The 138,955-nt window shown below is 38.4% G+C and overlaps 1 protein-coding gene across 1 annotated transcript; it reads right to left on the bottom strand.

The window, feature by feature from the left end:
• Positions 1-21,843: 21,843 nt before the first annotated feature.
• On the bottom strand, positions 21,844-87,686 carry gnb1l (guanine nucleotide binding protein (G protein), beta polypeptide 1-like). Its single transcript, XM_061729797.1, has 6 exons — positions 87,544-87,686; positions 80,171-80,296; positions 79,308-79,470; positions 68,686-68,778; positions 39,840-40,055; positions 21,844-22,154 (listed from the first exon to the last, which is right to left on the bottom strand). The coding sequence occupies exons 1-6, from the start codon at positions 87,654-87,656 to the stop codon at positions 21,876-21,878; spliced, it is 990 nt and encodes a 329-aa protein (XP_061585781.1). The 5' UTR covers positions 87,657-87,686; the 3' UTR covers positions 21,844-21,875.
• Between the last annotated feature and the right edge of the window lie 51,269 nt (positions 87,687-138,955).

Genomic DNA, 138,955 nt, shown 5'->3' with positions numbered 1-138,955 from the left:
ATATGGTCCAGTTTCCTGGTGTAATGTGGTCCAGTTTCCTGGTGTAATGTGGTCCAGTTTCCTGGTGTAATGTGGTCCAGTTTCCTGGTGTAATATGGTCCTGTTTCCTGGTGTAATATGGTCCAGTTTCCTGGTGTAATATGGTCCAGTTTCCTGGTGTAATATGGTCCAGTTTCCTGGTGTAATATGGTCCAGTTTCCTGGTCCAGTTTCCTGGTGTAATACGGTCCAGTTTCCTGGTGTAATATGGTCCAGTTTCCTGGTGTAATATGGTCCAGTTTCCTGGTGTAATATGGTCCAGTTTCCTGGTCCAGTTTCCTGGTGTAATACGGTCCAGTTTCCTGGTGTAATACGGTCCAGTTTCCTGGTGTAATATGGTCCAGTTTCCTGGTGTAATGTGGTCCAGTTTCCTGGTGTAATGTGGTCCAGTTTCCTGGTGTAATGTGGTCCAGTTTCCTGGTGTAATGTGGTCCAGTTTCCTGGTGTAATGTGGTCCAGTTTCCTGGTCCAGTTTCCTGGTGTAATATGGTCCAGTTTCCTGGTGTAATGTGGTCCAGTTTCCTGGTGTAATATGGTCCAGTTTCCTGGTGTAATATGGTCCAGTTTCCTGGTGTAATAAGGTCCAGTTTCCTGGTGTAATATGGTCCAGTTTCCTGGTGTAATGTGGTCCAGTTTCCTGGTGTAATGTGGTCCAGTTTCCTGGTGTAATATGGTCCAGTTTCCTGGTGTAATATGGTCCAGTTTCCTGGTGTAATATGGTCCAGTTTCCTGGTGTAATATGGTCCAGTTTCCTGGTGTAATGTGGTCCAGTTTCCTGTTGTAATGTGGTCCAGTTTCCTGGTGTAATATGGTCCAGTTTCCTGGTGTAATATGGTCCAGTTTCCTGGTGTAATATGGTCCAGTTTCCTGGTGTAATATGGTCCAGTTTCCTGGTGTAATATGGTCCAGTTTCCTGGTGTAATATGGTCCAGTTTCCTGGTGTAACATGGTCCAGTTTCCTGGTGTAATATGGTCCAGTTTCCTGGTGTAATATGGTCCAGTTTCCTGGTCCAGTTTCCTGGTGTAATGTGGTCCAGTTTCCTGGTGTAATTTAGTCCAGTTTCCTGGTGTAATATGGTCCAGTTTCCTGGTGTAATGTGGTCCAGTTTCCTGGTGTAATATGGTCCAGTTTCCTGGTGTATTATGGTCCAGTTTCCTGGTGTAATATGGTCCAGTTTCCTGGTGTAATATGGTCCAGTTTCCTGGTGTAATATGGTCCAGTTTCCTGGTGTAATATGGTCCAGTTTCCTGGTGTAATGTGGTCCAGTTTCCTGGTGTATTATGGTCCAGTTTCCTGGTGTATTATGGTCCAGTTTCCTGGTGTAATATGGTCCAGTTTCCTGGTGTAATATGGTCCAGTTTCCTGGTGTAATATGGTCCAGTTTCCTGGTGTAATGTGGTCCAGTTTCCTGGTGTATTATGGTCCAGTTTCCTGGTGTATTATGGTCCAGTTTCCTGGTGTAATATGGTCCAGTTTCCTGGTGTAATATGGTCCAGTTTCCTGGTGTAATATGGTCCAGTTTCCTGGTGTAATATGGTCCAGTTTCCTGGTGTAATGTGGTCCAGTTTCCTGGTGTAAAATGGTCCAGTTTCCTGGTGTAATGTGGTCCAGTTTCCTGGTGTAATATGGTCCAGTTTCCTGGTGTAATATGGTCCAGTTTCCTGGTGTAATGTGGTCCAGTTTCCTGGTGTAACTTGGTCCAGTTTCCTGGTGTAATGTGGTCCAGTTTCCTGGTGTAATGTGGTCCAGTTTCCTGGTGTAATATGGTCCTGTTTCCTGGTGTAATATGGTCCAGTTTCCTGGTGTAATGTGGTCCAGTTTCCTGGTGTAATATGGTCCAGTTTCCTGGTGTAATGTGGTCCAGTTTCCTGGTGTAATGTGGTCCAGTTTCCTGGTGTAATATGGTCCAGTTTCCTGGTCCAGTTTCCTGGTGTAACGTGGTCCAGTTTCCTGGTGTAATATGGTCCAGTTTCCTGGTGTAATATGGTCCAGTTTCCTGGTGTAATAAGGTCCAGTTTCCTGGTGTAATATGGTCCAGTTTCCTGGTGTAATATGGTCCAGTTTCCTGGTGTAATATGGTCCAGTTTCCTGGTGTAATGTGGTCCAGTTTCCTGGTGTAATGTTGTCCAGTTTCCTGGTGTAATGTGGTCCAGTTTCCTGGTGTAATGTGGTCCAGTTTCCTGGTGTAATATGGTCCAGTTTCCTGGTGTAATGTAGTCCAGTTTCCTGGTGTAATATGGTCCAGTTTCCTGGTGTAATACGGTCCAGTTTCCTGGTGTAATGTGGTCCAGTTTCCTGGTGTAATGTGGTCCAGTTTCCTGGTTTAAGTCCAGTTTCCTGGTGTAATATGGTCCAGTTTCCTGGTGTAATATGGTCCAGTTTCCTGGTGTAATATGGTCCAGTTTCCTGGTGTAATATGGTCCAGTTTCCTGGTGTAATATGGTCCAGTTTCCTGGTGTAATATGGTCCAGTTTCCTGGTGTAATGTGGTCCAGTTTCCTGGTGTAATGTGGTCCAGTTTCCTGGTGTAATATGGTCCAGTTTCCTGGTGTAATACGGTCCAGTTTCCTGGTGTAATACGGTCCAGTTTCCTGGTGTAATATGGTCCAGTTTCCTGGTGTAATATGGTCCAGTTTCCTGGTGTAATGTGGTCCAGTTTCCTGGTGTAATGTGGTCCAGTTTCCTGGTGTAATATGGTCCAGTTTCCTGGTGTAATATGGTCCAGTTTCCTGGTGTAATGTGGTCCAGTTTCCTGGTGTAATATGGTCCAGTTTCCTGGTTTAAGTCCAGTTTCCTGGTGTAATATGGTCCAGTTTCCTGGTGTAATATGGTCCAGTTTCCTGGTGTAATATGGTCCAGTTTCCTGGTGTAATATGGTCCAGTTTCCTGGTGTAATATGGTCCAGTTTCCTGGTGTAATATGGTCCAGTTTCCTGGTGTAATGTGGTCCAGTTTCCTGGTGTAATGTGGTCCAGTTTCCTGGTGTAATGTGGTCCAGTTTCCTGGTGTAATACGGTCCAGTTTCCTGGTGTAATACGGTCCAGTTTCCTGGTGTAATACGGTCCAGTTTCCTGGTGTAATGTGGTCCAGTTTCCTGGTGTAATGTGGTCCAGTTTCCTGGTGTAATATGGTCCAGTTTCCTGGTGTAATGTGGTCCAGTTTCCTGGTGTAATGTGGTCCAGTTTCCTGGTGTAATATGGTCCAGTTTCCTGGTGTAATGTGGTCCAGTTTCCTGGTGTAATGTGGTCCAGTTTCCTGGTGTATAATATGGTCCAGTTTCCTGGTGTAATACGGTCCAGTTTCCTGGTGTAATGTGGTCCAGTTTCCTGGTGTAATATGGTCCAGTTTCCTGGTGTAATATGGTCCAGTTTCCTGGTGTAATATGGTCCAGTTTCCTGGTTTAATGTGGTCCAGTTTCCTGGTGTAATATGGTCCAGTTTCCTGGTGTAATATGGTCCAGTTTCCTGGTGTAATATGGTCCAGTTTCCTGGTGTAACATGGTCCAGTTTCCTAGTGTAATATGGTCCAGTTTCCTGGTGTAACATGGTCCAGTTTCCTGGTGTAATGTGGTCCAGTTTCCTGGTGTTTGTAAGGACTCTGTTCTGGATCAGCTGCCTGATGGATTTCTTGTTAATTCCTGTAAAGAAGCCGTTGCGTTGCACGACACTCAAGAGACGATGTCGGGTTTGGTCCTCGTGGTGGGTGTTAATAATATAGTTCTAACAACAATAATTACAGGTTTCGCAATATAAAGGATAAAGGACACTTCAACTGAGACTGAATAAAGTAAAATCCTTTAACTTTGATCTCATCCCGCAGCGTTGCCTCTGGGAAATATTGTAAAGTAAATAAGAGGCAGTAAAAGTAATCGTACAGTATGCATGAAACTCCCACGATAACCTCATGTAGATAATTTACATATTTCTGCCTGTGAATTACATGTAAATGTTGCTAAGCCTTTAATCCAAACACAGCTGCAGATCTATTTTAAGTTTAGAGCTAAAACAGAAGTACTTCAATATTTAATTTGTGCAAAATGAGCAATAAAGAAACACTGAGATAATCCAATAAAAGTTTGTCAATGAAACGTATTCATCCCAAAGTAACTATTGATATAGCTTTAAACACTGAAAAGCATGCCCCGTCTTTGTTATTGTTGGATTATTGTTGTCTTAACAAGAGTCATTTTACTGTTTTTACTTGTCAAGACCGATCTAATCCTCAGTACATCATCTTAATGTTGCACACAATTTCAAAATCTGTTATGTATGAATACAACTATACAAAAAAACAACAACAAGACTATCTTTTAACATTTTAGTCCATTACATAGTTGGTGTTTTAACAGAGCAGAGAATACGACTCCCTGGAGACGGATCTTAAATGGACCTACAGTAACTGAGCTCATACACCCTGCAACTTTCATCTATACCTTCTTTTAAACCATATACGGAGAGGAAACTGTTTGTCATCCACCACATGCTTAGACATGCTCTTAATAAATGGCTGTCAGAGCTTTAGTAGGAGTTGGTCGGGGCAGGGCCGATACTGAGGCCTCATTTCCAGCCCCGGAGCAGAGGAAATCTGGGGGAATTGCGCCTGCTGGAGAAATTAAAATGAACTGCACATTGATATCAATTTATTATAATCAGTACTGTCCCTCCTTTGGAAATAAGCAGAGGTGTCAAGTAACAAAGTACAAATACTTCGTTACCTTACTTAAGTAGAAATTTTGGTTATCTATACTTCACTGGAGTAATTATTTTTCAGACGACTTTTTACTTTTACTCCTTACATTTTCACGCAATTATCTGTACTTTTTACTCCTTCCTTCCTTCCTTCCTTCCTTCCTTCCTTCCTTCCTTCCTTCCTTCCTTCCTTCCTTCCTTCCTTCCTTCCTTCCTTCCTTCCTTCCTTCCTTCCTTCCTTCCTTCCTTCCTTCCTTCCTTCCTTCCTTTCTCCCTTCCTTCCTTCCTTCCTTCCTTCCTTCCTTCCTTCCTTCCTTCCTTCCTTCCTTCCTTCCTTCCTTCCTTCCTTCCTTCCTTCCTTTCTCCCTTCCTTCCTTCCTTTCTCCCTTCCTTCCTTCCTTCCTTCCTTCCTTCCTTCCTTCCTTCCTTTCTCCCTTCCTTCCTTCCTTCCTTCCTCCCTTCCTTCCTTCCTTCCTTCCTTCCTTCCTTCCTTCCTTACTTCCTTCCTTACTTGTTTTCTCCCTTCCTTCCTTCCTTCCTTCCTTCCTCCTTTCCTTCCTCCCTTCCTTCCTTCCTCCCTTCCTTCCTCCCTTCCTTCCTTCCTTCCTTCCTTCCTTACTTGTTTTCTCCCTTCCTTCCTTCCTCCCTTCCTTCCTTCCTTCCTTCCTTCCTTCCTTGTTTTCTCCCTTCCTTCCTTCCTTCCTTCCTTCCTTCCTTCCTTCCTTCCTTCCTTCCTTCCTTCCTTCCTTCCTTCCTTCCTTCCTTCCTTCCTTCCTTCCTCCTTTCCTTCCTCCCTTCCTTCCTTCCTTCTTTACTTGTTTTCTCCCTTCCTCCCTTCCTTCCTTCCTTCCTTCCTTCCTTCCTTCTTTACTTGTTTTCTCCCTTCCTTCCTTCCTTCCCTCCTTCCTTCCTTCTTTACTTGTTTTCTTCCTTCCTTCCTTCTTTACTTGTTTTCTTCCTTCCTTCCTTCCTTCCTTCTTAAGTAGAAATTTTGGTTATCTATACTTCACTGGAGTAATTATTTTTCAGACGACTTTTTACTTTTACTCCTTACATTTTCACGCAATTATCTGTACTTTTTACTCCTTACATTTTAAAAACAGCCTCGTTACTCTATTTCATTTCGGCCTTTAATAAAAACTATCCAGTTAAATTGCTCCATCCGGATAGAGTGAATTTGGTTGTGGTTGTTTCAGATGTTCTTGTCCAGTTTTGTTCTTACATCCGTTCCCTCAGATTCCTGCAACTAAACTTGGATGTACATTCCAATAAAGGTTAGGATAAATGATAACATGAACATGAACGTTTGACTTTTTGCACCATTACAATACTTATAGGCAACTAGTCATCATATCTGCTGCTCTCTGAAACACATGTTAATGCTCAATAGTACACATATATGCTTCTTTAATATATTTGCATTATACTAAGATACATTCATTTTCAATGGCTTTTGTCCTTACATTACTTTTACTTTTATACTTTAAGTAGTTTTGAAACCAGTACTTTTATACTTTTACTTGAGTAAAAAACTTGAGTTGATACTTCAACTTCTACAGGAGTATTTTTAAACTCTAGTATCTATACTTCTACCTGAGTAATGGATGTGAATACTTTTGACAACTCTGTAAATAAGATGCACGCCCTCCATATTAGCAGTTTAGTGGACATGCACTTAAAAAGGTGCAAGAAGCTTTCAACGGTACAATATGTTGATGCATGATTCATTTCTCACAGAGGAAAAAGGCACTTTCCCATATGTTGCACAACGGTGTATTTGCCCACATGGCAGACTCGGCAGCTCCAGAAAAAACCAGCATGCCAGTGATTTCCACTGAAGGATAAAGAGGTAGAGAGTGGAGGATGAACCTGAAATGTCACTTGACACTGATTTTACCTCTTTTGTGACAGATTCATGAAGGTGTTGATGCGTCCATTAGGGATGGGCGATATGGACTAAAAAATGTATCACGATAATTTCTGGCATTTATCCCCATAACGATAAAAATGACGATAAAAAAATACCAATTCAACTCCATCTTTGTAACTATAAATCTATCACCACATTCAGTCTTTGGAGCCAAATCACTGCTCTAAAAGATACTAAATGCTACTAAACTACACCAATTACATTTAATTAATAAAAAACAATTAAATGAGTTACACTCTTTCTTTCTTTCAGGCTCATTTCTTTCTTTCCTTCTTTCCTTCTTTCTTTCTTTCTTTCTTTCTTTCTTTCTTTCTTTCTTTCTTTCTTTCTTTCTTTCTCTTTCTTTCTTTCTTTCTTTCAGGCTCATTTCTTTCTTTCTTTCTTTCTTTCTTTCTTTCTTTCTTTCTTTCTTTCTTTCTTTCTTTCTTTCTTTCTTTCTTTCTTTCTTTCTTTCTTTCTTTCTTTCTTTCTTTCTTTCTTTCTTTCTTTCTTTCTTTCTTTCTTTCTTTCTTTCTTTCTTTCTTTCTTTCTTTCTTTCTTTCTTTCTTTCTTTCTTTCTTTCTTTCTTTCTTTCTTTCTTTCTTTCTTTCTTTCTTTCTTTCTTTCTTTCTTTCTTTCTTTCTTTCTTTCTTTCTTTCTTTCTTTCTTTCTTGCTCATTTCTTTCTTTCTTTCTTTCTTTCTTTCTTTCTTTCTTTCTTTCAAGCTCATTTCTTTCTTTCTTTCTTTCTTGCTCATTTCTTTCTTTCTTTCTTTCTTTCTTTCTTTCTTTCTTTCTTTCTTTCTTTCAGGCTCATTTCTTTCTCTCTTTCTTTCTTTCTTACCGTGGTGAATGTTTTGGACGGTTTATCGTGAACGGTAAATATCACCCATCCCTAGCGTCCACTTCCTTCACGTCAGTGTAATCTCCTCTGCAGAATCGCTGGAGTTACTAAAATCAGCCCAGGTAAACCGACCTGAGCTCCCCCTGAAGAACGGAGGAGAATCCTGACCCTTGACTGGTGAACACGTGTTTCACATATCCCCCCCCGCCCCGCCGGCCTCTCCTGCTTCGGTTTACGCCGTGCACGAGCTCGCTGACAGACGTTTTATGTGGAACATCGTAACACGTCGCTGACACAACCCGGGCCTTCACATATTTGTGTAAAAATCCACGTATTTAAAAAGTCCAGACAGCTTAACTGTCAGGTGAGACGCGGGTGAAACTGAGAGGATTATTTGCTTAAAGCCATTCTTTTTCTCTCATTTAGGTTTTCTAAATAATCAAACCCAGCGAGACGTCACACACACACACACACACACACACACACACACACACACACACACACACACACACACACACACACACACACACACACACACACACACACACACACACACACACACACACACACACACACACACACACACACACACACACACACACACACACACACACACACACACACACACACACACACAGTACTCGAGTTGTAAAATAAATCAGGGGGGATGGTGGATTTTATCATACGGGGACAGATAATTTGTGCTGATTACAAATAATATAATATATTACAAATAATAGCAGTGACCAAAACACCTGCAGAAATACTGCAGGAATGACATAGCAGCAGTTAAATGCAGCCTTCTGTAAGCTTTAAATATCCACTGGGCTTACATCAAATACATCAAAACACTACAATAAAAAACACTTTTCTGAACTTATCAATATGACTCTGTCCTTCACAGGATAAGTAACATGGATCACTGCAAAAACTCACAATCTTAACAAGAATATTTGTCTTATTTCTAGTTAAAATGTCTCATTTTAGTAAAAAGAAAATGTCATTACACTTAAAACAAGACTCATCACTTTCAAGTAGATTTTCACTTGAAATAAGTAGAAAAATCTGCAAGTGGAACAAGATTTTTTTGCTAATAAGAAGATAAATCTTGTCCCACTGGCCAGATTTTCTACTTATTTCAAGCGATAATTTACTTGAAACAGGTTAAAATTGTCAAATAAGTTATTTTTCTGGTAATGAATTTTTCTGGTAATGAATAAGACAAATATTCCTGGTAAGATTTTGAGTTTTTGCAGTGTAACTATTCCTGATTTAGGAGAATATTTGCAGATGAATGTCTAAAAATAAAAAAGAAATCCCTAAGAAATATGTGGAAATCAAATGAAATAACTTATTAAACACATCAAGGCAATGCAACTCACTTCTAATATTGATCTTTTCAAACTACACTGCAAAAACTCAAAATCTTACCAGGATTTTTGTCTCATTTCTAGTTAAAATGTCTCATTTTTAGTCAAAAAAATTCATTACACTTAAAACAAGAATCATCACTGGAAAAAACAACAATTTTCACCTGTTTCAAGTAGATTTTCACCTGAAATAAGTAGAAAAATCTGCCAGTGGAACAAGATTTTTTTGCTAATGAGAAGATAAATCTTGTCCCACTGGCAGATTTTTCTACTTATTTCAAGTGAGAATTTACTTGAAACCGGTGAAATTGTCAAATAAAAGTTGAAATGTCAAGATTAAAAAGGAAAGGAAAAAGGAAGAAAAAAGAAGAAAAAAAAGAAAAAGAGAAAAAAGAAAAAAAAATAAAAAGAAGAAAAAAGGGAAAAAAAGAAAAAAAAGGTCAAACATTTCTGAAAAAGCTCCAGGAGCTACTAGGGGCGGCAAGTCAATTTTCACTTGAAATAAGTAGAAAAATCTGCCAGTGGAACAAGATTTTTTTGCTAATAAGAAGATAAGATAAGAAGATGGCAGATTTTTCTATTTATTTCAAGTGAAAATTTACTTGAAACAGGTGAAAATTGTCAATTTTTTTTTAATTTTTCTGGTGTTATTTTTCTGGTGATGACTCTAAATGTTGAAATAGCAGTAAAACCACATTCATTGATGAAATGACATAAGGGATGGAAAGGAGGGATGGCAGTTTTACAGGGGGGATGATTTGGACTGTTTTTATTTCAGGGGGGATGATTTGGACCGTTTTTATTTCATGCCGTCCCCCCTCATCCCCCTCATCTCCAGTACTGCCCGTCCGTCCCCGCAGCAGCGCCGGCCTCTGACCCCGCGGGGCCGGGGAAGACACACGCTAAGGTGATAAGTGAAGCACAGGGCCTATTGTGCAGACGCTCCTCTTGTCCATTTATTGACTTCCTAAATGATCCATTATGAGGTGATTTACGAGGTGCAGCGCCGCCCCAGCGGGCTCTTCCCCGGCATCGCTGCAGCCGTCCGTCCCATTGAGGCGACATCTGCACCAATGGAGCCGTATTTGATTTATCAGAGAATGGACGGAAGCCGCGGCCCCACACCACCTCTCGCTGTTTGTTCAAAGACAACAGATGAGTTAGGAAGCTATTATAAACGCGGGGATGTCACCCGGAGGGTCAGGGAACACGGTAAACAGGTCACTAGAACTTTGCCACCATTCAAAGGAAAGTTCAAAAATAAGTTCCTCCCGTGGAGGAGTTTCCACTACAGTGGAAGTTAAGGTACGGCAAGGTTACGAGTCACAGAACTGAACTAGAGTATCAATCAACACGTCCAGCAGATACTCATCACAGAAGTTTATGTAGCTGATCTGTGTGGTCAAGAAAACTGGAACTTTTTCAAATGCAGTCTCGCTCACTGCAAAAACTCAAAATCTTACCAGGAATGGCAGATTTTTCTACTTATTTCAAGTGAAAATCTACTTGAAACAGGTAAAAATTGATGTTTTTTTCCAGTGATGAGTCTTGTTTTAAGTGTAATGAAATTTTTTGACTAAAAATGAGACATTTTAATTAGAAATAAGACAAATATTCTTGTTAAGATTTTGAGTTTTTGCAGTGTGGTTTGAAAAGATGAATATTAGAAGTGAGTTGCATTGCCTTGATGTCTTTAATAAGTTATTTCACTTGATTTCACTTATTTCACATTATTTTTAGACATTCATCTGCAAATATTCTCCAAAATCAGGAATAGTTACACTGCAAAAAAGTCAAAATCTTACCAGGAATATTTGTCTTATTTCTAGTTAAAATGTCTAATTTTTAGTCAAAAAATCTCATTACACTTAAAACAAGAGTCATTACCAGAAAAATAACTTGTTATTTGACTATTTTCACCTGTTTCAAGTACATTTTCACTTGAAATAAGTAGAAAAATCTGCCAGTGAGACAAGATTTATCTTCTCATTACAAGCAAAAAAATCTTCCACTGGCAGATTTTTCTACTTATTTTAAATGAAAATCTACTTGAAACAGGTGAAAATTGTTGTTTTTTCCAGTGATGAGTCTTGTTTTAAGTGTAATGACATTTTTTTGACAAAAAAATTACACATTTTAACTAGAAATAAGACAAATATTCTTGTTAAGATTTGGAGTATTTGCAGTGAAAGCAGGAGATCACACTGCAAAAACTCAAAATCTTACCAGGAATATTTGTCTTATTTCTAGTTAAAATGTCTAATTTTTAGTCCAAAAAACCTCATTACACTTAAAACAAGAGTCATTACCAGAAAAATAACTTGTTATTTGACAATTTTCACCTGTTTCAAGTAAATTTTCACTTGAAATAAGTAGAAAAATCTGCCAGTGGAACAAGATTTATCTTCTTATTACAAGCAAAAAAAATCTTGTTCCACTGGCAGATTTTTCTACTTACCGTATTTTCTGGACTATAAGCCGCTACTTTTTTCATAGGTTTTGAACCGTGCAGCTTATACAAAGGTTCTATTCTGTGGATTTTTGGCAGATTTTTCTACTTATTTTAAGTGAAAATCTACTTGAAACAGGTGAAAATGGTTGTTTTTGAGTCTTGTCTTAAATGTAATGAGATTTGTTTTGACTAAAATTTGACATTTTAACTAGAAATAAGACAAATATTCTTGTTAAGATTTTGAGTTTTTGCAGTGTGTAATAACTAGTGAAATCGATCATGTTGTTCTGATTTGCATTTGTAGTTATTCTATATGTATTAAGTAATAGAAAAATCAATACAAATAGACACAGAGTAATTCCATAAATGTATTTAAAAAACAAACATTTACATTTTCCCCTGAAGCCGAGGTGTGGCGGCTGCCGGACCTTCATACCCAATTACCCAGTTCCACTAAACCAGGGGTCGGCAACCCAAAATGTTTTAGAGCCATATTGGACCAAAAACACAAAAAACAAATATGTCTGGAGCCGCAAAAAATGAGTCTTGTATTTAGCCTTAGAATGAAGGCAAATGGCGAAAGGCGAAGTGTCGAGAAAAAAGTTGAAATGTTGAGAAAAAAGTCAAAATGTCGAAAAGTCGAAAAAAAGGTTTAAATGTCGAGATTAATGTTGAAGTACAATTTCGAGAAAAAAGTCGAAATGTCGAGAAAAAAGTCGAAATGTCGAGATTAAAAAGGAAGAAAAAAAAGGAAAAAAGTCAAAATTTCGAGAAAAAAGTTTAAATGTTGAGAAAAAAGTCCAAATGTCGAAAAAAAAGTCGAAATGTCGAGAAAAAAGTCCAAATGTCGAGAAAAAAGTCAAAATTTCGAGAAAGAAGTCGAAATGTTGAGAAAAAAGTTGAAATGTCGAAAAGTCAAAATGTCGAGAAAAAGGTTGAAATGTCGAGATTAATGTTGAAGTATAATCTCCAGAAAAAAGTCGAAATGTTGAAAAAAAAGTCCAAATGTCGAGAAAAAAGTCCAAATGTCAAGAAAAAAGTCCAAATGTCGAGATTAAAAAGGAAGAAAAAAAAAGGAAAAAAGAAGAAAAAAGAAGAAAAAAAGGTCAAACATTTTTGAAAAAGCTCCAGGAGCCACTAGGGCGGCGCTAAAGAGCCACATGCGGCTCTGCAGCCGCGGGTTGCCGACCCCTGCACTAAGCTGGTCAAACAGAATTAAACTAAAACTAAAAACATTGTTTCAAAGGAAGATAAAAAGAGAAAAAAAAGAAAGAAAAATCCACCCAAAGTGCAGTTGGACACTTTTTTTCCATGACAGTAGCAGCTCGTCTGGTGAATGACCTTGTCTTTCCTTTTTTCCCCTAATGATCCCTGGCCATTACGCTGGAGCGGCTCTTTGATTTCTCAGGCCTTTCCTGTGCAGAACAGTCTGAACTAAAGCTCATCCCGGGACAGAAAAAGCTCGTATGAAGCAGAAACACCAGGTGTCTTTTGTAACTCATGACTCAGAAATCACCGGAGACAGTGAACCGAAACAACAAACACCTTGTTATTATTATCTCTGGCCCTTTTCAATTCATCTAACTTCCCCAAAGACACTTTTCTATCTTGTATAAGTAAAAAAAAATGTAAACTGTATCTTATTTAATGGAGCACTTATCAATAAAAGTAGATTGGCTCCTAAGTTTGATCACTCCGGCCCAGAAAGAGCAACTCTAGTCGTCGGCACAGGCGCTAAATCAACACGTTTCTGTTCTCCACGTTTGACAAACACTAAACCAGGGGTCGGCAACCCAAAATGTTTTAGAGCCATATTGGACCAAAAACACAAAAAACAAATATGTCTGGAGCCGCAAAATAATGAGTCTTGTATTAGAATGAAGGCAAATGGCGAAAGGCGAAATGTCGAGAAAAAAGTCGAAATGTTGAAAAAAAAGTCGAAATTTTGAAAAAAAAAGTCGAAATGTCGAGAAAAAAGTCCAAATGTCGAGAAAAAAGTCAAAATGTCGAGAAAAAAGTTTAAATGTTGAGAAAAAAGTCGAAATGTCGAGAAAAAAGTCGAAATGTCGAGATTAAAAAGGAAGAAAAAAAAGGAAAAAAGTCAAAATTTCGAGAAAAAAGTTGAAATGTTGAGAAAAAAGTCGAAATGTCGAGATTAATGTTGTAAAGTATAATCTCCAGAAAAAAGTCGAAATGTTGAAAAAAAAGTTTAAATGTTGAGAAAAAAGTCCAAATGTCGAGAAAAAAGTCAAAATTTCGAGGAAAAAAGTTGAAATGTTGAGATTAATGTTGTAAAGTATAATCTCCAGAAAAAAGTCGAAATGTTGAAAAAAAAGTCGAAATGTCGAGAAAAAAGTCAAAATGACGAGATTAAAAAGGAAGAAAAAAAAGGAAAAAAGAAGAAAAAGAGAAAAAAGAAGAAAAAAAGGAAAAAAAGATCAAACATTTTTGAAAAAGCTCCCGGGACAGAAAAAGCTTGTATGAAGCAGAAACACCAGGTGTCTTTTGTAACTCATGACTCAGAAATCACCGGAGACAGTGAACCGAAACAACAAACACCTTGTTATTATTATCTCTGGGCCTTTTCAATCCATCTAACTTCCCCAAAGACACTTTTCTATCTTGTATAAGTAAAAAAAAAGTCAACTGTATCTTATTTAATGGAGCACTTATCAATAAAAGTAGATTGGCTCCTAAGTTTGATCACTCCGGCCCAGAAAGAGCAACTCTAGTCGTCGGCACAGGCACTAAATCAACACGTTTCTGTTCTCCACGTTTGACAAACACTAAGCCAGCGGTCTGCAACCCAAAATGTTGAAAGAGTCATATTGGACCAAAAACACAAAAAACAAATATGTCTGGAGCCGCAAAAAATGAAAAGTCTTGTATTAGCCTTAGAATGAAGGCAAATGGCGAAAGGCGAAGTGTCGAGAAAAAAGTCGAAATTTGAAAAAAAAGTCGAAATGTCTTTCCACATGACTCTTTTTGTTACGCAAATCTACGGAAGAGTATTAGGGCCAGGCAGGAGAGAAATACAAATAATATTTGCGAGGAGGACGTTTTTTTTTCATTATGCACTTCGAGAAAAAAGTTGAAATGTTGAGAAAACGTCAAAATTTAGAGAAAAAAGTCAAAATGTCGAGATTAAAAAGGAAAGGAAAAAAGGAAGAAAAAAGAAAAAAAAGGAAAAAAATAAGAAAAAAGAAAAAAGACGAAAAAAAGAAAATAATAAAAAAAGAAAAAAGAAAACAAGAAAAAAAGAAAAAAAGGAAAAAAAAAGAAAAAACGGAAAAAAAGGAAAAAAAGGAAAAAAAGAAGAAAAAAGAAAATAAGAAAAAAGAAAAAAAGGAAAAAAAAGAAAATTACTGTTGAAGTACAATTTCGAGAAAAAAGTCGAAATGTCGAGATTAATGTTGTAAAGTATAATCTCCAGAAAAAAGTTGAAATGTTGAAAAAAAAGTCGAAATTTAGAAAAAAAAGTCGAAATGTCGTGAAAAAAGTCCAAATGTTGAGAAAAAAGTCGAAATGTCGAGAAAAAAGTCAAAATTTCGAGAAAAAAGTTGAAATGTTGAGATTAATGTTGAAGTAAAATTTCGAGAAAAAAGTCCAAATGTCGAGAAAAAAGTTGAAATGTTGAGAAAAAAGTCCAAATGTCGAGAAAAAAGTCGAAATGACGAGATTAAAAAGGAAGAAAAAAAGGAAAAAAGAAGAAAAAGAGAAAAAAGAAGAAAAAAAGGAAAAAAAGATCAAACATTTTTGAAAAAGCTCCAGGGACAGAAAAAGCTCGTATGAAGCAGAAACACCAGGTGTCTTTTGTAAGTCATGACTCAGAAATCACCGGAGACAGTGAACCGAAACAACAAACACCTTGTTATTATTATCTCTGGCCCTTTTCAATCCATCTAACTTCCCCGAAAACACTTTTCTATCTTGTATAAGTGAAAAAAAATGTCAACTGTATCTTATTTAATGGAGCACTTATCAATAAAAGTAGATTGGCTCCTAAGTTTGATCGTGCCGGCCCCAGAAAGAGCAACTCTAGTCGTCGGCACAGGCACTAAATCAACACTTTTCTGTTCTCCACGTTTGACAAACACTAAACCAGGGGTCTGCAACCCAAAATGTTGAAAGAACCATATTGGACCAAAAACACAAAAAACAAATATGTCTGGAGCCGCAAAAAATGAGTCTTGTATTTAGCCTTAGAATGAAGGCAAATGGCGAAAGGCGAAATGTCGAGAAAAAAGTTGAAATGTTGAGAAAAAAGTCGAAATGTCGAAATGTCGAGATTAATGTTGTAAAGTATAATCTCCAGAAAAAAGTCGAAATTTTGAAAAAAAAAGTCGAAATGTCGAGAAAAAAGTCCAAATGTCGAGAAAAAAGTTGAAATGTTGAAATTAATGTTGAAGTACAATTTCGAGAAAAAAGTCGAAATTTCGAGAAAAAAGTTTAAATGTTGAGAAAAAAGTCCAAATGTCGAGATTAATGTTGTAAAGTATAATCTCCAGAAAAAAGTCGAAATGTTGAAAAAAAAGTCGAAATGTTGAAAAAAAAGTCCAAATGTCGAGAAAAAAGTCAAAATTTCGAGAAAAAAGTTGAAATGTTGAGAAAAAAGTCCAAATTTCGAGAAAAAAGTCGAAATGTCGAGATTAATGTTGTAAAGTATAATCTCCAGAAAAAAGTCGAAATGTTGAAAAAAAAGTCGAAATGTTGAAAAAAAAGTCCAAATGTCGAGAAAAAAGTCAAAATTTCGAGAAAAAAGTTGAAATGTTGAGAAAAAAGTCCAAATTTCGAGAAAAAAGTCGAAATGTCGAGATTAATGTTGTAAAGTATAATCTCCAGAAAAAAGTCGAAATGTTGAAAAAAAAGTCGAAATGTTGAAAAAAAAGTCGAAATGTTGAGAAAAAAGTCCAAATGTCGAGAAAAAAGTCGAAATGTCGAGAAAAAAGTCGAAATGACGAGATTAAAAAGGAAGAAAAAAAAGGAAAAAAGAAGAAAAAGAGAAAAAAGAAGAAAAAAAGGAAAAAAAGATCAAACATTTTTGAAAAAGCTCCCGGGACAGAAAAAGCTCGTATGAAGCAGAAACACCAGGTGTCTTTTGTAACTCATGACTCAGAAATCACCGGAGACAGTGAACCGAAACAACAAACACCTCGTTATTATCTCTGGGCCTTTTCAATCAATCTAACTTCCCCGAAGACACTTTTCTATCTTGTATAAGTAAAAAAAAATCAACTGTATCTTATTTAATGGAGCACTTATCAATAAAAGTAGATTGGCTCCTAAGTTTGATCGTGCCGGCCCCGAAAGAGCAACTCTAGTCGTCGGCACAGGCACTAAATCAACACGTTTCTGTTCTCCACGTTTGACAAACGCGGCTCAGGTTGAGCTTAGAGAGGCCTGTGCGTTAAAGTCAGAGCTGCTGGAACAACAACACGGGATTACAGAGCTGCTCAGGTGCGGCATATAGCTCAAATTCAAGTCCACTGGAGCAGATCGCCCGTCAGATGAGTCAACATAATCACATAGCTGCACAGAGCTGCAGAGCATCACGTCAGGCTTCAGCAGACTATGTGAAAGAATTTCAGTTGATCTAAAAGCAAACGCCACGGCGGCCGTGCGGTTCCAGCAGGCTGAGCTAAGATTGAATCGGTCGTGTGAGGAGATTTAGTGTTAATCTTCGGCTGAGTCTTGAGTTTTGTGTGATTGATCGTCTTTATGCATATAGATATTGGAGAAAACATTGTAAAAATACTCCTTTAAAAGTGTGTTGAGAAGGAAAATTAAAAGAAAAACTGAAAGAATATCAATATAAGCCAGGGGTCGGCAACCCAAAATGTTTTAGATCCATGTTGGACCAAAAACACAAAAAACAAATATGTCTGGAGCCGCAAAAAATGAAAAGTCTTGTATAAGCCTTAGAATGAAGACAACACATGCTGCATGTTTCTATATTAGTGGGGGAAGATTTTTTTTTTTTATTATGCACTTCGAGAAAAAAGTCTAAATGTTGAGAAAAAAATCGAAATGTTGAGAGAAAAGTAGAAATGTCAAGATTAATGTGGAAGTACAATCTTGAAAAAAAGTCGAAATATTGAGAAAAAAGTCGAAATGTCGCGGAAATAGTCAAAATTTCATGAAAAATTCTAAATGTTGAGAAAAACATTGAAATGTTGAGAAAAAAGTCGAAATGTCAAGATTAAAAAGGAAAGGAAAAAGGAAGCAAAAAGAAAAAAAGGAAAAAAGAAAAAAAGAGAAAAAAAGAAAAAAGAGAAAAAAGAAGAAAGGGAAAAAAAAAAAGGTAAAACATTTTTGAAAAAAAAGCTCCAGGAGCCACTAGGGCGGCGCTAAAGAGCCGCGTGTGGCTCTAGAGCCGCAGTTGCCGACCCCTGATCTAGCCCTACAGAGCGAGGGTTTTCAGATATACACTAGCTGACCGAGGCCCAGAAAAATTTCCCAGAATGCTTTTCGTCGTCATTTGCAGACTGAATCAAAAAAAAAAACATGGCGGACATTTCTTATTTTTTAGTGAATAAAATCAATATTTTGAGTTAGTTTCTGCATAAAAATGCGTTTTCATTACATTTCTAGCGAGAAATATATATTTTACTTTCATAATATTCACTCAGTGAATGTACATAATCACTCGTTTGCCTGTTGTTGCAAAGTCTTTTTCAAACCTCGCCAGAATAAAGGCTGATTTATGGTCCCGTGTTACACCAACGCAGAGCCTACGGCGTAGGTTACGCAGCGCCGCGCGCCGTACGCCGTGACCTACGCCGTGACCTACGCCGTAGGCTCTGCGTTGATTTAACACGGAACCATAAATCAATGAAGACAACACCTGCTGCATGTTTCTATATTAGTTATAACTGGGTCCTCGGCTGCAAATGTAGCGTTCTAATGTCTTTCCACATGATTTTTTTTGTTACGCGAATCTACGGAAGAGTATTAGGGTCAGGCAGGAGAGAAATAAAAATAATATTTGAGAGGAGGAAGATTTTTTTTCATTATGCACTTCGAGAAAAAAGTTGAAATGTTGAGAAAAAAGTTGAAATTTCGAGAAAAAAGTCGAAATGTCGAGATTAAAAAGGAAAGGAAAAAGGAAGAAAAAAAGAAAAAAAAGAAAAAAGAAAAAAGAAGAAAATAAGAAAAAAAAGAAAAAAAGGAAAAAAAAGAAAAAACGGAAATAAAGAAAAAAAAGGAAAAAAGAAGAAAAAAAGAAAATAATAAAAAAGAAAAAAAGGAAAAAAAAGAAGATTACTGTTGAAGTACAATTTCGAGAAAAAAGTTGAAATGTTGAGAAAAAAGTCAAAATGTCAAGAAAAAAGTCGAAATGTCGAGAAAAAAGTCAAAATTTCGAGAAAAAAGTCGAAATGTCGAGATTAAAAAGGAAAGGAAAAAGGAAGAAAAAAAGAAAAAAGGAAAAAAAAGAAGAAAAAAGAAAAAATAAGAAAAGAAAATAAGAAAAAAAAGAAAAAAAGGAAAAAAAAAGAAAAAAAGGTCAAACCTTTTTAAAAAAGCTCCAGGGAGCCACTAGGGCGGCGCTAAAGAGCCACATGCGGCTCTAGAGCCGCGGGTTGACGACCCCTGATATAAAGCCAATACAACTCAGAAAACAATGATGAATACTGTAAAAATGAGTCGGCAGATCTGTTTTTAATCATTTGATTTCTGGCAAACTGCAACTTTTTTACCATGGGGATTTTGGAATTATTGGCAAACAAATATGTCTGGAGCCCCAAAAAATGAAAGGTCTTGTATCAGCCTTAGAATGAAGGAACACATGCTGCATGTTTCTATATTAGTTAGAACTGGTTCCACGGCTGCAAATGTAGCTGCTAATGTCTTTCCACATGATTCTTTTTGGTACGCAAATCTACGGAAGATTATTAGGGCCAGGCAGGAGAGAAATAAAAATAATATTTTAGAGGAGGAAGTTTTTTTTTTCATTATGCACTTCGAGAAAAAAGTCGAAATGTCGAGAAAAAAGTCGAAATGTCGAGAAAAAAGTCGAAATGTCGAGATTAAAAAGGAAAGGAAAAAGGAAGAAAAAAAGAAAAAAAAGAAGAAAAAAAGAAAATAAGAAAAAAAAGAAAAAAAGGAAAAAAAAGAAAAAATGGAAAAAAGAAAAAAAGGAAAAAAAGAAGAAAAACGAAAAAAGAAGAAAAAAAGAAAATTGTAAAAAAAGAAAAAAGGGGGAAAAAAAGAAAATTACTCTTGAAATACAATTTCGAGAAAAAAGTTGAAATGTTGAGAAAAGTTAAAATGTCAAGAAAAAAGTCGAAATGTCGAGAAAAAAGTCAAAATGTCGAGATTAAAAAGGAAAGGAAAAAGGAAGAAAAAAAGAGAAAAAAGGAAAAAAAGAAGAAAAAAGAAAAAAAAAAATGAAAAAAGAAAATAATTAAGAAAAAAAAGAGAAAAAAAGGAAAAAAAACAAGAAAAAAAGGTCAAACCTTTTTGAAAAAAGCTCCAGGAGCCACTAGGGCGGCGCTAAAGAGCCACATGCGGCTCTAGAGCCGCGGGTTGACGACCCCTGATATAAGCCAATACAACTCAGAAAACAATGATGAATACTGTAAAAATGAGTCGGCAGATCTGTTTTTAATCATGTGATTTCTGGCAAACTGCAACTTCTTTACCATGGGGATATTGGAATTATTGGCAAATTAATATGTCTGGAGCCCCAAAAAATGAAAAGTCTTGTATCAGCCTTAGAATGAAGAAACACATGCTGCATTTTTCTATATTAGTTAGAACTGGGTCCTCGGCTGCAAATGTAGCTGCTAATGTCTTTCCACATGACTCTTTTTGTTACGTGAATCTACGGAAGAGTATTAGGGCCAGGCAGGAGAGAAATAAAAATAATATTTGAGAGGAGGAAGATTTTTTTTCATTATGCACTTCGAGAAAAAAGTCGAAATGTCGAGAAAAAAGTCAAAATGTCGAGAAAAAAGTTGAAATGTCGAGATTAAAAAGGAAAGGAAAAAGGAAGAAAAAAAGAAAAAAAAGAAGAAAAAAGAAGAAAAAAAGAAAATAAGAAAAAAAAGAAACAAAGGAAAAAAAAGAAAAAAAGAAAAAAGAAAAAAGAAGAAAAAAAGAAAATAATAAAAAAAGAAAAAAAGGAAAAAAAGAAGATAACTGTTGAAGTACAATTTCGAGAAAAAAGTTGAAATGTTGAGAAAAAAGTCAAAATGTCAAGAAAAAAGTCGAAATGTCGAGAAAAAAGTCAAAATTTCGAGAAAAAAGTCAAAATGTCGAGATTAAAAAGGAAAGGAAAAAGGAAGAAAAAAAAGAAAAAAAGGAAAAAAAGAAGAAAAAAGAAAATAAGAAAAAAAAGAAAAAAGGAAGAAAAAAAAGAAAAAAAGGTCAAACATTTTTCAAAATGCTCCAGGAGCCACTAGGGCGGCGCTAAAGAGCCACATGCGGCTCTAGAGCCGCGGGTTGACGACCCCTGATATAAGCAAATACAACTCAGAAAACAATGATGAATACTGTAAAAATGAGTCGGCAGATCTGTTTTTAATCATGTGATTTCTGGCAAACTGCAACTTCTTTACCATGGGGATATTGGAATTATTGGCAAATTAATTTGTCTGGAGCCGCAAAAAATGAAAAGTCTTGTATCAGCCTTAGAATGAAGACAACACATGCTGCATGTTTCTATATTAGTTATAACTGGGTCCTCGGCTGCAAATTTAGCTGCTAATGTCTTTCCACATGACTCTTTTTGTTACGCAAATCTACGGAAGAGTATTAGGGCCAGGCAGGAGAGAAATAAAAATAATATTTGAGAGGACGTTTTTTTTTTTCATTATGCACTTCGAGAAAAAAGTCGAAATGTCGAGAAAAAAGTCAAAATGTCGAGATTAAAAAGGAAAGGAAAAAGAAAAAAAGAAAAAAAAGGAAAAAAAGAAGAAAAAAGGAAAAAAAGGAAAAAAAAAAGAAAAAAAGAAAATAATAAAAAAAGAAAAAAAGGAAAAAAAAAGTTGAAATGTTGAGAAAAAAGTCGAAATGTCGAGAAAAAAGTCAAAATTTCGAGAAAAAAGTCAAAATGTCGAGATTAAAAAGGAAAGGAAAAGGGAAGAAAAAAAGAAAAAAAAGGAAAAAAAGAAGAAAAAAGAAAAAAGAAAAAAAGAAAATAAGAAAAAAAAGAAAAAAAGGAAAAAAAAAAAAGAAAAAAGCTCCAGGAGCCACTAGGGCGGCGCTAAAGAGCCACATGCGGCTCTAGAGCCGCGGGTTGACGACCCCTGATATAAAGCCAATACAACTCAGAAAACAATGATGAATACTGTAAAAATGAGTCGGCAGATCTGTTTTTAATCATGCGATTTCTGGCAAACTGCAACTTCTTTACCATGGGGATATTGGAATTATTGGCAAATTACGTACAGACACAAAATTAGTATTTTTCCAAAGTACTAACGCTAAAGTCCTATGACTTAACGTCAATGGCAGTACACGAGAGGCACAACCTGAGTCCAGATTCACATGACATCAGTGCAGATGCAGACGTCCTGAGCAGACGTGTGTAATCCTCCCGAGCAGACGTCTGTAATCCCCCCGGAGCTCAGACTCAGCCCGTGTCCGCTCCCTGGTTGTAGACGGACCACAGGCTGACCCGCTGGTCCTTGGATCCGGCCGCCAGCAGCCTTTGTTTGGGTTCCCGGTGGTCGGAGAAGGCCACGCTGAGCACCATGTCACTGTGGTACTGGAGCACGGCCAGCGGCCGCAGCTTCTTCCAGCCAAAGATCCGCACGCGGTGGTCCCAGCCGGCCGATGCCAGCAGCCTGCCGTCGTCACGGAGACACAGCTGGGAAACCCCTGGATTCACCATCGTCAGAGAGTCCTGCAGCTGGAAATCACACAGAGAAGATAGAAAACAACATCTTTATACGCGTTAAAAGCATAAATCTACTCAATGCAAACACCCAGAACGCTAAGTAGGGATGGGCGGTATGGAGTAAAAAATGTATCACGATAATTTCTGGCATTTATCCTGATAACAATAAAAATGAGGATAAAAAAAATACCAATTCAACTCTTTCTTTCTTTCTTTCTTTCTTTCTTTCTTTCTTTCTTTCTTTCTTTCTTTCTTTCTTTCTTGCTCATTTCTTTCTTTCTTTCTTTCTTGCTCATTTCTTTCTTTCTTTCTTTCTTTCTTTCTTTCTTTCTTTCTTTCTTTCTTTCTTTTTTGCTCATTTCTTTCTTTCTTTCTTTCTTTCTTTCTTTCTTGCTCATTTCTTTCTTTCTTTCGTGCTTTCTTTCTTTCTTTCTTTCTTTCTTTCCTCTTTCTTTCTTTCTTTCTTTCTTGCTCATTTCTTTCTTTCTTTCAGGCTCATTTCTTTCTTTCTTTCTTGCTCATTTCTTTCTTTCTTTCTTTCTTTCTTTCTTTCTTTCTTTCTTTCCTCTTTCTTTCTTTCTTTCTTTCTTTCTTTCCTCTTTCTTTCTTTCTTTCTTTCTTTCTTTCTTTCTTTCTTGCTCATTTCTTTCTTTCTTTCAGGCTCATTTCTTTCTTTCTTTCTTTCTTTCTTTCTTTCTTTCTTTCTTTCTTTCTTTCTTTCTGGCTCATTTCTTTCTTTCTTTCTTTCTTTCTTTCTTTCTTTCTTTCTTTCTTTCTTTCTTTCTTTCTTTTTCTTTCTTTCTTTCTGGCTCATTTCTTTCTTTCTTTCTTTCTTTCTTACTTTCTTTCTTTCTTTCTTTCTTTCTTTCTTTCAGGCTCATTTCTTTCTTTCTTTCTTTCTTTCTTTCTTTCTTTCTTTCTTTCTTTCTTTCAGGCTCATTTCTTTCTTTCTTTCTTTCTTTCTTTCTTTCTTTCTTTCTTTCAGGCTCATTTCTTTCTTTCTTTCTTTCTTTCTTTCTTTCTTTCTTTCTTTCTTTCTTTCTTTCAGGCTCATTTCTTTCTTTCTTTCTTTCTTTCTTTCTTTCTTTCTTTCAGGCTCATTTCTTTCTTTCTTTCTTTCTTTCTTTCTTTCTTTCTTTCAGGCTCATTTCTTTCTTTCTTTCTTTCTTTCTTTCTTTCTTTCTTTCTTTCAGGCTCATTTCTTTCTTTCTTTCTTTCTTTCTTTCTTTCTTTCTTTCTTTCTTTCTTTCTTTCTTTCAGGCTCATTTCTTTCTTTCTTTCTTTCTTTCTTTCAGGCTCATTTCTTTCTTTCTTTCTTTCTTTCTTTCAGGCTCATTTCTTTCTTTCTTTCTGGCTCATTTCTTTCTTTCTTTCTTTCTTTCTTTCTTTCTTTCTTTCTTTCTTTCTTTCTTTCTTTCTTTCTTTCTTTCTTTCTTTCTTTCTTTCTTTCTTTCTTTCTTTCTTTCTTTCTTTCTTTCTTTCTTTCTTTCTTTCTTTCTTTCTTTCTGGCTCATTTCTTTCTTTCTTTCTTTCTTTCTTTCTTTCTTTCTTTCTTTCTTTCTTTCTTTCTTTCTTTCTTTCTTTCTTTCTTACCACGAGATGACACATTTCTTACCGTGGGGTTTTTTTTTGACGGTTTATCGTGAACGGTAAAATATCACCCGTTCCTAACTCTAAGTAATAGATTCTGTGGAAAAAACAACCAAACAACCTTATTACACAAGCAAAGGGGATTAAAAAAAAGAAAACCAAGATAAAAATAAGGTCAGTGAATGGTTAAAACCCGGCTGTGTGGACATTTGTGACCGACACAAACATGAGTAAGGAGATCCAAGCGAAAGCGGCTGGAGGTCTGTTGAATCTGGCCGTGGACTCCAGGGACTCCATCATCGGCCGTAAAACATTACGGCACAAGAGCCACGAGTAAAGTTTTCTGAGCCCCATTATTTGGTTTGTGGTTAGCACGTCAGGGCAATGAGTTACCTGTGTGACAAGTTTTCAAGAAAAAGAGAGACCATCTTGCTGAAATGCTTGTTTGCAGAGACCGTGTTTCTTTAGGCGTCTGATGAATTACGCTCACACTGAAAGGTCTGGTCAGCGTGTGAAGAGTCCCGATAAATACGCTCCGTAACAACGTCGGCCTGCTAAACATTATCCACAGCCCCCCTCTCCCTGTGATCTACAGTGTCCCAAGGACTATATCAATCTCTTTAAAGGGGCAACATTCTGACATATTATAACGAATGGCGCCTATGATCGCTATCTAAAGGGTTCGTGGGCATTCCAGGGGAGCGAACGTGCTCTTCCTGCCGGGCGGGGGAATCTCGGCCGGATCGCTGCGCGAGCTGCAAACATCTGGATATGGGGGCCGTGATCGAACTGGACAGCGTAAAATTGACTTCATAAGTCGTGTCTAGGGAAACTAATGGCCTTGGATGGGAGGAGATGTTGGGGAGAATGTATCTGCATGCTCCTGTTCTGGGGCAGAAAACCCTCCACAAGCTGCATGTGGAAGATATAAGCCAGGTACGCACAGCCCAAGTGGATAAAGGGGAATGCAAGGGAGAGGAAAAGCAGGGAGGAATGTCATTGATCATGCATAACAAAAAAGCAAGTTAAACTCAAAGCGGTCAAGGATGTACGGAAGAGTATTAGGGCCAGGCGGGAGAAAAAATAAAAATAATATTTTAGAGGAGGAAGATTTTTTTTTCATTATGCACTTTGAGAAAAAAGTCGAAATGTTGAGAAAAAAGTCAAAATGTTGAGAAAAAAGTCAAAATGTTGAGAAAAAAGTCAAAATTTCCTGAATAAAGTCGAAAATGTTGAGAAAAAAGTCGAAATGTTGAGAAAAAAGTCAAAATATTGAGAAAAAAGTCAAAATTTCCTGAATAAAGTCGAAAATGTTGAGAAAAAAGTCGAAATGTTGAGAAAAAAGTCAAAATGTTGAGAAAAAAGTCAAAATTTCCTGAATAAAGTCGAAAATGTTGAGAGAAAAGTCGAAATGTCGAGAAAAAAGCCGAAATGTATAGAAAAAAGTCGAAATGTCGAAAAAAAAAGTCGAAAAGTCGAGATTAATGTTGAAGTAGAATTTCGAGAAAAAAGTCGAAATGTTGAGAAAAAAGTCGAAATGTCGAGAAAAAAGTCGAAATGTTGAGAAAAAAGTCAAGATTAATGTTGATGTACAATTTCGAGAAAAAAGTCAAAATGTCGAGAAAAAAGTCGAAATGTTGAGAAAAAATGTTGAGAAAAAAGTTGAAAAGTCGAGATTAATGTTGAAGTAGAATTTCGAGAGAAAAGTCAAAATGTTGAGAAAAAAGTCGAAATGTTGAGAAAAAAGTCGAAATGTCGAAAAAAATAAATCGAAATGTTGAGAAAAAAGTCGAAATTTAGAGAAAAATGTCGAGAAAAAAGTCGAAATGTTGAGAAAAAATGTTGAGAAAAAAGTTGAAAAGTCGAGATTAATGTTGAAGTAGAATTTCGAGAAAAAAGTCGAAATGTTGAGAAAAAAGTCGAAATGTTGAGAGAAAAAGTCAAAATGTTGAGAGAAAAGTCGAAATGTCGAAAAAAAAGGGGAAATGTCAAGAAAAAAGTCGAGATTAATGTTGATGTACAATTTCGAGAAAAAAGTCAAAATGTCGAGAAAAAAGTCGAAATGTTGAGAAAAAAGTCAAAATGTTGAGAAAAAAGTCAAAATGTTGAGAAAAAAGTCAAAATGTTGAGAAAAAAGTCAAAATTTCCTGAATAAAGTCGAAAATGTTGAGAAAAAAGTCGAAATGTTGAGAAAAAAGTCAAAATATTGAGAAAAAAGTCAAAATTTCCTGAATAAAGTCGAAAATGTTGAGAAAAAAGTCGAAATGTTGAGAAAAAAGTCAAAATGTTGAGAAAAAAGTCAAAATTTCCTGAATAAAGTCGAAAATGTTGAGAGAAAAGTCGAAATGTCGAGAAAAAAGCCGAAATGTATAGAAAAAAGTCGAAATGTCGAAAAAAAAAGTCGAAAAGTCGAGATTAATGTTGAAGTAGAATTTCGAGAAAAAAGTCGAAATGTTGAGAAAAAAGTCGAAATGTCGAGAAAAAAGTCGAAATGTTGAGAAAAAAGTCAAGATTAATGTTGATGTACAATTTCGAGAAAAAAGTCAAAATGTCGAGAAAAAAGTCGAAATGTTGAGAAAAAATGTTGAGAAAAAAGTTGAAAAGTCGAGATTAATGTTGAAGTAGAATTTCGAGAGAAAAGTCAAAATGTTGAGAAAAAAGTCGAAATGTTGAGAAAAAAGTCGAAATGTCGAAAAAAATAAATCGAAATGTTGAGAAAAAAGTCGAAATTTAGAGAAAAATGTCGAGAAAAAAGTCGAAATGTTGAGAAAAAATGTTGAGAAAAAAGTTGAAAAGTCGAGATTAATGTTGAAGTAGAATTTCGAGAAAAAAGTCGAAATGTTGAGAAAAAAGTCGAAATGTTGAGAGAAAAAGTCAAAATGTTGAGAGAAAAGTCGAAATGTCGAAAAAAAAGGGGAAATGTCAAGAAAAAAGTCGAGATTAATGTTGATGTACAATTTCGAGAAAAAAGTCAAAATGTCGAGAAAAAAGTCGAAATGTTGAGAGAAAAGCCGAAATGTTGAGAAAAAAGTCGAAAAGTCGAAATGTCGAAAAAAAAAATCGAAATGTCGAGAAAAAAGTAGAAATTTCGACTTTATTCACGAAATTTCTACATTTTTCTCGAAGTGCACAGTAAAAAAAATCTCCCACTCTCATATTTTCTTCTCTTGCCTGGCCCTAAAACTCTTCCGTAAGGATGTGCTTTCCTATTTGTTTTTTTTTGTTCTTGTTGGTGGTTTTTTGGGGGATAATTAGATCATCATTGTTGGTGTAACCAGTGTGAAACAGTGTGCGTCTGCTTAGACCAAACAAGACGGATAAACAGATACAAAAAAAACCCTGTGGAGGGAAAGATTATTTGGAGCTTTGTTATTACCTCAAGTATTTGGTATGCCCCTACCTTTCCCCATCTGGTCTGCATTAGAGGCCTGATAATGATGGGTTTAAGTGTCTGTTTTTGTTTGTTTTGCTTCCCATAGTTTGTGTCAGGAAAAGGCATTTGTTTCATTTAAGGGTCAATTGCGAGCAGTAAATGGCTAATGATGTAGTAATGGTCATTCAGCAAGGCTGCCTGCTTAATTGTTTTTACTTTCTGTCTGAGAAAGTGAGGCGAAAACGTTGTGTGTGTGTTTTTAAAAAAAAAAGAAAAAAAAAGGCTGTCCTTTGCTATCACTGAAAATAAATGATGCTCATGTTGCAGAAACGCTGGTTCCTAAACCACCAGAGATCAGCGTTTATTCTGAGATTTCTTGTCTGAAGACAACAGCGCTGGAACAATCGCTTCATTCGTTGATTGGTAAATAAACATAAAAAGGAACACATAATTACTTCAAGTTCACATTAATTATGTTGCCTAATAAATCAGAAATGTATCTGCTGATTTCTTTGAAGCACAGCCAAGAATTAATTATTCATTAAAGGAAAACAAAACTTAAAGTATCACATAGGACTTTACAAAAACCTAGATCTACTATTTATAAAGTGTTCTTGCTTTTTATTTAATAAACCACTGAAGAGTTTATCAGTTGTGCAGAAAAATGCTACAGGCAGCTCATGTAATATTTATTTTAACGTGTTTACTCTGAAACTGCTGGAGAAGAAACGCAGTTCTCGGATGTAATATAATAAAATAGGGGTTAAAACTCTTAGATGGTCAATTCGATTTGAAATAATTCTGGTTATATTGCCTAAAGTATGTTTGAATTGTGAGTATTTGACATTATGAACCTTGACAGGAAACAACTATTTGTCAAGTGAAGCCGAAATAGTGCCGTGGTGTTCCTAACAAAGCACAGGCTCTCCCGCTGGGAGATGGAAACGGAGCTGGTGTGTCTCGTGTTGTAGCTGCAGAGACGAGCATCGTGTTACTGTTGTTACTGTTGTTACTGTTGTTACTGTTGTTACTGTTTTACTGTGAACCTGGTCCTGCACGGACAAGCATCGTGTTAGGCTCAGTCCCAATCCCCCCCTAGTCCTACTTTTCAGTCCTACCCCTAAATTTTGCGCGTTCCCGTGAGGGTAGTGCAGGGTTATAATAGTTTTGAATTTTTCATTTTAGATTAGCTTTATTTCGTTTTGACCTTTTCTCCTTCAGTTCAGTTAGTTTTAATTAGTTTTTAGTGTGGGTTTTCTAGTTTTTATTAGTTTTTATATTTTCAAAATGCTTAGTTTTAGTTTAGTTTTAATTAGTTTTAGTTTTAACGTCATGGACCGTGAGGCGTTAAGGTGCCGTAGCTGCCAGTTGGAGATAAACGGCTAGAGCGGAATAAATTGATCATACCAAGAGTTTTATATTGACAGGGACGAAAACGGAGGAAATTATATCTATAATTTCAGTTCGTTTTAGTTAGTTTTCTAAACACACAATATAGTTTCAGTTAGTTATCGTTTTTGTCTTTTAATTTTTGTTTTTATTTAGTTCAGTTAACGAATTTGTTTTTTCAATTTTAGTTTTCGTTATTTCGTTCGTTTTCGTGAACGATAATAACTCTGGCGTAGTGGTGTCCCAATTCCTCTTTTCACCTAGTGGTAGTGGCTTAAACGAGGGTTAGGGGGCATCAATCTAGCCCTACAGAGCGAGGGTTTTCAGATATACACTAGCTGACCTAGGCCCAGAAAAATTTCCCATAATGCTTTGCAATGCGTCGTCATTTGCGGACTGAATAAAAAAAAAACATGGCAGACATTTCTTATTTTTTAGTGAATAAAATCAATATTTTGAGTTAGTTTCTGCATAAAAATGTGTTTTGATTACATTTCTACGGTGGCCGAGACCCGCCATTGCTGAAAATAAAAGTAACGCTGCAAACAGTAAGAAACGCTGCAAATATAAAGAAACCCCGCTGCAATAAAATAAAAAAACAACGCAAATAAAAAAGTCACAACGTAAGTGAATTACCAGGGACTATTTTTGCCGATGCACCGGTGTTGCACATTAAAAATTACACGTAGCGACGTTGAACACTAACTTTTTCACTTATTTTCTTGTTCGTTGTTCTTCTTATTCCTCGCTCTTCTTATTTATTCCTTTTCACTTACATTCTCTTCGTCTTATCCTTCTCCTTTCACGTAAAAAACACCGGTGCATCGGCAAAAATAGTCCCCGGTAATTCACTTCCTGTTGTGGCTTTTTTATTTGCGTGGTTTTTTTTTAATTTGCAGCGGCGTTTCTTTATATTTGCAGCGGCGTTTGTTTTTATTTACAGCGTTTATTTTTTTTGCAAAGCGTTTATTTTATTTGCAGCGGCGTTTATTTTTATTTGCAGCGCTTCTTTAATTTTCAGCAATGTCGGGTCTCGGCCACCTTACATTTCTAGTGAGAAATATATATTTTACTTTCATAATATTCACTCAGTGAATGTACATAATCACTCGTTTGCTCGTTGTTGCGAAGTCTTTTTCAAAGCTCGCCAGAATAAAGGCTGATTTATGGTTCCGCGTTACACCAACGTAGAGCCTACGCCGTACCGTAGGCTCTGCGTCGATTTAACGCGGAACCATAAATCAGCTCCCGAGCCGGCAGGCAGTTCTCATCCCGAAATATTCGGAGCAAATTTCTTAACAGGCGTAGCTACAACTGTTAGATTTCATCTATTAAACCAACATTTATCTTCCTAAATTATTTATTTCAGCCAGCGGTAATTCTCCACAGAGCTGCAGGTTTCTCCCCGGGACGACGGCGCAGGTTGACCCGGCCGTGAGCTGCTGCTGCTCTCGGGCCGGCTCGGATCAGGCGGAACAGGCGTTATTTGGATAAACTGAGCCCAGGTTGGGGATCTTAACGGTTATTTTTACACCTGAAAAAATATTAAAACTTAATAAAGTGGCATATTAACAGCGCTACAGCTGAAATTAAAACAGCTTTTAGCTCTCTCTTCCTGATATGGTGTGACGTTTGTGCAAACGTAACTACGCAGTCGCTTACGTACCCGAACGTAAACCACGCAGTGACGTAGCAAGCAACATTTAGGGGTGGTGCTGAAAAGTAGGAGTAGTGGGTTTATTGGGACAGGGCCCTGGGAAGATTTCAAGGGCCCTAAAATTTGGGGTAGTGGTAGAAAGTAGGGGGTGTATTGGGATTGGCCCTTACTGTTGTTACTGTTGTTACTGTTGTTACTGTGTACCTGGTCCTGCACGGACTGGAGAGCCGACTATGTACAATATTATCTCCCGATGGATAAATCAGATTGATGCTAAGATCACAACGGCTTTACCGAGATGAAGATATCTGCAATCTGAACACCAACTAAAACTACATTCTGCTCAGTTTGTGTTGGACTAAAAATATAAAGTCCCTCAAGTTGCATACTGGAAACTTTGAAAGCTGGTTTTAGCAAAGCTGGTTAACTTTGACTTGTACTGTGTGAACATAAAAGGGGCAACACTCTCTAATGTACTTTATAGTCCAGTAATATATATATATATATATATATATATATATATATATATATATATATATATATATATATATTAGGGGTGGGACGATACGGGTAACTCAGGATTCAATACTGTGGCCCTATGTGGCCCACGATAATATCACGATACACGATATCTACGGTATTCGATATATTGTAAGAAATGTCATCAACGATATATCACGATATATGTGACTGAAAAAGAAAAAATACCCATAAAAAGGAAAATGTCTGTAGTTATGCATTTACTCAATGCTATAACTTCATACAATGTACAAAGAAAGTGCATTAGTATATTTCCTCACTGCCTGCTAGTCTTGTAAATGTAAACACTGTACGGATGGACACATTAAAGTGCATGAACAATAGTGCGGTGACAACCGCGTAAATCCATTATGTGTGTTGTAATAAAATATCGATATTTGCCGTCAGTTATCGATTATTTATTGCGGCAGAGAGCGTAACAATATATTGCAATATCGATTTTTTTCCCCACCACTAATATATATATATATATATATATATATATATATATATATATATATATATATATATATATATATATATATATATATATATATATATATATATATATATATAGGACTGTCTCAGAAAATTTGAATATTGTGATAAAGTCCTTTATTTTCTGTAAAAAATGTCATACATTCTGGATTCATTACAAATAAACTGAAATATTGCAAGTCTTTTATTATTTTAATATTGCTGATCATGGTTTACAGCTTAAGAAAACTCAAATATCCTATCTCAAAAAATTAGAATATTCTGGGAATCTTAATCTTAAACTGTAAACCATAATCAGCAATATTAAAATAATAAAAGGCTTGCAATATTTCAGTTGATTTGTAATGAATCCAGAATGTATGACATTTTTGTTTTTTTAATTGCATTACAGAAAATAAAGAACTTTATTACAATATTCTAATCTTCTGAGACAGTCCTGTATATATATATATATATATATATATATATATATATATATATATATATATATATATATATATATATATATATATATATGTATATATATATATATATATATATATACATATATATATATATATATATATATATATATATGACATGACAGCTAAATGAATATTTTCCCGATCCTCTCTTGCAGCATCTCAGCAACAGCTCAGGTTGAAGGAGACTCTCCACTCGGCAGGTTTCAATCAAACGTTTCTCCCCCTCCTTTCCCTCCTTTCTCCCCTCAGTCTTGGCACGGCCGTTGCTGTTCATGTCGGTCTACTAAAACATCCCGTCATCGCTCACTCACCCGTCCTGGTGGCTGGGAAGCTTTTCACAGGTATTTCTGACACACCCTGTCCGTGAATCACGCTCGGCAGCGGGAGATTACAGCCTTTTGTCACCTAGCCTGTTGCAGCTTGGTTCGAGCTGACAGGATATGAATGTGTCAAACAAGTGAAGGGGTGTTGATTATTAAGGGGAAAAAAAGCCGGGATTTAAATAAAAGCAAACCCAAGACATCATTTGGATGCCAGGCGGAGGCCGAGCCCGATCCGACACGGCCGACAGCTTCAACAGATCTGTTTTTCCCGAGGAAACCGTGCAGGTTTCTGCAGCAGCGGCTACAGTGGAAACATGTTTACCTCCCAGCGAAGGTGAGCAGGACTTACACCTGTAAAGCCCTAACTGCTATCAATCACAGAGAGCGCCGGCTGCCAGTCATGCTTGATTTACATTGCTAATCCTCCTCTGTCTATACCTGCTTTTACTTTCTGCAGGCCACAACATCCTCTGTCTGTATTCCCTCCTAAAAAGAGAAGAAAAAAAAAAGGAAAAGCAAAGAGAAAAAAAAAAGAAAAGTTTCTACACCCGTCAGTAAATTTGAGCCGCCATATAAATATATGTTTCTTAAAGGTTTGTTTTTTAGGAACAAATCATGTTTTTTATTTCGAGTCCGGAAACATTTGATCACAACAACTTTTTTACCCTTGTTGGACTATGGCAGGAGTCGGAAACCCAAAATGTTGAAAGAGCCGTATTGGACCAAAACACAAAAAACAAATATGTCTGGAGCCGCAAAAAATTAAAAGTCTTGTATCAGCCTTAGAATGAAGACAACACATGCTGCATGTTTCTATATTAGATATAACTGGGGGAAGATTTTTTTTTTTTTCATTATGCACTTCGAGAAAAAAGTCGAAATGACGAGAAAAAAGTTGAAATTTCGAGAAAAAAGTTGAAATTTCGAGAAAAAAGTTGAAATTTCGAGAAAAAAGTCGAAACGTCGAGAAAAAAGTCGAAATTTAGAGAAAAAAGTTGAAATGTCGAGAAAAAAATCGAAATGTCGGGAAAAAAGTTGAAATTTAGAGAAAAAAGTTGAAATTTAGAGAAAAAAGTCAAAATTTAGAGAAAAAAGTCAAAATTTCGAGAAAAAAGTTGAAATGTCGAGAAAAAAGTCGAATTGTCGAGAAAAAAAGTTGAAATGTCGAGAAAAAAATCGAAATGTCTGGAAAAAAGTTGAAATTTCGAGAAAAAAGTTGAAATTTCGAGAAAAAAAGTCGAAATGTCGAGAGAAAAATCGAAATGTCTGGAAAAAAGTTGAAATTTCGAGAAAAAAGTTGAAATTTCGAGAAAAAAAGTCGAAATGTCGAGAGAAAAGTCAAAATTTAGAGAAAGAAAAAAAGAGAAAAAAAGAAGAAAAAAAGAAGAAAAAAAGAGAAAAAAGGGAAAAAAAGAAAGAAAAAAAAAGAAGAAAAAGAAAAAAAAAAAAGGTCAAACATTTTTGAAAAAGCTCCAGGAGCCACTAGGGCGGCGCTGAAGAGCCGCATGCGGCTCTAGAGCCGCGGGTTGCCGACCCCTTGGACTATGGCGATCTGCTTTTTATGAACGCTCCTGAGCAGTATTTAAAGAAATTAGATACTGTGTATCATTGTGCTTTGCGTTTTATCACCGGTTGCAGCTTTCAGGTACATCACTGTTTTTTGTTGCTGCTGCCAATTGTCCGTATTTGCCTCCGTAGACTCTCCCACTGGCTGACTTTTATTTATAAACCAATTCTGGGATGTCTCCCTACATATTTGTGCGTGCACATGTGTAGAAACGTCAGCTATTATGAACCTGCGCTCACAGAACTTTATTCAAATGCAGGTCCCGAGAGACAGAACTGAACTGGGTAAAAAGACTTTCAAGTTTGACGGTCTGTGTTTGTATGTATGTATTGTTGTATTGTTTTTATGCTGCCATTTTGGCCAGGTCACTCTTGGAAAAGAGGTTTAAGGCCACGTTTCCACATAGCCGGGTATTTACAAAAACGGATATTTCCCCCTCTACGTTTGGAAAAATACCATCATTTCCAGGAACCTGCATAAATATCTGTTAAGGTGCTATGAGCAGCCAAACCTGCAGGGGGCAGTGTAACGAGAAGATAAAGTCATGCTAGCCAATCAGAATCCTGGAAAAAAACATCAACAAATGACACGAGTAACTTCCAGTTACTTCCAAGATGAACGAGAGTCTTTCGTTTGAAGTGACAGAGAAGTGGAGTTACTTTTAAGTGTGACTTTAGAATATAAAACAGGTAAAATACAAGAAAACATTGACGGTGGCCAAACTAATTGTAAACACAGGTCGCACTCATGACGCTGCACTGCAAAAACTCAAAATCTTACCAGGAATATCTGTCTTATTTCTAGTTAAAATGTCTCATTTTTAGTCAAAAAATCTCATTACACTTAAAACAAGAGTCATTACCAGATAAATAACTTGTTATTTGACAATTTTCACCTGTTTCAAGTAAATTTTCACTTTTTTCCAGTGATGACTCTTGTTTTAAGTGTAATGAGATTTTTTTTGACTAAAAATGAAACATTTTAACTAGAAATAAGACAAATATTCTTGTTAAGATTTTGAGTTTTTTCAGTGTGGTGATGTTTCTGTTGCATAATGTGACGTTTCTGAAGCCTAAATGTCCGTTTCTCTCCGTTTTACAAGCAAACGTGAAGACAGAGTTTTTGCAAATCTCCACTTTGGCTGGAGTTTTCAGAAATGATCGTTTTTGGAGACTTTGAGCTTCGTTTTCGTGTAAACGAACTGCCAAAACGCATGAAAACACCACAGTTTTTGCCACGTGTAAACGGGGCCTTAATCTCAACAAGTTTTTTTTACCTGGTTAAATAAAGGATATATATATATATGTCCATTTGGCTTAACAGCTTGTGAACCCCAAACTAGGGCTGGGGATCGATTCAAATATCAAGAATCGATTCGATTCCGATTCTTAAGATTCAGAATCGATTATCAAGATTTGATCAGATCAGATTCCGATATTGATTTGGGTTACTGTTAATAAAACAGTTTTTTGAGCTGTTGCATGAATTATATGACTGTAGTTCTGCAAAATATTCTATTATTATATTGAGATTAAACAGCAAGTTTTGCAGCTAATGATGCTGTAAGGACCAATCAGCTCCCAGAATGCTGATAGAACTGAAACAGAAACATCGTGGGTCAGAATTACCAAACAGATCCAGGGAGGAAACAGAGACGGATGAAATCGGTTTTAATTTTTCCCACATTCCATTTTTATTTGTTCCTTTTTCGGCCTATTTTGGTTTTTAATTTTGAGCATTTGGTTTTTAGCATTTTTTGCAAATGTAACCCCAAGACAGTATATAAAGTAATGGAATATAGACAATTTATGCAATTATAACCTAACACTTTAATGTTTTCATACCTTTAAACATATTTAAAGGCAAAAACATGGCACCAGTTATTCTCGTGTCCAACAAAATATTCCTTTTTTGGGGATAAACAAAAAAATAACCAAAAATTGTAATGTAATGATGAAAAAAAAATACATAAATCAAAAAAATAATAAAAAATAAATAAATCGATCTTTAGACATATGAATCGATTTTTAGGAATTAATATGAGAATCGATTTAGAATTGGGAAATCGATTTTTTTTCAACACAGGCCTACCCCAAACACATCATAGTTTCGTCCTTGTGCATTCCCAAAAAATGCATGCAAAAAGGAATCCAAATGATGCTTCATTACTACTCTCTCAGGCCAGCGGGGTCATGCAGCAGATAAAAGGCCTCCCGGAGCCATGTGCAATAAATTAACCTCCATTCCTGCAGCTATCTGTCTTTATCTGGCCTTGATAAGCTCACTCGGCAAGTCCCTTTGGCTTTATTAAATCATAACAGCAACTGTGTTGTGTCACGTTCAGTTTCCCGTCCGTTCCTCTCCCCCTGGCCAGCCGGTCCCGCCGTGCTCGGCTGTTCTGCAGTTCTGCAGGGGTAATTTGTGGGACGTGGGATGCCGTGGCACTTACAGCCTCCTCAGCTTTTATTGCAGCCTCCCACTGTGAACTACTGTTCCCCTTTACTACAGATGTGTTTTTTGTTTGGTTTAGGGGCCTCCGAGGTTGTGATATTTTTATTACCTCTCACGGGTCGTCCGTCAGAACCCCGGGCCCCGGGTCCGCCACCCGGCAGGGCCTCTCCCCGCGTTCACTCCAGCCGCACAAAAATACTTTTGTGGGAAGAACTGAGGATAGCTGTCTGGACGTCACACTGAACTGCACTCCGGAATAATTTAAAAGTCCCTAATGGATCCTTTCCCCTCTCTTTGTGCTTTTTTCCTGTCACCTTCATCCTGGATTACGTGCTGAATCAATATTTTGTAGCGTGAGCAAAATAAACCGAATAACCGTGCTCCTCCTGTTTATGGTAGAATAAGACGGAATTCTTTCGTTCTTGTTTGTCTGGACACAAATTCAGGGTGAGAAAATGGAGCTTTTGCAAATATTTCTAACTCAAGCATTCATTTGTAAAAAGCCCTGGAAAGAATAATAGCCCTTCACCGTCCAGGAGTGTGCTGGATCGGCGGATGGCGGCCGTTGGCTCGACTGAAAAAAGCAAGAATTCCCTTTCGCTCATGAAATCAAGAGAAAATACAGATTCAAATGAGGCATCAAGTCTCTGAAACATTACCTGTTATGCAAAATGAATTATGATACCAAGCTAATGTGAATTATTTAAATATAGCACACGGTGTGCATCACTTTTGAGCAAGAAGCTGCCAGCACAGTGTCAAGACGAAAATTGAAAAAATTGATTTTTCCATTTATTGCTAAATAAGTAAGTATGCTATTGTCATAATTACAATATTTAGCAATATTTTCAGTATATAATTGACATCTATAGAGCGGGTATGCGTCCGTGCGGGTGCAGTGACAGCCCCGGCCTCGGCGGCCTGGCCCTTGGCCCCCGGCCCTGCCAACACTGTGTAACCAGCAGCTGATTTATGGCCCCTGGAGCCCGACTGTGGTTCTTCCTCTCTGGCCCCTAATGTTTTCTGAGCAACCCTGGCAAAAGGCAACACTTTTTCCTCCCATCTCCTCCATTACCGTTTATTCCATTTCATGGGATTTAGCTGACTATGGTGTAACAATTATTTAGCAGGTAGGGCTAAACCAACACACGCGCTTCTGGTGGAGGGGACTTCGTTGAAGGTTGACGGAGGGAAACCTTCAGAACAAAAAATATACACTTATATATACATATATAATTACCTATATATATATATATATATATATATATATATATATATATATATATATATATATATATATATATATATATACATATACAGATTAGGGGTGTAACAATATATCGTGCCACGAAAATTTGCGATACAAAAACATCACCATACGTGTCGTGGAGGTGACAAACTGTATCACGATATTGGGTTATTAATATTAATATAATGTGTTTACTAGTAACATCCTATTGGTGCAGCGGGATCACGTGACGACCGCACCTCGACCCGCGGACCAAAAAAGTCGAAATGTCGAGGAAAAAGTCGAAATGTTGAGAAAAAAGTTGAGAAAAAAGTCGAAATGTCGAGAAAAAAAAGTCTAAATTTTTAAGAAAAAAATGTAAATGTCGAGATTGATGTTGAAGTACAATTTCAAGAAAAAAGTCGTAATGTTGAGAAAAAAGTCGAAAAGTCGAGAAAAAAGTCGAAATGTCGAGAAAAAAGCCGAAAAGTCGAGAAAAAAGTCGAAATGTTGAGAAAAAAAGTCGAAATTTTTAAGAACAAAATTTAAATGTCGACATTGATGTTGAAGTACAATTTCAAGAAAAAAGTCGTAATGTTGAAAAAAAAGTCGAAATGTTGAGAAAAAAGTCAAAAAGTCGAGAAAAAAGTTGAAATGTCGAGATTAATGTTGAAGTACAATTTAGAGAAAAAAGTCGATATGTTGAGAAAAAAAGTAGAAATTTTTAAGAAAAAAAATTAAATGTCGAGATTAATGTTGAAGTACAATTTCGATAAAAAAGTCGAAAAGTTGAGAAAAAAGTTGAAATGTCAAGAAAAAAGTCGAAATGTTGAGACCACGAAATTTCGCGATACAAAAACGTCACAATACGTGTCGTGGAGGTGACAAACTGTATCGCGATATTGGGTTATTAATATGAATATATTGTGTTTACTAGTAACATCCTATTGGTGCAGCAGGATCACGTGACGACCTCGACCCGCGGACCAAAAAAGTCAAAATGTTGAGAAAAAGGTCGAAATGTTGAGAAAAAAGTCGAGAAAAAAGTCGAAATGTCGAGATTAATGTTGAAGTACAATTTCGAGAAAAGTCAAAATGTCGAGAAAAAAGTCGAAATGTCGAGAAAAAAGTCGAAATGTTGAGAAAAAAGTCGAGAAAAAAGTCAAAATGTCGAGATTAATGTTGAAGTACAATTTCGAGAAAAAAGTCGATATGTCGAGAAAAAAGTCGAAATGTCGACACCACGAAATTTCGCGATACAAAAATGTCACAATACATGGAGGTGACAAACTGTAGCTGATATTGGGTTATTGATATGAATATATTGTTTACTAGTAACTGCATCCTATTGGTGCAGCGGGATCACGTGACGACCTCGACCCGCGGACCAAAATCTTCCTCCGCTCAGAAGAAACTAGTTCCGTTTTGCCGTCCCGATCACGGGACTCTTGGGGGGTTTGAGCTCCGAACTTTTACTTCTAAGGTGAACATGAATCAGTCTTTTTTATGATGAAACTGAAGATGCATAATGCAAACTTGACATTTACTTTTAGTTCAGTTTGTGGAAAATGGTTGGCCTGGCTTTCTCTTTAAAACTTAAACAGTTATAAAGCATTACAAACTGTAACAATAGGGCAAACGCACAGCATTGTTTTGTATTTTGTGTCTTTCAAATAAAAGACCATTTTTTCCAGTCATATGTTCCTCATTCAAGGTTGTTAAAAAAATACTGCTGTAATATCGTATCGTTATCGTTATCGTGACCTCAATATCGTGTATCGTACCGTATCGTGAGATTAGTGTTATCGTTACACCCCTAATATATATATATATATATATATATATATATATATATATATATATATATATATATATATATATATATATATATATATATATAAATATATATATATATATATATATATATATATATATATATATATATATATATAATATATATATATATATATATATATATATATATATATATATATATATATATGGACGTTAGGAATGGGTGATATTTTACCGTTCACGATAAACCACCAAAAAAATTCCCCACGGTAAGAATTTGTATCTCGCGGTAAAAACGATAAATTCCTGTTGATGATGTTTTTGTGTAAAGATGATTTATGGAAGGAAGGAAGGAAGGAAGGAAGGAAGGAAGGAAGGAAGGAAGGAAGGAAGGAAGGAAGGAAGGAAGGAAGGAAGGAAGGAAGGAAGGAAGGAAGGAAGGAAGGAAGGAAGGAAGGAAGGAAGGAAAGAAAGAAAGAAAGAAAGAAAGAAAGAAAGAAAGAAAGAAAGAAAGAAAGAAAGAAAGAAAGAAAGAAAGAAAGAAAGAAAGAAAGAAAGAAAGAAAGAAAGAAAGAAAGAAAGGCGGATCTGAGAGGGAGGAATCATTCCAGTTTTTCAGTACAGTTGTAACTCATTTAATTGGTTTTATTAATTAAATGTAATTGGTGTAGTTTAGTATTTAGTATCTTTTAGAGCAGTGATTTGGCTCCAAAGACTGAATGTGGAGTTGAATTGGTATTTTCTTATCGTCATTTTTATCGTTATCGGGATAAATGCCAGAAATTATCGTGATACATTTTTTTGTCCATACCGCCCATCCCTAATAGACGTCTGGCCTGCTGACCTGTATGTTGTTCTGACTGTCCAGGATCCAGGAGGAGAGTTCCTTCTCGGTGGAGCCTGATATTCCCTTCAGCCGCTGGGGGTCAAAGGTCAGGCACATGACGGGCTCAGCGTGGGCTCTGACTCGGCTCAGCTCGGACCTCTGGGTCACGTCCCACAGCACCAGAGAACCGTCCTCGTATCCGGCCAGCAGGAGCGGTCCGGGACCGGCGTCTGGCTGGAAGAGAGGGAGGACGACTTTAAATGTCATACAGATCAAAAACTATCTAAATACGTCGGTCTGTTTTCAAACCGAGACACCTGCTTCCATGCTCTGCCCTTCTCACTCTTTATAAAACTTTGTTTGAACCACATTTAAATTACTGTAATATTATTTGGTGTAATACTTATCCTAGTCATCTAAAAAAAATAGTTTTACAGAAAAAAATGATCCGTGCATCTTCTGGACTGAATTTAACTCACCTACTCGCCACCTGTTTGCTACGACGGAGTATTAGGGCCAAACTAAGACAAAAAAATGGAAATTACGAGAATAAAGTAATAAAAATATGAGAATAAAGTTGTAAAATTCTGAGAATAAAGTCGTAATATTAAATATATTATAAATATATAAATAGAACTTCATAAGATGGTCATCAAGATTCCTCATAAATTATATTCTCATAATGTTACGACTTTATTCTCATAAATTACGACTTTATTCTCGTAATGTTACGACTTTATTCTCGTAATATTACGACTTTATTCTCGTAATATTACGACTTTATTCTCGTAATATTACAACTTTATTCTCGTAATATTACGACTTTATTCTCGTAATATTACGACTTTATTCTCGTAATATTACGACTTTATTCTCATAATATTACAACTTTATTCTATTACGACTTTATTCTCGCAACAATATGACTTTATTCTCGTAGTTTTACGACTTTATTCTCATTATATTATGACTTTATTCTCGTAATTTCCAATTTTTTTTTTGTCTTAGTTTGGCCCTAATACTCCGTCGTAGTTTGCCCACTATGGTATTCTTGGCCTTAAAGATTACTAACTCAACTCATCCCAATCTCCATTGGTCCCCTGCACACCCACAAAACTAGACATAAACACCGTATTATAGGGAAACAACGTAAACTTGTGGGAACAAGTATGAGTGTTTTGTGTCGGGGAAACACAGATCTGGAACAAGTTGAATGATAAAAGCCTTAAAAAGTCACAGTCCATCTTAGGGCTGGGCAATATATCGAGATTTTAATATATATCGATATATTTTCAAACGCGATATGGTACGAGACAATATCGTTTATATCGATTTTTTTTTTAAATATTTTTTTTTTAATTTTTTTTTAATGATTTTGATATAGCTTATTTTGTGACAAATTAACTTGAATGTTTTATTTGAGATTTGCACAAATGTTTTGTTATTTGCACAACTGTCAACCTCAGTGGAAAAGTCTGCCTGTTACTGTCTACATTGTATTAATTGCACAGTGTATTTTAATTTAATTGTTATGCAGGAAAGGGATATTTGTTTTATTTTATTCAAGAAGCATTTTTATTCTATATATGAAGGCAGTTTATTTTTATTTCATTTGTTTTATACATTTTGATATTGTGCAGACCTCTGTTAATAAAGGAACCTGTGTGACATTTAGCACGAGGCTTTGTATTAAAACTGACTGTTTTTTAAGGGTTTGCCTCAGAAAAAATGAAGCTAACAGAGATGCTAACAGAGATGCTAACAGAGATGCTATGCTATAATGCTTTAGGGGAAACCCCAATTATGGCACAGAAAAAATATTGATATATATGGAGTATCGCCATTCAGCTAGAAAATATCGAGATATTCAATTCAATTCAATTCAATTCAATTTTATTTATATAGCGTCTAATACAACAGATGTTGTCTCTAGACGCTTTCCAGAGATCCAGAACATGAACATGAACATAAACATAAACATAAACATAAACATAAACATAAACCCCCGAGCAATTATTATATAAACAATGGCAGGTAAAAACTCCCCTAGTGGGAGAAAAACCTTAAGCCAAACAGTGGCAAGGAAAAACTCCCCTTTAGGAGGGAAGAAACCTTGAGCAGGACCAGGATCATAAGGGGGGGACCCTCCTGCCGAAGGCCAGACTGGGGCCAGATATGACTTTTGGTCCATATCGCCCAGCCCTAGTCCATCTCGATATTCAAACGCCAGTTAAAGAAACAATTGTTAAGCTCACGTTACGGTTCGGGTCGTATTAACTGACGAAGAAATGGCATAAATTGCGCCAAAATTACAAGATTAATTCAAAATGGCCGACTTCCTGTTCGGTTCCGGCCATGGCGCCAAGAGACTTTTCTTTAAGTTGTGACATGATAAAGGTGCGTACCGATTTACGTGCATGTACGTCAAACCGTATCGTGGGGCTTGAGGCACGAAGTTTTCTAGGGGGCGCTGTTGAGCCGTTAGGCCACGCCCATTAATGCAAACCATTAAATATCACATTTTTCTCCAGGCCTGGCTTGGTGCAAAATTTGGTGACTTTTGGGGCACGTTTAGGGGGAAAAAAGAAAGAAAGAAAATTCCTACAGATACATTAGGGCCTTCGCCCTGTAAGTGCTCGGGCCCTAAATAAGAGAAAGGAGAACGGGCTGCAGGATGCCTGTGGGGGGGGAGTAAGAGACAGAAAAGCTGCTTTGGTGCTGGGAGCTGACGGGAGCAGAGGTTATCGTCCTGCAGCTCCCGCCGACACCCAGAGACACCGCGGCCTCCATCCGTCAGCTTGTTCCTCCCTCTTACGGCACCGCTCACTTTGCTCCTCATCGATATTCCTGAGCAACCGGCCTCACAGCCAGCACATACATATCTGTGCAGAGGAAAACAACGCTTTTCTATTCATATTCCTGTGAGTTTGTTACACACTCCTTTTTAATCTGTGAAACAAGTATTTATTTATTTTTGCCTGCTCTTGTTTGCATGTTTTACTATATGCATTTGACACAGAAACCCGAAAATAAACCCGAAAAAACCCGAAACACACCCGAAAATAAACCCGAAAAAACCCGAAAATAAACCTGAAAAAACCCGAAACACACCCGAAAATGAACCCGAAAAAAACAGAAAATAAACCCGAAAAAACCCGAAACACACCCGAAAATAAACCCGAAAAAACCCGAAAATAAACCTGAAAAAAAAAACGAAAATAAACCCGAAAAAACCCGAAACAAACCCGAAAAAAACCCCGAAAATAAACCCGAAAAAACCCGAAACACACCCGAACAAAACCCGAAACACACCCGAAAATAAACCCGAAAAAACCCGAAACACACCCGAAAATAAACCCGAAAAAACCCGAAACACACCCGAAAAAACCCCGAAACATACCCGAAAATAAACCTGAAAAAAACCCCAAACACACCCGAAAATGAACCCGAAAAAACCAGAAAAAAACCCGAAACACACCCGAAAATAAACCCGAAAAAACCCGAAAATAAACCCGAAAAAACCTGAAAAAAACCCCGAAAAAATCCCGAAAATAAACCCAAAACACACCAAAAAAAAAAGAAAAAAAAACCCTAAACAGGCATTGTGGCATAAAATTGTCAAATTGGTTTAATTCACCGTTCGAATTGTTACAGATTACTTTTGTAATACTGTATTTGACCCGGTCTTTGTACGTTTTGACCGTATAGAAACGTAATTTTTGCCATTTTAAGAATGAGATGAACCTGCTGTAACTGTCCTTACTGTTTAACAACTTGTGCTTTCTTTTATTTGACCTCTTTTCTTATCATGTCATTTCATTTTATTTGTTATTTATGTTTTAATTGTATCTTGCCGCTTTTAATGTTGATGTAAAGCACTTTGAATTACCTTGTGTTGAATTGTGCTATATAAATAAACTTGCCTTGCCTTATGTTTGTCGAAATCTTTTCATTCTGATACTTTAAATAAATGGTCTTCTAATTCTTCTAATTCATTCTTAAAATAGACTACGAATGTTACTAAAGAGAATTAATTACACCCACAAGCCACAACTAATACTTGGGCAAAAATGCAGCTTATTTAAAAGGTAAACAAGCTAAAAGAATGATAAAGTAGCTTTTTTCTGTTACAAGGAGTTTCAGATAACCTCTCAGTGCTCGCTCGCTTCCTCTACAAGAACGTGTACGATGGGACAGGCACAAAGCTTATAAATCACTTTAGTGAAGGGAAAAATAAAGACAAGCTGATAAAATGTATATTTTTGCTCTGCTGGAGGCAAGAAAGTAACGAGGGAGGAGGAATGGAGTGATAGAACCTGCAGAGATTCCACTGCCACGCTGCATTCCTTACATTGAAAAGGGTTTTGCATACAAATATAAAAACATACCATCATACCTACTGCTTTAAATAAACCCCTAAATATCTGTGAATGCCTGGATTGTGATGATAACCTGAACTTTCATACATTAAACTGGCCGACTGAAGGACACACATTGATTTCAGGGGATCAACAGATAACTATGTAAAGGCCTGTGGTTCCCACAGAACACAGAACCGTGCAAGAAGGAACATAGACTACGTTTACATCAGTCAAAATTCAGGTTAAGGTCAATATTCCGGTTACTGAAACATTGGGAATATTCCGTTTACTGGTACATGGTGATTAATCATTTGGGATATCTGGATCAAACCAGCGACGCACAGAGAACATCATGACGCAATTCCCGTCATTTCTGCTTCTTCTTCCTGTATCCAAATTCAAAACAAATGCTGCTTCGCGCAACTTTTCTCTCACCTTCTTGTAAATCTTCTATCCCGGTACTTTCTAGCGTCTACAAATGCAGAAATGTTCATATCCTTCATTACATTTATGAAGTGATTAGTCTCCTCCTGGTCTTGGTTTCTCCGTGTTTATAAGAACTTCCTGGACTCAAAAGACCAGGATTCCTTGTGAACAGAGCAGGTGCAGAAAACAAATTCATGTTCCTTTTGATGGGGAAATCCCGTTAGGCCAGGGGTCGGCAACCCAAAATGTTGAAAGAGCCATATTGGACCAAAAACACAAAAGACAAATACGTCTGGAGCCGCAAAAAATGAAAAGTCTTGTATCAGCCTTAGAATGAAGGTCGAGAAAATGTCAATGAAAAAAGTCGAAATGTTGAGAAAAAAGTTGAAATGTCGAGATTAAAAAGGAAAGGAAAAAGAAAAAAAGATAAAAAGAGGGAAAAAAAGAAGAAAAAAAGCAAAAAAGTCTTGCATAAGCCAAAGAAGCCAAAGAAGACAAAAATGTCGAGAAAAAAGTCGAAATGTTGAGAAAAAAGTCGAAATGTCGTAAAAAAGTTGAAATGTCGAGGAAAAAGTTGAAATGTCGAGATTAATGTTGAAGTACAATCTCGAGAAAAAAGTCGAAATATTGAGGAAAAAAGTCAAAATGTTGAGAAAAAAGTCGAAATGTCGAGATTAAAAAGGAAAGGAAAAAGGAAGAAAAAAAAGATAAAAAGAGGGAAAAAAAGAAGAAAAAAAGCAGAAAAGTCTTGTATAAGCCAAAGAATGAAGGTCGAGAAAATGTTGAGAAAAAAGTCGAAATGTTGAGAAAAAAGTCGAAATGTTGAGAAAAAAGTCGAAATGTCGAGATTAATGTTGAAGTACAATCTCGAGAAAAAAGTCGAAATATTGAGGAAAAAAGTCGAAATGTCGAGAAAAAAGTCAAAATGTCGAGAAAAAAGTCGAAATGTCGAGATTAATGTTGAAGTACAATCTCGAGAAAAAAGTCGAAATATTGAGAAAAAAGTCGAAATGTCGAGATTAAAAAGGAAAGGAAAAAGGAAGAAAAAAAGAGAAAAAAAGGAAAAAAAGAAGAAAAAAAGCAGAAAAAAGAAAAAAAAGAAGAAAAAAAGTCGAGAAAATGTCGAGAAAAAAGTTGAAATGTCGAGAAAAAAGTCGAAATGTCGAGAAAAAAGTTGAAATGTCGAGAAAAAAGTCGAAATGTCGATATTAAAAAGGAAAGGAAAAAGGAAGAAAAAAAGAGAAAAAAAGAAGAAAAAATGCAGAAAAAAGAAAAAAAGGAGAAAAAAAAGGAAAAAAAAGAAGAAAAAAATGTCAGACATTTTTGAAAAAGCTCCAGGAGCCACTAGGGCGGCGCTAAAGAGCCGCATGCGGCTCTAGAGCCGCGGGTTGCCGACCCCTGAACTAGACTATACACGACCAAATATTCGGTTATAAAAGGAGTAACCCAGGGGTCATATTCAGGTTTTTAAAAACCAGAATATGAGAAAATTCCGGTTATTCAAAAGGGTTATTGGTGTTTACATGGCCGTGCAAAACTGCATGTAAACGCAGTCATGGTACCATGCAGAAGGAACCCAGTACCATGCAGAAGTTTAGGGGGAGAAAAATGTTTTCCACATGTGCGAGGAGGCCGTGCCTTCCATTTTTCATCCACGTTCAAGTTCTCTCCTCTGTTAACGCTCTCCGTTTCTCCGCTCCGAGCTCGAAACAAATTATAGACAGAGTCGTGTATTCCTTCTAAACACATCAGCGAGGATGACCACTGAGGAATTATGAAAACAAATTAAAAACAAGTGAAAGCGGTGGCCCCGGCTCGCCGGCAGGGACCGGGCCGAGCGGTCCCGGCTTTGGGGCCCAAGCATTTCACTTAGAGTGAAGGAGCTCCTTGATGGATGATGTCACGGGTCGGAGGTCGGGGAACCCTGGGCAGACACCTAATTCATTATATCCTGCACAGGCCTTTCTGCACGAGGGCTCTCTGCCGGAGCGGGGCCGGCTCTGAGAGCAGATTCATCACGCGGGAGCAGCTGGAACGACAGACGGCTCGGAGCTGCTCGGAGGAGAAACGACCGGCCCAGGAAGTTCTGTTTTCCCTGGAACGGCGACTAGTTCAGGTCAAACTGTTGTCATGTTGGGGTTTGATCTTCTGTCATGTTTTCAGAGCTGTATTTATGTGGAATACATAAAGATACGGCGTAAGTAATGATGTCCGTTATTAGTCACATAGTTGGAAACACCAACTCATGTTGAGAGGATTAGGGATGGACGGTGTGGACTAAAAAATGTATCACGATAATTTCTAGCATTTATCCTGATAACGATAAAAATGACAATAAAAAAATACTAATTCAACTCCATCTTTGTAATTATAAAGCTATCTCACTCTCAGATCCACCATGTTTGTTACACAAAAACATCATCAACGGGAATTTATCTTTCTCTTTCTTTCTTTCTTTCTTTCTTTCTTTCTTTCTTTCTTTCTTTCTTTCTTTCAGGCTCATTTCCTTCCTTCCTTCCTTCCTTCCTTCCTTCCTTCCTTCCTTCCTTCCTTCCTTCCTTCCTTCCTTCCTTCCTTCCTTCCTTCCTTCCTTCCTTCCTTCCTTCTTTTTTTCTTTCCTTCCTTCCTTCCTTCTTTTTTTCTTTCCTTCCTTCCTTCCTTTTTTCCTCCTGCTCTCTCCTTCCTTCCTTCCTTCCTTCCTTCCTTCCTTCCTTCCTTCCTTCCTTCCTTCCTTCCTTCCTTCCTTCCTTCCTTCCTTCCTTCCTTCCTTCCTTCCTTCCTTCCTTCCTTCCTTCCTTCCTTCCTTCCTTCCTTCCTTCCTTCTTTCCTTCCTTCTTTCCTTCCTTCCTTCCTTCCTTCCTTCCTTCCTTCCTTCCTTCCTTCCTTCCTTCTTTTCTTCCTTCCTTCCTTCCTTCCTCCTGCTCTCTCCTTCCTTCCTTCCTTCCTTCCTTCCTTCCTTCCTTCCTTCCTTCCTTCCTTCCTTCCTTCCTTCCTTCCTTCCTTCCTTCCTTCCTTCCTTCCTTCCTTCTTTTTTTCCTTCCTTCCTTCCTTCCTTTCTTCCTTCCTTCCAAACTAGAACAACTATACAACTGCAGGAGCAAAATACCGTGTTCAGACCTCGACCTAACTGAGACGCCGTGCCCGTGCATGAAGACGGGCTGCTCGGAAATCTGAGTTTCAGCTTTCAGCTACCATGCAAACATACATCTGCAAGCATATTACACTCAAAAAGAATGACTAAAGACCGTTAACGAGTTTACATACAGTGCCCGGCCTGGATGCTTACAACTGTGCAAACAGCAATCTGAGCTCCGGTAAACACCAAACCTCATTTCACATTTACTTAGATCTCCCTCGCCTGCAGTTAATCCACAGAGAGTTGCTACTTATCTCCCTTTTTTCCACTATCTCATCAATATATAATCACAGATAGGGCTGCTGAAAAAACGTGTGACTTAAGCAACAGTTAACAAAGTCTCACTGTAAATATGAGCACTGTGTGTGTGACATTTCAATGCCCTGACATTCTGAATAGCGGGAATGCGCATGACGTCACAGATCCAACTTCACAGCTTCACACTGAGTGGCAGAAAGACTGAGGCCCCGTTTCTACGTAGCAAAAACATGGTGTTTTCATGCGTTTTGGCCGTTCGTTTACACGAAAACGAAGCTCAAAGTCACCAAAAACCATCATTTCTGAAAAATCCGGCCAAAGTGGAGATTTGCAAAAACTCTGTCTTCACGTTTGCTTGTAAACGGAGATAAACGGACATTTAGGCTTCAGAACGTCACATTATGAGACAGAAACGTCACCAGCGTCATGAGTGCGACCTGTGTTTACAATTAGTTTGTAACCGTCAATATTTTCTTGCATTTTACCTGTTTTATTTTCTAAAGTCACACTTAAAAGTAACTCCACTTCTCCGTCACTCCAAACGAAAGACTCTTGTTCATCTTGGAAGTAAAGCCTGAATTATGTTCCCGCGTTAAATGGATGCAGAACTTACGGCGTAGGGTACGCGGTACGCGCGCCGTACGGTGTGCGTCGCCGCGTACCCTACGCCGTACGGTGTGCGTTGGTGTAACGCGGAACCATAAATCAGCCTTAACTGGAAGTTACACGTGTCATTTGTTGATGTTTTTCCAGGATTCTGATTGGCTGGCATGACGTTAACAGTGCATTTATGCGGATCCGTGTAAACAAAGAGATTTTGAAAACGATCTTGTGTAAACGATGGAATTTTTCAAAACGCAGAGGGGGAAATATCCGTTTTTGTAAATACCCGGCTATGTGGAAACGGGGCCTGAGTGTCAGAAAGACTGAGTAGCAGCGTAAGTTTTCAGTTTGAGCAACTGGAAAACATCTAAAATGGGAAAGAGCTGTTGTGCGATCGACTGTACTCATAGATTAAGCAAGAAATCTGAGTTATTGTTTTACAGACTGCCAAAAAATAAGCTTAAGAGAGACAAATGGGTCACAGAAACAACTGGATTCCAGGCACCGAAACGTGGATTTGTGGTTCCCATTTTGTATCAGGTAATGTTGGATTTTTGGGTAGCTAACGTTAAACGGTCAAATCATAAAGTTCGGTGTCCTCATCACTTTAATTTCGCCAACAAATCCTGCCTTGAAGTCGGATCAAGCGTCAAGACTTTTGTATGTCTTCAAGCTTTGCTTCGTGTATTTCTCCGGCGTAGAAAATAAGTTCATATAAATATCAGGAAACTGGATTGGTGGCCAAATATTAATGTCCATGGACCACTGGTTCTTGGTAACTGTACCAAATATTAATGTCCATGGACCACTGGTTCTTGGTAACTGTACCAAATATTAATGTCCATGGACCACTGGTTCTTGGTAACTGTACCAAATATTAATGTCCATGGACCACTGGTTCTTGGTAACTGTACCAAATATTAATGTCCATGGACACTTGGTTCTTGGTAACTGTACCAAATATTAATGTCCATGGACACTTGGTTCTTGGTAACTGTACGGGTCACTGTCAAGTCCAACTGCCTTTAATTTAAGCCGATAATCAGCTGTTATCTTTTCCACAGTTTCTCCTAGGGCTGGGGCGATATATCGAGATTTTAATATATATCGATATATTTTCAAACGCGATATGGTACGAGACAATATCGTTTATATCGATTTAATTTTTTTTTTTATGATTTTGATATAGCTTATTTTGTGACAAATTGACTTGAATGTTTTATTTGAGATTTGCACAAATGTTTTGTTATTTGCACAACTGTCAACCTCAGTGGAAAAGTCTGCCTGTTACTGTCTACATTGTATTAATTGCACAGTGTATTTTAATTTAATTGTTATGCAGGAAAGGGATATTTGTTTTATTTTATTCAAGAAGCATTTTTATTCTATATATGCAGGCAGTTTATTTTTATTTCATTTGTTTTATACATTTTGATATTGTGCAGACCTCTGTTAATAAAGGAACCTGTGTGACATTTGGCACGAGGCTTTGTATTAAAACTGACTGTTTTTTTAAGGGTTTGCCTCAGAAAAAATGAAGCTAACAGAGAAGCTAACAGAGATGCTAACAGAGATGCTAACAGAGATGCTAACAGAGATGCTAACAGAGATGCTATGCTATAATGCTTTGGGGGAAACCCCAATTATGGCACAGAAAAAATATCGATATATATCGAGTATCAACATTCAGCTAGAAAATATGGAGATATGACTTTCGGTCCATATCGCCCAGCCCTAGTTTCTCCTACTAGTTGCAGCCGTTTTTGTTGATGTTTTGCCACTCAGTGCGAGTAAGGGGGCGTAGGTGGGGAAGTGACGTCAATGCAGACCCTCTTTACTGCTCAAAGACAGAAGAAAAAGAGAAAAATGCACCCATTCAAACAAAGCTCTAACTAGGATTAAATGAATGTGAGCCAACATTCAGACTCATTTGCACATTTATGCTCTTCTGCTCCTGAACTTGCGTCTTCAGTCCTGATTCTATATTGACTGCAAACAGGATTCAAGGTCTTAACCCTTGTGATGTCTTTGGGTCAAAATGACCCAATTCTTCTATCCTTCTTTCCTCCTGCTCTCTCCTTCCTTCTTCCTTTCCTCTATTCCTCCTTTTTTTACCCTCCTTTACTCCTTTTTCTTCCTACCTCCCTTTCGAAATTCATTCCTTTATTACCTTCTTTGCTTTTCCTTCCTTCTTTCCTTATTTTATCCATTCCTTCCTTATTCCCTCCCTTCTTTCTTTCTTTCCTCCATTCCTTCCTCCCTCCCTTCTTTCCTTTTCCCCCTTCTTTCCTTTCCTACTTCCTCCCTTCCATCTTTTCTCCTTTCTTCCTTACTTCCGTCTTTCCTCCGTTCCATCTTTTCTCCCTTCCTTACTCCCTTTCCTACTTCCTTCCTTCCTTCCTTCCTTCCTTCCTTCCTTCCTTCCTCCCTCCTTTCTTCCTTACTTCCTTCTTTACTTCTTTCCATCTTTTCTCCCTTCCTTACTCCCTTTCCTACTTCATTCCTTCTTTTCTCCTTTCTTCCTTACTTCCGTCTTTCCTTCCTTCCATCTTTTCTCCCTCCCTTACTCCCTTTCATACTTCCTTCCTTCCTTCCTTCCTTCCTTTCTCCTTTCTTCCTTACTTCCGTCTTTCCTTCCTTCCATCTTTTCTCCCTTCCTTACTCCCTTTCCTACTTCCTTCCTTCCTTCCTTCCTTCCTTCCTTCCTTCCTTCCTTCCTTCCTTCTTTTCTCTTTCCTTCTTTCCTTCATTCCTTCTTTTCTCCCTTCCTCCGTTCCATCTTTTCTCCCTTCCTTCCTCCCTTTCCTACTTCCTTCCTTCCTTATTTTTTCCTTTCTTCCTTACTTCCTTCCTTCTTACTTCCTTCTTTCCTTTCTCCCTTCACCCTCCCTTGACCCAAAGACAGCACAAGGGTTAAGTTTCCACCAGAGAAATGAGGAGAAGCGTTTCTCAGAGCGAGCAGCGTTTTCTGACCGGTCGGCTCTTCCAGCAGCAGCAGAACTTTCCAACGTCTCTCGGCCAATAGGAAGTTCTCCCCCACTGTTGCTAAAGCAATGATCATCACTTATGAGTTTTTCTAAGTGATTTGCTTCTGTAGATGCCTCTGCAGACAGTTTCATCGATTTTAGAAACGATGACTGTGATTTATGGCATCAGCACCAATAAAATACAGAAAACATTCATTAGCACAGGCGGCCAACAGTGTCTTGTACCAATTCTTTTTTTTCTAAAATGTGTTAATGACTATTCTGAAGAACTGCACTGGAAAAACTCAAAATATTAACAAGAATATTTGTCTTATTTCTAGTTAAAATGTCTCATTTTTAGTCAAAAAAAATCTCATTACACTTAAAACAAGACTCATCACTGGAAAAAACAACAATTTCCACCTGTTTCAAGTAGATTTTCCCTTAAAATAAGTAGAAAAATCTGCCAGTGGAACAAGATTTTTTTGCTTGTAATGAGAAGATAAATCTTGTTCCACTGGCAGATTTTTCTACTTATTTCAAGTGAAAATTGACTTGAAAACAGGTGAAAATTGTCAAATAACAAGTTATTTTCTGGTAATGACTCTTGTTTTAAGTGTAATGAGATTTTTTGACTAAAAATGAGACATTTTAACTAGAAATAAGACAAATATTCCTGGTAAGATTTTGAGTTTTTGCAGTGTGCTGTGATTATTTGCATGTCATTCACTGCAGAGTGACTTTCACTACTAATTTAATTAACCACACCATGCAGTCTCGTGCTCAACACATTTTTAAGGATCACTGCTAGTCGGAGGGTTAGAGGGTCAGACGCAAGTTTAGTGTTCCTTTAAGATCAGATAAATCATTTAACCTCACTTCAAGGATTTAAATAATTGTAGAAATGATTTTGCTGCTGCAGGTGTATGCTGCACATATTCCAATCCCCCAACTGAAACAACAAAAAAAATATTTGATTGATTTGAGTTTAGTTATCACTAATATGGAATAACTCTGGTTATAAAAAAAGAAAAGAAATTAAAGCTGCAAGCAGCGATGAACAGGCCCTCGCACTCATGGCCACCGCCCCCGGGTTCCCCCCACATTCCTAGGTCAATAATACTATAAAAAGTGCCTTTGCTGTTCACATAAAACTCAACTTATCATCATAAGCAAATCAGACATGACACCATCCACGACTCTCTATGTCAAACCATTCAAAGGTTATGGCAGAAAATAGGAACTATCAAATATGGACCAATCAGATGAAGGGGGCGCGCTTTTTACGGTAACGCTTTTGACTGAGAAAAGTAATGCGCGTAGTCGCAAGATGGAGACGCACATTTTGATGTATAACACACCTGGGTGCACGTTACGGTTCGGGCCGTATTAACTGCTGAAGAAATGGCATAAATTGCGCCAAAATGACACGATTAATTCAAAATGGCCGACTTCCTGTTCGGTTTCAGCCATGGCTCCAAGAGACTTTTCTTTAAGTTGTGACATGATACAGGTGTGTAGCGATTTTCGCGCATGTACGTCAAACCGTATCGTGGGGCTTGAGGCACAAAGTTTTCTAGGGGGCGCTGTTGAGCCATTTTGCCACGCCCATTAATGCAAACCATTAAATATCAAATTTTTCGCCAGGCCTGGCTTGCTCGCAAAATTTGGTGACTTTTGGGGCACGTTTAGGGGGAAAAAAGGCCCTCCTTTCGTCGGAAAAATAAAAATAACAAAAACGAGAAAAAAAAAAATTCCTACAGATACAATAGGGCCTTCGCACTGTAAGTGCTCGGGCCCTAAAAATAGAAATGATCACATTCTAAAATTCTACTTGTGTCCAGCTCCATTTAAATATGTGACGTGCCTTTGATTCACAACCAATGGCGAACTGGCTGAGCATCAACACACACACGAAACAGCAGTAAATCACTGGAACAAGTGGAAGTGCGACGGCTCCGGCTCAGCGTGAGCTGGCACTCGGTTCGTGGTTCCATTTCCTGGAATCAAATGTCCACACGTGGCCAATTAGTTTGCGTGAATGTATGATCATGACAAAAAAAGGACTCTGTGGAATAAAATGGGAAAATTGGATATGTGATGTGATGTGTGAATGAATGAATGTGGCTTGGAGCATACAAGGACTCTTGAGTCGTTAAAGAACGCCACATCAATATTATCTATCTACAGATTTGATTCCCAACGATATTTAAAGAAGTGATGAGTAAAATCTCTATGTTGTGCCATATTTAACAGAATAATTGAGAGATTTCAGGATCATACCACACATGTCCCACTGCATAACAAGCCTGGAAGACAACACTAAAACAAATTGAAATAGTCTACAAACAAGCCCTGAAAGTACTGGATAAAAAACCCAAAACATTCCATCACAGTCAGATATTAAAAAAGCATGAGCGCTTAAACTGGGACAACATTGTAAAATATAATGATATAATATTTTGATCTTTCATGGCACGGCCCCCCCCCCCCCACTACAAGAAACAGATTAACCAGAGCTGTTGGAGGCGACTGTATACTTCCTTTTACAAAAAGTGCTTTTATGGCAATGCCCAGGGGCCTCATTTAAAATGGAGTGCGTAGGATTCATACTAAAAGTGCACGTACACCCAAAAGCCGAAAATGGCGGGCGCAAAAAAAAAAATCCAGATCTATAAAACCATGTGCACGCACACCTGCACGCAATGTTCGCTTTATAAAATGAAGTCCAGCTGGAAGGTTGCGCAGCTGAATCCGCCTCATACCCCGCCCTCTACACGCCCACTTTTTTACCTTTAATGGGTAATGCAAAGTAGTATTTGTATATGGATGAGCCTGCTGAGCATGCGCAGCGGCTTCCTGCAGCCTGTTTGGCGTCAGAATGAATGAGACGCATGATGAGACGTGTCGAGCCACCGTGCCACTACATTTCACAGAGACTGAGATCGAAATTTTGAGGATGAGGTGGAGGACAGGAAAACAACATTATTTGGTGGTCACAGTAAAAGTATAATAGTATAAAATAAAGCAAGTGAAAATAAAACGCCTTGAGGCGCAAGGGCGCAATTTCCACTGGGTACAGGGGGGACATGCCCCCACACTTTTTCATGTTTTTGTCCCCCCCCCCCTTTTTTACAGTTTAAGAACTAACGGTAGGCTCAGCCTGTAATTGCAAATCATCAAGACACTGTGCGAAGACGGGACTGGAGCCCCCGCTCCCCCTCCTCTCCTCAGTGGTGCTCAAGGCTGATTTATGGTTCCGCGTTAAATCGATGCAGAGCATACGGCGTAGGTTACGCGGCGACGCACACCGTACAGGCGCGTCGCCGCGTAACCCTACGGCATAGGCTCTGTGTCGATTTAACGCAGAACCATTATTTAGGCATAATTAGGCTTAACTAGTGTGTGCGTGTGTGACAGACGTGCATGGGACGATTGTGAAATACGGAATAAACTGTTTTATATACATTTTAATTCCCAATTACGTAACAATTCCGTATTTCAAGGGACGGGTGGCAAGCCTACTCACCGCGGCTGCAGCAGCACCAGAGTCCTGACTGACGCTGAGCTTCACACACAGAGGGACACGATCAGCGCTATTATATTATAAGTCTGATATATGTTGTGATATGTGATGACATAATTAAGAGTATGACATGAATCTGGCTTCATTTCACCACCTCACAGCCTGCGTCGCCAGTTCCCCGTGTCTTAAGTAAGTTCCTACGGGAGGGTCAGGGTTGGCGTAGGGATATGCAGATTTTTCGGTTAGTTTTTTCTTTTTAGATCCCAGCCTTTGCGTAGAAGGTGGCTTGCACATCTTTCAGGCCCTTTTTGTGCGCAAGCAAGCTTTAGAAATGAGGCCCCAGGACTGTACCTTAGGTAGGAGCACTGGGTGATAAAAATGGGGTAAAAAACCGGGATAAAAATATTAAAAAAAAAAAAAAGAAGAAGTGCTTTTAGTCGGGCCACTTTTTGGGTTCCTGCCTCTCACACCTGGAATGCAACACCAACGATACGTGAACTTCCCACTCTGACCTCTTTCACCAAACATTTTAAATCCTGGCTATTGGAGGAACAAGACTGTCATCACAACCAGGATTAAACCTGTGTAGTTTGTCTTAATGTTAATTATCTGGTTTAATTCGTACGTACTACGGCAATGTGCAATGGAACACACACTCTGATGTCCCACAACTTGGATACTCAGTACCATCATATCACCATCGCTGGTATTTCATTATTGTAATATGCATTTTTACTTTAAACTCAATACAAGTCACTTTAGATACAATCCATACTACTTTTTTTTTAAATTTTTTATTAACATACAGTACAAACAGCGACAAAAGACGACATCAGTTACAATGATATGTATCTAGGTGTGTGTGTGTGTGTGTGTGTGTGCGTGCGTGCGTGCGTGCGTGCGTGCGTGCGTGCGTGCGTGCGTGCGTGCGTGCGTGCGTGCGTGCGTGCGTGCGTGCGTGCGTGCGTGCGTGCGTGCGTGCGTGCGTGTGTGTGTAAATAATATGATGAAAGTAGATAAATAAATTAAGAATATTAATTTGGGAATAAATAAGTAAACACATAAATAATTATCATATAGAGAGGTGTAGCACGATATAATATAAATATAGTGTAATAATATAGTAATATCCTAATATAACATAATAATTTTTATAATATTATAACATATAACAAAATGATATCACTATACTATAATGTATAACAATATAATAATATTATAGTTTAACATCCCATGAGATTTCATAACTTAATATAATAATACAGTAAACAATATATGAACAATATATCATAATAATGCCAGGAATAATTATTAGAGTTAGAATTGGTAATTTATATATTGCAATGAGGGGTGAGGACAGACCGGGGCAATCCATACTACTTTTAAATGCTGCTAAATCTATTTTGTTACTATGTATGTTTTATGTTTGTTCCCTTGTTTGATTGTATTGTTTAACTGAATTGTAATTTTATGTTTTCTGTGGGGACTGCGGGTGGAAACTGGCATTTCTGCTAAAACCCGGTGTATTTATTTACACTGCTTAATGAGGTTTTCATTAATATGCATTGTCCCGTCTAAAATATACTTTTGATTTGATTTGCAGCAACAAACAGGAGATTTTGGACTGAACTACCGGAGGATATGTGGATCTCAACACAGCTATCCATTTCTTTTGGAACTGACCAATACTTTACACAAGTGAAGGGATTCTGTGTGCTCGCTGATTCATGTACCGATGTCACCAAACTAATCAAAAATTAATGAAATCTACATGTAATTAGAGGGAACTCTATGTGTTCAACCAAAACCGTGCACCAGGCTGAGAGCAGCAGCGGTTACTGATGGGAGCGCCACCGGCCTCAGGCAGGACCCGCTTCCACATCAGGAACCAATCGTGTTCTCCAGTTGTCGCACCGGTCCCACCACGACGCCGCGGCTACGAGGCAGCGAGGTGATGAGCTGAGAGTGATGGATATCTGTATAGGAACATTTCCTTTTCCTGGCCAGCCTCTGTTCACATTAAAAGCCCTGCACGTCATACATCACTACCGTCCCCCCGGCCAAGCCCCACATCCTCACTCAGGAGAAACCCACATGTGGAGCCACTTTCTCCCCCTTTCCCCTTCTCTAATTAGTGATGATTCAGGGCTGATCAGATGAAGATGAATCAGATAATAAGCTATGTCACCTCTTAATTACAACACAGCCTCAAACTGGGGTGGATAAAAAAAAAAGTCAAAATTAAAGCTGCAAGCAGCGATGAACGGGCCCTCACGCGTGCAATTTTTACCAATAAAGGTCAAGGGTTCAAAACTGAGTCCGATGACACCACCCACGAGTCTTTATGTCAAACCATTGAAAAGTTATGGCAGAAAGTAGGAACTATCAAATATGGACCAATCAGATAAAGGGGGGGCGCGCTTTTTGGCGTCTAGCGTCGCCACGGTAACGCTTTTGACTGAGAAAAGTAATGTCCATCGTCGCAGGATGGAGACGCACATTTTGATGTATAACACATCTGGGTGCATGTTACGGTTCGGGCCGTATTAACGGCCGAAGAAATGGCATAAATTGCGCCAAAATTACACCATTAATTCAAAATGGCCGACTTCCTGTTCGGTTTCGGCCATGGCGGCAAGAGACTTTTCTTTAAGTTGCGACATGATACAGGTGTGTACCGATTTTCGTGCATGTACGTCAAACCGTATTGTGGGGCTTGAGGCACAAAGTTTTCTAGGGGGCGCTGTTGAGCCGTTAGGCCACGCCCATTAATGCAAACCATTAAATATTCTTCACCAGGCCTGGCTTGTGTTCAAAATTTGGTGACTTTTGGGGCACGTTTAGGGGGGCAAAAAGGCCCTTCTTTCGTCAGAAGAAAGAAAGAATAAAAATTTAAAAAAAATTAAATTCCTACAGATACAATATAGCTGGGAGGGAATATGTGAGAAATCATAAAGATTGTGCACTTGGTGACAAGTTTTTGATATTTGGCATGGTGTTAGGTATGGACATAAGGTTTTCAAAAACCACCGCAAACAAATTGGGACGGCGCCCCTAGTGGCCGGTTTGCAGAAAATCCAAAATGGCTCCCGCCGAAAAGACCAAAGGTCATATCTCAGCTTCTCTTAGTCCTAGATTGTTGTATATTGTCACTTTCTATACTTTTTGGTGCTAGGAATTCAATTCTGAGATAAATTTCCTATTTCAAGGTCATGTTGAAGGTCAAATTTGATTTTCAAGGTCATTTTTTGCACAAAAAACTCAATATCTCTAGAATTAAGTCACATAGAAAGATTATAGAGGGCTCTAGACCCATATTTTCAACCCCAAGGAATGCAATTTTCTGTTTATTGGACAGGTCACTATCACTGTAGTATCAATAACCTAATTGGGTGAGCATTATGGCCATCGTTCAAGCTTTGGGGAAAAAAAAAAAAAAAAACTGTCCATGTATCTGAAACAAAGTCACATAGAAAAATTAAAGGACTGTAGCCCCATTCACTCCCATGGAATTTAATGTGTTTATTGGACATATATTACAATCACTAGTTTTGTTGTTGCAAAATCATTAGCAAAAAACTGGCCAAATCTTTAACATAAGGCACAGGAACCGTTCACCATAACTGCTGAGTCACCGGGGCACCCCAGAACTTTTTCAACTCCTATGTCAGAGTTTCTTGGGACAAGAAGAACCACGTGTGAAGTAAGTGTACTGTGATTGTCCAGATGTGTAGCATATATACATTGACTTTCCCACATTCCTGATTGGAGTTTACAGTCACCATGTTGATTATTGAGCTAGCTAGCTAGCTAGCGATACAAAATGCATGAGATTATTAATAAGATTATTAATAATAAAGATTATATATTATGTTAATAGAAAGATCATTTAGGTGCACTAAACCCATATTTTCACCTGCATTTCAGATATTTTTCTGAATATACAGCCTTCATCAGAGCTTCATGTTTGCCAATTAAAGCAAGGTACATTGTAAACCGATCTTGATTACTGAGCTAGCTAGCTATTACACTAGCCTTAGTTTGTTCTGAAAACTCTAGTCTATTGAACTATTTGGTGTAGAATGTTTATAGAAAGATCATTTAGGTGCACTAAACCCATATTTTCACCTGCATTTCAGATATTTTGCTGAATATACAGCCTTCATCAGAGCTTCATGTTTGCCGATTAAAGCAAGGTATATTTTTAAACTAATCTACTAGCTCAAGGGTCAGCAACCCGCAACTCTAGAGCCGCATGCGGCTCTAGAGTCCACAAGGTCCTGATAGAAAAAGATGGAACACTTCAAGACACACCAGTGACCTACTCTGGATTCTTCTCACATGGCCAACGCCATGAAGATGTCAGGCCAAGAGCCACAATTGGAGTTTTCCCAGTCTTTTATGAAAAGGCCTCATCCTTGGCCATGCAGAAACACTCAATGCTTGTGGTCATGAAGGCAACAGAGTTTGTGAATCCTGGCCAGATTCCAGTCATAGTGGCTGACTGTCCTCTGTATGCCCAACAGAAAAAATGTCAGTGGAAGTTCCCTAATGAGGTTGGTGAATCAAAGATGGTGTGCTTCATGGGCTTCCTTCACATCGAGATGATGTCCCAAGAGTGTGGGGGTAAGCTGTTGGCCGGGTCTGGCTGGGACCGGATGTTTTCCCTCGCAAAGATTTTCAACCCGTGTTGCAGCATCTCTTCTAAATGGCAAGCATGTCAAACGTACACGGTATGCATACCAGCTTACTCTTGCCTGGCTCCATGTACTTAAAGTACAGGCATATGATGAGTACTGCCAAGAGGGCTGTGGGCCTCATGAAACCATGGAGATGTGGGAGAATCGACTTATGAGTAATGCTCCAACAATCTCTTACTGGCTGACAGTGAAGGACTACCTGATGATCAACTGCCGCCTCATCCGGGGTCAGCGAGTGGGCAATTGGCCACTAACCCTGAAAGCTTGTGAGGATCTGTGCCCATGGTTATTTGCCTTTGGACATACAAACTATGCCCGCTGGATGCCAGTCTTCTTGAAAGACATGGCACGTCTACCAGATACCCACCCATCAGTCCATGAGGCTTTCATGGAGGGCAAGTTTGTCGTACAACGTGGTGAAAAGAAGTTCACATTAATGGCACTTGATCAAAGCCAGGAGCACAGCATCAAGTTTCTAAAGGAGGATAGTGGATCAAAGGGCCTCTATGGTCAGCAAGAGGAGAAGGAGATCATCGAGCTCTCAAAACCTGAAGTCCTACGGGCCATTGATGAGTTTGAGGTGGCCTGTTTCTCTGCCTCAAGGAACAAGGAAAGTCTGGAGCACCCAGAGTCTGCAGATGCTGAACAAAAGAAGTTCCTCAATCATCTGAACGCTCTATGTGATCTTGTCAAAGATGAAAAAGTTGTAAATCCCTTCAAAGAAATGGGTACAGAGCTCATCACCTTGGACACTGGTGAGGTCATGGACCATGAGATCTCGAACTGCCTCAGGGAAGCACCAAACATTGGTAAAACCATGTTCACAGAGTTTGTAAGGGACAGAATAGAAAAAGCAACCAAACCCTTATCTGATGTAATTCCAAAAGCCGCCCTGTTCACATTCACCAACCAGCCACCTGTGGATCTGAAGAAGGGTGCTAGCAAGCTGCGCTCTGCCAAAGCAAATACAGCTCTAATCACCAAGCTCTTCGTGTCCCTACAAGCCCGTCCTGATCTAGACATCGATGAATTCTTTGAGCACGAGAATCAGCGTGAGCCTCCATCCTTGTCGGATCAAGGCAAACTCCGGTCAGGAACCAAGTCAGATATTCTTGGATGCCTACCAGGAATGCCTGGTCCTGGCGCCTCTCCATCAGCCAAAGAGGCTTCTGTAGTGGTGCTTGATATGGCAGCTGTAATACATATCATCAAGACCCAGCGTGCCAGAGTGTTTGGAGAGTACACTCAAATGCACTTGCTACCCTACTTGCGCAGCCTGATGACTGACAGGACAACAAGAGTGGATGCGGTCTGGGACACATATATAGAGGCAAGTCTCAAATCCCAGACTCGTGTCAAGCGGGGTGGGACTGCAGGGTCTCGAACACGAGTGTCCGCTAAGATACCTCTACCAAAGGGAGCTCAATGGCAGAAGTTCCTCAAGGACAGTCAAAATAAAGACCAGCTGTTTCAGTACCTTAGTCAGGAACTTCAAGAGATCACAGCTGGCTCAGAGTACCACCTTCTCACAACAAAGGCTGACCTTGTCCTGAGCAACAAACCGACTGACTTAGAAACCTTGTCACCATGTCAACAAGAAGAAGCTGACACACGAATGATGCTGCATTTGCGTCATGCTGCTGAGCAGGGTCACACCAAGGCTTACCTAAAGACAGTAGATAGTGATGTAGTGGTGCTGGCCATCAACCTGTTCAAGGAGCTAGGCCTCTCAGAGCAGTGGATTGGCTTTGGGTCAGGAAAAGCATATACAGATATTCCAATCCACCACGTCTCAGAAATGCTGGGACCTCAAAAATGCCAAGCACTGCCCTTCTTCCACGCATTCACCGGGTGTGACGTTGTATCAGCAATGTTTGGAATTGGCAAAAAAACTGCATGGAATGCATGGACAGCTTTTCCTGAAGTCACCAACACCCTCATTGAAATCACCCAAGACCCAACCAGCCTCACACTGGAATCAGTGCCTATGCGACATCTCGAAAGGTGGACTGTTCTAATGTATAGCAAGGACTGCAGTGTAGAGTCAGTCAATGAAGCCAGGAAGCTTCTGTTCACCCATAGCCTCAAGTCCCTGGATTCAATCCCCCCGACCCAGCACGCCTTATTCCAGCATGGCAAGCGTGCCCTGCACACTGCAGCTTTTGTCTGGAAGCAATCCCTCTCCAAAACTCCCAAGATTCCAGACCCAAGTGATTGGGGTTGGGAATGGAATGCCAGAACCAAAGTGTGGGTGCCATATTGGACAGATCTGGAAGATGTCAGCAAGGGATGTGCCCTTCTCCTCAACTGTGGCTGTGTGGTGTCTTGTAAGGGAAACTGTAAATGCTACCGAGCTGGACTCCGCTGTACCACATTTTGCAAGTGTGAGGGAGGCTGCACTAATGATGATGAGTGAAGTAGCTATGATTTCATACTCTAAGCCCAATAAGAGAGGCGATAAAGGCAGACATTGTAGGTGTTAAGTGAGTTTAAATATGCACAGCTGATGTTTTTTGTGTGTGTTATTTTAATAAAATCCTATTTTCACTGTGGCTTTGTTCTGAAGTTGAGTTCATCTTAAGCCTGAAAGATGGCCATAATGCTCACCCACTTAGATTATTAATACTACAGTGATAGTGACCTGTCCAATAAACAGAAAATTGCATTCCTTGGGGTTGAAAATATGGGTCTAGAGCCCTCTATAATCTTTCTATGTGACTTAATTCTAGAGATATTGAGTTTTTTGTGCAAAAAATGACCTTGAAAATCAAATTTGACCTTCAACATGACCTTGAAATAGGAAATTTATCTCAGAATTGAATTCCTAGCACCAAAAAGTATAGAAAGTGACAATATACAACAATCTAGGACTAAGAGAAGCTGAGATATGACCTTTGGTCTTTTCGGCGGGAGCCATTTTGGATTTTCTGCAAACCGGCCACTAGGGGCGCCGTCCCAATTTGTTTGCGGTGGTTTTTGAAAACCTTATGTCCATACCTAACACCATGCCAAATATCAAAAACTTGTCACCAAGTGCACGATTTTCATGAATTCCCTCCCAGCTAATAGGGCCTGTCAGTGCTCGGGCCCTAATTAACACAGCAATCAATAATTTCCATAAACTGGTGCAGATCAGTATTAAAGCCCACGTACAACCAGTCCAGTACGTGGGAACATCCGGAACAGTGATGAACATTGTCAGACCAAGTCGGTGTTTTGTTTTTGTTCAACATGTTGAATCCATGTTGGGTCTGTCAGTGTTTTGCTGTTTAAGGACCAAATGATCCTTAAGAAACAGGATTTTCCAATTCTTCATTGCCAGAGGTGTCTTCAGTATTCAGATTCATTACTCAGGTAGAAGTATAGATACTAGAGTTTAAAAATACTCTTGTAGAAGTTGAAGTATCAACTCAAGTTTTTTACTCAAGTAAAAGTATAAAAGTACTGGTTTCAAAACTACTTAAAGTATAAAAGTAAAAGTAATGTAAGGGGGAAAAAATCCATTAAGGACAAAAGCCATTGAAAATGAATGTATCTTAGTATAATGTAAATATATTAAAGAAGCATATATGTGTACTATTGAGCATTAACATGTGTTTCAGAGAGCAGCAGATATGATGACTAGTTGCCTATAAGTATTGTAATGGTGCAAAAAGTCAAACTTCATGTTCATGTTATCATTTATCCTAACCTTTATTGGAATGTACATCCAAGTTTAGTTGCAGGAATCTGAGGGAACGGATGTAAGAACAAAACTGGACAAGAACATCTGAAACAACCACAACCAAATTCACTCTATCCGGATGGAGCAATTTAACTGGATAGTTTTTATTAAAGGCCCAAATGAAATAGAGTAACGAGGCTGTTTTTAAAATGTAAGGAGTAAAAAGTACAGATAATTGTGTGAAAATGTAAGGAGTAAAAGTAAAAAGTCGTCTGAAAAATAAAGTATTTGTACTTTGTTACTTGACACCTCTGTTAATTGGTCTGAAACCCAGAAAATGACGTTACACAATATCGCCTTCCTGTTTTGAGTTGTCGGATGGAAAGGCAGAGGCGCATCGGTGTTTGGACTGAGCTACCTACAATTACCTCTACGTTGGCAATATGACATTAGTTTAAACTGGACAATTCCAGCAGGAAAACTGTGACATGAAATATAGTATAAAATATTAGAGTTAAGCAGCGGACATTTGGACCTCTAGTGTGTTCAGTCGTCAAAACGTCGTCTTTTTCATTTTGTATTTTACATATTCCTGGCTGCACTTGAACTGTCATTCCTGACTGTTTTTATTTAATAAATATTCTGAACGTCATTTGAACTTTTAAAGTAGTTTAATTTGTTATGAAAATGTTTAATTCGTAAAAAAAAAAAAAAAAAAAAAAAAATTACAGTGGGAGCTTTATTTGATGTTTAAAAAGAAAGAAGCTTAGTTTGTAAATAAAAAACAGGATATTGAATCAGTACTCTGATTGGCAAATTCCCAAACCTACTGTAGGTTTTGCGATCAGCGTGGAACCAGAACATCTCTAGAAAAAAGGAAAACAGAAAGCAAATGACTTTCTGAATGACGGATTATTGCCTTAGTGAGGCAATAGTTATCATTATTGTCGCTGTGCCAACTGGACTAATTTGGAACAACTTGAACTGTGTTGTTGAACTGCCTTGAAATAACATTTGTCCTGATTTGGCGCTGTATAAATAAAGCTGAATTGAAACAAATCTCTCAACACCTCACACACAGTCTCTTGTATTTAATCACCTTCATCCTTTCGAAACGAGCATCACTGCGGAGTGAAGGAACTGGAAATCAAATGATACCCAATATCCAGCAGCTCTACCTGCTGTAGCTGCTGCGACCCGGGGCCGGATTCACCAATATGTTCTTAAGAACGAGCTTAAGAAATGTCTTAAGATCTAAAATTAAGAAGTTCATAAGAAAGTTCTTAAGTGCAATTCCTCAATATTTTCTTAAGAACTGTCAATTCTTACGAATTTCTTATTTTTCCTACTTGGAGCATGGAGAAGGAGAAAAAGAGATGCAGGAACTTTTCAAGGTTACTAAATAATATTGGGGAAAATTAATAATAATTAACTACCACGCTAACTAACATGCTAACAAACAGTTAACAGGCTCTTTGTGTAATTAATTACAAAGTATATCCTCAAACTATGACCTACTAGTCTAAACTAGTCTAAAATGTGTTGAAAAAGTGATATTAGAGGCTAAACTTTTCACAGAAGAAATTTTAAGACGGGTCAAGGTTGTCTTAAGGTTAAGAAAAAAGTCAAGAACAAATTTGAGAACTTTTATTTCAAGAATACCATTTATTCTTAAGGTTTTTCTTAAGAAGAAACTTAAGAAGAAAGTTGAAAAATACTTAAGAACTTTTTTGGAAAATATGACTTCTTCTCTTTTTTCTTCTTAAGACTGAACTTAAGAAAAAAATGTTTTTTTTTCTTAAGAATGTTTTGTGAATGTTTTCTACCGATGAGACTCACCCACATTCACATCCTCCTCACTTTCACCTGGATTACTGCAACTCCCTCCTCTTTGGTCTCACTCACATTCATTCATCATATTTACATGCACGAAAACCGCTACACACCTGTATCATGTCGCAACTTAAAGAAAAGTCTCTTGGCACCATGGCCGAAACCCAACAGGAAGTCGGCCATTTTCAATTATTCTTATTATTCCGCACAATTTTTTCGTCCGTTAATGTGGCCTGAACCGCAACGTGCACCCATGCATGGCATACATCGTTGGATGCGTCTCCATCGTGCCTCGATGGGCATTACTTTTCTCGGTCAAAAGTGTTACCGTGGCAACGCTAGATGCCACAAAGCAAAAAAAAAGGCGAAAATTCGGACGCTTATTGCTCGGCCGAACTTTATCGTAGAGACATCGTTCAAATTTACAAACACTCGGCCCGATTGGCACTAAAGGACCGTACAACCTCATCATGCTACTTATTACGGTTTTTGCTATATTTAACTTTCAGTTAAAGAAAAAATTCAATTTTATTTTGGACACTCGTTGCTAGGCAACGATTTATCGTACAGACATCATTACAACATTGAAAAACCCGGGACGCATTGTACTACAACATATTTTAGTCTCATCATGCTAGCTATTACGGTTTTTGAGATATTCAACTATGCTAATTTTGATGCGAAAAATGTGATATTTAATGGTTTGCATTAATGGGCGTGGCCTAACGGCTCAACAGCGCCCCCTAGAAAACTTCGTGCCTCAAGCCCCACAATGCGGTTTCACGTACATACACGAAAATCGGTACACACCTGTATCATGTCGCAACTTAAAGAAAAGTCTCTTGGTGCCATGGCCGAAACCGAACAGGAAGTCGGCCATTTTGAATTAATCGTGTAATTTTGGCGCAATTATGCCATTTCTTCAGCCGGTTCTTCGCCCGAACCGTAACGTGCCCCCAGGTGTGTTAGACATCAAAATGTGCATCTCCATTCTGAGACGACGCGCATTACTTTTCTCAGTCAAAAGCGTTACCGTGGCGACGATAGACGCCAAAAAGCGCGTCCCCCCTTCATCTGATTGGTCCATATTTGATAGTTCCTACTTTCTGGCATAACTTTTGAATGGTTTGACATAAAGACTCGTGGGTGGTGTCATCGGACTTAGTTTTTTCAGTCCTTGACTTTTATTGGTGAAAATTGCACGCGCGAGGGCCCGTTCATCGCTGCTTAAAGCTTTAATTTATTATTTTTATTAATAGTAGTAGTAGTAGCAGTTTTATGTCTGATTATTCAGGGCTGCGTGGATGAAGAAATCTGATTGTCAAGTATAATTTTCTTGCACGTACTGAGCTCTGTCATCCTCAGCAAACGCTGAGGAGCAAAAGTCTTTTTATCCATGCAATCTTACAGCTTCCCTATTTGAATATTACACATACCAGCGGCGCATTTTGTTCACGTGCCATCTTACACTGAAACAATGAGAACAACGTTTTTCTTTTTTTGCAACATACAATAAAAGAATAGCTCGTAGACATGCAGAAATGCAGGCTTACAGTTTTTCTCCGTTCTTGGACCTCAAGTTACTCAGTCATCGTAACAGATGAGCATGCATGCCTGGAATGATTTACAGTCACCTGAGTCCTGCAGCTTTGAAGTCAGACAGCTGTCTCTGTTCTATTACAATGATATTATGTGATTTATAATGATATAATTGATCATTATGTTTCCTGGCAGTCATCACGGAGCAGGCTCTGGTTCATAAATCAGATGATGAAAGGTGGGCGCAGCAGTGAAATCAAAGCAGAACAAAGGAAAACACAAACACAAAGTCAGTAGGCTCTCAGACCTGAAACCTGTCTACATGTCACAACCTCAGCGTCAGCTCCACGTCGTATTTCACTCTTGTTTTCACTCTTAAAAAGTAACCCCAATTAGTCTGGCAGTAACGGAGGACTGAGCGTGTGTCAGCCAGCAGCTCGCTTGACTCTAGGTTCAACATGATGGTTTTGATATTTGCCTAGTTGCCTAGTAAAACTGAACAGCCCATTAAATGTATGCAAACCTCAGTCCATGCCCAAAGCCCCAATGCAAAAAAAGTTAATTATTAACTGAGAAAATAATTACAGGGTCTCGTTAATGGGTGGAAAATAAAACGTTTGACAGCATTTACTAAACAGCGAGGTAACTTTTTTGCCCGGATCAGATTGGATCTGCAGCTGGAGGCTGATATATGGCCGTGAACTCCCAGCCCTTCCAAACACTCTAATTACAGTGTTGGGACTCGCTGCCAGCTGAGAAGAAATACACGGAAAAATGGCCCGGGACGAGTTGTAGGGCCGTAAATCTAACGCCGTCTCGCACATTTGAATTTTTTTGCTGATTTTACTATTATTGTACCGTGTCATATGAAGCTGGCCAATCAGAGCAAAGCAGGTAAATATATTAAAAAAAAGGATCATTTATAAAAAAGAAAGAAAGAAAGACAGAGTACATCATTTCTTCAGCAGTCAACGTGAACCAGTTGAACTTGGCGTGTCTTGACAGAGCTACTGTTTAAGGCAGGGGTCGGCAACCCGCGGCTCTAGAGCCGCATGCAGCTCTTTAGCGCCGCCCTAGTGGCTCCTGGAGCTTTTTCAAAAATGTTTGACCTTTTTTTTCCTTTTTTTCTTCTTTTTTTCCTTTTTTTCTTCCTTTTTCCTTTCCTTTTTAATCTCGACATTTTTCTCGAAATTTTGACTTTTTTCTCGACATTTCCACTTTTTTCTCGACTTTTTCCTCAACATTTCCACTTTTTTCTCCAGATTTCGACTTTTTTCTCAACATCTCCACTTTTTTCTCCAGATTTCGACTTTTTTCTCAAGATTGTACTTCAACATTAATCTCGACATTTCGACTTTTTCTCAACATTTCGACTTTTTTCTCAACATTTCAACTTTTTTCTCAACATTTCAACTTTTTTCTCGAAATTTTGACATTTTTTTTTCGAAATTTTGACTTTTTTTTGGAAATTTTGACTTTTTTTCTCAACATTTCGACTTTTTTCTCAACATTTCCACTTTTTTCTTGAGATTTCGACTTTTTTCTCAACATCTCCACTTTTTTCTTGAGATTGTACTTCAACATTAATCTCGACATTTCGACTTTTTTCTGTGCATAATGAAAAAATTATAATCTTCCCCCAGTTCTAACTAATATAGAAACATGCAGCATGTGTTGCCTTCATTCTAAGGCTGATACAAGACTTTTCATTTTTTGCGGCTCCAGACATATTTGTTTTTTGTGTTTTTCGTCCAATATGGCTCTTTCAACATTTTGTGTTGCAGACCCCTGGTTTAAGGTTAAGGTAAAAAGCATAAGAAAGTCTCTTGTAAACTGTCTGGCACTCACTTACCTGCCACAGTTTTAAGCACATGACCATTCCCAGCGTCGTCTCTGGTTCCAGCGTGCAGACCGGGCTCTTACTGGGCAGCTCCACAATCTTTATCTGTGGCAAAAACACATGACAAGTTGCTCTGAAAACACGGTTGAGTTCATTAACGTGAACGTAAATAGACTCACACATAACTCAGCTCGCAATGACAATACGAACAGGCAGTTGTTTCCTTTTTGTTTTAGTTTGAGGATTAACCCTCTGGGCATCACCAACAAAATCTGGTGCCCATCCATCTCGTAGCTCTACACATCTTTACAACCTGAACCTCTATTTAAAAAAAGAGAGAAAAGTTTCAAGCTTTTCAGAGGGTTTCTAGAAAACTTAAAGCTGTCAAATGAAAGATGTCAATACTTGACCTTTGCAGATAATATGAGAGGTAAACGTCCAGCTTTTACTGCAAATGTACTGTTAAATTTACAATATTTTCAAAGCATTGCCAAAAAAATGTGTTGCTTCATCTTCAAAAACACGCTTAACTTTAATCAAGTCGTATCAGATTTAACTGGATATAAAAACTGAAGAAAGCAAATAACACTAAAGTACGGTGGCCGAGACACGCCATTGCGGAAAATTAAAGAAACGCTGCAAATAAAAAGAAATGCCGCTGCAAATAAAATAAACGCTTTGCAAATAAAATAAACGCTGAAAATAAAAACAAACGCCGCTGCAAATAAAAGAAACGCTGCAAATATAAAGAAAAACAACGCAAATAAAAAAGCCACAACAGAAGTGAATTACCGGGGACTATTTTTGCTGATGCACCGGCGTTTTTTACGTGACAGGAGAAGAAGATGAAGAGGACGTAAGTGAAAAGGAAGAAATAAGAAGAGCGAGGAATAAAAAGAACAACGAACGAGAAAATAAGTGAAAAGGTTAGTGTTTAACGTCGCTACGTGTGATTTTTAATGTGCAACACCGGTGCATCAGCAAAAATAGTCCCCGGTAATTCACTTCACTTGTGTTTTTTTTTATTTGCGTTGTTTTTTTATTTTATTTTATTTGCAGCGTTTATTTTATTTGCAAAGAGTTTATTTTACTTGCAGCAGCGTTTGTTTCTGTTTGCAGCATTACTTTTATTTTCAGCAATGGCGGGTCTCGGCCACCGTACTAAAGCCATGAAAATCGACAGAATGTATTCCTCAATGAAAATTTCCCATTTAACCCTGATAACTTTTATCTTTAATAATAAGTGTTTATGACTGGGATAAATATACATATGTTGTTTGCAAAGCCATGGCTCGTCTGTTGCCAGAATCCAAATAACAAAGAGCTGCAACCTGAAACAGTCATTATCCTTTCAGAGCTCTGCAGATCAGAGACGGTTCAGTCCCGTCCGTCCGTGCACGGCAGTCACCGACGAGCCTCTAGTCCAGGGGTCGGCAAACCGCGGCTCTAGAGCCGCATGCGGCTCTTTAGCGCCGCCCTAGTGGCTCCTGGAGCATTTTTAAAAATGTTTGACATTTTTTTTCTTTTTTTCTTCTTTTTTTTCTTCCTTTTTCCATTCCTTTTTAATCTCGACATTTCGACTTTTTCTCGAAATTTTGACTTTTTTCTCAACATTTCAACTTTTTTCTCGAAATTTTGACATTTTTCTTTACATTTTGACATTTTTTCTCAACATTTCCACTTTTTTCTCGACTTTTTTCTCAACATTTCCACTTTTTTCTCCAGATTTCGACTTTTTTCTCTTTTTTTCTTCTTTTTTTCCTTTTTTCTTCTTTTTTCTTCTGTTTTCCTTTCCTTTTTAATCTCAAAATTTCGACATTTGTCTCGACATTTCAATTTTTTTCTCAAGATTGTACTTCAACATTAATCTTGACATTTCGACTTTTTTCTCGAAATTTCGACTTTTTTCTCGACATTTCAACTTTTTCCCCTAAATTTCGACTTTTTTCTCGAAATTTCGACTTTTTTATCGACATTTCGACTTTTTTCTCAACATTTCGCCTTTCGCCATTTGCCTTGATCATAAGGCTTATACATACAAGACTTTTCATTTTTTGCGGCTCCAGACATATTTGGTTTTTGTGTTTTTGGTCCAATAAAGCTCTTTCAACATTTTGGGTTGCAGACCCGTGCTCTAGTCACTTCCACTAAAACCTAAAACCGCATGAGCAGGGTTTTCCTGCACCGATTGGCCCAGATTCTGATAAAACTACAGAAAGTACTGGAGCGGGTGATAAATGACGCGCCTGTGCGGGTGCACGAGTGCATCCACCTCCAGCTCCTTTCACTTCCTCTGCTGATGATCCACATATTCATCCTCATTAGGCCTCAAATTAAACAGTCCTTTCGGGGAGAGATTTGTATTTTAGCACGCGGCCACATCTGTCCTGCGTGTTTACCTCCACCAGCCTGACAAAGAGGGCTTTTGAGGACTCGTCTGAGCCTCGGGTTATCGCTGTTCCTGTGTGGCATTATTATACTGCCCACAAATAACACCCGCTCCATTAACTAATGTCTCTGCTATGATAGTAATCTGCTGGCAGGTTTCTCACTGTGAGCAGTAAACAGTAAAAACCACCTGAAATAGCTCAGGAGGAAGAAGCTGTCAGCTCAATATCCACATTTAGAACAGTTTCATCCCCACTGGCACTAAATCACACTATTGTAGCGCTCTGTGGTAGGGATGGGCGGTACGGATTAAAAAATGTATCACAATCATTTCTGGCATTTATCCTGATAATGATCAAAATTACGATAAAAAAAAAAAATACCAATTCAACTCCATCTTTTCAACTATAAATGTATCTCTCTCTCAGATCCACCATGTTTGTTACACAAAAACCTCATCAACGGGAATTTATCCTTCTTTCTTTCTTTCTTTCTTTCGGGCTCATTTCTTTTTTTCTTTCTGGGATTAAAGGGACAGCTCTGCGTTGGTTTAAATCATATCTATCTGACAGGTTCCAGTTTGTTCATGTACATGAGGTTTCTTCAGAACAGTCAAGGGTCTGTTATGGTGTTCCGCAGGGTTCAGTGCTAGGGCCAATCTTGTTCAGTTTATACATGCAGCCGTTGGGAAGTATAATCCAGAATCACGGCATACACTTTCATTGCTATGCTGATGATACGCAGCTCTACTTGTCTATGAAGCCGGATGAAACAGAACCGTTAGTTAAACTTCAGGCATGTCTTAGGGACATCAAGGACTGGATGTCCAGAAATTTCTTGCTTCTAAATTCAGATAAAACAGAGGTTATCATTCTTGGTCCAGAGCATCTTAGGAAGGAATTAGATGGTGTTGCGATGGCTTCCAGTGCAACTGTGAGAAACCTTGGTGTTATTTTCGATCATGATTTGTCGTTTAAACCATATGTCAATCAGGTTTGTAAAATAGCATTTTTCCATCTCCGTAATATTGCAAAAATTTGGAAAATCCTCTCGCAGAGTGATGCAGAAAAACTAGTTCATGCGTTTGTATCTTCTAGACTGGATTACTGTAATGTGTTGTTAGCAGGATGTCCAAGTAATTTGCTGAATAGGCTCCGTATGATCCAAAATGCAGCAGCACGAGTGCTGACAGGAATCAGCAGGAGAGACCACGTCTCTCCAGTGTTAGCGTCGCTCCATTGGCTACCTGTAAAATTCAGAATCCAATTTAAAATTTTATTACTTGCATATAAAGCCCAAAACTGCTCAGCTCCGCAGTATTTACAAGATTTGATAGTGCCTTATGTTCCTGGCAGAGCTCTCCGCTCCCACCTCCACCTTTAAAACTAAACTTAAAACCTTTCGGTTTAGTAAAGCCTATAGTTAGTGTTTAGTAAACCTCTAGCTGGTGTTGGTAAATCTCTAGGTAGTGTAAACTCTAGTGTGTTAGAGTCAGTAGTCATAGTTGCAGCTATAGAACAAGACTATAATAGTTAGTCTCAAATATAGCTTGGTGGTAGATATGCTGCTATAGGCTTATGCTGCAGGGGGGCACTGACATGATCCGCTGGGCGGTGCCTCTCACCCTTCTTCTCCTCTCCTCTCCCCTTCCTCTCTTCTCCATTTCCATTTTTATTTATTATAAATATCTCATAGCTATCATTTTTGTCCATTGTACCTGTAGTTTCTTGTGCCGGCCCCCCTTTTTTCTCTTTTGTGTATGTTTGCAGGCCGGAGCCTCGGGAGCTGCATTCTGGCCTGTGTTCCTCATGATAAGGATCTGTCTTGGCCAGTGTTGGAATGGGGTGGGGATCCTAAATGACAAACTTGACTGTGCCGTCTTGCTCGGTCTGTCTTTTTTACGGGTATGCGAGCGCGGCTTCTGTCTGTGTCTGTTGAGACAATGGCATTATTGAGGTGCTGGGAGTCTGCGGCGCCCGGGTGCCTGGCCCGCCCGAGCGGGGTTAGCGGAGCCACGTTTGACTGGATCAGGTGATCGCTCCATCCCTTTCAAGTGTGGCTCCTCCGCAGCCCCGCCAGTAACCTGAATCTGGAGCCAATAAAAGATGGCTGAATAGCTGGCTGCCCTCTCTCTCTCTCTCCCACACACACACACACACACACACACAAACACACACACAGTACTCGAGTTGTAAAAAACAATCAGGGGGGATGGTGGATTTTATCATATGGGGACAGATAATTTGTGCTGATTACAAATAATATAATATATTACAAATAATAGCAGTGACCAAAACACCTGCAGAAATACTGCAGGAATGACATAGCAGCAGTTAAATGCAGCCTTCTGTAAGCTTTAAATATCCACTGGGCTTACATCAAATACATCAAAACACAACAATAAAAAACACTTTTCTGAACTTATCAATATGACTCTGTCCTTCACAGGATAAGTAAAATGGATCACTGCAAAAACTCACAATCTTAACAAGAATATTTGTCTTATTTCTAGTTAAAATGTCTCATTTTAGTAAAAAAGATCTCATTACACTTAAAACAAGACTCATCACTGGAAAAAACAACAATTTTCACCTGTTTCATGTAGATTTTCACTTGAAATTAGTAGAAAAATCTGCCAGTGGAACAAGATTTTTTTGCTTGTAATGAGAAGATAAATCTTGTCCCACTGGCAGATTTTCCTACTTATTTCAAGTGAAAATTTACTTGAAACAGGTGAAAATTGTAAAATAAGTTATTTTTCTGGTGTTATTTTTCTGATGACTCTAAATGTTGAAATAGCAGTAAAACCACATTCATTGATGAAATGACATAAGGGATGGAAAGGGGGGATGGCAGTTTTACAGGGGGGATGATTTGGACCGTTTTTATTTCAGGGGGGGGATGCCATCCCCCCTCATCCCCCCTCATCCCATCTCATCCCATCTCAAAAACATCAATTTATGAATGAAATATAGGAATAAAACTATGTAAAAAGTCACTACAGTGGAGATCTAATGACAATTATGGTTTTATACAAAATAAACATTTATTTAAACTAACACTGATATACCAGCACTATCTTGTAGTATATGTAGGTGCTGATGCATGCTTTTATCTCATGTCGTTTAGATTATTGTAATGCCCTGCTCTCTGGTCTTCCTAAAAAGAGTATTAAGAACCTACAATTACTACAGAATTCAGCCGCTCGCGTGCTGACGAGGACCAGAGGGCGGGAACACATTACACCTGTTTTAAAATCGCTGCATTGGCTCCCCGTCCGTTTCAGGATTGATTTTAAGGTTCTTTTACTGGTTTTTAAGTGTCTTAACGGTCTTGGGCCATCTTATTTATCTGACCTGCTTTTACCGTATCAACCCTCACGGACCCTGAGGTCCTCTGGCACCGGCCTTTTAACCATTCCCCGAACCGCGACCAAAACCCACGGTGAGGCTGCATTCAGCCACTATGGCCCCTCTTTATGGAACAGCCTGCCAGAGAACCTCAGGACCGCAGAGAACGTTGATATTTTTAAAAGGAGGCTCAAGACACACCTTTTTAGTTTGGCTTTTATCTGATCTCATTTACCTAGTCTTTTTAGCTATGTATTGTGTCTACTTCTTTAGCTCTTTTATTATCTCTAAAACTTTAATCCATTTTAGTGACTTTGTATTTTATGTTATTTATTATTCATCTTAAGTTTTGTATAGATTTCTCTAAAATTTTACACTTTTAGGCATTTTTTACTTTCTTTTAATCTTTTAGTTTTTAGCTCCAGTGTTTCCTCAGGGGGGTCGTCCACACTGGGAGGTGTGCCTGCTCCGCCCATGGGGGTGTCGTCATGGGGATCCCTCAGGCCTGGGTAGCTGGGGTGGGACTCCACCTTCTGTGTGGGGTCTGCCCTGGTCTGTCCGGGTCGGGGGGGTCTCTGTGGCAATGCTCCTTGTGGTCATGGTCGGTGGAGCCTCTCGGTGTGGACGGCCACCCATAGGTAGTGCTTTTCTCACCTGGATCGTTAGTGCTAAGCCATGTCACCAGTCCACTTACTGTGTGTGTGTGTGTGTGTGTGTGTGTGTGTGTGTGTGTGTGTGTGTGTGTGTGTGTGTGTGTGTGTGTGTGTGTGTGTGTGTGTGTGTGTGTGTGTGTGTGTGTGTGTGTGTGTGTGTGTGTGTGTGTGTGTGTGTGTGTGTGTGGGCGTGTGAGTGTATGCACATGTGTATGAGTGTGAGTGAGGGTGTGTGTATGCGTGGGGGGTTGGGGGGTGGGGTCGTATGGGATGTTTTAAATTGTACTTTTGATTGTTATTTTATTTTGTATGTAAAGCACCATGAGTTGCATTTACACTGAATGAGTTGGTGCTATATAAATAAATAAAGTTTAAGTTTAGTATAGTAATCTAATATAACTGTAATAACTGTAATAATAACCGATCTGCATGATGCGCAAGGAGTGAAAACGCGTGAGTTATTACTAAACGTTATCATTAAGTGAGAAAAATAAATTCCATGACTTTTCCAAAACTTTTGGGGTGAACTTATGTTTCCAAAACTTTGCCAGGCCTTGAAAATTACATTTTTCAATTCTATGACTGTTTTTTTCAAAACGTATTCGATACGATACGAGTTTTAATTTGTCATTTTCAGGACACATGTAACACACGGTGCACTGGGAAACAAAATGTCGATGCCTCTGGCTCAGAAAAGCAAATAATGACACAGTTGAACAGTTTGAACCCTGACCAGCCTAATATAAAAAATGTAAAAAACTGCCACCTTGATTATTTCATCAGGAAACACAGCTTGAAGCAAGAATCTGTTCATTAGTTACTCTTTTGAAAAGCACAATTTAACTGGCTTTTGTTGGCTCTCTAAGAGCAATTCATGTTTTTGATAAAAAGCATCCGTCCAATGGCAAAGCCAATCATGGCCAGAATGAGGTTGGCATGACGCTCTTTCCTTCACGTGTGCACACTCACTCCTGACATCAAAGCCGGCTTATTAATGATGCCGTTTTAATTAGCACTTGGCAGTTCCTGTCTGAAAACTACATGTTCATATATCACTCTGACTCGAGCCAAGTTCCTGGACAATAACTGACTGGATTTATGATATTTATAAAGCAAAGATTGTTCATTGAAACAGAGAGATGTCTCAATTTTGATGGAAAAAAACAAACAAAAACACTAATTTTTCCACTATGATACAACAAACAAACACCATTAAAAGCCACAAATATGAATGTTTAATGTCAGTGGAACAAAAGCAAGTCTGGTCACATTTGTATTGTTTTAGACCCGACTGTTTAACCTTTGCCCAACTTCAACCTGCCAAAACACACACACACGCACGCACGCACGCACGCACGCACGCACGCACGCACGCACGCACGCACGCACGCACGCACGCACGCACGCACGCACGCACGCACGCACGCACGCTAACCTGGAAGGGATTTACTATGATTAAAACAAACATCCTATCCCATTTATATAACAGTTTAAAGCCTGGAAAGCTTAAATGATGAGCCAATTATACAATTTCTTCCCAAAATCAGTTCTGCTTAAAGGTTTAGAAAAATTCCTTTTTGAGAAAATGTTTACCTTGAAAAGTTATCCCCCTTATATTTGTTTCTACACGGCCCACGGTGGAGAGAACGGTGTGCAGAACTGACCCAGAGACTTCACTGCAAAAACTCAAAATCTTACCAGGAATATTTGTCTTATTTCAGGTTAAATGTCTAATTTTTAGTCAAAAAATCTCATTACACTTAAAACAAGAGTCATTACCAGAAAAATAACTTGTTATTTGACAATTTTCACCTGTTTCAAGTTAATTTTCACTTGAAATAAGTAGAAAAATCTGCCAGTGGAACAAGATTTATCTTCTCATTACAAGCAAAAAAATCTTGTTCCACTGGCAGATTTTTCTACTTATTTTAAGTGAAAATCTACTTGAAACTAGGGGTGGGCAAAAATATCGATATGGCAATATATCGCGATACTTTTCCAGCTGATTCAATATCGATATTCAAAATTTCGAATTTCAAAATATCGATTTTTTTTTAAATATTTTTTATCCACGATTTTTTTCCCATTATATCACCCAGTGCTCCTAAGTGACAGTCCTGGGCATTGCCACTCTCTACCAACCCCGGGAGGGCCCTGCACTGAGCTCAGGTTTTATTTCACGTTTTATTTCATTTTATAATTTATTTTTTATATAACACAATTGCCTGTCCTTAAAAAATGAAAAATAATGGACAGAGGTTTATTTATTTATGGATTTATATCTATACTGACTGATCACTGTGCCTGTCCTTGGTTTTAGTACCATCTTTCTTGTGTTTATTATCATTTGCCACATAATTAAAGCAACCTCATACTAAATGTAATGTTAATTTCATATGATGTAAATAATATGAAAAACATATACAAATATGTTGTAACTTTAGCTTGTATAGTTATAATAAAACATTGTTTTGACTCAGTTTGTCCCATGAATTGTCACTATAATCTGATGAACGTGCAACTCGGATTTTAAGATCCATAAAGCTTTTTACAGTTTTCAGCAAACTTTATATATCGCAATATATCGTAAAATTTGGATATCGCAATATCGTATCGTATCGTATCGTCACTCAGGTATCGTGATGTGTGTTGTATCGTGAGGTCCTTGGCAATACCCACCCCTACTTGAAACAGGTGAAAATTGTTGTTTTTTCCAGTGATGAGTCTTGTTTTAAGTGTTTAAGCCGCCAGAGTCCTTACAAACACAAGGAACATATCACACATATCACATATCATACCATATCACACCGGTCATGAAATCGCTCCACTGGCTTCCAGAGTTTAAAATCTTCCTGCTGGTTTACAAAGACCTGAATGGTCTTGGACCAGAATCCATGCTCGATCTGTTATTTCCTATGAAGCTTATTTCATTTATTTGTTATTTAAGCGTACTTTTAAATTAAATACTTTCTGAAAACCGCGAATGAGATGTACCTGTTGGACTCTACTGCCCTTAGTTTTCAGCAACTTGTGCTTTTTATTATTTTACCTTCTTTTCTCATAATTTTATTTCATTTTATTTGTTATTTACTGTCTAATTATGTCTTTCCGCTTTTAATATTGATGTAAAGCACTTTGAATTACCTTGCGTTGAATTGTGCTATATAAATAAACTTGCCTTGCCTAAGTGAAATGAGATTTTTTGACTAAAAATGAGACATTTTAACTAGAAATTAAAGCTGCAAGCAGCGATGAACGGTTCTCCACCCTTGTGCACGTTCAGGCTGCAGTGGAAGCTTGTATGACTGAATGTAGATTCTTCAGGCCTGGACATTTAGAGGATGAAACACCCACACTCTCTGTACCAAACTATTCAAAAGTTATGGCAGAAAGTAGGAACTATCAGATATTCACCATTCAGAAGAAAGGGTGGGGCTAATTCAGGCCAATGAAGGTCAAGGACTCAATACCGACGACACCACCCACATGTCTTTATCACAACCCGTTCAAAAGTTATGGCAGATAAAAGTATTCTAGGGGGCGCTGTTGAGCCATTTTGCCACGCACATTAATGCAAACCATGAAATGTCAAATTTATCGCCAGGCCTGGCTTGCGTGCAAAATTTGGTGACTTTTGGGGAACTATCAAATATGGACCAATCAGATGAAGGGGGGGCGCGCTTTTTGGCGTCTAGCGTCGCCACGGTAACACTTTTGAAAGGGAAAAGTAATGCGTGTAGTCGCAAGATGGAGATGCACATTTTGATGTATAACACACCTGGGTGCACGTTACGGTTCGGGCTGAATTAACTGCCGAAGGAATGGCATAAATTTCGCCAAAATGACGACAATTAATTCAGAATGTTCAAAATGGCCGACTTCCTGTTGGGTTTCGGCCATGGCGCCAAGAGACTTTTCTTTAAGTTGTGCCATGATACAGGTGTGTACCGATTTTCGTGCATGTACGTCAAACCGTATTGTGGGGCTTGAGGCACAAAGTATTCTAGGGGGCGCTGTTGAGCCATTAGGCCACGGCCATTAATGCAAACCATTAAATATCAAATTTTTCACCAGGACTGGCTTGTGTGCAAAATTTGGTGACTTTTGGGGCACGTTTAGGGGGAAAAAAGGCCCTTATTTCATCAGAAGAAAAATAAAAATACCTACAGATACAATAGGGCCTTCGTAAGTGCTCGGGCCCTAATAAGACGAATATTCCAGTGTTTGAGACCCGTGCTCTTACCTCTCCGGTCTGCGGGCCAGCGAAGGCCAGCAGGCGGGTTGTGGAGCTCGTCTCCAGCAGCGAGCACTGGCAGAAGCCGACGCTGCCCGTCCACAGAGACTCCACGAGCTCCTGGCGTCCCTGGCTCAGATCCCACACACACACCTGCATGTCCCGGCCCTGACTGCTCCAGAAACACAACGTAAAGGGGAAAAGGTTGAGTCTTCAACTGTACAAGTAAATGCAACTTCAAATCAGAAAAAGCTCAGGCGACTCAGAAAAAGCAGATTACAATATTCTTTAGTGATGTCCCGATCACGGCATTTTCAAAACATCAGTATCGGCCAAAAAGGTATCGGGACATACCTAGTTATTAATGTTTTTAACCCTTGTGCTGTTTTCGGGTCAAAATGACCTAATTCTCTCCTTGCTTGCTTGCTTGCTTGCTTGCTTGCTTGCTTGAAAAGTTATTTTTCTGGTAATGACTCTTGTTTTAAGTCTAATGAGATTTTTTTGACTAAAAATTAGACATTTTAACTAGAAATAAGACAAATATTCCTGGTAAGATTTTGAGTTTTTGCAGTGCTCCTTTTAAGCATACATTCACCCTGTATTAAGCATTTTAAGTGTCTCAGCTCATTAGTGTTTTGTTGTTTTCTTAACATGTTGCTCGGATTAAATGCAAAAATATATTTATATTAAAAAAGCAAACGGGGAAATGAAAAAAAAAAAAGTATTTCTCCAAACAAGTTGCATTTTCACTTTCGTTCAAACTTTTTCTGATTTGGAGATTTATTTTGAAAACCACTTTGGCTTATAAACAGCCAGAAACTGGCCCAGCATAAGCGTGTGTGTGAATCCAGTGAGAGTTTGTGAGGATGAACCTGATCAGGGCGTCCGTCCGCTCCAGCCCGCTGACCCAGAGGACTGAAGTCCCAGAATGTCCCTCGACGATCGTCTCAGCCCTCCGGCTGTGCAGGTTCCAGATGTGAATCGCACCCTTTCCAGACCTGCAAAACCAGAGACGTTGCTTTACCGAGGTCATTCACATTCACTCATTAGGGCCCGAGCACTGACAGTGTGAGGGCCCTATTGTATCTGTAGGAATTTTTTTTTTTTTTTTTCCGACGAAATGAGGGCCTTTTTGCCCCCTAAACGTGCCGCAAAAGTCACCAAATTTTGTACGCAAGCCAGGCCTGGTGATAAATTTGATATTTCATGGTTTGCATTAATGGGCGTGGCCTAATGGCTCAACAGCGCCCCCTAGAAAACTTTTCTCCGTCATAACTTTTGAATGGTTTGACATAAAGAGTCGTGGGTGGTGTCATGGGACTCGGTATTGAGTCCTTGACCATAATTGGTGAAAATTAGCCCCGCCCCTTCTTCTGATTGGTTGATATTTCATAGTTCCTATTTTCTGCTATAACTTTTGAATGGTTTGACATAGAAAGTCGTGGGTGGTGTCATTTCTGATATGCTTTAAGTTATTCTATGCAACTTCTGAGAGCTAGCAAGATTTGAAAGTGGCGCCTCCTCTAAGCCCCGCCCCCCCCGTCCCCACCCACGAGCGCTCCGTCCAAAGCCACGCCCCCACAAACACGAACGCGCATTATTAAACATTTTGGACAGCACATTTACAGCAAAACTACCCCATGTCTCATTCACCTGTAAGCGAGGCCGGTTTTAGGGGGGGGCAGGAGGGGCTGTGCCCACCCAAACGTGCATCCTGCCCACCGGCGTCTCCATCCTGGCAGGTGCCGGTGCGGCTGGCAGAGCGCCGTGCAGGCTCTAGAGCCACAGCTACGGCGTACCCTACGGCGTACCCTACGGCGTAGGCTACGGCGTAGCTGTGGCAACAGAGCCTGCACGGCACCGCAGCGCTCCGCCAGCCGCACCAGCGCTCTCCGCTCTCGCCGTGATGGAGACGCCTACATCCCCACGGACCCCATACAGCTTCCGAGCCGGAGCTGCTGCGGGTCTTCACGGCTGCCGGGGCTGTTCACGTGTCCCTGCGGGCTGCTGCTGCTGGGCAGAGTCCTGCAGCAGCAGCCCGGACGGCTAACGGCTCTGCTCCCCGCTCTCACACACACAATGGGACCGACCCGCTCTGGAAATAACTACTGGGGGTCCGTGGCTGAGGGGAGGGAGGGGGGTTACACTGGGACACTGTGAGCCCAGGAGGACCCGTGGGAAGTGGACACGGGGGGCTGGAAGCGAGTGCGCGCATGGGACAGGGGGGGGGGCGTGGTTTAAAATGAAGGCATCTGATTGGTTCTTTCCCTTCCTGGACCTGGACCAATCCGTGTCATTCGGACCGAATGGGCGGGGCTTAGAGGTGCCTCTTTCAAAATTCTTGCTAGCTCTTCCACATCAGGGAGAATACCTTTAAGGGGGACGGTGGCCATGAGTGCGAGGGCCCGTTCATCGCTGCTTGCAGCTTTAATTATTTTTATTTTTTTAAAGTGAAAGGTGCAGCAGAATGAGGCAGACATGATTGTTGCTGGAAGGTGCATTGTTAGAGCATGTGATAGTTATTATAATTACTGCTATTATTGTTATTGCACAGTGATTACTCTGAGACTTATTGTATTAGGGCTGAAAGATTAAGTGGTTTGTAAATCAAAATCACAATTGTAAGTGATGCAATTAGCCAACTGTGAAGGTCACAATTATGTATGCAGTTCAAAACCAATTATTTTGGAGTATTGTCCTGCTCCAAAATACAACAAAATGATCGCATTTCAACATCTGCAAAAGCAACAATTGCATAAATGCACACCAAATCCAGACACATCCAACACAGGTTGTTGCGTGCTTGCTGATTGGGTAACGTACTGCGTCACGCATCGCGTCACTTCCTGGTGTTGCAGCCTGTTGCTGCTGCACGGTGTGCAGGCTCAGATCTCTCCCGACTTTTTTGTCTAAAACTTAGATTGTTTTCTGGTAAAATAGCACTATATCTGGTACATTACTGTCTTTATTTCAACACTCGCTCATTTTCTCTTCCGTAACTTTCACCGTCACCAATCACCGATACATTTTCTGTCCGTTAGCCTCTGTTAGCATCTTAGCATGGCCTCTCCGTCTCCCACCGTTTCACCTCTTTGCTGCTCAGTGTGTGAAATGTTTAGCTATTCCTCTGCCTCCTTTAGTGAAGACGGTAAGTGCTTAAAATGTAGTTTATTTGCAGGGCTGGAGGCGAGGCTCAGTCAGTTAGAGGTCCGGTTCTGCCAATTTGACCATAGTCCGATAGCCTCCTCAGCTAACCAGGCTAAGCTAGCGGCAGACCGGCCTGTAGCAGCTGAGGGTAGCCGGTAAAGTTGTCATCCATGTCGGAGCTAATGACTCCCGTCTTCGCCAGTCGGAAGTGACCAAAATGAATATTGTCTCGGTGTGTAACTACGCCAAAACCATGTCGGACTCCGTAGGTTTCTCTGGTCCGCTCCCCAATCTGACCAGCGATGACATGTTTAGTCGCATGCTCTCGCTCCGTCGCTGGTTGTATCGGCGGTGTTCAGAAAACGACGTGGCCTTTATTGACAATTGGGAAACGTTCTGGGGAAAGCCCGGTCTGACTAGAAGAGACGGCATTCATCCCACCCGGGTTGGTGCTGCTCTTGTCTCTAGTAATTTGGCCTGTTTCATTAGACCCTCTCCCTGACATCGCAGGGTCCAGGCCAGGATGCAGAGCTGTAGTTTAACACACTTCTCTGCTGCTTCTCGAGGACCAACGCCTGCCAACAAAACTGTAGGATTGCATGATGTAATTGGCGACTCGAAAACTATAGGATTATAGGATTACACATGGAAGCAGTGCTGCTCTAGCAACATTTCAGTCATTTTTAAAAGCCTTATTTAATGAATAACAATGAAGTGAAGCTTTACTTTCAAAACACTATATTGCATATTAAATTGCAATATCAGAAGTATCACAATCACATCTTCACGTCATGGGTCGTGTCATCGGACTTAGTTTTGAGTACTTGACCTTTATTGGTGAAAATTGCACTCGTGATGGCCCGCTCATCGCTGCTTGCAGCTTTAATTAGGGCCCGAGCACCTTCAGTGCGAAGGCCCTATTGTATCTGTAGGAATTTTTATTAGGGCCCGAGCACCTTCAGTGCGAAGGCCCTATTGTATCTGTAGGAATTCTTTGCGTTATTATTATTTTTCTGACGAAAGGAAGGCCTTTTTGCCCCCCTAAACGTGCCCAAAAAGTCACCAAATTTTGCACGCAAGCCAGGCCTGGCGAAAAATTTGATATTTAATGGTTTGCATTCAGGGGCGTGGCAAAATGGCTCAACAGCGCCCCCTTGAAAACTTTGTGCCTCAAGCCCCACGATACGGTTTGACGTACATGCACGAAAATCGGTACACACCTGTATCATGGCACAACTTAAAGAAAAGTCTCTTGGCGTCATGCCCGAAACCGAACAGGAAGTCGGCCATTTTTAATTATTTGTGTAATTTTGGCGCAATTTATGCCATTCCTTCGGCAGTTAATACGGCCCGAACCGTAACGTGCACCAAGGTGTGTTATACATCAAAATGTGCGTCTCCATCCTGCGACACCACGCATTACTTTTCTCTTTCAAAAGCGTTACCGTGGCGACGCTAGACGCCAAAAAGCGCGCCCACCCTTCATCTGATTGGTTCAGACCGAAAAACTTTGCGCCTCAAGCCCCATAATACGGTTTGATGTACATGAACGAAAATCGGTACACACCTGTATCATGTCGCAACTTAAAGAAAAGTCTCTTGGCGTAATGGCCGAAACCGTACAGGAAGTCGGCCATTTTGAACATTCTGAATTAATCGCGTAATTTTGGAGCAATATATGCCATTACTTCGAGAATTAATACGGCCCGAACCGTATCGTGAACCCACATGTGTTATACATCAAAATGTGCGTCTCCTTCCTGAGACTATGCACATTACTTTTCTCTTTCAAAAGTGTTATCGTGGCGACACTAGACGCCATAAGGCACGCCCCCCTTCATCTGATTGGTCCATATTTGATAGTTCCCCAAAAGTCACCAAATTTTGCATGCAAGGCAGGCCTGGCGATAAATTTGATATTTCATGGTTTGCATTAATGGGCGTGGCAAAATGGCTCAACAGCGCCCCCCGGAAAACTTTGTGCCTCAAGCCCCACAATACGGTTTGACGTACATGCACGAAAATCGCTACACACCTGTATCATGGGACAACTTAAAGAAAAGTCTCTTGGAGCCATGGCCAAAACCGAACAGGATGTCGGCCATTTTGAATAAATTGTGTAATTTTGGCGCAATTTATGCCATTCCTTCGGCAATTAATACGGCCTGAACTGTAATGTGCACCCAGGTGTGTTGTACATCAAAATGTGCGTCTCCATCCTGCGACTACGCGCATTACTTTTCTCTTTCAAAAGTGTTACCGTGGCGACGCTAGACGCCAAAAGGCGCGCCCCCCTTCATCTGATTGGTCCATATTTGATAGTCACCAAATTTTGCATGCAAGCCAGGCCTGGCGATACATTTGATATTTCATGGTTTGCATTAATGGGCGTGGCCTAACGGCTCAACAGCGCCCCCTAGAATACTATTTTCTGCCATAACTTTTGAATGGTTTGACATAGAGAGTTGTGGGTGGTGTCATGGGACTCGATATTGAGTCCTTGACCATAATTGGTGAAAATTAGCTCCGCCTCTTCTTCTGATTGGTTATATTTCCTGCTATAAATTTTGAATGTTTTGACATAGAGAGTCATGGGTGATGTCACCTGAATCGGTATTGAGTCCTTGAGCTTCATTGGCCTGAATTAGCCCCGCCCCTTCTTCTGATTGGTTGTCCCGATTTTCTACTATAACTTTTGAATGGTCTGACATAGAGAGTCGTGGGTGGTGTCATCAGATTCTGTATGGAGTCCTTGACCTTCATTGGCCTGAATTAGCCCCGCCCCTTCTTCTGATTGGTTCTCCCTTTTTTCTGCTATAACTTTTGAATGGTTTGACATAGGAAGTCGTGGGTGGTGTCTTTTCTGATATGCTTATGGGGGGCGGTGGCCGTGAGTGCGAGGGCCCGTTCATCGCTGCTTGCAGCTTTAATTATTATTATTATTATTTTCCTGACAAAAGGAAGGCCTTTTTGCCCCCCTAAACGTGCCCAAAAAGTCACCAAATTTTGCATGCAAGTCAGGCCTGGCGAAAAATTTGATATTTAATGGTTTGCATTAATGGGCGTGGCAAAATGGCTCAACAGCGCCCCCTTGAAAACTTTGTGCCTCAAGCCCCACGATACGGTTTGACGTACATGCACGAAAATCGGTACACACCTGTATCATGGGACAACTTAAAGAAAAGTCTCTGGGAGTCATGTCGAGAAACCGAACAGGAAGTCGGCCATTTTGAATTAATCGTGTCATTTTGGCGAAATTTATGCCTTCCTTCGGCAGTTAATTCAGCCCGAACCGTGACGTTCCCCCAAGTGTGTTATACATCAAAATGTGCGTCTCCCTCCTGCGACCACACGCATTACTTTTCTCTTTCGAAAGCGTTACCGTGGCGACGCTAGACGCCAAAAAGCGTGCCCACCCTTCATCTGATTGGTTCAGACAGAAAAAACTTTGCGCCTCAAGCCCCATAATACGCTTTGACGTACATGAACGGAAATCGGTACACACCTGTATCATGTCGCAACTAAAAGAAAAGTCTCTTGGCGCCATGGCCGAAACCGAACAGGAAGTCGGCCATTTTGAACATTCTGCATTAATCGCGTAATTTTGGAGCAATATATGCCATTCCTTCGAGAATTAATTCAGCCCGAACCGTATCGTGAACCCAGATGTGTTATACATCAAAATGTGCGTCTCCATCCTGCGACTACACGCATTACTTTTCTCTTTCCAAAGTGTTACCGTGGCGACGCTAGACGCCAACAAGCGCACCCCCCCTTCATGTGATTGGTCCATATTTGATAGTTCCCCAAAAGGCACCAAATTTTGCACCCAAGCCAGGCCTGGCGAAAAATTTGGTATTTAATGGTTTGCATTAATGGGCGTGGCAAAATGGCTCAACAGCGCCCCCTTGAAAACTTTGTGCCTCAAGCCCCACAATACTGTTAGACGTACATGCACGGAAATCGGTACACACCTGTATCATGGCGCAACTTAAACAAAAGTCTCTTGGGGTCATGCCCGAAACCGAACAGGATGTCGGCCATTTTGAATTAATCGTGTCATTTTAGCGAAATTTATGCCATTCCTTCGGCAGTTAATTCAGCCCGAACCGTAACGTGTCCCCAAGTGTGTTATACATCAAAATGTTCGTCTCCATCCTGCGACTACGCGCATTACTTTTCTCTTTCAAAAGTGTTACCGTGGCGACGCTAGACGCCAAAAGGCGCGCCCCCCCTTCATCTGATTGGTCCATATTTGATAGTTCTCCAAAAGTCACCAAATTTTGCATGCAAGCCAGGCCTGGTGATAAATTTGATATTTCACAGTTTGCATTAATGGGCGTGGCCTAACGACTCAACAGCGCCCCCTAGAATACTTTTCTCTGCCATAACTTTGGAATGGTTTAACATAGAGAGTCTTGGGTGGTGTCATGGGACTCTGTAATGAGTCCTCAAGCTTTGTTAGCCTTAATTAGCCCCGCCCCTTCTTCTGATTGGTTGTCCCGATTTTCTGCTATAACTTTGGAATGGTTTGACATAGGAAGTCGTGGGTGGTGTCATGGGACTATGTAATGAGTCCTTAAGCTTCGTTGGCCTTAATTAGCCCCGCCCCTTCTTCTGATTGGTTGTCCCGATTTTCTGCTATAACTTTGGAATGGTTTGACATAGAGAGTCGTGGGTGGTGTCATCAGATTCTGTATGGAGTCCTTGACCTTCATTGGCCTGAATTAGCCCCGCCCCTTCTTCTGATTGGTTGTCCCTTTTTTCTGCTATAACTTTTCAATGGTTTGACATAGGAAGTCGTGGGTGCTGTCATTTCTGATATGCTTATGGGGGGCGGTGGCCGTGAGTGCGAGGGCCCGTTCATTGCTGCTTGCAGCTTTAATTCATCTTAAGGTTTCAACGGCAAACTTTCAACTTTCAAAAATGCTATAATTTGCTCTATTAATAAATAAATATTCGAATGCACTGAAACCTCTGGTGCGCGCGATTGTAATGTTTTTGTCACAGACACAACTAAACTATAATGTTTATACATTTATGATGCCTATTGAAGAAAATGATCAGTAAGAGTGTCACTGAGGAAAACACAACTTACCCAGAGTACAGGAGGGGAGTGTCCCCTCCACTGCAGCTAAAGTGGAGGGTGTTAACGGGGCCGCCCGCCCCCCTCAGGGTGAAAACGGGCGATGGAGAAGGACGGGACATCATTCACTCGTGCCAGGGACGCGTGGGTGCCAGGAGGCTGCAGAGCAGCACCGTCACCTACACAGCAAGAGAAAATGACCTGGTTATTTATAAGCTGGTGATAATTTAGATCAGGGGTGTCAAACTCATTTTGCTTGGCGGGCCGGATTTGACCAATTTTTTTCTTGTGGGCCGCACGCTCAAAATAACAAAACATTTTTTTTCTAATTCTTTTTTTTTTTACTATTGTTATCTAATCCAATATTTTAAAGGAAATATGCACTTTGTTCACACTCTAATTATGTAAAATATATTTCTTCGGGATCTTTTCTTGAAATTTCGTTTTTTTGCGTTGGAAACTTCTCTCGGGCCGCATGAGGCCCACGGGCCGCACATTTGACACCCCTGATTTAGATAATGATAATGATGTAGTTAAACCTGAAGGAGTTTGAGCTGACGACCAAAACCTGTCCGTGAGGAAGCACGTACTTCAGAAAGGTGGTGTTTTACTTGAAGCAGGTTAATTGGACTCTCAGATAAATATGTGAGGATGATCTCATGTTGTTTTTGTGTGAACACTCAGAGCGAGAGAGAGCTCCCTTTTGGCCGTCAAGCCTCCGTGTTCCACAGAAACAGACGTCTGTATTTATGCTCTCACTGCATTTCCTCAACTGTTAGTGTCTACAGCGCCTGTGGCTCCCTCTCACTCAGGCTCCTTCCTTTTAGCCCTGTGTGATAACACCTCTCTTACTCAATACGTCATAAATCACAGCCCGGGACAGCTTAATTACAGTAAACAGACAGAGATTGGGGCTCGTCACTCTTCCACAGCCGTTGTCCCAGAGGCAGAGACAACAGCTCGGGCTTTTATGTCGTTGTAGCTCGGGCGGATGAGGAAACCAGAAGTGACCACAGGTATGCACCGAGGAAACGATGCCTCAACAATCGACATCATAACTGATGCCGTTTGATTAACTCCATTAAACCCAAACCCATTCTGGTAAATTGCTGTTTAGAGTCACAGGCAGGTTAGGAGAACTGGTATTAAGGCAAACATGTATTTAGTTATTAGTCGTCGTCAGAGGTGGTAGTAACGAGTAGGGATGGGCGGTGTGGACTAAAAAATGTATCACGATCATTTCTGGCATTTATCCCGATAACGATAAAAATGATGATAAAAAAAATACCAATTCAACTCCATTAATAATCTATCTCTCTCTCGGGAATTTATCCTTCCTTCCTTCCTTCCTTCCTTCCTTCCTTCCTTCCTTCCTTCCTTCCTTCCTTCCTTCCTTCCTCCCTTCCTTCCTCCTTTCCTTGTTTTCTCCCTTCCTTCTCCCCTTTCTTTCCTTCTTCCCTTCCTTCCTTCCTTCCTTCTTTTCTCCCTTCCTTTTCTCCCTTCCTTTTCTCCCTTCCTTCCTTCCTTCCTTCCTTCCTTCCTTCCTTCCTTCCTTCCTTCCTCCCTTCCTTCCTTCCTCCCTTCCTTCCTCCTTTCCTTGTTTTCTCCCTTCCTTCTCCCCTTTCTTTCCTTCTTCCCTTCCTTCCTTCCTTCCTTCTTTTCTCCCTTCCTTTTCTCCCTTCCTTCCTTCCTTCCTTCCTTCCTTCCTTCCTTCCTTCCTTCCTTCCTTCCTTCCTTCCTTCCTCCCTTCCTTCCTCCTTTCCTTGTTTTCTCCCTTCCTTCTCCCCTTTCTTTCCTTCTTCCCTTCCTTCCTTCCTTCCTTCTTTTCTCCCTTCCTTTTCTCCCTTCCTTCCTTCCTTCCTTCCTCCCTTCCTTCCTCCTTTCCTTCTTTTCTCCCTTCCTTTTCTCCCTTCCTTCCTTCCTTCCTTCTTCCCTTCCTTCCTTCCTTCCTCCCTTCCTTCCTCCTTTCCTTGTTTTCTCCCTTCCTTCTCCCCTTTCTTTTCTTCTTCCCTTCCTTCCTTCCTTCTTTTCTCCCTTCCTTCCTTCCTTCCTTCCTTCCTTCCTTCCTTCCTTCCTTCCTTCCTTCCTTCCTTCCTTCCTTCCTTCCTTCCTTCCTTCCTTCCTTCCTTCCTTCCTTCCTTCCTTCCTTCCTTCCTTCCTTCCTTCCTTCCTTCCTTCCTTCCTTCCTTCCTTCCTTCCTTCCTTCCTTCCTTCCTTCCTTCCTTGCTTCCATAAATCATCTTTACACAAAAACTTCATCAACGGGAATTTATAGTTTTTACCGTGAGATACAAATTCTTACTGTGGGGAATTTTTTTGACGGTTTATCGTGAACGGTAAAATATCACCCATTCCTAGTAACGAGTTACATTTACTCTGTTACATTTACTTGAGTAAGTTTTGGGAAATGTTGTACTTTTAGGAGTAGTTTTGAATCACTATACTTTTAACTTTTACTTGAGTAGATTTGTGAAGAAGAAACTGTTCCTCTTACTCCGCTACATTAGGCTACGTTGAGCTGTTACTTTTCTTTTATCCCTTTTATCCACGTACGTGTCAATCTCATGACATCACTGGGTGATTCTTTGGGAAAAATGTTAGTTTTTGCATGTTTTGTCACATTTACACAGACTCAAACACACACAGAGTTTCTATGAGTTCATGTTTGTTCTAGTTCTGCCTGGTTAAAAAAGAAAAGTACAAAGGCTTGAAATTTATTTTTTTTATTCTGTTATTATTTTATTTATTTTCTTATGTATTAAAGTACTTGAATTTACTTTAAGATTATTTTAATTTAAGCTATTTTTTTATAAATTCTAATTTATTTTATTATTTTATTGATTTAATTTGCCTGAAGATGATTATTTTGTACTTTTGTCTGTTTGAATGGTTGTGTTAAAAAAATAAATCAGACGTTACTCAACAGTTACTCAGTACTTGAGTAGTTTTTTCACCAAGTACTTTTTTACTTTTACTCAAGCAATTGACTACTTTTTACTTCTACTTGAGTCATATTATTCTGAAGTAACAGTACTACTTTTACTTTACTTTTTTGGCTCCTCTACCAGCTCTGGTTGTCGTTTCAAGGAGATATAATACAGAAAAAAATGTTTTTAAGTTTGTGCTTGAGGCTTTTTATTTAGGTCACCTCAAAAACTGTATTACAACACAAGCAAAGCACTAATAATAATGATAATAGTACATTTTATTTATATAGGGCTTTTAAAAATACTTTCAAGACCCTTTAAAATGTTAAAAAACTCAAATCAAAATATATTGGTAGTAACAGAAAACCAACATTCACCAAATTCAATGGAGCGAATCAGACGAAGGCGTCTGACTCCGTCCACTGAAATGTGCTGGTGTGATCAGAGCAGTAAAAGAAATGGATGAAATAAGAGCCTTTGTCCTTCTCTTGATAGTTTTTTTTACCACAGCGTGTCATTAGACACTTCACTTCACTCCATTACTCCTTGTTCCTCTGAAATGTGAACATGCCAGTTTGTATGTGATGCAACTGTATGTCATTTGCATGTGATTTCCCTTCGGGGGTTAATAAAGTATTGTTGAACTGATGTGAATAAAAGTGACTGAAATGAATTTGTCTGTGCCGTTTGTGCACGACAGATCCCAGCTATCAGAATCAGAATCAGAATCATCTTTATTGGCCAAACATTGTCCAACAGGGAATTTGACTCCGGTTGTTTCGCTCGCTGTACCCAGATTTAAAAATAGCAAACAGTAAAGTAAATAAACAAATGTAGTAGGGCTGGGCAATATATCGAGATTTTAATCTATATCAATATATTTTCAAACGCGATATGGTACGAGACAATATCGTTTATATAGATTTATAATTTTTTTATTTATTTTTTTAAATAATGTTTTAATGATTTTGATATAGCTTATTTTGTGACAAATTGACTTGAATGTTTTATTTGAGATTTGCACAAAGGTTTTGTTATTTGCACAACTGTCAACCTCAGTGGAAAAGTCTGCCTGTTACTGTCTACATTGTATTAATTACAGTGTATTTTATTGAATTGTTATGCAGGAAAGGGATATTTGTTTTATTTTATTCAAGAAGCATTTTTATTCTATATATGCAGGCAGTTTATTTTTATTTCATTTGTTTTATACATTTTGATATTGTGCAGACCTCTGTTAATAAAGGAACCTGTGTGACATTTGGCACGAGGCTTTGTATTAAAACTGACTGTTTTTTTAAGGGTTTGCCTCAGAAAAAATGAAGCTAACAGAGATGCTAACAGAGATGCTAACAGAGATGCTAATAGAGATGCTAACAGAGATGCTATAATGCTTTGGGGGAAACCCCAATTATGGCACAGAAAAAATATCCATATATATCGAGTATCGCCATTCAGCTAGAAAATATCGAGATATGACTTTTGGTCCATATCGCGGCTCGCCCAGCCCTAAAATGTAGTAAATAAACAATGTAGGCACTTATTAACATATATACAATTAGAGAACTGAAAGGTGCAGCAGTATGAGGTAGAAAAATGACGGCTCTAAGTAAAATAACATATGTACAATTTTTTATTTTTATTTTTTTAAAGTGAAAGGTGCAGCAGAATGAGGCAGAACTGATTGTTGCTGGAAGGTGCATTGTTACAGAATGTGATAGTTACTATTTATTATAATTATAATTAATTATATAATTAACTATAATATGATTATAATTACTGCTATTATTGTTATTGCACAGTGACTGATTACTCTGAGACTTATTGTATTAGGGCTGAAAGATTAAGTGGTTTGTAAATCAAAATCACAATTGTAAGTGATGCAATTAGCCAACTGTGAAGGTCACAATTATGTATGCAGTTCAAAACCAGTTATTTTGGAGTATTGCCCTGCTCTGAAATACAACAAAATGATCGCATTTCAACATCTGCAAAAGCAACAATTGCATGAATGTCATTTTTAAAAGCCTTATTTAATGTATAACAATGAAGTGAAGCTTTACTTTCAAAACACTATATTGCATATTAAATTGCAATATCAGAAGAATCACAATTACATCTTTCCCCCTAAATTGTTCAGCCTTTGTTGTATGATTATTTTATGACCTAAAAGTAGCTATTTTAGAATGTTTTTAATGCATCATTGACTACGTTTACATGCCGTCAAAATTCAGGTTATTGCTAATATTCCGGTTACTGAAACATTGGGAATATTCCGTTTACATGGTATTTTATTTTTATTTTTTTTGGGGGTGGGGGGTTTGACGACCTCCACTGCCAATCCAGGGAAGCAGGAACACGGAGACACAAGTCAAGCACTGGAAATCTGCAACAAAAAAACACAAACAAAATACGAACCGGCACGGAGCCAACCAAAACAATAACAGCAATCGACCTAAATCTTGAGATCTGATTGCAGGTCTGAGCTAAGCTATCGCTACCCGCTACCTAACCCCAAAAACTAGAGAGCCAGCATGCAGGTGAACAAGCCAGTGTGTATGTCTATGTGTGTGTGTGTGTGTATGTATATGATCATGTGTGTGTGTGTGTGTGTGTATGTATATGATCAAGTGTGTGTGTGTGTGTGTGTGTATGTATGTATATGATCATGCGTGTGTGTGTGTGTGTGTGTGTGTGTGTGTGTGTGTGTGTGTGTGTGTGTGTGTGTGTAATAAACCAAACAAAGCCCTACCTGAAGTGTATCTATAGTGGGGGAGGGGGGGGAGCAACCCCGCCACCCGCGAGACCAGAGGCCGACACGGAAGAGCCCGGAACCCCAGGCCACCGGCAACCCCACAGAGGGGAGAAGTAGGAGGGAGGCAACCCACCGCCTGCGAGGCCCCCCCCCCCACCCGGCGGCGGCCGAGGGGGCCCCGGGGGCGGGGCCCCCACGGGCGCGGGAAGAAGCAGCCAGGGATCCCGCGGCGACGGACCGCGACCCAGGCAATCCCCCGGCCACCCGGTCCGGGCCGGACACGCGGCCAGGAGGCCCTCACCCTTCAGGCCAACGACCCCCACCCGGCAGGGGGCCAGCCTGCCCCGGAGAGACAGAGCCGCCCCGGCCACCGACGCGGGCAGGCGCACCCGTCCCCCACGAAAGTGGCCCTCCAAGACCAGAGGGGCGCCCGCCGCAGAGGCAGCAGGGGGGACCGGAGACGGGCCCGGAGAGAGGGAACCCCCCAACAAGGCGACACCCGCGCAGGCCCGACAACGGAGGGCCCCAGACCCAGGCATCCCATTCATTCATCCATTCACCTATCCGATATCTATACTAATAATAATATGATATACTATACATAATAATAATACTAATAATAATAATAATACCAATAATAATAATAATAATAATAATAAACCCATCTTTGTATAAATATATTGATAAATTATTAAGTTTTGATGTCCTGCCAATGGAGGCCCAAATCCTCCATGGCAGGACCCTTCCATACCGCATTCTCACCGACACAGACACACAATCACGCACCGTTTCCCCCTCCCCGGGGGGTTCCAGCACCGCCAGAAGGCACCCAAGGCCGCACGGCGAGCCCCGCCGGGCCCGGGTATCCCGACCCACCTATCCCAGGCCGGTGAGGGAACGCGGGTGATGTGGGACCCCCTCCCGCCCCTGGTGTTGAGTGCGTGTGATTAATGCCATAAAAACAGGGAGGGGGAGGGCCAAGTATCGATTTGACACCGACCCCCCCCCTCCCGAACTACGTGTCCCTGTCAAACGTCTTTATTAAGTGTTGAATGTGCAGTGTCTATTTTGCTGTTAAAACCGTGAGGCGGGAGTGCCGGGCCACGCAGGACAGTGCCCCCCACGACCCGGACCCCCCGCCCTTCGCCTACGTGCGTATGAATCGTGTAGGGGGGGAAGGAGGGGGAGCGGAGGCCGAAGCCAGGAGGCAGGACCAGCAAAGCCGGCCCTGATAAGACACCCGCGTCCCCCCACCGGCCATCCAGTAGACGGGGGCCGGCCCTCCGAGCCGGGCCAGGGCCCCACCGTACCTCCACCGCCCCCGGCGCCGGCGGAGCCCCCAGACGGAGGGGGAAACGGTCCAACATCCTCCCATTCATACTGACAACATAAGACATAGACACCTGGGAATGGTGCCGCCCCGCCGCCGCGCCCGCCCGTGCACCCCCCGGTCAGGGGAGGCCCGATCCCCGGACCCGGCCCCACCCCCCCCCGAGGCCACCCCGGCGGACACCGTCGGTGTTGGACGTTTACATGGTAATTAATCATTCGGGATATCTGGATCAAACCAGCGACGCACAGAGAACATCATGACGCAATTCCCGTCATTTCCGCTTCTTCTTCCTGTATCCAAATTCAAAACAAATGCTGCCATCTACGATGCTACCATCTACAAATGCAGAAATGTTCATATCCTTCATTACATTTATGAAGTGATTAGTCTCCTCCTTGTGAACAGAACATGTGCAGAAAACAAATTATTTTTTTTTTCTTTTCTTTTCTTTTTCTTTTTATTTTTTTATTTATTTATTTATTTTTTATTTATTTTTTATTTATTTTCTTTTTATGTATTTATTTTCTATTCTTTTTTTGTGTAATTAATTCTTATCCTGCTATAATTTTATATCCATTTATTTTTATGTTTCTATGTTGGAGGGGTTAAAAAAAAAGGGAAAAAAAATCTTTGACTTGTGATTTTCTTTTAGTGATACTTGGTACACTACGGTCACTGAATGTAGTGATCTTTCTATTGTTTTTTTTCTTTGAAATAGTTATGAAGATGTATGTACCATTGTTACTTTAGCTATTGATCTCAATAAAAAAATAAATAAAAAAATTAAAAAAAATTAACACATGTGGAAATATATACTTAACAAAAAAGTGTAAAACGTGAAAATACACCTTATATTCTAGTTTCTTCAAAGTAGCCACATTTTGCTGTGATTAATTAATTAGTGTTAATTCATAGTTTTGATGCCTTCAGTGTGAATCTACAATTTTCATAAGTCATGAAAATAAAGACAACTCTTTGAATGAGAAAAAAAAAAAAAAAACCCAGGGGTCATATTCGTGTTTTTAAAAACCCGAATATGAGCAAATTCCGGTTATTCAAAGGGGTTATTGGTGTTTACATGGCCGTGCAAATTCGGGTTATTGCCAATATTCGGGTTTTAAAACTGTTATTGATGCATGGAAACGCAGTCATTGTGGACTATCAAGCACACATTCATAATATTTACACGTGCAGTGAAAAGAAGCTCTACCTTTCACTCTTAAGCCATCGCTCCCGTTTGCCCTCTGCTCTACTTTTCCTCGCTGTAACCCTTGCTCCCTGAAATCACTGAAACTGAAACCCCCGGCATTCACAAGCAGCTCATTTCAGGAGGTTAGTGGTTAAATTGTCCATGTGAATCTGTGGAGCGGAGACACTGGGACCCCCGTCCAGCCCGCCTGATTAAGCAGAACAACAGCAGTCAGTCAGCACACGAGCTCTAGACACCTACCATTACCAGACTGCTCAATGGAGTTGATCATTTGTTCATGTTCTTTTAAAAACAAACAAAAAAGGCATGAATCTTTTCAAAACATGGCTGAACAAAGTAGATATTGACAGTTAAGGAATCAAACACCTTGTCTCTGGGGGTGAGCCGACAAGAAATCTTTCCCCCAGCAACTGTAGGAACTTGTTTGTGGTATGAAGAAGAACACACACACAAAAATGCGACAGGGTTTTTTTTGTGAGGGTCTATCAGTTAAGCTGCTACTCCTGGGAATGTGTGAGTACGGCTGCATTCCTGAGCAACAGTCCTGCGCCGGTGTGTGACAGGGGGAGGCTCGCCCTGGTTACAGGTGAATTAAGCATCTCTTATTAGGGCCCGAGCACTTACAGTGCAAAATCTCTATTGTATCCGTAGGAATTTTTTATTGTCGTTATTCTTTCTTCTGACAAAATGAGGGCCTTTTTTCCCCCTAAACGTGCCCCAAAATTCACCAAATTTTGCACGCAAGCCAGGCCTGGCCAAAAATGTGATATTTAATGGTTTGCATTAATGGGCGTGGCCTAACGGCTCAACAGCCGACACCCCCTAGAAAACTTTGTGCCTCAAGCCCCACAATACGGTTTGATGTACATGCACGAAAATCGGAACACACCTGTATCATGTTGCAACTTAAAGAAAAGTCTCTTGGCGCCATGGCCCAAACCCAACAGGAAGTCGGCCATTTTGAATTAATCGTGTAATTTTGGCGCAATTTATGCCATTCCTTCGGCAGTTAATACGGCCCGAACCGTATCGTGCACCCAGGTGTGTTATACATCAAAATGTTCGTCTCCATCCTGCGACTACGCGCATTACTTTTCTCTTTCAAAAGTGTTACCGTGGCGACGCTAGACGCAAAAAAGCGTTCCCCCCTTCATCTGATTGGTCCATATTTGATAGTTCCCCAAAAGTCACCAAATTTCACGCAAGCCAGGCCTGGCGATAAATTTGATATTTCATGGTTTGCATTAATGGGCGTGGCAAGACGGCTCAACAGCACCCTCTAGAAAAATTTTCTCTGCCATAACTTTTGAACGGGTTGTGATAAAGATGTGGGTGGTGTGATCGGACTCGGTTTTGAGTCCTTGAACATTATTGCTGCAAATTAGCCCCGCCCCTTCATCTGATTGGTCGATATCTGATAGTTCCTACTTTCTGCCATAACTTTTAAATGGTTTGATATAGAGAGTCGTGGGTGGTGTCATCCTCTAAATGTCCAGTTCTGAAGAATCTACATCAAGTCATACAAGCTTCCACTGCAGCCTGAACGTGCACAAGGGTGGAGGACCGTTCATCGCTGCTTGCAGCTTTAATTGTCCTCTTGCAGTCGGCTTGCGTGGACCCCAGCAGCCTGAGACCGGCAGCTTTCATTTTTTTAAAGCTGCAGCTGCAAAACGTTGTGCTGCCAGACACGGTTTGCTGTCAATCACAGAACGATCCAATGATGGAGTCCAAACTGTGCAGGGCTTGAGGACTCCAAAATATATATATATATATATATATATATATATATATATATATATATATATATATATATATTTATTAGGGTTGGGACTTTATCGCATTAATTACGATTAATTAATTACAGAAAAATAACGCGACATAAAAAAAATTACGCATTTAATCGCAATTTACTTTTGCACTCCAAACAGTGCGGAATGTTTTCATTGCACGAGTTCCCGGTAGAAGTTACCCGTTTAATTTTACTAAACAAAAATAAATGTGTTTAAGACATAGTAAGTTTACAAAAAGTCCTGAAAAAGCTTGAATATAGCTAACTTGAATTTAAGTTTGTGCCTTGTGGACGATGCAATCATATTCCTATTATTCATATTGCACTTTATTTTAACACTCAGTTATCAAAATAAACACAATTTTGTTGTTTAAGCTCATTTATGTGTCAATTCAATGATTCAGTCGTATACCAAAATGCATTTCAACTGAAAAATGTTGCTTCTCGTGTCAAATATTGATATGCAATTAATTAATTACAAAGCCTCTAATTAATTAGATACATTTTTTTAATCAAGTCTCACCACTAACATATATGTATATATACATATATGTATATATATATATATATATATATATATATATATATATATATATATATATATATATATATATATATATATATATATATTTAAAAAGTGAGTATAATGGCCACTTTCCCCTTCCTCTGTTTTCATCAGCATTTCCATCTCTGAACCGGCCCAAACAAAGGCTCTGTTGTTGTGACTGCATGTGAGTCGCCCACAAACCCAAACACAAACCCAAACACAAACACGCAGGAGCCCAGGAGAGAAGGAAGAAGATACTGTAAACAAACAAGATGGTGGCGGGGTGTCAGTCAAATCTGTTCACAAGGACCCGGAACGTTTTCTTACCAAAGCAAGGAGGGGCCGAGCAAACAAGCATTCGTCAGGGTCGTGTTTCTCGCATTAAATACAATATTCACTTTAAATCAAAAAGAATTATTGTCCACCTGTAGCAGATCTGATCTTTTAAGTTAAATATGGCTCCTCTACAGACGTTTCTGCATCAGTTTGATACAGATAAGAAGCCTCTAAGGAGTGGCCGAGCAGATAACAAAGAGCCAGATGAATGTTCTGTGCCTTCTCCCTCCTCATTAAATATGGATACTTTAGTCACTAACCGCGGTCCAGGTCTACTTTAGACCAGAGGTCACTAACGGGCCATCCAGACCTATAATCAATACATTACTGAGGGTTTCTAGATTTTCTCTTACTTTTTCTCACTGAATGACAGAAAGTCTAGGCATACGATTATAAGAGGGAAAGAAAGAGAAACTGTAAAACTGTTCGAGAGTTAAGATGTGTTTATATTCATTTATTATAAAAATGTGTTGAGACAGTTAACAATATTTATTATTTATGATAGAGCTTACATTTGGTATTAAACAGGTTATTTTTGTAAAAATGATATATATTTATTTATTTATACAAATTAGTGTAGAGTATAAAGCGTAAATACAGGCATATAATTTATGTTTAGTTGTGGAAAGGGGGTGGGATTAAATAAGTTAATACTTCCTTCCACTCCTTTTCGAACATGTAACTGAAATATGTTTTTTGATGTTTTTTTTTTCTTTATGTGGCGGAATGCCCACCTGGATTTGTTTCTCTTATTTTTTTTCTTGTTTTTTTTTATATATACATGTTCGAAATAAATAAAAACGAACGAACGAACGAACAAAGAAAAAGGTAAATTTGGTATTTTATTTTTTATTGCAGTCCTTCTTTAACCTAATAAGAGAAAACTAAATACGATATGTGTAGTTCAATGCACATTTATATTTCAATGTTAAGTGACAGTGAATATTTTTGAGTTTTACTTTGTTTAATTTAACAGTCAGATGCCAATGTTGATACAACTATGAGGCTACTTGAATATCTATCTATCTATCTATCTATCTATCTATCTATCTATCTATCTATCTATCTATCAATTAGGAATGGGCGATATTTTACCGTTCACGATAAACCGTCCAAAAAATTCCCCACGGTAAGAATTTGTATCTCACGGTAAAAACGATAAATTCCTGTTGATGATGTTTTTGTGTAAAACTGATTTATGGTTCTGCGTTAAATCCACGCAGGAAGGAAGGAAGGAAGGAAGGAAGGAAGGAAGGAAGGAAGGAGAGAGCAGGAAAAAAGGAAGGAAAGAAAGAAAGAAAGAAAGAAAGAAAGAAAGAAAGAAAGAAAGAAAGAAAGAAAGAAAGAAAGAAAGAAAGAAAGAAAGAAAGAAAGAAAGAAAGAAAGAAAGAAAGAAAGAAAGAAAGAAAGAAAGAAAGAAAGAAAGAAAGAAAGAAAGAAGGATAAATTCCCGTTGATGAGGTTTTTGTGTAACAAACATGGCGGATCTGAGAGTGAGATAGATTAATAGTTAAAAAGATGGAGTTCAATTGGTATTTTTTTTATCGTTATCGGGATAAATGCCAGAAATTATCGTGATACATTTTTTAGTCCATACCGCCCATCCCTACTAACTAACTATCTATCTAATCTAATCTAATCTAATCTAATCAATCAATCAATCAATCAATCAATCAATCAATCAATCAATCAATCAATCAATCAATCAATCAATCAATCAATCAATCAATCAATCAATCAATCAATCAATCTATCTATCTATCTATCTATCTATTGATGTTCTGGTCCTTCGCTTGAGTACATTTTCTCTAACCGGACCTCTTAAAGTTTTAGTTGAATACCCCTGCTTTAGACAAAAGAAAAAAATCAGATTCACAGAACTGAGTTATTTTCCAAGTGTGCATAATAGGGCTGTGCGATTAATCGATTTTAAATCTAAATCGGATTTATTAATCAAGACGATGTTAAAAAAAGGAAAATCGGAAAATCGATTTTCCTTTTTTGCAGCTGCATTACAGACAGAGCTCGTCTAGTCATCTTTGTTTGGTCAAGAAAATTGTAAATGTTGTCACTTTACTAAACTCAAGGAGGATTTACAGTATCTTTCAATTGCACTTCATTCCCAATAGGGAAATTTGTTTGCTATTTTTCTTTAAAAATAAAGATAAAATATTTGAAACAATTTATTCCATTTTCTTTTGTAGTTTTACCAAAAAAATCGAAATCGAAATCGGGTTTTCAGAGAAAAAAATCAGGATTTTATTTTTGTCCAAAATCGCCCAGCCCTACTGCATAACATCGCATGTCACGGACGAGGCAGAATAACTGCGGCCGACTGATTAATTAAACCCGAGCTGGATACGGGAGCCAGTGGGAAGAGGCCGGAGAGGACGAGCTGCTCCTGCTGGCCCCGAAAAAGATAAGACAGCTCTGGGTAATCCGACTCTAAGTCCACGGATAAAGGCAGTTTGTCTCTTCTTGGGCCGTCTGTCCACACCTACTGGGTAATTAGGCATAATTATGAGAGAAAGGTCCGCTTCCCCTTCATGTTATTAAATAAGAGCCAGCCCGGTCGGCCAAGGATCTCTCAACGCCAGCGAGGGGCTGGCGACCTTCAGATCAAACACAGTTACTATCTGTGCTCTCCACTCCCCTCGGCAGCATCGCCGCACATATGAGGGCTCGAGGAAGGAGGAGATGGAGAGTGTATTTGTTATGATATGGGGCATCAAAGTTTTCTTCTTCTTCTTCTTCTTTTTTTTTTAAGTAAAAGGGATGGGGAAGTCCTCGCCTGCATTCTTTGCTTGAGCAGGTATCATGTGGTCAGCAGCTTCCCACCTTGTCAAATTCTGCCATTGATAAATCAGAGCAGGGAGGGCGGGACATGCGGATCACAGGAGTGTATTATAGAAGCTTTAGAATGCCCGGGCTTCACAGGAGCCATTATGGAGGCATGGGATCCCCAGATCCTGTGTTCTGATATCCGTCTCATCAAATATGAGATCGGAGCTGCGTGATGAAAACCCCAAAAAAGATTACACACGACTCAAAAGCTCCATTCTAGATGTATGTCTCCCAATGACACGCCGACAACTATAACCTTTCAGATTCTATATATTTCCCCGGTACATCTGGGCTGATAGACGTGAACTTAAATTAAAAAACCCACTGACGGAAAAGGAAATAAGGGTAATTAAAGCTGCAGGCAGCGAAGAACGGGCCCTCGCGCGTGCAATTTTCACCAATAAAAGGTCAAGGACTCAAAACTAAGTCCGATGACACCACCCACGACTCTTTATGGGAAACCATTCAAAAGTTATGCCAGAAAGTAGGAACTATCAAATATGGACCAATCAGATGAAGGGGGGGGGGGGGGGGCGCGCTTTTTGGCGTCTAGCGTCGCCATGGTAACGCTTTTGACTGAGAAAAGTAATGCGCGTTGTCGCAGGATGGAGACGCACATTTTGATGTATAACACACCTGGGGGCACGTTACGGTTCGGGCTCTGAAGCGGCTGAAGGAATGGCATACATTTCGCCAAAATGACACGATTAATTCAAAAAACCCGAAAAAAACCCGAAACACACCCGAAAATAAACCCGAAAAAAACCCGAAACACACCCGAAAATAAACCCGAAAAAACCCGAAACACACCCGAAAAAACCCCGAAACACACCCGAAAATAAACCCGAAAAAAAACGAAAAAAAACCCGAAACACACCCGAAAATAAACCCGAAAAAAACAGAAAAAAACCTGAAACACACCCGAAAATAAACCCGAAAAAACCCGAAACACACCCGAAAAAACCCCGAAACACACCCGAAAATAAACCCGAAAAAACCCCGAAACACACCCGAAAATAAACCCGAAAAAAAAACGAAAAAAAAAACGAAACACACCCGAAAATAAACCCGAAAAAAACAGAAAAAAACCTGAAACACACCCGAAAATAAACCCGAAAAAACCTGAAACACACCCGAAATAAACCCGAAAAAAAACGAAAAAACCCCGAAACACAACCGAAAATAAACCCGAATAATCCCGAAACACACCCGAAAATAAACCCGAAAAAGCCAGAAAAAAACCTGAAACACACCCGAAAATAAACCCGAAAAAACCTGAAACACACCTGAAAATAAACCCGAAAAAACCCGAAACACACCCGAAAATAAACCTGAAAAAACCCGAAAAAAACCCGAAACACACCCGAAAATGAACGAGAAATTTTCTAGGGGGCGCTGTTGAGCCATTAGGCCACTCCCATTAATGCAAACCATTAAATATAAAATTTTTCGCCAGGCCTGGCTTGCGTGTAAAATTTGGTGACTTTTGGGGCACGTTTAGGGGGAAAAAAGGCCCTCCTTTCGTCGGAAGAAAAACGAGAAAAACAAAAACTCCTACAGATACAATAGGGCCTTCGCACTGTGCTCGGGCCCTAAAAAAACCCACTGATGACGACTACATCAGACTTCAGCTTTTACTCAGTCCACGTTTACACATAGCCGGGTATTTACAAAAATGGATATTTCCCCCTCTACGTTTTGAAAAAATTCCATCGTTTACACAAGATCGTTTTCAAAATCTCTTCGTTTACACGAATCCGCATAAATACGCTGTTAACGTCATGCCAGCCAATCAGAATCCTGGAAAAAACATCAACAAATGACACGTGTAACTTCCAGTTAAGGCTGATTTGTGGTTCAGCGTTACACCAACGCAGAGCCTACGGCGTAGGGTACGCGGCGACACACACCGTACGGCGCGCATCGCCGCGTACCCTACGCCGTAGGCTCTGCGTCGATTTAACGCGGGACCATAATTCAGGCTTTACTTCCAAGACGGAACGAGAGTCTTTGGTTTGGAGTGACAGAGAAGTGGAGTTACTTTTAAGTGTCTTTAGAATATAAAACAGGTAAAATACAAGAAAATATTGACGGTGGCCAAACTAATTGTAAACACAGGTCGCACAAATGACGCTGGTGACGTTTCTGTCTCATAATGTGACGTTCTGAAGCCTAAATCTCCGTTTTCCTCTGTTTAGACGCAAACGTGAAAACAGAGTTTTTGAAAATCTCCGCTTTGGCCGGAGTTTTCAGAAATGATCGTTTTTAGTGACTTTGAGCTCCGTTTTCGTGTAAACGAACGGCCAAAACGCATGAAAACACCTCCGTTTTTGCTCCGTGTAAACGGGGCCTCAGTCTGTCATTTATAAAAAGCAATAGTCTTATCTTTCCCTGCTTTGCAGTGACAGCCCGTTGTGGTATTTCCACCTTGGTGGCGGATCGCTGCTCTGCAACCATTCATAAGCCCTTCTGCCCTAACCCTCCCCCAAAGAACACAGGGCCCTGTGGGAGGAAAACAATGTGCCAAATAGAGAGCAAAGGCCATTCTAAAAGTCCAGTTAGAAAAACAGCATGGGAAGTGGCGAGGAAGACACACGCCCTTTATTGTGTCTTGGTTTAGGGTATCTAGACTGGACAAACAGCTCAGAGTCAGATAGAGGCTGAAGTCAGACACAAGTGCACCAACACCCACTGTCAGTCACAGATCCAATGAGCGGGAAGAGGGAGCATTGTTCGCGTGAATGGCGTGAATGCTAAGCAGGGGCCATTGCAGATAAGGGCTCAATGCCTTGTGGGTGTCATTGAAGCACGAGCTGATGGAGCACCGTGTCACAGGTCCTGATTTAGGAGGTTCCGACTGTGTTGAACAGGTACCGGGAGTCTTATCTGTTTGCATTATCACCCATTTCCTCCATGAAGTCATTTACCTGGACACTACGGGACAAAAGGGACACAAGAGGGTTGACAGCTTGAGTGTCATCATACATCAGCACGCGTTCTGGGTGTGATGGCCTTTTGGATACGTGGGGATTTTTCTGTCAATACAGCAAAGACACCAACACAAGTAAATGTTTCTTGTGCTGTAATCCCAAAAAAGACATAATGCAACAGGGGATAAGGAAAGCAGGAAGAAACAAGGGTCACAGGACGTCAGAATGACAGCGTGCCTGTTGCAGCCGTAAGTCTTTGGGACGGGACGGCTTACTGACTCAGCAAAGAACTATGGAAAGTTTAAAAGAATCCAAACTATTTGTACATAGTGAACAGTTTCTGGAGTTCAACTAGTGTTCTTCTGTCACTTGGAGGAAGTTACACAATATCCAGAACCCTACACCTTTACCTGCAAGCTATCGTCAACATTATTGATGGCATGAGTATTCTGGGAGCATTCCACTAAAAGCTTGAAAAGTTTTTGGAATAGCAACCTTATTATACAAATTACAGTTCAAGCTAAAACTGAGAATATTTTGAAGTTCAGAATGTTGGCATGGATATGAGTTAGCAAATTAATAATAAACAAGACTAACAATTACAGGACATGTGTTGGTCTTATTAACAGCGTGTGCAGAAGATCAAGAGGACTTTGCTGATTTTTTTTCTATGGTTACAATAATTGTTTTAGGGCTGCAACTAACGATTATTTTAATAATCAATTAATCTGTCGATTATTTTTTCGATTAATCGATGAATCGGATAAAAAAAAAGCATTAAATTCCAACTATTTGAAAACAGAACTGACAGTGCAAATTCACAATGCAGATAATGTTCAGAAAGTTCACAAACAGGTTGCTCCTTGAACATCCCTGAGCTTTTAAAGCATTGATTAAAAAAAAAACCTAAATGGACTAACACAGAAAACATACACATGTATGCTTTACATCTGCCAAATATATAAAAATAAAGTGCACAAAAGAGGTATACTTTGTTTAAAAGGGGCCTGAGCTGTCAGAACAATAAATAAATTATAAAGAATAAAGAAAAATACAAATCAGAAACAGGATTTGTTTGAACATCACAATTTGTTCTCTCACTGCCTTCACTCAAAAAACTAAGGATCTTACCAAGAAATGTTCTTATTTCTAACCTAAAAATGCCATTACACCTGATAACACACATCACTTAAAAGGTTAGCTGTTTTTCCCACGTGTTTCAATTGAACTTTCATTTGTGTCAAGCAAATTTTAAGTTCTAGTTAAGTTTTAAGTTAAAGTCTTGATAAGATTTTGAGTTTTGGCAGTGTTAAAAATAAAATTATGAGACCTGTATTGGAGCACATTTTCTTTTAGTTCTTCTTTTAGTTTTACACAACGAATCGATAATGGAATTCGTTGCCAACGCTTTTAATAATCGATTTTTATCGATTCGTTGTTGCAGCCCTAAATTGTTTATTATTATTTGACACTTTATCCGTGCATCAATTGGATAATGATCATTTGGACATTCAAATATAACATTCATAAATAGTCAATCAAGTGTTAAATAAAAATATTGAATTCAATGTTTCTTAGTAAAAAGCTGGATTCAATTAATATATTTAGCAAGATTCTGATTTTTTTTCTTTTCTATTTAGTCAAATTTCCACATTAAGGTTCAGGAAACATACATGCACGTAATCAAAACATTAAAATACTACTAAAACCTATCAATCTCCCATAATAATACACTTTTATACATGCTGTACCGCTCACATTCTCAAACAGCCTTGTCTTACGAAATGTAAGCTCCAAAACTTTTAGATACAATGTATTTTAGGAGATATTGATTAAATGGCCACAAACAAATTAATAAACACTATCCAGCTTCTAATCCAAACATCAGACATATTTCCTCTCTCCTGTCACCATGAATGCAACTTTATTTAACCATTATACCATTATAATAATAATAATAATCTTATTTAGCAGTGTGAGTTCAGTGTGTGAATATTTATAAATACAGGTTAAATGATCAGTGAATGGGGGTAGGACTAAATAAGTTTACACTTCTTCCTACTCCTTTTTTGTCACATGTAAATCAAGATAGCAAGTTTTAAAGGATGAAATTCTTTGTTTTGTTGTTTAGTTTTCTTAAACTTCTCTTGTAGCAGAGAAGGGATGACACTTTTTAAATATGCAGACGACATGGCATTGGTTGCCCACATGACTGGTTCTGATGCCCTGACTCAGTACCAGCAGGCCGTCAGCGACCTGGTCCAAACCTTCACTGAGAACTCACTCCAGCTGAACATTGCCAAAACAAAAGGAGCTGTGCTGTGGAGGCGGAAGCAAGGCAGCAATAACGCCATCTCTTTTCCAGCCACTCAGCATCCAGGAGCAGCTGGTAGAGCAGGTCCAGTCCTTTAAATACCTGGGGACTGAGATCGACACATGTCTGTCCTTCACACAGCATACACACTTTATCTACAAGAAGGCACAACAGCGTCTCCACCTGCTGAGGAATCTAAGGACATTCAATATCAGCAAAGACATTTTAATTCTGGTTTACCATTCACTCATTGAATCCATTCTTACATTCAACATCTCATCCTGGTACAACTTGCTCACCATCAAACACAAAACCAGACTCTCACGAATAATAAACCAGGCCAGCAAAATATGCAGATCACAACACACCCCCCTGTCTGATCTTTACAACCGCTCTGTGATCAGGAACTCTGATCACAGAAGACCCCTCTCATCCTCTCATCCCCTTCACCACTCATTTCAACTACAACCGTCAGGCAGAAGGTATAAAATCCCACTGGCCCGGAAGAACATTTACAAAAAGTCATTAATTCCATCTGCCACTATCAAATAGATTGTTGCACTTTTAAGAGGCACTGTCATGTCTGTTTTAACTTATTTACTGTTTTTTAACGTATTTATTATTTTTATATTGTAACGTGTCCTTATGGGAATGTGTGAATGTGGTTGTGAGCCCTGTCCAAGAAGAATTTCTGTCACCATTGGGACAGACAATAAAGTATTCTATTCTATTCATTCACTCTCATGAAGTGTTTTTTTTTTACATGTACAAAAATAAAATAAATCGAAATCAAATTAAAAAAAAAAAACAAAAAAAAACGGGCCTTCAAACCAATAAAAGGAAAAGCACTGAGGAGAAATTGAGATTTGTTAAAAACAAGGCTCATAAAACCAGTGTAGTTAAATCTGTTCATGTCTCTATAAGATGAGCAATAACAGATCATGTTTGAGCGTTAACAGCCAGGCTGGAGCCAAAACATAAGCTGAACTTTGCACTTGAACTACAAACTATTCCCTAAATAAACGAATGAGAGTTTGGTTTTAAAAGAAACACGTGATAATGAGTGTAAATACAGTTAGCAGCAGGCTAGCACCTTCCCAGTGCTGGCTCCTCAACAAACTACACGTCTTTTAGCGGGTATTGTTAGTACACAATAGGAAAAAAAAGACAAAGAAGAAGATGCTTTTACAAAATCTCACAAAATACCGTGTCAGTGTGACAGCGGTGCTCTCGGAGTTGCCATGGGAACCGGAGCAGAAGTGAAGGAAGAGCACGCTGGATGGAAGGACCCCAATCTGCAGCTGCAGCTGTCCGCGGACCTGCCTGAACAAAAACACGGTCTCCTTTTCTCCACGGCTGCTCATGATATTTTTAATTAAACATAGGCCCTTTAATATTATTATAATATATATATTATATTATATATATATATATATATATATATATATATATATATATATATATATATATATATATATATATATATATATATATTATATATATATTATATATAATATTATTATTGAATATTCAGCCCTCTTTTAACTGTTAGGATGGATCAAACCGCCCTTATGTATTCACTTAAGCATATTTAAACCATTAAATTACCTTAACAATACAGGTAATCAATCAATATTCCTTCAGTAACATAACTTTAACCTCAAACAATTAAATAAAAGACACATTTAATGGTGTAAAACACTGTTACTGCTCTGCTACAGTATCACATGTAGGGTGGCCATTTCCACAACACCAAAAAGGAGGACACTTTGCCGCATTTAGTGAGAAAAGAAAAAATTGCAACATACAACTCTAGTGTACTACCCACTACAATATAATTTACAATACCACAGTGATTCTGAGGTACGCTGTTCATCACAAGACAATTTTATCTATCATATATCATGTATGTGTAAGTGAAAGGTGAAAAGTCTTTGTTCACACTATTTTAATTTATTCAATACATTCATCATTCAAAGTGCAGTACCAGTACAGCAGAACATGTATGGTCTGAAATGTGCAAATAATAAATGTACATAAAAATAAATAAATGTTTCAAAAAAATAAATTCAGGTTCTTAAATAAATAAAAAAAACTTCAAAGTGCACCTGTTTTGAAAGCATATTTGGCATTAAATTGACATAAAAAAATAAATGAATGCAAAAAATACACATTCCAGGTCTTAACAAGCATAAAGAACATTTGTTTTACTGTATGTAAACAACAAAAGACTGAGAAAAAACACCATGTAACAGGTGAATATCGACCTGAAAAATTTGTAAAAAATGTAACGTATTTGTGCGTGTGCAGCAGTCCACCTTTTTTTTTAACTGATTTGTCCTCAGTATCCTGTTCTCAGTTTCCTGTTCTTAGTCCATGTTCCAGACCAGATATCAGTACCACTAAAGGTGACCAAACTTACTTATGATTTTTGAAAAGATCCATGTTTATAGATGATATTTTGGTATGAAAACCTTCCTGAGTGGCAGCTCATAGTTATCAGCAAATGAAGTTACCCACCCCCTTCAGGTTCATTGATGATTCTAAATTGGGTGTATTATACATTTCCTGAATCCTTATTGTCCTGTGAGTATTCACGTTTTTCTATTTTTTTTTTTTTTTGTATTTTGTGTCTAATGTTGTTTCTAAAACTAAGCTGGTTCCTTATCTCATTGTTATGTCCTTTATGTCGTGTATTTGCAGATAAACACCAGTTTGTGACATTAGTGGCTGTTATAGTTTCATAGGAGCTTAATGATGCTCTTCTAGTTTAAGGCTCACAATGACCCGTAACAATGATATATTAGGGGTATATTATACATTTCCTGAATCCTTATGGTCCTGTGATTATTCCAGTTTTTGTATTTTGTATCTCTGTTGTTCCTACATAACACAGGGCTAAAAGATATATATCTTTTAGGCGAAAATGGTGTAAAAATGTGTGTTGTTTATAGTTTAAAGAGCTGCAGTGACCTCTGTGTTGATCAGAAAGATTCTCATCTTAGCTTGAATGAATGCTTAAAAGGTCCCGTTTAAAATGATACCAAAGACAATATTGTGAAACATTGACAGATTTCCTGTACATGAGTCTAAACCAGGATATGCAGCAGCATCTAAAATGTAATTTTCTGAAGGAGGTTTTAACTTCATGATCTGATAACTATGATCCAGCTGCCACTCAGGAAGGTTATCGTACCAGAATATCATCTACAGACATGGATCTTTTCAAAAATTATAAGTAAGTTTGGTCACCTTGAGTGATGCTGACCAGTGAAATTTTGGGGGGGGGGGCGTTAAAAAGTCCACGTTTTCGCATTAAAAAGTGCACATTTACGCGTTAAAAAGTACACGTTTTTGGTTAAAAAGTGCACGTTTTCAAGTTAAAATGTGCACGTTTTCACGTTAAAATGTGCAAGTTATCGTGTTAAAAAGTGCACCATTTTGCGTTAAAAAGTGCACGTTTTCGCGTTAAAAAGTGCACGTTTAGGGGTTAAAAGTGCACGATTTTGCTGTAAAAAGTGCACGTTTTCGCATTAAAAAGTACACGTTTTTGGTTAAAAAGTGCACGTTTTCACGTTAAAATGTGCAAGTTATCGTGTTAAAAAGTGCACGATTTTGCATTAAAAAGTGCATGTTTTCGCGTTAAAAAGTGCACGATTTTGCGGTAAAAAGTGCACGTTTTCGCATTAAAAAGTGCACATTTTCGCGTTAAAAAGTGCACGTTTTTGCGTTAAAAAGTGCACGTTTTCACGTTAAAAAGTGCACGTTTTTGGTTAAAAAGTGCACGTTTTCACGTTAAAATGTGCAAGTTATCGTGTTAAAAAGTGCACGATTTTGCATTAAAAAGTGCATGTTTTCGCGTTAAAAAGTGCACGATTTTGCGGTAAAAAGTGCATGTTTTCGCATTAAAAAGTGCACATTTTCGCGTTAAAAAGTGCACGTTTTCGCGTTAAAAAGTGCACGTTTTCGCGTTAAAAAGTGCACGTTTTTGGTTAAAAAGTGCAAGTAACCAGCAACTAGTGGAATCATAAAAAGCACCTCCTTAACCCAGTGTTTAAACCTCTACTGCATAAGAACCCGCCTCCGAGCCATCAGTGTTTAAAAAGCTACGGCATTTAACTGCAAGATAGTAAGTTGTGCGTCTGAGTGTTATTCCAAAAACAGCGATTACAGGATCGGGGTCAACGTTGACACCCCGTATGTGAGATATAGCCTCAAAAATCTTTGTCCAAAAGCTGTTCAGAGACCTGCAGAGACCTGCATGACCAACACATACGACCCAGCGTAGCCGGGCCACATGCAGGGTTGGTATCAGGATATATTCTGGACAATTTCTCGTTTGAATAGTGTAATCGATGCCCAACTTTGAATTGAATAAGGCCATGCCTGATGCAGAGACGTGTGGTGTGGATAGTGTGCCATGTCTCATCAGAACTACGAGACATTCTGCCTTAAAAAGAAGTACAAAAAAACCTTTCAAAGCCTCATAATACCTGCAGGGACAGGGAAGCCTTTATTTTTCTCATCGTTGTCAGTCTAATTGAGAAACAGAGACAGAGAAAACACTGGACTCTAATCCACAGAGCACACAGTCCTCTTTCATGGGAGAAACCCTTATTTGTCCATTCCTATCCTGGAGAAAGCGACTTTCAAGCTCGGCTTGGTCTGAGCTGGAAGATTAGCTGAAACTAGAGTGTTTTAAACCTCTTCTGCGGACTTGGATTAGAGTCAGTCAATCCACCTGCAGTCCAAAATGAAACAATACAAAGTACAGGTGGCTGAGTAGGGGGGGGTGCATGTGCATACCATGCAGAGATGTGGAAACCTAAATAATCTGTCATTCCAACCATCAGAAAAATCCTAAAAGAAAGAATTTTCTGAAAACACAAGAGAGAGAAACCCTGAGGAGATAAATATTCTGGCAAGGAAATTCAGTCCTAGTGTTTGCAGTAGAAACATTACTTGTCATTAGGGCTGGGCGGTATGGACTAAAAAATGTTTCTTTCTTTCCTTTTAGGCTCATTTCTTTCTTTTTCTGGCTCATATCTTCATATCTTCCTTCCTTCTTCCCTTCCTTCCTTCCTTCCTTCCTTCCTTCCTTCCTTCCTTCCTTCCTTCCTTCCTTCCTTCCTTCCTTCCTTCCTTCCTTCCTTCCTTCCTTCCTTCCTTCCTTCCTTCCTTCCTTCCTTCCTTCCTTCCTTCCTTCCTTCCTTCCTTCCTTCCTTCCTTCCTTCCTTCCTCCCTTCCTTCCTTCCTTCCCTTCCTTCCTTCCTTTTCTTCCTTCCTCCCTTCCTTCTTTCCTTCCTTCCTTCCTTCCTTCCTTCCTTCCTTCCTCCCTTCCTTCCTTCCTTCCTTCCTCCCTTCTTTCCTTCCTTCCTTCCTTCTTCCCTTCCTTCCTTCCTTCCTTCCTTCCTCCCTTCTTTCCTTCCTTCCTTCCTTCCTTCCTTCCTTCCTTCCTTCCTTCCTTCCTTCCTTCCTTCCTTCCTTCCTTCCTTCCTTCCTTCCTTCCTTCCTTCCTTCCTTCCTTCCTTCCTTCCTTAAATCAGTTTTACACAAAAACATCATCAACAGGAATTTATCATTTTTACCGTGAGACACAAATTCTTACCTTGAGGAATTTTTTTGACGGTTTATCGTGAACAGTAAAATATCACCCATTCCTACTTAGAAAAATAGTCCATGGAGGTTGATTAGGAATAATTTACTAATGAGATAGCTTAGTTAGTTAGTTAATATTTATCACAAGCATAAAAATCAACAAACAAGATAACAAACATCCACAGGTTTTTCTTTGGTCAACATTGTGATTATTTTGACTGAAAAGGTCTGGGCTTGAAGCAGAAAGATTATCTTCCCACCTTTTAACAGAATAAAATATGCAAAAAGAACAAATGAAGTATCATGAGGCTACACAAAATAATAATAATAATAACAACAATAATGATATAATAATAATAATAATAATAATAATAATAATAATAATAATAATAATAATAATAATAATAATAATAATAATAATAACAGCTGTAATAACTGTAATAATAGTAATAGTAATAATAATGATAGCTCTGAAAACAGAAAGTGAAAAGATGCTAAAGAAACCGACAAAACCAATTTAGGTTGTTTAGTTTAGTTTATTTTGTTTTGGTCATTTACATTTTGAGATGTTTGCATATGCACACTGTATATGTATACACACAGGTATAAATATATATATTATATGTACACTTTTTTTTTTTTTTTGACCAAAAAGGTATAGGCTGAAGCCTCATGGGTTATTTTCCCTATCCTTTTCAACAAAAGGCAGAACTACAGAAACAAAAAGATACTAATAAGAAGAAAACGAAACAAATGAACAAAACAAAGAAAATGAACAAAGAAGAGAAGAAAATAAATGTGATCACTCACGATTGAGGATAGCTGCAGGAGGAAAGTTGCGTAATTTAGACAGTTTAATATGAAGATAATTTATATTAGTGTTCTATATTTATCTATTATTTTAGATTTATAATTTTTTTTTAATTTGTAAATTGAGCTACTTTTTTTTAGTTCCTCATCCAGGCGGTTCCACAGTTTCACCTTCAACACTGATACACCTTGACATTTTTTTTGTTCTTGGCCATTTCTGCTCAAAATGCCATAGCCTTTTAGGTTGTGCCTGCTTCCCCTCACCTGGAACAATTCCAGGACACAGCGTGGAAATGAGTTGTCATTTCATCTCATGCATGTGTATCGTGTTTATACATCAAATCCTACATACTATCATGCATATGTTCATACCGGTACACACCCACACACAAGCACACACACACCTACACGCATAGCTCCATAGCTCAACAACAAGAGCATTTAATCAGGAACATGACATGATGAGTCTCAGTTGAAGATCTGCAGTAACTTCAAATCAATTAGTGCAAGTGGAGGAGCCGGACACTCACCCCTCTGCAGGAGGTGGAGGAAAGAGCGTCCTGTCCATCCTGGACAGATACCGTTGCATAAACTGTCATGAATTATTGCTGGTATATCACGTTACCCATGAGTTTGGCAGGTGTGTGGCGATGCTGGGGTGCCCGTGGGGAGCGTGTGGTCTCCCCGTGTGTGTGAGGGGGATGAGAGGGTGAGGATACCTGGCTCGGGCTGTATCTGGGGGGGATGAGAGGGTGAGGATACCTGGCTCGGGGTGGATACGGTGTCATCCATCGCTGCATCCAAACCCCCGTCCAGACCAGGGCAGGTCGCCTTACAGCTCATCTCCAAATTAGAAACAACTGCAGGATTGTTGAGCCGCATTCTGTAATAACGGTGCATTTTGTAATAAACGTCCAAAATGTCCAAAAAACTTTTTCATTTCATTTTGTAATAAACCCGCATTTTGTAATAGATTTTGCCACATTTGCCACAGATTTTTCACCTGTTTCAAGTAAATTTTCACTTGAAATAAGTAGAAAAATCCGCCAGTGGGACAAGATTTATCTTCTCATTACAAGCAAAAAAATCTTGTTCCACTGGCAGATTTTTCTACTTATTTTAAGTGAAAATCTACTTGAAACAGGTGAAAATTGTTGTTTTTTCCAGTGATGAGTCTTAAAATTAGACATTTTAACTAGAAATAAGCAAATATTCTTGTTAAGATTATGAGTTTTTGCAGATGGACTGCACACTGAGCCATGACAGCTTTGTTGAGCCGCATTTTGTAATAACGGTGCATTTTGTAATAAACGTCCAAAATGTAATAACTTTTTAATTTCATTTTGTTTTTTAAGATTATTATAAAATGCACTTGCAACTTTTTTATTTTCTAGGAAATGTAATAACATGGTGCATTATGTAATAATACCTATTATTATTATTTCTTTTAACAATGAATTCATACAAGAGTGACTTTTTTAGTTTTTTTTATGCAATTTCCCTTAGAGCTATGTAGCCCAATAAATCTATGTATAAAACTCCAAATATAACTTTAGTTTCCTATTTGAAGTTTGGACTTATATAGGCCAATAACAAACAAATAAACTATGCTTTAGAATTGTTATTACATAATGCACCATGTTATTACATTTTCTAGAGAATAAAAAAATTTGCAAGTGCATTTTGTAATAATCTTCTCAAAATGTAATAACTACGGTGGCCGAGACCCGCCATTGCTGAAAATAAAAGTAACGCTGCAAACAGAAACAAACGCTGCTGCAAATAAAAGAAACGCTGCAAATAAGATAAACCCCGCTGCAAATAAAATAAAAAAACGACGCAAATAAAAAAGCCACAACGGAAGTGAGTTACCGGGGACTATTTTTGCTGATGCACAGGTGTTGCACGTTAGAAATTACACGTAGCGACGTTGAACACTAACCTTTTCACTTATTTTCTCGTTCGTTGTTCTTCTTATTCCTCGCTCTTCTTATTTCTTCCTTTTTTCTTACGTCCTCTTCGTCCTCTTCTTCTCCTCTCACGTAAAAAACTCCGGTGCATCAGCAAAAATAGTCCCCGGTAATTCACTTCCGTTGTGGCTTTTTTATTTGCGTTGTTTTTTTTATTTGCAGCGGCGTTTCTTTATATTTGCAGCGTTTGTTTTATTTGCAAAGCGTTTATTTTATTTGCAGCAGCGTTTCTTCTTATTTGCAGCGTTTCTTTAATTTTCCGCAATGGCGGGTCTCGGCCACCGTAAATAACTTATTACATAATGCGGCAAAATGTATTACAAAATGCGTTGGGGCAGTTTATTACAAAATGCGGCTTTAATACAAAATGAAATGACAAAGTTATTACATTTGCGACGTTTATTACAAAAGGCACCGTTATTACAAAATGCAGCTCAACAAGGTGAGATTGGACAACAGGCCGAACACAGAGACGTAGATCTAGATCAGGGGTCACCAACCCAAAATGTTTTAGAGCCATATTGGAACAAAAACACAAAAAACAAATATGTCTGTAGCCGCAAAAAATGAAAAGTCTTGTATCAGCCTTAGAATGAAGACAACACGTGCTGCATGTTTCTATATTAGTTAGAACTGGGTCTTCGGCTGCAAATGTAGCTGCTAATGTGTTTCCACATGACTCTTTTTGTTATGGGACAACTTCTCGCTACAGAGCAAACATTCAGGCAATGAATGCAAATGATTCGCTCCAAGAAACGTTGATTCCTCTACGGAAGAGTCCAGGGCCGTGCAGGAGAAAAAATATTTGAGAGGGGAAGAATTTTTTTTATTTTGCACTTCGAGAAAAAAGTTGAAATGTCGAGATTAATGTTGAAATACAATTTCAAAAATAAAGTCGAAATTTCGCCTTTTTTCCTCAACATTTCAACTTTATTCACGAAATTTTTACTTTTTTCTCATCATTTCGACTTTTTTCTCGACATTTAAACTTTTTTCTCAACATTTCGACTTTTTTCTCAAAATTTCAACTTTTTTCGCAACATTTCGACTTTTTTCTTGACATTTCGACTTTTTTCTCAAAATTTCAACTTTTTTTCATCATTTCGACTTTTTCTCGACATTTAAACTTTTTTCTCGACATTTAAACTTTTTCTCAACATTTAAACTTTTTTCTCGACATTTCGACTTTTTTCTCAGTGCACAATAAAGAAAAATATTCCCCTCTCAAATATTTTTTCTCCTGCATGGCCCTGATACTCTTCCGTACAAATCTTCATTAACAGAAATGGTGAAATGTAATATTTATTCTACACATTTTTACAGCATTGGAAAACGTTAAGAATGTTTGTTATGTTTGTCCTCCTACAGAAACCACATGAAAACAAAACATTTCTTTCCCTCCCCCATCGATTTACATTTTCAAACATTTTTGACAAAGCTCCAGGAGCCACTAGGGCGGCGCTAAAGAGCCGCGGGTTTGCCGACCCCTGGACTAAAATCTAGATCAGGGGTCGGCAACACTAAATGTTGAAAGAGCCGTATTGGACCAAAAACACAAAAAACAAATATGTCTGGAGCCGCAAAAAATGAAAAGTCTCGTATAAGCCTTAGAATGAAGGCAAGTGGCGAAAGAAGAAATGTCGAGAAAAAAGTCAAAATGTTGAGAAAAAAGTTGAAATGTTGAGAAAAAAGTTGAAATGTCAAGATAAATGTTGATGTACAAATCTTGAGAAAAAAGTCGAAATATTGAGAAAAAAGTCGAAATGTCGAGAAAAAAGTCGAAATGTTGAGAAAAAAGTCGAAATGTCGAGAAAAAAGTCGAAATTTCGAGAATAAAAAGGAAAGGAAAAAGGAAGAAAAAAGAAAAAAAGGAAAAAAAGAAGAAAAGAAAAAAAAAGAAAAAAAGAAGAAAAAAAGAAAAAAGAAGAAAAAAGATAAAAAAAAGGTAAAAAAGAGAAAAAAGAGAAAAAAAGATTAAAAAATGAAGAAAAAAAAGGGGAAAAAAAGTCATGGACATCCTGCATTTTTGAAAAATCTCCAGGGAGCCACTAGGGTGGCGCTAAAGATCTCATTACACTTAAAACAAGAGTCATCACCAGAAAAAATAACTGGTTATTTGACAATTTTCACCTGTTTCAAGTAAATTTTTAACTTGAAATAAGTAGAAAAAATCTGCCAGTGGGACAAGATTTATTTTATTTTAATTTAATTTAATTTTATTTTAGTTTTTTTATTCACTTAGTTTTTGTTTTTTATTATTAATATTTTTAATTTATGTTATTTGTGAAGTTATTTCTTGGAAAAAGGGGCAGATCAGATAAGATTCTTCTTCTTTCTGCTCCTTTTTCATTCACAATTTAAGAACATTTGTATGTGTGTATTTGTATTGAATTATTTTTTTTTTTTTAATGAAATAAAGAATAAAATCAAAAATGTAAAAAAAAATGAAATGTATCTTCTCATTACAAGCAAAAAAAATCTTGTTCCACTGGCAGATTTTTCTACTTATTTTAAGTGAAAATCTACTTGAAACAGGTGAAAATTGTTGTTTTTTCCAGTGATGAGTCTTGTTTTAAGTGTAATAAGATTTTTTTTTGACTAAAAATTAGACATTTTAACTAGAAATAAGACAAATATTCTTGTTAAGATTTAGAGTTTTTGCAGTGGGGACATTTGCATTCAAAATGTCAGTGTAAAACAATGCAAGCGTCCTGCACGATAGCTGAGAATATGAAATTCTCTCTAGTTAAGAGAAGAAACACAGTGACGGATGCACTTTACTCCCAGTTGAACCCAAAAAATGGTGAACGTCTGTGTGTCAGCAGAAGAGTATCTATCATGTTACGAACACCATGAGGGAAGAAGATACAGTTCATGGGAGTAGGTTTCATAAAACGGGACTGAAAAGCCGCCCTCACTTGTGTTTTTCTTCGGCATCTCTGCAGGTGTGAAAGGAGAGATCTCAGGGAGGCCGAAGAGTGAGCGGCCTGCCTATCACTCCGAGGAGGAGAGCAGAATGAAACCGTGCTCTCGCTATCTGAACCTGAACTGTCCTCCCTGGGATTTATGAAAGGGGGAGGCATCCGATGTCTCACTTAATATTCTTATCAGTCCTTTTAAAAACTCTCTGTGAATGATGAAGCTGTTTCTCACGGGGATGCACATAAAGACTATTATCTTTGCTCCGTGTTTAACTGCATTTCACGTGGGGAAATAAGTTCATTTCATGGAAACTGATTACTCTTTCAAAATATTTAAACATGTATTTGAACCTCTAAAAGGAAGTGCCAGTTAATAAATCTTATGTAGTCATAACATAAGATAAAGATAAAGATGTACTTAATTGATCCCCCAGGGGGACATTCCAGCATCACAGCAGGTTGAAAAAATAATATATATATAAATAAATATATATACACACGTATACATTTGTACACATACAGTAATAATTGATGATAAACCTTGCTGGAAATCACAAAAATTAGACAAAAATGTCTAAAACCCTAGCAATATTAAGTAAAACAAATTAAATCTTCTGTCAAAGAGCACAGTTTTTGATGTTTAACTCACTTATAGTTCCATCCAAGACTTATTGTGTGGAGGTTTGGGGTAACACCTATAAAACAAATACAAACCCTATTTTCTTATTACAGAAAAGAGGGGGGGGGCGTCAGCAGCAACAGCAGACATCCACGTAGGCAGGTGGAAGCAGCAATGGGATGACCGGGGATGGGGGGACCGGGAACACAGGCCAGCATGCAGCTCCCGAGGCTCCGGCCTGCAAACATGCACAAAAGAGAAAAAAAGGGGGGTCGGCACAAGAAACTACAGGAACGATGGACAAAAATGATAGCTATGAGATATTTATAATAAATAAAAATGGTAATGGAGAAGAGAGGAAGGGAAAAGGAGAGGAGAAGAAGGGTGAGAGGCACCGCCCAGCGGATCATGTCGGTGCCCCCTGCAGCATAGGCCTATAGCAGCATATCTACCACCAAGCTATATTTGAGACTAACTATTATAGTCTTGTTCTATAGCTGCAACTATGACTACTGACTCTAACACACTAGAGTTTACACTACCTAGAGATTTACCAACACCAGCTAGAGGTTTACTAAACACTAACTATAGGCTTTACTAAACAGAAAGGTTTTAAGTTTAGTTTTAAAGGTGGAGGTGGTGTCAGCCTCCTTAACCCAGATTGGAAGTTGGTTCCAAAGTAATGGTGCCTGATAGCAGAACACCCACCCTCCAAATCTACATTTGGATACTCTAGGAACTACGAGTAAACCTGCACTCTGGGAGCAGAGAGCTCTGCCAGGAACATAAGGCACTATCAGGTCTTGTAAATACTGCAGAGCTGAGCCGTTTTGGGCTTTATATACAAGTAATACAATTTTAAATTGGATTCTGAATTTTACAGGTAGCCAATGGAGCGACGCTAACACTGGAGAGACGTGGTCTCTCCTGCTAATTCCTGTCAGCACTCGTGCTGCTGCATTTTGGATCAGCTGGAGCCTATTCAGCAAATTACTTGGACATCCTGCTAACAACACATTACAGTAATCTAGTCTAGAAGATACAAACGCATGAACTAGTTTTTCTGCATCACTCTGCGAGAGGATTTTCCTAATATTTGCAATATTACGGAGATGGAAAAACGCTATTTTATTTAACATATGGTTTAAACGACAAATCCTGATCAAAAACAACTCCAAGGTTTCTCACAGTTGCACTGGAAGCCATCGCAACACCAATCTAATTCCTTCCTAAGATGCTCTGGATCAAGAATGATAACCTCTGATTTTAACCAGATAATGAGCCTTTTGCATCCTAAGAAGTCCTTCAAAGAATAAATGTATAAAACAGAAAACAGAAATACAGGTTGGAAAATGATGTCTTGTTAAGAATCCACTTTTCTGATGTCACTTTAAATGGTCCAAAACCGGTAATTGATTAAGCAATAAATAAATAAAAAAATGTAATGGCAGTCATAGGCCTTTTCACGTATTTTTCATTTCAAAAGGGCATTTTGCCGACACGAACATACATTCCATATGTATATTGTTAATTCATACGTATGTAAACATAATGCTCACTGGAGAATAGAGAAGATAGAGAATTTAAGCTAAACTAGATTTCTAACAGACCCAGAGAGATTGACTCTGGATCAAAAACTGTGGTTCTTGATCAATTTGAATAGAAAATTGAATAAAATGGAACCTTTAAGAACACCAAGTGATTAAGTATTATAGGCATTATTTTATGGCATTCCTCCGTGAGGTCAAAGGTTAATAACGTTTTTTGAAATCCTCCACACATTTTGTTTTGGATGCATATCAGATTAGCAGGCAGGCTTACTTGGTACTTGTGCATTTTTATTGTAATGTTTGATGGGAAATGCATGGGCATTCTTTAAAAAAATGTAATCTTGAAGGCAGCATAAATTCCTTTAAAGTGGATCTAAGTGAACCTTTCTGGCTTTATTATGACATCCCAGAATTGCAAATGAACTTTTCCAGAGCAATTAATACAACAAACCATCTCCACCCTCAATGTCTGACTTGTTTCTGAAAACAGTCTGACTGTTCCTTTTCATCTTTACTTAAGAACAGATTATATTTCTTTAACCCTTGTGATGTCTTTGGGTCAAAATGACCCAATTCTTTATCCTTCTTTCCTCCATGCTCTCTCCTTCCTTCTTCCTTTCCTCTTTTCCTCCTTTTTTACCCTCCTTTACTCCTTTTTCTTCCTACCTCCCTTTCGTCATTCGTTCCTTTATTACCTTCTTTGCTTTTCTCCGTTCCTTACTCCCTTTCCTAATTCCTTCCTTCTTTCCTTCTTTTTCTCCTTTCTCCCTTCCTTACTCCCTTTCGAACTTCCTTCCTTCTTTTCCTCCTTTCTCCCTTCCTTACCCCCTTTCCTACTTCCTTCTTTCCTTCTTTTTCTCCCTTCCTTACTCCCTTTCCTACTTCCTTCCTTCTTTCCTTCTTTTTCTCCTTTCTCCCTTCCTTACTCCCTTGCCTACTTCCTTCCTTATTTCCTTCTTTTCTCCTTACTCCCTTTCCTACTTCCTTCCTTCTTTCCTTCTTTTCTCCTTTCTCCCTTCCTTCCTCCCTTTCCTACTTCCTTCCTTCTTTTTCTCCTTTCTCCCTTCCTTACTCCCTTTCCTACTTCCTTCCTTCTTTCCTTCTTTTCTCCTTTCTCCCTTCCTTCCTCCCTTTCCTACTTCCTTCCTTCTTTTTCTCCTTTCTCCCTTCCTTACTCCCTTTCCTACTTCCTTCCTTCTTTCCTTCTTTACTCCCTTTCCTACTTCCTTCCTTCTTTCTCTCCTTTCTCCCTTCCTTACTCCCTTTCCTACTTCCTTCCTTCTTTCTCTCCTTTCTCCCTTCCTTACTCCCTTTCCTACTTCCTTCCTTCTTTCTCCCTTCCTTCCATCTTTTCTCCCTTCCTTCATTCTTTCTTTTCTCCCTTCACCCTCCCTTGAACCAAAAACAGCACAAGGGTTAAGAGTTTTTTTTACAGAGCTTTAATATCAGAACGATCACTGATTCTAAGGATAAAAGCCATTTTTGCTGCATTTGCATGAAAACAAACTAAATAAAGACATAAAGACAATATCTCCAGGTGAAGAGAGTCTAAATGAACACGATGAAAAGTACAGTAATCATTTTCTAGCTATTGCCAGTATGACATTAAAGCCGACAGTTAATTAGTAAGTTTGAGTGGGTAGAATATACATTTGTCTCTAAGCACATGTGTATATCAAAATGTGACTGCAGCTTTGTCACGACTGTTTTGGAGCTGTCCAAATATTCTCAGCTTGTTATGGAAACCGAGCAGAGGTTGCTCTTATTCATCACTTTATTTTTGTGCAGGGTTTTGTGGGTAACTAAGCACAGGTTTACAGGATGCAGGATGTGTGGACACTCACATACAATCCGTCACAAGAGTGCGTGGAATGCTGGAAAAACAGAGAAAGCCACATTACCTCTTGCTCAAATGCACATGAGAGACACAAAAAACAAAACCAGGTCCTCATCAGACGGATGAAACATCCAGACAGAACCGTAAACGAGGCTAAGACGTGAACATTCAGAATCTGTGGAAAGTTCTGCCATTTAGAGCTTTTACTGCCAAATGGGAAAGACTGAATTAATCAGCCAGGAATGTTGAGCCGCGTTTTGTAATTACGGTGCATTTTGTAATAAACGTCCAAAATGTAATAACTTTGTCATTTCATTTTGTAATAAAGCCGCATTTTGTAATAGATTTTGCCACATAAGTTAATGCATTTTGAAAAGATTATTATAAAATGCACTAAAATGCATAACTTGTTATTTGACAATTTTCACCTGTTTCAAGTAAATTTTCACTTGAAATAAGTAGAAAAATCTGCCAGTGGGACAAGATTTATCTTCTCATTACAAGCAAAAAAATCTTGTTCCACTGGCAGATTTTTCTACTTATTTCAAGTGAAAATTTACTTGAAACAGGTGAAAATTGTTGTTTTTTCCAGTGATGAGTCTTAAAATTAGACATTTTAACTAGAAATAAGCAAATATTCTTGTTAAGATTGCATTGCAGCCGAAGACCCAGTTATAACTAATATAGAAACATGCAGCATGTGTTGCCTTCATTCTAAGGCTTATACAAGACTTTTCATTTTTTGCGGCTCCAGACATATTTGTTTTTTGTGTTTTTGGTCCAATATGGATCTTTCAACATTTTGGGTTGCAGACCGCTGATCTAGATCTACGTCTCTGTGCCTGTTGTCCAATCTCACCTTGTTGAGGTGCATTTTGTAATAAACGTCCAAAATGTAATAACTTTTTAATTTCATTTTGTAATAAACTGCCGCATTTTGTAATAAATTACCCCAACGCCTTTTGTAATAAATTTTGCAGCATTATGTAATAAGTTATTACATTTTGAGAAGATTATTACAAAATGCACTTACAACTTTTTTATTCTCTAGAAAATGTAATAACATGGTGCATTATGTAATAACAATTCTAAAGCATAGTTTATTCCTTTTTTATTGGCCTATATAATTCCAAACTTCAAATAGGAAACTAAAGTTATATTCGGAGTTTTATACATAGATTTATTGGGCTACATAGCTCTAAGGGAAATTGCATAAAAAACAACAAAAGTCACTCTTGTATAAATTCATTGTTAAACAAACAACAATAATAATAGGTATTATTACATAATGTTATTACATTTCCTAGAAAATAAAAAAGTTGCAAGTGCATTTTATAATAATCTTAAAAAAAAAATGAAATTAAAAAGTTATTACATTTTGGACGTTTATTACAAAATGCACCGTTATTACAAAATGTGGCTCAACAAGGCACCGACAGCTGTCATGATCCATCTGCAAAAACTTAGAATCTTAACAAGAATATTTGCTTATTTCTAGTTAAAATGTCTAATTTTTCAGACTCATAACTGAAAAAAACAACAATTTTCACCTGTTTCAAGTAGATTTTCACTTAAAATAAGTAGAAAAATCTGCCAGTGGAACAAGATTGTTTTTCTTGTAATGAGAAGACAAATCTTGTTCCACTGGCAGATTTTTCTACTAATTTCAAGTGAAAATTTACTTGAAACAGGTGAAAATTGTCAAATAAGTTATTTTTCTGGTAATGACTCTTGTTTTAAGTTTATTGAGATTTTTTGACCAAAAATGAGACATTTTAACTAGAAATAAGACAAATATTCCTGGTAAGATTCAGAGTTTTTGCAGTGATCTGCATCACATGGGGACTTTCTCTGCAGCTCGGTTTTTCTGCTTGCATTCTCGTCACAGACAGGACCGTCAGAAGGAATTGCGATCTCTGCTCATCTTAGGCCCGGGCAGCTCCTTGCGTCTCCTGCCAGATATGCTTTGCTGCAGAATGGTGAGCCGTTTTCGCCGTGGAAGACACTTTGATTTATGCGACGTGACTCAGACTGATAACACCAGAGCCCCAGAGCAGATTCGCTCAGGGGGGAAACTGTCAGCTCCGTGTGGAGGATTCCTCCATTTCCAAAAAAAGAAACTGTCAGATGTGAAAAGTAGTTTATGTAGTAGCTTGTAAAGCTTAATATGTCCAAACTCTGTCTCATCATGCACGCTCGAATCCCTGTGGAAATGTCTCCCTTCTAGATTACTCTCATCAAGTAGAGACTGGGATCAGTTAGAGGTTTTAACCCGAGGTCTCAGGCTGCACTAGACTGAGAAAAAAAGACTATGCACTGCAAAAACTCAAAATCTTACCGGGAATATTTGTCTTATTTCTAGTTAAAATGTCTCATTTTTAGTCAGAAAAAATCTCATTACACTTAAACAAGTCTCATCACTGGAAAAAAACAACAATTTTCCCAGAGAATGAGGCCGGTGTCAGTCCTGCTGCAAAAACTCCAAATCTTACCAGGAATATTTGTCTTATTTCTAGTTAAAATGTCTCATTTTTAGTCAAATAAATCTCATTACACTTAAAACAAGAGTCATTACCAGAAAAATAACTTGTTATTTGACAATTTTCACCTGTTTCAAGTAGATTTTCACTTGAAATTAGTAGAAAAATCTGCCAGTGGGACAAGATTTATCTTCTCATTACAAGCAAAAAAATCTTGTTCCACTGGCAGATTTTTCTACAAAAAAATATTTGAATATTTGTCTTATTTCTAGTTAAAATGTGTAATTTTTTCGTCAAAAAAATCTCATTACACTCACTCATTACACAAGACTCATCACTGGAAAAAACAACAATTTTCACCTGTTTCAAGTAGATTTTCACTTGAAATAAGTAGAATAATCTGCCAGTGGAACAAGATTTTTTTGCTTGTAATGAGAAGATAAATCTTGTTCCACTGGCAGATTTTTCTACTTATTTCAAGTGAAAATTTACTTGAAACAGGTGAAATTGTCGAAAAAAGTTATTGTTTTCTAGTGATGAGTCTTGTTTTAAGTGTAATGAGATTTTTTGACTAAAAATGAGACATTTTAACTAGAAATAAGACAAATATTCCTGGTAAGATTTAGAGTTTTTGCAGTGTAGTCCGCCCGTCTGGAGCAGGACTGACACACTGCAAAAACTCAAAATCTTAACAAGAATATTTGTCTTATTTCTAGTTAAAATGTCTCATTTTTAGTCAGAAAAATCTCATTACACTTAAAACAAGACTCATCACTGGAAAAAACAACAATTTTCACCTGTTTCAAGTAGATTTTCACTTAAAATAAGTAGAAAAATCTGCCAGTGGAACAAGATTTTTTTTACTTGTAATAAGAAGATAAATCTTCTACTTATTTCAAGTGAAAATAGACTTTGAAACAGGTGAAAATTGTCAAATAACAAGTTATTTTTTTCTGGTAATGACTCTTGTTTTAAGTGTAATGAGATTTTTTGACTAAAAATGAGACATTTTAACTAGAAATAAGACAAATATTCCTGGTAATATTTGGAGTTTTTGCAGTGTGTGGAATGCCTTTTGTTTGAATCTCACTGGTCCATAACACAGAAAAAAAGGGATGCTCGTGCATCTTTGGCACAGCAACGCCTTTGCGTCATTTTGATTGGGACTTTCTGAAAATATATCTGTCAGTAATTCAATTTGAAAGACCCAGATCAGAAACATCCAGCCTTCCCATCTTCATCTCCAGCCAACTTTTGCTGTACTTACTTAGTGTTTGAAGTGGGAATCACAAACCTGTAACCGCAAATTTCAAAAGAAGGCGTGACGTCGACTCCACCCTGGTAAACCAGCCGCTATTAATAGCAGCGTAAAGACGCGGTAAAGAGAGGCAGCTTTGCACCCCGTTGTCTCCCCGTTGTGTTTTATCCAAACCATGTCAAAGCATTTCAATAAAACCCCTGGGAATGTTTTCAACTTCTGACAAAAATTGGATAATACGTTCCCCTTTAATCTCCGTTAAAGCCGTTCATTTCAGTCCTAATGCACCGGTGCAGAACGAGGAAAATCAAATGAGCAATTAATCCACACGTGAACTGTTGTAATTAACAAAACTTGACAATGATTGAGAGTAGGGATGGGCGGTATGGTATGAAGTGCCGTGAGGGACATAATTCTGATTTAGCGTTCATAAACACATATGAAATCCAACTCTTTTACACACTATACTGGAAACCTCTCACACTCACTTTTGAAATCTCTCATACACACAGGTGAAATGCTCTTATACATACAACTTGAAATGTATCCACTCACAGATACTACTGAAATGTGCTCACAGATACTACTGAAACGCTCTTACACAAACTAGTGAAATCTGCTCATATATACAGTTGAAACTTTTTCCCCTTCACACACACTAGTCAAATCCTCTCACACACACTAGTGAAATCCTCTCATACACACTAGTGAAATCCTCTCACACACACTAGTGAAATCCTCTCACACACACTAGTGAAATCCTCTCACACACACTAGTGAAATCCTCTCATACACACTAGTGAAATCCTCTCATACACACTATTGAAAATTTCAGTAGAAACGGAAGTCATTCCAGTAGAAACGGACGTCATTTCAGTAGAAAGGGGAGTGGGTTGGTTAGCGCAATTTTTTTTTTCCCGAGAGTTATTTTGATTGCTTGATAGAGCAATCAAAATAACTGCAGCAGCCAAAAACAACTGACTGAAGCAACAACTTTACTCAATAATATATTAGTTTCAGCAGAGACTACAACCCCCCCGGTGACTGCTGGATGAGCCTCACGTCACTTTTACCATCACGGTGTTATGTTTGATGCTACCCGTTGAGAAATGCTACTTTGTGGTTCTGGGCCATGATTGATTCACATGAGCAAGATTAAGTGTAATAAAGTTCCTAAATGTCGGTTTCCATTATTTTTATATTAATTGTCCAGCCATAGTGCTTTTATTGTATTATTCATTTAAATGAATGTATATCTTTAATTTGTTTGTAGGTGCAGTGCGAGTCCTACAGTAGGTGGGCATATTTTGAATGTATCCACTATGACAAAGGCCCACATTATAAGTGCCAGAAAAGTGGCTAACTACTCTGTTTGGCATTTTGTTGTGCTTTGTGTTCATTAACTTTTATTTATTATTGTTATTATGTTATTAAATGTAGGCTAATTTTCTGAACTTAGCAGACTCTTCTTTTGAAACGAGAAATTGAGACTGTTTGTGTGCCTTTACTTTTATTTTGTATTATTTTATACTTATTATCAATCCAAAAATAGTGATCACAAAATGGATAAATTGGGGGGTGTAAGAATGCTGACATTCATCCTGCAGTGGCAGTGAGGTCATTAGTATCTTACCTGAATGCATTAAGTGACGGGAGCATTATTTGATAGGATGTTACTGGACTATCAAATTATGCTACCATTAAATAGATTTAACATGGATGATATGGGATGTTGAGTATTTGATCCTTCAAAATACACTACCCATGACATGAATTGCATTACACTTTGTGAACATTAAATGATAAAGAGGTTCTGTGTTGATTTAACAGAACCATAAATCAGTTTTACACAAAAACGTCATCAACGGGAATTTATCATTTTTACCGTGAGATACAAATTCTTACCGTGGGGAATTTTTTTGACGGTTTATCGTGAACGTGAACCCATTCCTAGTTGTCTCCCCGTTGTGTTTTATCCAAACCATGTCAAAGTCATTTCAATAAAACCCCTGGGAACGTTTTCAACTTCTGACAAAAATTGGGATAATACATTCCCCTTTAATCTCTGTTAAAGCCGTTCATTTCAGTCCTAATGCACCGGTGCAGAACGAGGAAAATCAAATGAGCAATTAATCCACACGTGAACTGTTGTAATTAAGAAAACTTGACAGTGATTGAGAGTTTGTACGGGGGTTTTGCACCGACAACCGCGGCTCCCTAAATGAGCAGAGCATGACGTGTCTTGTTTGACTCCAGACACCAGAGAATGTGATTGTGACTGGTTTATTCTTGAATCTGCAGCAGAGCTAACCTGACATGGTTTGGCACTCGTGCACACACACAAACATTGACCTCTTTGTTGTACGCCGTCATCAAACATCGGCTCGGTAAATCTCTGTGCCGCTTCCAGAGGTAATAACTTGCTTCCTGTGTGGCAGAAGAGCTGACTAAATGATTTAGGAGCTGAGTCGCTAATCGGAGTAGCTGTCTTAACGACGCCTGGAAATCAGAGCCGCAAATGATGACTTCATGTAACAAAGCTTTGTATTCTTGACCAGAGGTGGTAGTAACCAGTTACTTTTACTCTGTTACATTTACTGGAGTAAGTTTTGGGAAATGTTGTACTTTTAGGAGTAGTTTTGAATCACTATACTTTATACTTTTACTTGAGTAGATTTGTGAAGAAGAAACTGTTCCTCTTCCTCCGCTACATTAGGCTACGTTGAGCTGTTACTTTTCTTTTATCCCTTTTATCCACGTACGCGTCAATCTCATGACATCACTGGGTGATTCTTTGGGAAAAACGTTTGTTTTTGCATGTTTTGTCACATTTACACAGACTCAAACACACACAGAGTTTCTATGAGTTCATGTTTGTTCTAGTTCTGGTTAAAAATGTTGAATGTTGAAGTATAATTTCGAGAAAAAAGTCAAAATGTCGAGAAAAAAGTTGAAATGTTGAGAAAAAAGTCGAAATGTAGAGAAAAAAAGTCGAAATGTCGAAATTAATGTTGAAGTACAATTTTGAGAAAAAAGTCAAAATGTCGATAAAAGTCGAGATGCCAAGAAAAAAGTAAAAATGTTGATAAAAAAATCGATATGTCGAGCAAAAAAGTTGAAATTTCAAGAAAAAAGTCGAAATGTCGAGAAAAAAAGTTGAAATGTTGAGAAAAAAAGTCGAAATATCCGCGTACGCGTCAATCTCATGACATCACTGGGTGATTCTTTGGGACAAATGTTAGTTTTTGCATGTTTTGTCACATTTACACAGACTCAAACACACACAGAGTTTCTATGAGTTCATGTTTGTTCTAGTTCTGCTGGTTAAAAAAGAAAAGTACAAAGGCTGGAAATTTTGTGCTACTTGTGCTTCATTTATTTTTTTATTCTGTTATTTTATTATTTATTAAAGTACTTGAATTTACTTTAAGATTATTTTAATTTAAGCTATTTTTTATTAATTTATTTTATTGATTTAATTTGCCTGAAGATGATTATTTTGTACTTTTGTCTGTTTGAACGGTTGTGTTAATAAAATAAATCAGACGTTACTCAGTTACTCAGTACTTTTACTCAAGTAATTATTTGGATTCTAGTTCTGCTGGTTAAAAAAGAAAAGTAGAAAGGCTTGAAATTTTGTGCTACTTGTGCTTAATTTATTTTTTTATTGTTATTATTTTATTTATTTTATTATTTATTAAAGTACTTGAATTTACTTTAAGATTATTTATTTATATATTATTATCTATTTATTTATATATTTTTATTTATTTATTATATATTTTAATTTAAGCTATTTTTATTTTTTATGTTATTATTTTATTGATTTAATTTGCATGAAGATGATTATTTTGTACTTTTGTCTGTTTGAATGGTTGTGTTAAAAAAATAAATCAGACGTTACTCAACAGTTACTCAGTACTTGAGTAGTTTTTTACTTTTACTCAAGTAATTATTTGGATGACTACTTTTTACTTGTACTTGAGTCATATTATTCTGGAGTAACAGTACTTTTACTTGAGTACATATTTGGCTCCTCTACCAGCTCTGCTCTGGACCATAAATTGTTCCGTGTAGGATCTGTATCCGACGCCTCCGTCTAGATTAGCTCTTCTTCTTCAAACACCCGGGATAAAAGCTGCATGTGTATTGAGTTTGGATCATTCCTGAGCGTATCCTGCTCTTATCAGGGACAGATAAGCTCGTTTCGCGGGTCCTCACCTCCGCCGCGCTACCAGCTCGACCCTCACCCCAATAAACCTCACCCATTTTTTTCCTTTTCTCCTTTGCAGCCGAGGGAGAAACTGAGACGGGAGTTGCAACGATTGTCCAGATATTTCCCAGAGCAACATTTGTTGCAAAATCAAGGATTTGGCTTCAAGAAGTGGAAGAGAAACAAGGCGACCTTGACATTCCTGACGGGGAGTACGTACACTAAAGTAATACTGTATCATAGTCAGGGAGAGATGACTGTTTATTGCCAAGTCTTTTTTGCAAGACGATTATTATTAGTCGTCCTGGCCTTTTGTCAAAATCTTATCCAAGAGATTAGTTTAGAGTTCACCTTGGCTTAAAGTAGACCTGTTATGAAAAACAGGTTTTTCTTGCTTTAACATATATAAAGTGTTTTTTTCTTGCTTTAACATATATAAAGTGTTTTTTTCTTGCTTTAACATATATAAAGTGTTTTTTTCTTGCTTTAACATATATAAAGTGTTTTTTTCTTGCTTTAACATATATAAAGTGGTCTCCCCTCAGCCTGCCAACTCAGAGAAGGAGGAAAGCAACCAATGTCCAGGAAAAAAGTCAAAATGTCAAGAAAAAAGTCGAAATGTCGAGAAAAAAGTTGAAATGTCGAAATTAATGTTGAAGTACAATTTCGATAAAAAAGTTGAAATGTCAATAAAAAAGTTGAAATGTCGAGAAAAGTGTTGAAATGTTGAAATTAATGTTGAAGTACAATTTCGAGAAAAAAGTCAAAATGTCGATTAAAAAAGTTGAAATGTTGAGAAAAAATTCGAAATGTTGAGAAAAAAGTCGAAACGTCGAGAAAAAAAGTTGAAATGTTGAGAAAAAAAGTCGAAATGTCGAGAAAAAAGTTGAAATGTTGAGAAAAAAGTCAAAACGTCGAGAAAAAAAGTCGAAATGTCGAGAAAAAAGTCGAAATGTTGAAATTAATGTTGAAGTACAATTTCGATAAAAAAGTGGAAATGTCAATAAAAAAGTTGAAATGTCGAGAAATAAGTCAATGTCAAGAAAAAAGTCAAAATGTCGAGGAAAAAAGTAAAAATGTCAAGAAAAAAGTCGAAATGTCGAGAAAAAAGTTGAAATGTTGAAATTAATGTTGAAGTACAATTTCGAGAAAAAAGTCAAAATGTCAAGAAAAAAGTCGAAATGTCGAGAAAAAAGTTGAAATGTTGAGAAAAAAGTCGAAATGTCGAGAAAAAAGTTGAAATGTTGAGAAAAAAGTCGAAATTTCGAGAAAAAAGTCAAAATGTCGAGAAAAAAAGTTGAAATTTCGAGAAAAAAGTCAAAATGTCAAGAAAAAAGTTGAAATGTTGAAATTAATGTTGAAGTACAATTTCGAGAAAAAAGTCAAAATGTCGAGAAAAAAGTTGAAATGTTGAGAAAAAAAGTCGAAATGTCTAAATTAATGTTGAAGTACAATTTCGATAAAAAAGTAAAAATGTCGATTAAAAAAGTTGAAATTTCGAGAAAAAAGTCAAAATGTCAAGAAAAAAGTCGAAATGTCGAGAAAAAAGTCGAAATGTCGAGAGAAAAAAGTTGAAATTTCGAAATTAATGTTGAAGTACAATTTCGAGAAAAAAGTGTTGATAAAAAAGTCGAGATGTTGAGAAAAAAAGTCAAAATGTCGATAAAAAAATCGATGTCGAGCAAAAAAGTTGAAATTTCAAGGAAAAAGTCGAAATGTTGAGAAAAAAAGTCGAAATGTCGAGAAAAAAAGTCGAAATGTCGAGGAGAAAAAGTTTAAATTTCAAGAAAAAAGTCGAAATGTCGAGAAAAAAGTTGAAATGTCGAGAAAAAAGTCGAAATGTCGAAATTAATGTTGAAGTACAATTTCGATAAAAAAATTGAAATGTTGAGAAAAAAGTTGAAATGTCGATAAAAAAGTTGAAATGTCGATAAAAAGTTGAAATGTCAAGAAATAAGTCAATGTCAAGAAAAAAGTCGAAAATGTCGAGGAAAAAAAGTCGAAATGTTGAAATTAATGTTGAAGTACAATTTCGAGAAAAAAGTCAAAATGCCGATAAAAAAATCGAAATGTCGAGCAAAAAGGTCGAAATGTCGAGAAAAAAGTCGAAATGTTGAGAAAAAAGTCAAAATGTCGAGATTAAAGGGGACCTAATCTGAAAAACACACTTTTTCTTGCTTTAACATATATAAAGTGGTCTCCCCTCAGCCTGCCAACTCAGAGAAGGAGGAAAGAAACCAAATCCTGCAGAGTCTGTACAGCCGCCCGGATGATCGTCCAGTGTGATGTGGATCTACGAGCCAATAAGATTCTGCTCCCCAAAGTTACGGAACCAAAATGCAAACCACGGCCACAACTAAACACCGTGTAACTGCATGAGCGTCCGACTATCGTAGCTGCGTGACATCGTCTCTCTGTCCATCTCCCTCCAGCAGCTGAACTTTATTGAGGTTTTTGTAGTGAAATGAGGAGGAATCATAGAGATAACTTCTCATTTAACTAACTGGATCAGCCGTTCCTCATCATGACTGTTTCCTACAGCGCTTTCAACCGGCTTTACACGCGAGAGACAGGAAGAAAATAGAAGCAGGACGTCCAGCAAATGTTCAGCTCAAAACGGCCAGTTAGGACAGTCCAATAGAAAATAAAGACATGGAATTGATTTTGTCGCTGACGCTCGCTCACATCACATGCAGTTATGACACGGTTATAACTCCGCCGGCCGGAGCTTCCTCCATTTTTCCGTAGCGGTGTATCGCGTCATTCAGGCAGCCAATCAGCACAGAGCCTCATTATCATAGCCCCGCCCACTCAGAATCCTGCATAGATAATGAGGTTAGAGAATGGGAAGATAAAGACATGTTTTAGAGGCTGAAATTCTAATTTATTTATCAAAAACAATCAAAAGCTTGTTTTTAAGACATTCAAGGCCTGTTTAAAATAAGTGTTAGATGCCATAATAGTGCGACCCCTCCACACACGTCTTTTTTTACCTCAGATCTTCCTCCGTCCAACGCGCTGCTCTCCGTCCCGGCCCTGCAGGCGACTCAGGCTGACAGGTCTGGGGCAGATTCTGGCAGCACGACCACGCACTCCTAATTGCTCCCTATTCATCTCTCAAGTCATAATCCCTTCAGGTTTAGACTTTTTAACCCCCCCCCCCACCCCGTGTTCTCTTCTGGCTTGTGTTTACACAAGGTATGGATCAGTTTCTCCTTCTCCTGAGGATTATGCACTGCAAAAAACTCAAAATCTTAAGAATATTTGTCTTGTTTCTAGTTAAAATGTCTCATTTTTAGTAAAAAAAAAATGTCATTACACTTAAAACAAGACTTATCACGGGAAAAAACAACAATTTTCACCTGTTTCTAGTAGATTTTCACTTAAAATAAGTAGAAAAATAAGTGAGTCATCCCATTAAAAAATTTACAAACTATGTTAGTAGCATCATTAACTATTCCTGATTTTGGAGAATATTTGCAGATGAAATGTCTCAAAATAAAAAAGAAATCCCTATGAAATATGTGGAAATCAAGTGAAATAACTTATTAAACACTTCAAGGCAATGCAACTCACTTCTAATATTCATCTTTTCAAACTACTCTGCAAAAACTCAAAATCTTAACAAGAATATTTGTCTTAGTTCTAGTTATAATGTCTCATTTTTAGTCAAAAAAAAATCTCATTACACAAAAAACAACAATTTTCACCTGTTTCAAGTAGGTTTTCACTTAAAATAAGTAGAAAAATCTCCCAGTGGAACAAGATTTTTTTGCTTGTAATGAGAAGATAAATCTTGTTCCACTGGCAGATTTTTCTACTTATTTCAAGTGAAAATTTACTTGAAAATTGTCAAATAACAAGTTATCTTTCTGGTAATGACTCTTGTTTTAAGTGTAATGAGATTTTTTGACCAAAAATGAGACATTTTAACTAGAAATAAGACAAATATTCCTGGTAAGATTTTGAGTTTTTGCAGTGTGATCTCCTGCTTTCACTGCAAAAACTCCAAATCTTAACAAGAATATTTGTCTTATTTCTAGTTAAAATGTGTAATTTTTTTTGTCAAAAAAATGTCATTACACTTAAAACAAGACTCATCACTGGAAAAAACAATTTTCACCTGTTTCAAGTAGATTTTCACTTAAAATAAGTAGAAAAATCTGCCAGTGGAACAAGATTTTTTATGCTTGTAATGAGAAGATAAATCTTGTTCCACTGGCAGATTTTCCTACTTATTTCAAGTGAAAATTTACTTGAAACAGGTGAAAATTGTCAAATAATATAAATATATATAAAAAAATATAATTATTTTTCTGGTAATGACTCTTGTTTTAAGTGTAATGAGATTTTTTTGACTAAAAATGAGACGTTTTAACTAGAAATAAGACAAATATTCCTGGTAAGATTTGGAGTTTTTGCAGTGTGCTGCAACTGCAATGCTGTATATGCAAAAAGAAAGGTGTGTTTTAACATGTGTATGAGGGTTCTGCTTCTTTTTCCAGCGTTGCTGCTGGAGCTCAAGACCTGGAGCGACAGAAGGCCGCGTGAATGTCTGACTCACCTGCAACTGTCAGCGCTCAATGGGCCGGATTAAGACGCGGCGTAAGAACCGAGCGCACCCTGACATGTTGACGTGTCCTACTAAGTGCATTTCAAGCTGGATTTACTCTTGTTTGCTCCATTTTGGAGCAGCAGAAGAGACACAATTGCTAAATGGGGCTGAATACTCCCAGGACTGGAGAGGGGGGTGAACGTTACACTGCAAAAACTCACAATCTTACCAGGAATAATTGCCTTATTTCTAGTTAAAATGTCTCATTTTTAGTCAAAAAATCTCATTACACTTAAAACAAGAGTCATTACCAGAAAATTAACTTGTTATTTGACAATTTTCACCTGTTTCAAGTAAATTTTCACTTGAAATAAGTAGAAAAATCTGCCATTGGGACAAGATTTATCTTCTCATTACAAGCAAAAAAATAAATGAAAATCTACTTGAAACAGTTGAAATTATTATTTTTTTTTCCAGTGATGAGTCTTGTTTTAAGTGTAATGAGATTTTGATGAAAAAATTACACATTTTAACTAGAAATAAGACAAATATTCTTGTTAAGATTTTGAGTTTTTGCAGTGTGCTTCAAAATTCCATAATATCCTTTTTTTTTTTAAATAAAGTAAATATCATAGCGGAGAAAATGACATTTTCACATCACTTAAATCGCTGAAAAGGCAACGAGCTAAGAAACTGCTGATGGGATCATTGTTAATGTACATTTGATCAGAGCTTAGTTTTTTTCATAAGCACCAGCGTCAGGAGGGGCCGGTCCCTCTGACCTGGTTGTCTCTGCAGCAGCAGCCCCGTCACTCAACCCTCTGCACCAACAATGGGAGGAATTCCAGCGTGTTTGTTTGGTTAAGGAGCTCTCTGAAACCCTGAACCTCCTCAGGATCAGCAGCTTCTTCACCCGCAGAACGAGCCGGTGTCAGTCCTGCTGCAAAAACATCTTACCAGGAATATCTGTCTTATTTCTAGTTAAAATGTCTCATTTTTAGTCAAAGAAATCTCATTACACTTAAAGGAGCATGAGTCTCCTTTTAAGAAATGAGACTCTCTAGCGCCACCCTTCACCACGGCGGCCGTTGGGGGTACTGCAGCCAACAGTGAAGCCGGCACGGGAGAACGGGGAGAACGTGCATGCAGCGTCATGTGACGTCACATCCGTAGGACAGCGCGGGAAATTCGGGACCGAATTGCAGCACATTTTGCAGCACATAGCCTGTTCAAGGCAACGGAGAGATACACTAGAGGAATCATTCTTTTTGATTTGGAACGCTTCATCTGACATTATTACTAGAAAACTTGAAATGTATACGGATTTTTTTAATAAATCCTGCCTCAAGCTCCTTTAAAACAAGAGTCATTACCAGAAAAATAACTTATTTGACAATTTTCACCTGTTTCAAGTAAATTCTCACTTGAAATAGGTAGAAAAATCTGCCAGTGGGACAAGATTTATCTTCTTATTACAAGCAAAAAAATCTTGTCCCACTGGCAGATTTTTCTACAAAAAAATCTTAACAAGAATATTTGTCTTATTTCTAGTTAAAATGTGTAATTTTTTCGTCAAAAAAATCTCATTACACTTAAAACAAGACTCATCACTGGAAAAAACAACAATTTTCACCTGTTTCAAGTAGATTTTCACTTAAAATAAGTATAATAAAATAATAACTTATTTCAAGTGAAAATTGACTTGAAACAGGTGAAAATTGTCAAATAAGTTATTTTTCTGGTAATGAGTCTTGTTTTAAGTGTAATGAGGTTTTTTTTTTACTAAAAATGAGACATTTTAACTAGAAATAAGACAAATATTCCTGGTAAGACTGAGTTTTTGCAGTGCACATGCCGGCGCTCACCACAACCAAGTTTCCATGTAAATGTGTTTGTACACATATTACATTATAGGACTTATAAAAGAGCATATTGTTTTGTAGCTGCTCCTCAGTTTTTTTGGAAACAGTTTAAATATGTTGATGACTCATAGTAGTTTTATTTTCCGTACTGTAAAATACTTAACGATACAGATTCAACAAAAACAGGTCGCCCAGGCGGAGCTGCTGCAGAACTCGGTCTGAGTTTTGCTTTGCTCTATTCCGTGCCAAACTAAAGAAAACAGTAATCTTATTTTCTAATTAACCGTGAAAACTTTAAAAAGAGACTCAAGCCAGCCTGGGGCTGCCAAAAAGAATTAAAATAAAATAAACATAAACACAGATTTTTCAGCACCTGTGTAGTTCACTAAAAGAGTCAAAAAAAAAAAATAAATAAAGAAAAAGGAAACCTTATTTTGGATCTTGTGCCTCCTGGTGTGAGCATCAATACAGATACGTACAATTATCAACATGGTAATTAATTATCAAATATAAATAAATATAAAATATAAAATAAATATAAAAATCAAACAATTATCAACAAAAGTAATAACTTTAAAGTAAATATATCTTCCATAATCTTTGACCAATGTTATTTCGTGTTAATGCACTCAAAGTTTCTTTGTTTTGAGAAACCACACTGCAAAAACTCAAAATATTAAGAATATTTGTCTTATTTCTAGTTAAAATGTCTCATATTTAGTCAAATAAAATCTCATTACACTTAAAACAAGACTTATCACTGAAAAAAAGAACAATTTTCACCTGTTTCAAGTAGATTTTCACTTAAAATAAGTAAAGAAATCTGCCAGTATGTCTGGAGCCTTGTATAAGTCTTGTATAACTTAAGCTTTAGAATGAAGGCAACACATGCTGCATTTATCTATATTGGTTATAACTGGGGGAAGATTTTTTTTTTCATTATGCACTTTGAGAAAAAAGTCGAAATGTCGAGAAAAATTTCAAAATTTTGAGAAAAAAGTCGAAATATCAAGATTAATGTTGAAGTACAATCTTGAGACAAAAGTAGAAATGCAGAGAAAAAAAGTCAAAATTTCGAGAAAAAAGTCGAAATGTTGATAAAAGTCAAACTTTTGAGAAAAAAGTCAAAATATCGAGATTAAAAAGGAAAGGAAAAAGGAAGCAAAAAAGAGAAAAAAAAGAATAAAAAAAAGGAAAAAAGGAAAAAAAAGAGAAAAAAAAAGAAAAAAAGAAGAAAAAAAGGTCAAACATTTTTGAAAAAGCTCCAGGAGCCACTAGGGCGGCGCTAAAGAGCCTCATGCAAGATTGTTTGCTTGTAATAAGAAGATAAATCTTGTTCCAATGGCAGATTTTTCTACTTATTTCAAGTGAAAATTTACTTGAAACAGGTGAAATTTGTCAAATAAGTTATTTTTCTGCTAATGACTCTTGTTTTAAGTGTAATGAGATGTTTTGACTAAAAACGAGACATTTTAACTAGAAATAACTAGTAATAACTAGAATATTCCTGGTCAGATTTTGAGTTTTTGCGGTGTACTTTAATCTTCTCTCAGTAAGAAAACATGGTTTGGCTTTAAAACAAACAGCCATTAAGTCAAATGAATTAAAACACTGAAGACGTGATCAGCTGGTATCATTTCTTTAATGTTGACACTTTATCTCAATATGTTATTACTTTACATATAAATTATTCCTCACAAAGCTTTAGAGGAACATTACTCCTCTCTATTTACAGCTGAATTTGCAGCCAGGTGACATCAGACCTGCACTCCCCGTCTGGGCTTTAGTGCAGCTCATCATTAACTGGCCGACCTGAGAGTTGAACCCTGACCCCCCGTCCTCGCCGGAGCAGCTCGGGCTAAAAGGTCACGTCTTAGGCCACGACTGAATGATCAACAATCAACATAATCATTCAAGTCAGACAGATATTTCATAAAACAGAATATTCCACTTTGTGCACGTGAACAGCCCGTACCATAACTGAACATGTGAGACAATCACTGCAAAAACTCAACATTTTACTGGGAATATTTGTCTTATTTCTAGTTAAAATGTCTCATTTTTAGTAAAAAAAAATCTCATTACACTTAAGTCATTACCAGAAAAATAACTTATTTGACAATTTTCACCTGTTTCAAGTAAATTTTCACTTAAAATAAGAAAGTTAGAAAAATCTGCCAGTGGGACAAGATTTATCTTCTTATTACAAGCAAAACAATCTTGTTCCACTGGCAGATTTTTGTACTTATTTTAAGTGAAAATCTACTTGAAACAGGTGAAAATTGTTGTTTTTTCCAGTGATGAGTCTTGTTTTAAGTGTAATGAGATTTCTTTGACTAAATATGAGACATTTTAGCTAGAAATAAGACAAATATTCTTGTTAAGATTTGAGTTTTGAGTTTTTGCAGTGAAATCAAGAGATCACACTGCAAAAACTCTAAATCTTACCAGAAATATTTGTCTTATTTCTAGTTAAAATGTCTCATTTTAAGTCAAAAAATCTCATTACACTTAAAACAAGAGTCATTACCAGAAAGATAACTTGTTATTTGACAATTTTCAAGTAAATTTTCACTTGAAATAAGTAGAAAAATCTGCCAGTGGGACAAGATTTATCTTCTCATTACAAGCAAAAAAATCTTGTTCCACTGGCAGATTTTTCTACTTATTTTAAGTGAAAATCTACTTGAAACAGGAGAAAATTGTTGTTTTTTTCCAGTGATGAGTCTTGTTTTAAGTGTAATGACATTTCTTTAGACATTTTAA

The sequence above is a fragment of the Cololabis saira genome, chromosome 9, assembly GCF_033807715.1.
Source record: "Cololabis saira isolate AMF1-May2022 chromosome 9, fColSai1.1, whole genome shotgun sequence".
Lineage (NCBI taxonomy): Eukaryota > Metazoa > Chordata > Actinopteri > Beloniformes > Belonidae > Cololabis > Cololabis saira.
The sequence above is the reverse complement of the archived record's forward strand: the minus strand, read 5'-3'. Positions and strand labels throughout refer to the sequence as shown.

Bases quoted from the DNA above. Each gene is read 5' to 3' on its own strand.
- gnb1l (XM_061729797.1), bottom strand. From the start codon at position 87,656: ATGATGTCCCGTCCTTCTCCATCGCCCGTTTTCACCCTGAGGGGGGCG. The intron at 68,779-79,307 runs GTAAGAGCACGG...TTTTTGCCACAG, and splicing joins CTGGCCCGCAGACCGGAGAG to ATAAAGATTGTGGAGCTGCC. The intron at 22,155-39,839 runs GTCAGCAGGCCA...TGTGATTTCCAG, and splicing joins ACAGTCAGAACAACATACAG to CTGCAGGACTCTCTGACGAT.